The 137185-nt window shown below is 42.5% G+C and overlaps 10 protein-coding genes and 1 non-coding gene across 23 annotated transcripts; 8 read left to right on the forward strand and 3 right to left on the reverse strand.

Annotated features, from left to right (window-relative positions):
• The first annotated feature begins 2268 nt into the window (after positions 1-2268).
• LOC106603067 (MAP7 domain-containing protein 2) lies at positions 2269-21575 on the forward strand. 5 transcript variants are annotated; one of them, XM_014196217.2, is made up of 19 exons: positions 2269-2724; positions 5075-5176; positions 5837-5947; positions 6857-6934; positions 7159-7322; positions 9223-9322; positions 10182-10262; positions 12279-12404; positions 13472-13593; positions 13728-13843; positions 13928-14394; positions 14515-14665; positions 14801-14960; positions 15106-15210; positions 15319-15378; positions 15731-15773; positions 16528-17131; positions 18250-18502; positions 20151-21575. In XM_014196217.2, the coding sequence occupies exons 1-19, from the start codon at positions 2679-2681 to the stop codon at positions 20193-20195; spliced, it is 2934 nt and encodes a 977-aa protein (XP_014051692.2). In that variant the 5' UTR covers positions 2269-2678; the 3' UTR covers positions 20196-21575. The 5 variants fall into 5 exon arrangements, with proteins under 5 accessions (XP_014051692.2, XP_014051693.2, XP_014051694.2 ...); XM_014196218.2 differs by having other exon boundaries at positions 15734-15773; XM_014196219.2 differs by having other exon boundaries at positions 5837-5938.
• An 8756-nt stretch (positions 21576-30331) lies between these two features.
• On the forward strand, positions 30332-38677 carry LOC106603068 (serine/arginine repetitive matrix protein 1). Of its 3 annotated transcripts, none has more exons than XM_014196223.2 (9): positions 30332-30562; positions 31538-31599; positions 32942-33664; positions 33965-34576; positions 36689-36819; positions 36977-37082; positions 37320-37386; positions 37614-37715; positions 37917-38677. In XM_014196223.2, the coding sequence occupies exons 2-9, from the start codon at positions 31550-31552 to the stop codon at positions 38052-38054; spliced, it is 1929 nt and encodes a 642-aa protein (XP_014051698.2). In that variant the 5' UTR covers positions 30332-30562; positions 31538-31549; the 3' UTR covers positions 38055-38677. The 3 variants fall into 3 exon arrangements, with proteins under 3 accessions (XP_014051698.2, XP_014051699.2, XP_014051700.2); XM_014196224.2 differs by having other exon boundaries at positions 32942-33634; XM_014196225.2 differs by lacking the exon at positions 31538-31599 and having other exon boundaries at positions 30392-30562.
• Positions 38678-39211: 534 nt separating this feature from the next.
• si:dkey-71d15.2 (SH3 domain-containing kinase-binding protein 1) lies at positions 39212-42894 on the forward strand. 4 transcript variants are annotated; one of them, XM_014196231.2, is made up of 7 exons: positions 39212-40098; positions 40483-40595; positions 40806-40906; positions 41294-41443; positions 41576-41844; positions 41939-42002; positions 42506-42894. In XM_014196231.2, the coding sequence occupies exons 2-7, from the start codon at positions 40565-40567 to the stop codon at positions 42542-42544; spliced, it is 654 nt and encodes a 217-aa protein (XP_014051706.1). In that variant the 5' UTR covers positions 39212-40098; positions 40483-40564; the 3' UTR covers positions 42545-42894. The 4 variants fall into 4 exon arrangements, with proteins under 4 accessions (XP_014051706.1, XP_045572875.1, XP_014051703.1 ...); XM_045716919.1 differs by having other exon boundaries at positions 41321-41443; XM_014196228.2 differs by having other exon boundaries at positions 40579-40595.
• lipia (lipase, member Ia) lies at positions 42776-56150 on the reverse strand. 2 transcript variants are annotated; one of them, XM_014196226.2, is made up of 11 exons: positions 55948-56150; positions 47587-47650; positions 46769-47139; positions 46536-46644; positions 46322-46423; positions 46123-46212; positions 45776-45943; positions 45435-45524; positions 45121-45229; positions 44852-45025; positions 42776-43328 (listed from the first exon to the last, which is right to left on the reverse strand). In XM_014196226.2, the coding sequence occupies exons 2-11, from the start codon at positions 47639-47641 to the stop codon at positions 43244-43246; spliced, it is 1353 nt and encodes a 450-aa protein (XP_014051701.1). In that variant the 5' UTR covers positions 47642-47650; positions 55948-56150; the 3' UTR covers positions 42776-43243. The 2 variants fall into 2 exon arrangements, with proteins under 2 accessions (XP_014051701.1, XP_014051702.1); XM_014196227.2 differs by having other exon boundaries at positions 55956-56068.
• A 364-nt stretch (positions 56151-56514) lies between these two features.
• rbm11 (RNA binding motif protein 11) lies at positions 56515-58858 on the forward strand. The gene is made up of 5 exons (XM_014196498.2): positions 56515-56735; positions 57349-57511; positions 57755-57833; positions 57934-58030; positions 58172-58858. The coding sequence occupies exons 1-5, from the start codon at positions 56643-56645 to the stop codon at positions 58520-58522; spliced, it is 783 nt and encodes a 260-aa protein (XP_014051973.1). The 5' UTR covers positions 56515-56642; the 3' UTR covers positions 58523-58858.
• Positions 58859-60699: 1841 nt separating this feature from the next.
• tmprss15 (transmembrane serine protease 15) lies at positions 60700-74326 on the forward strand. Of its 2 annotated transcripts, none has more exons than XM_014196499.2 (25): positions 60700-61057; positions 61270-61409; positions 61502-61569; positions 61687-61823; positions 63630-63713; positions 63844-63963; positions 64303-64411; positions 66092-66201; positions 67878-68015; positions 68335-68484; positions 68597-68702; positions 68806-68974; positions 69086-69227; positions 69453-69542; positions 69622-69747; positions 69883-70026; positions 70162-70272; positions 70391-70523; positions 70725-70820; positions 71099-71148; positions 71281-71521; positions 71785-71966; positions 72436-72531; positions 73375-73514; positions 73717-74326. In XM_014196499.2, exons 1-25 carry the CDS (start codon positions 60937-60939, stop codon positions 73876-73878), a joined length of 3165 nt encoding a protein of 1054 aa, XP_014051974.1. In that variant the 5' UTR covers positions 60700-60936; the 3' UTR covers positions 73879-74326. The 2 variants fall into 2 exon arrangements, with proteins under 2 accessions (XP_014051974.1, XP_045572876.1); XM_045716920.1 differs by having other exon boundaries at positions 60840-61115.
• Positions 74327-74601: 275 nt separating this feature from the next.
• LOC106603071 (uncharacterized) lies at positions 74602-83224 on the forward strand. Its single transcript, XM_014196232.2, has 6 exons — positions 74602-75453; positions 75634-75755; positions 78375-78537; positions 78675-79086; positions 79655-79745; positions 80562-83224. The coding sequence occupies exons 1-6, from the start codon at positions 75335-75337 to the stop codon at positions 83099-83101; spliced, it is 3447 nt and encodes a 1148-aa protein (XP_014051707.2). The 5' UTR covers positions 74602-75334; the 3' UTR covers positions 83102-83224.
• A 3804-nt stretch (positions 83225-87028) lies between these two features.
• poglut3 (protein O-glucosyltransferase 3) lies at positions 87029-90468 on the forward strand. Its single transcript, XM_045716243.1, has 5 exons — positions 87029-87125; positions 88488-88691; positions 88789-88985; positions 89473-89577; positions 89739-90468. Exons 1-5 carry the CDS (start codon positions 87029-87031, stop codon positions 89880-89882), a joined length of 747 nt encoding a protein of 248 aa, XP_045572199.1. The 3' UTR covers positions 89883-90468.
• A 61-nt stretch (positions 90469-90529) lies between these two features.
• On the reverse strand, positions 90530-90601 carry trnac-gca (transfer RNA cysteine (anticodon GCA)). The gene has a single exon. It is a non-coding gene; the product is annotated as a tRNA-Cys (tRNA).
• Positions 90602-98438: 7837 nt separating this feature from the next.
• Positions 98439-101728, reverse strand: ccd82 (Coiled-coil domain-containing protein 82). Of its 2 annotated transcripts, none has more exons than XM_014196127.2 (7): positions 100914-101728; positions 100528-100738; positions 100342-100434; positions 100121-100245; positions 99765-99935; positions 99342-99530; positions 98439-99156 (listed from the first exon to the last, which is right to left on the reverse strand). In XM_014196127.2, exons 1-7 carry the CDS (start codon positions 101436-101438, stop codon positions 99091-99093), a joined length of 1380 nt encoding a protein of 459 aa, XP_014051602.1. In that variant the 5' UTR covers positions 101439-101728; the 3' UTR covers positions 98439-99090.
• Positions 101729-108774: 7046 nt separating this feature from the next.
• Positions 108775-113433, forward strand: LOC106603073 (aristaless-related homeobox protein). The gene is made up of 5 exons (XM_014196233.1): positions 108775-109207; positions 109511-110048; positions 111012-111057; positions 111954-112258; positions 112430-113433. Exons 1-5 carry the CDS (start codon positions 109021-109023, stop codon positions 112653-112655), a joined length of 1302 nt encoding a protein of 433 aa, XP_014051708.1. The 5' UTR covers positions 108775-109020; the 3' UTR covers positions 112656-113433.
• The last annotated feature ends 23752 nt before the right edge of the window (positions 113434-137185 follow it).

A 137185-nucleotide genomic window follows, 5' to 3' on the forward strand; every position in this document is an offset into this window, starting at 1 on the left:
TGTAGGAAAATAACACATTAGATCTGGTAAAAGATAATAAAGATGTATTTTTTCATTTTTGAAATGCAAGAGAAAGGTCAATGTATTATTCCAGGTCAGGTGCAATTTAGATTTTGGGTGCTAGATGGCAGCAGTGTTTGTGCAAAGTTTTAGACTGATCGAATGAGCTGTTGCGTTTCTGTTCAAGATGTTGTATCAAGTCTGCCCAAATTTGCCTAATTGGTTTATTTTACCTTTATTTAACTAGGTAAGTCAGTTGAGAACAAATTCTTATTTTCAATGACATCCTAGGAACCTTTCGGTTACTAGTCCAACGCTCTAACCACTAGGCTACCTGCTGCCCCATTGATACATTTAAGTTCATAACAGTATGGAGAGGAAAAAATAATAAATGTATGAAATGTATGCATTCACTACTGTAAGTCGCTCTGGATAAGAGCATCTGCTAAATGACTAAAATGTAAAAATGTAATAACTGTGCACTCTCAAACAATAGCATGGGATTATTTCACTGTAATAGCTACTGTAAATTGGACAGTGCAGTTAGATTGTCCCAACGGAACACACTATGGTACACGGCGATCCAGAGCATCCCAAACATGCTCAATGGGTGACATGTCTGGTGAGTATGCAGGCCATGGAAAAACTGGGACATTTTCAGCTTCCAGGAATTGTTTACAGATCCTTGCAACACTGGGCCGTGGATTATCATGCTGAAACATGAGGTGATGGTGGCGGATGAATGGCACAACAATGGGCTTCAGGTCTCGTCATGGTATCTCTGTGCATTCAAATTGCCATAGATAAAATGCAATAGTGTTCAGTGTCTGAAACGTATGCCTGCCCATACCATAACCCCACCGCTACCATGGGGCACTCTGTTCAAAACAACGTTGGAGGCAGTTTATGGTAGACAAATGAACATTCAATTCTCTGGCAACAGGTCTTGTGGACATTCCTGCAGTCAGCAAGCCAATTGTACGCTCCCTCAAAACTTGAGACATCTATAGCATTGTGTTGTGTGACACAACTGCACATTTTAGAGTGGCCTTTTATTGTCCCCAGCACAAGGTGCACCTGTAGTATGATCATACTGTTTAATCAGTTTCTTGATATGCCACACCTGTCAGGTGGATGGATTATGTTGGCAAAGGAGAAATGTTCACTAACAGGGTTGTAAACAAATTTGCACACAAAATTCTAGAGAAATAATCTGTTTGTGCATATGGAACATTTCTGGGATATTTTATTTCAGCTCATGAAACATGGGACCAACACTTTACATGTTTATTTTTGTTCAGTATAGTTATTTAATGGCAACGTTTAAAGCTATTGAACACAATTCAATAATTCGTTTTGACTTCATGCATTTAATTAGGCTACACTGATGTAATGCGGATCCGGTGTTATGACGAAAATCTCCCCCCCTTCGCGTTCTTCATTGCTGCGACTTGCTTGCTAGTTTAGATTTCTGCTCTGCACTCCGTTGTCAGTTTAGCCAACATTTCACTGATCTTAGTAGCAGAAAATATTTTTGTCTGCAGTTTTCGGTTTGGCTATTTGTTTCAAGTGTATGTGGCGGTTGTAGCTTGTATGGCGCCATGGGCGAACACCCCCAGCGCCCGTCGCCCGTACCTAAATCACTAGCGGTTCTGGGGGGGGGGCAGTGGCCCTGTGACAACAATTTTGGACCCCCTTGTGGCCCCCCTAAATGTGGAGTATGAAATCATTTTTACATAACTAATTTTTGCTATCATTCTTTTTTTTTACATCCGTTATTAGACAATGGCAACGATGATGATTATGAACATAGTCTTTTGCCTGCTAATGCCTGCAATGCAGTGAAGAAAACGATATGACAACAATAACGTCTAATGTAACTGGCCCCTCTAACAGTACAACTGGCCCCAGCTTGGCCCCCCCAGTTGAAATCCGCTACTGATTTGTAGTCTATAAATAAATCTCTTTGCCAAAATTCGTCATATCTCCCATGTCTTATTCGACTAGTATTTTTGAAAGTGTAAGGATAATAATTCAGCCATAGTTGTTCTGAAATGTTTATTGCTTGCCAACATTTTATTCCCTCTGTTTAATATAACACATTCATTATTAATTTCGGTTGCCTATCCTGACGTGAAGTTTGTTCTATAGAAAGTACTTGAATCTGATGTTTGCCACAAAATTAAGGAAATTAGAAGGGGGGGGGGGATTCTGTCAGGGAAGAGACTTTCGGCACAACACCGGCGGGCGAAGCACTGCTGCGCTGTCGAATATTCATAATTCCAATCCAGTACGCCCTGAACTGGAACTCATCATTTTCTCTCCGTCTTCCAACAGTTAACCAAGGATACCAGATACGATCACATGTTACCTTCAAAATAGCCCACTTAATAGTAGCCTATGGTCTCATTCAGTAACCGCATTCATCCGAATACCCTCTTGCTCTCCTGGCCGCCTGTGCACCGTTAGCATTCCGGGCGAGCATACATATTGATTGCTGAGGCAGTGCAAAACGGATAGGCCTACATCCCCTGATAGAGTAGCCTATGTTTTCCTCCTGCGCCTGAAGGTAGAAGCTGGCGATGCTGTTTCCCTAGACTTGATTTGGAGCCTTTCGCTGCGGGGTGTTTACGACATTTCATACATACGTTTGGTGGCATCCGCCGGTGACTACGAAGATGGCGGAGACGGCAGTCAATGCAGCATCCAGTGGTGCCCTGACAGGTAAGCTGGGTAAAAGACGAACGGTCTATTGTTAACAATATCCAATGTTTCTCTTCTTATTTTTTTGCTATGACATTTCTGCATCCTCAAATTGTGAATTTCACTTCATCCTCTAGCATAGGCTATAACCAAGCCTAGCCGAGGCAATTTTTTATCGTGTGCTTTTATAACCAGCTGTCTAAATAAAAGCTGAATAGCCTAGTTGTTAAATCATCAAGATGCAGAAGGACAACACGCACCTTTTTAATGGCCAAATGGATTGGCTCTGGCACAGGCTACATTACGCGTATTTATATGGTTTGATCTATATTAACCCGCATAGCCTAGATGTTGATGTCCAAGGATGTTTTTCTGTCGCTGGTACCAATGTTATTATACTAAACTAAAATGGAAACTAAAACCTATCATGAAAAAACGATTTAGTAAACTGAAATAAAATAATTAATAAACCCGGTTGAAAAACTAAAACTATACTAAAACGTATATTTAACTCCAAAACTAACTAAAATAAAAACCATAATGAAAATGTTTTGGTTTTAGTTTTTTAGTTGTTTTTTTACTTTGGGGGAGGGGGGGTTCAAGCTACTGAATCTGGTGGGTAAATGCGGCCAGGAGGTGGCGATGTTTCAAATAGACCTGGCTTGTCCGTTACTATCACTACACTGTAACAACTGTAATTCATATTGTAATTTGGAGTATTATCAACAGTAAAATACTGTGAAAAGTTTTATTGCAGCATACTGTAAATGATGGTCATTTTGGGAAGTAATGGTGAACGGGGAAGTAATTGCTGTATTTTGAATGGTACCGTTATTCCATCCCACAGAATACAGTAGAATACCTGATTCTTGGAGTGCCGAAAACCTTAAACTTTTTTAACCATACCAATTTAACTGGTATGTGGTAGGGCGGCGCACAATTGGCCCAGGGTCATCGGGGTTTGGCCGGAGTAGGCCGTCATTGTAAATAAGAATTTGTTCTTAACTGACTTGCCTAGTTAAATAAAGATCAAATAAAATGGTGCCCCATCATTTTGCCCTTCTGGTGCTGCCAGTTTGGAAGCCTTTGTTAAGACCTCTGGAAGTGTACATGATATAAAACACAATATTCATTGATATTCTGTAACATGTAAACACATTACCATATATTAGCCAACCTGCTTGCACCAATCCCATGTCATTGCAGTAATATACTGTGAAATACAAATCCCATCTCCACTCAATTAATTTTATTCATCCATTCATTTATGCATTCATTACTATTACAGTAAAACATTTTTTTTACAGTAAATCATCTAGGTAAATCGTTTAGTAGTACATGTAAGAATAATCTTATTTGATTCTTCTTACATGTACTACTGAAGTTAAAAAGCAGTAGATCGGTGTTAACATGGGTGAGAGAGTTTCCACCCTATTTTTTGGCATCAGTCTCGACGCTATTCCCTTTAAATCCAAGTCACATTGAGATTTACTTTATTATTTAAACCTGACCAATGACCTGACCCATCATCTTATTCATCGCTTAAGTATTACTGCTCCACAGTTGCAAGAAGTGACATCCCAAAAAATGATACAACACATGCTTTCTGTCCCTCAAAACTCTAAAACTGAAGCTAAATCATATAAAAACTACAAAGAAATATTTTGATAAAACTAAAACTAAATAAAAACTAGCAAATCAGGTCTGAAACTAAACTGAATTTAAAATAAAAATGGAAAAAACAAATAGAAATAAGAACACAACTGTAATAAACTTGGTTGGTACCAATGTGAGCAAAAAAGTGTGATTTGTACTCAAAAAGCCCAGAATGTAGCCTTGAATTTAGGGATGATCAAACGCATATAGCTGCATCTGGGTTTTGAGGCCTTATTGTTATGGAGTGGACACATTTAAAGAGGGGCATTAAACATGGATTCTCACCAGCACACAACGTCACAGACCTTTCATCAATGGTTAAAGACATGTGACAGGTGTTAGTAGCCTACCTGTACGGCCGGTCCTACTTTAAAAGCAGGATATTGAGAGTCCCAATCAAAAATGCTTTTTAATTAATAGGCTTACTCTGGGTCTGGGAAAGGACCCCTCACTTCCTAGGTTAGTTCTAGTTTCCTAAGAATAAATTATATTAACATATGCCGTGTACAACCCAATGTTGTGATTTGATGGGTCGCTCCTTGTCTGGGAGCTGTATTAGATTTTTGTGAGTGATGCAGCAGTAACAGGGCCAGATTATGGCTGCTGTGTTAAATCTAGTCCAGAATAAAACAATGGCCTGCCATCTATCCTAGACTTATTTACCTGTCTTCTATTATTTTATTCTTCATGTGTTTGCTTCTTTCTCCCGCCAAAGGATTGACTCAACCATCAGTTGCAGAGAAGAGATCCCAAAGCAACGGCCATGGCTCCCCAGCCCGTGTGGCACTTTATCCAGGGAGCCTAGCTGCGAAACACAGTAAGATGCCGATTTCTCATCCACACTCTTAACATTTTAAAAGGATTTTCTTTGGCGCTTATCTGAATTGGAAAGGTACTTCACAGAATTACTTTCCATAATTACAACAATCACAATTTACCATGTCAGAAATGGGTGGAGTTGAATTCTTTGATACTTGCATGTCAAGGGGAGTCATTGTTGAGTCATTTTATCATTTTAAGGGTTACTATAAGACACTTTTTTTTACCAAGATGTTTTTCAAGATTCCTACAGTGACCACAACGAAAGCACAGTTAGATGTTTATAAAATAAACTGGCCTAAAATCATATTTTAGAGTGCCATTTCTGGCAAAGGCAAGATCTTTTTGGTTTAGGAATTATCATACTGATAAACTGATTAACAACTGATTAAATGTTAAATAGATTTTTTGCTGGGACCCCTTTTAAACATTGCACATACACAATCCATCCTTGGATTGCTTGGCAATCCAACCTTTTACGTTATCTAGTGCCCTGGCTGCAATCATTTTTTTACCCTCTGAACATTACTTTCACTGAACAAAGAGCATGGCACTGTCTCCCTCTGCAGTCTCAAAGTAGTACTGCAGTTCAGTGCTATGTACAGCACTGCCTTCCTCTGCTGATAAACTGTGGGGACTGTTGTCTCTCCTATATCAGATGAGGTGCTAAGCCCACCCTCGGTCACAGAGAAGAGGCCCCAGTTCAATGGGCTCCCCTCCACTTTACTTCTGCCAGGCAACAACACTAACAATCATGCAGGTAAACAGTGTAAGTCCCACCCCCACTGTGGTTGTTAGCTCCCCTACACATCTCTCCCTCACTGGGTCCTCTCTATAAACACCTCTCCCGCTCACTTGGTTCTCTCTATAAACACATCCCTCCCTCACTGGGTCCTCTCTATAAACACCTCTCCCGCTCACTTGGTTCTCTCTATAAACACATCCTCCCTCACTGGGTCCTCTCTATAAACACCTCTCCCGCTCACTTGGTTCTCTCTATAAACACATCCCTCCCTCACTGGGTCCTCTCTATAAACACCTCTCCCGCTCACTTGGTTCTCTCTATAAACACATCCCTCCCTCACTGGGTCCTCTCTATAAACACCTCTCCTGCTCACTTGGTTCTCTCTATAAACACATCCCTCCCTCACTGGGTCCTCTCTATAAACACCTCTCCCGCTCACTTGGTTCTCTCTATAAACACATCCCTCCCTCACTGGGTCCTCTCTATAAACACCTCTCCCGCTCACTTGGTTCTCTCTATAAACACATCCCTCCCTCACTGGGTCCTCTCTATAAACACCTCTCCCGCTCACTTGGTTCTCTCTATAAACACATCCCTCCCTCACTGGGTCCTCTCTATAAACACCTCTCCCACTCACTTGGTTCTCTCTATAAACACATCTCTCCCTCACTGGGTCCTGGGCTCACTGGGTCCTGGGCTCACTGGGTCCTGGGCTCTCTATAAACACATCTCTCCCTCACTGGGTCCTGGGCTCTCTATAAACACATCTCTCCCTCACTGGGTCCTCTCTATAAACACATCTCTCCCTCACTGGGTCCTCTCTATAAACACATCTCTCCCTCACTATCTCTTTGGAATGTCTCTCCTTGCTCTGTTTCTGTCTAGCTTGTCTGTTTCTCTATCTGTGTTGATCTTTGTCTCCCATTCTCTCAGACGTGGAAGGGTATCTGAGGACAGATGACAGGATGCGTTTAGCCAAAGAGAGACGTGAGGAGAGAGATAAAGGTCTAGGTAAGTGATGTTCCTGACAGTGATGGAATGTGATGGAAATCACTTCTTATTGAAACCAATATTTGAATTGTAGCAGGTTAGCAAAAATGCTCTATAATTTTGCCCTATAGAACCGGCAGCCAGTAAATGTGCAGTTTAAGGAAGCAAAGCTCTGGAATTGTTGTGGGTTGTTATAATGGTGTTTTAGAGGGTCGTAATCTGAATGTGTTGGTTGGTGTTTCCAGCGGTGCGAGAGCAGGCGATCAGGGAGAAAGAGCGGCGGGCTCAGCTGCAGTATGAGCGTACCGTGGAGGAGCGCTGGAGGAAGCTGGAGGAGCAGAGACAGAGAGAGGAGCTCCGCAGAGCTGCTGTGGAGGAAAAGAGGAGGCAGAGGCTGGAGGAGGAGAAGGTCAGACTCATCACCTAGCCACTAGATTAGGGATCATCAACTAGAGTCAGACGCAAACAAAAAAAATTCTTAAGTGGACGGTCAGGGGGCTGGAACATAATTGCAAATAATTTGTAGACTGCAAATTGACCGCAAGATGCCCAAACCGATATAATATTTGACCAAAAATTTAATCATTTCAAAAATTGCATGCATTTGTATACGATCAGGTCTCTGGGAACAGATTTACAATATATAATGATATATAGTAATATATATAGGATATATATTACTATATATTTATTATTATATATATTCTTTCCCTCAGTAAACTTGGGGGGCCAAATAAGATCACCCGTGGGCCAAATTCGGCCCGCGGGCCGCCAGTTGGGGAACCCTGCACTACATCTATATTCAGATTGCTTTGTCTCCAGTGCATGATGTAGTCACCCTCTGTCCTCACACTCAGACAGCTTTTTCACCTCCAGTTTAGTTTCAGTAAAAAGTTTTTATGTTTATTGTACTGGTTGGATGTACTGTTTTTGATTGTATGTGAATGTATGTGTGGGCAAGTACAGCAACAGCCCCTTCTAAAAGATAAACAGGGACATATGCTCTTTAATTTACTCAAATCCTGGGGTTCATTAATTACAGTATCCTCTGTACTTAACGTTGCCTCCCAATCAGATATTAGATAGGATTTGCAACCCCCACCCTCCCCTTCCAGATTACTCCTTCCCACCCTGCACACCAGTCAACACTAGCTTCTGGGAATGCTGGTGTTGAGTTTTATGTAAATCCCAGGGACCTCATCAGACTCTTCAATGAATATCTATGTCATTCCATTTGCTTAATCTGATCCTAATCCTGCTTTGTCATTGCCCTCAATTCCTCGATGGGTCCCAAGCTATCTGCTGAGCACAAAGTTATCCACAGATCTGTCTTTTTAAACCATGTCACACGCTGCCACTTTCTAAGGCCATTTATTGTTAGGATTTGTAACCTACATTGATCTCACCATTTAAACTGTAAAGAAAGACTTAATTTGGTCTAAAAAGGTCACGTGAAATAACATGATTTATCATTTTTGTCTGCTCTCGTAAATGTATGCACGATGAGGATTTTTGTGACATGTTTTGGATGACACAGCATTTGCCTTGGCAATGTTCCCCTTAAATGAACTATATCCTCTGGATGATGTCATTTTAGACCAATAGAAATGCAGGAGGAGCCTATAGGGGTGTGGCTAATGTCACATTTTCTTTTCTGTGGTACTCATTTAAGATTTATTTTTTTAAAACTTTTTCACCCGTGCTTGGTCATTCTGATTAATACATTTTGTTATTGTGCTGGCTCCATCTGTGTGTATCTCCATTTGCCGATACATGTCCACATCTTTTATGTGTTTGAGAGGAAGAAATGAAAAGGAAGAGCAGGGATATAGATAGGAGGAAAAGATGGAGCACATTTAAATGGAGAGATGTTGGCAATGGCTTTGTCTCCTGCTCTGTTGGGCTGTGTACTATGGCAACACTGTGGGTGGGGAAGGGTTAACTAGCTTGGAAGGAAAATATTTTACTCGGGGAAGTCTGAGTAGAACAGGCAACCAGAAAAATAAAAGGGGGAGGGGGGGGATATCAGATAAAGGAAAGGGGAGCTATTCTCCAACCTGTCGATACTGTTGCTTGCTGTGAGAATGAATGTGTCAGAGTGCCTCTTTGTGTCTGCTTGGGTGTATGATCGGAGGGGTGGAGTCCCAAGCAGCTGTGGTCTTTATCTGCCTGCTCTGTTAAAGACTGTACTGTGCTGTGTCAGAGGAGAGCTTGTGGTTATGGAGCGACTAGACTGGTCCTTGTGTGGCCAGGGGAGCAGCTCAGTGACAGAGTCCCTTGTCTTCCCGGTCCTGGAACGGCACAACCAGGAGCGGCTGGAGGCTCTGATGAAACGCTCCCTGGAACGCAGCCTGCAGCTGGAGCAGAGGCCCAAACGCTGGACGTGGGGCGGACCTGGAGGCGCACAGGGTGAGTCCACAACGGGGAGCTGGAGATGAGGGTGCAATGAGGTGTGAATGATGAAGCTGTGACTGGAAGGAGGAATGGTGCGAGGCATGGAGGGAGGGAGGGACTTTTGGAAGGGACAGCACTGCATGTTCTACGCTAATTCAATTTGGCATGTCCCTTCTGGCTTCTAAAGTGATAGGATACAAATTTGGTGTTGCTCTCTGTCAGATACAAATCACGCAAGTAGTCCATCAGATATACTAACACATGATAGGTATTTTTGGGGGAAGCTGCTGCTAGCTGATAGCTCCTCTACCCTTCTAATCGAGACTCAAGGTCAGACAGTGATGTCTCTGTGTCAGCCTGTCCCAGACCTGTCGTAAACCATGGAAATAGTCATCAGTCCAGTCAACCCTGAGGGGAGCAAACCAGACAGTTTTAAAATTGACAACGTACTGGTTACTGCTTCAGGGTATTATTGATGGCTTCTATCCTGGGGCACTGGGAGTTTGTTGCATTTTCAGGATTATGATGGAGGCGGGGGATGGAGGACTGGGATACAAAAACATGTTCAAAACCTAGATGCTGATTTTCATACAGTTTTCTGAATATGTTTATGACTTACGTACTGTACGTGTGATTTGGATTGGGTCATAGAGGGATATATGGAGGACAAAGGTGTGTATGTGAGAGAGAGAGCCTTTCTCCCTGGCCTGCTCATTGCCTCCAGCCTTGCTGCATGGGTTTACCTCCCCAGTTGTCTTCAGGAGCGCCCTGCTGGGTGCAGAGGTGTATCAGGGGGTCATCAGGTAAAGACACAAGTGGCTGCTCTGGTCATAACGCTATGCTCTCTCTGCTCTGCTCCGCCCGCTGCCTATAGGTGACTGTGAGAATGCCCCTCTCCTTGCCTCCACCTTTCCCCATGAACTCGCCGCCCCCCTTCCTGCTGCCAGCGAATCCGGTAATGTTATGAACCCCTCCCATTCGGTCCACCAATCCCCTGCCCCCTCCTTCTCTGCACCCCACAATGACCACTGCTCTCATGGCAGTTTGGCTTGAGGGGAAATGTCATGCCAACTCAAAGGTTTTATGTATATTTCCCAGAATGCATGTGCAACAGCTGAATCAGAAAGCATGAGGATATGTGTGAAAAGTCAATGTGTACCTTGTACAATTACACATTGACATTGTGTAATTGCTGCTTTTTATACATTTTTGACATCTGTATGTCTACTGCATGTGTGAGGGTGTGTGTGTGTGTGTGTGTGTGTGTGTGTGTGTGTGTGTGTGTGTGTGTGTGTGTGTGTGCTCAGCTTGGGTATCTTGATGTCTTAATGGTATTTTGGTACTTCCAAGTCGATCCTGGTTCGAGAAAAAGAGCAAGCATTGTGATGACAATAGAGATGTAGGGTTTTGGGATACAGAGTGAAGAAGATATCCATTAGGAAATGACAGGCACTAGGGAATTTACAGTACACAAAGCACCAAGGAACAGGGGACATGTACACCACTTCACTTCCTCCTTTTCATTGTTTGAAACCTCCTCTCCCTCCTTGTTGAAGGCATATGTCACTCAGTCAAAACACTCTGGTTGAGGTTGGACTTTCTCAGTGCTTTTATACATCTTACCAATCTCTATATCACCCATCCAAATAGTTAGTGTTATTTTTTCATTTCAGAGAGCCCATCCCATCCCCATGAGTGAAAACAACCCAATAATAATGAAGTGATGAGCAGTATTTGCATTCAACATGCACAGGAACAGGTAGCCCTCCAATTTGATAAAGTACTACTACTCCTTCTACTAGTATCACCACTAGTACTACTACTCCTTCTACTAGTATCACCACTAGTACTACTACTACTGCTACTCCTCCTCGGTAGTATCACCACTAGTACTACTACTACTACGACTCCTTGTTAGTATCACCACTAGTACTACTACTACTACTACTCCTCGTTAGTATCACCACTAGTACTACTACTACCACTACTCCTCGTTAGTATCACCACTAGTACTACTACTACTACTACTACTCCTCGTTAGTATCACCACTAGTACTACTACTACTACTACTACTACTACTACTCCTCGTTAGTATCACCACTAGTAACTACTACTACTACTACTCCTCGTTAGTATCACCACTAGTACTACTACTACTCCTCGCTAGTATCACCACTAGTACTACTACTACTACTACTACTACTCCTCGCTAGTATCACCACTAGTACTACTACTACTCTTCGCTAGTATCACCACTAGTACTACTACTACTCCTCCTCGGTAGTATCACCACTACTACTACTACTACTACTACTACTACTACTACTACTACTACTCCTCAGTAGTATCACCACTAGTACTACTACTACTACTCCTCGTTAGTATCACCACTACTACTACTACTACTACTACTACTACTCCTAGGTAGTATCACCACTAGTACTACTACTACTACTCCTCCTCGGTTGTATCACCACTACTACTACTACTCCACTACTACTACTCCTCCTCGTTATATCACGACTACTACTACTACTCCTCCTCGGTAGTATCACCACTACTACTACTACTACTCCTCCTCATTATATCACCACTACTACTACTAGTCCTCCTCGTTATATCACCACTACTACTACTACTAGTCCTCCTTGTTATATCACCACTAGTACTACTACTTCTACCCTACACACTATGACTTCTGCATCTGTTACTCACCACCAGCACTGCTAATAGCTATCATTGTCAGTGTCAAAATATTTTTGAGGCAGACCCATCCTACATCCTTTCCATTCTCCGCTTGTACTCACTAGTCTAGAACTAGTATTCTCAGCCTGCTCCTCCTCCCCGTGTGATTCTCGCACCTTCATTTATCTGTCTCATGTCCCTCATGGTCATACGTTGTTTTGTTTGTCATCCTCATCTCTGTCCCCTCCTCCCAACACCTCCATTGACCCCTGACCCCTCCATCAGCCCAGCGCTGTCACCTGAACTCTGTGGAGAACCTGATGGTCCACCGCCTCCTTACCCACACTCACTCCTCTATGGCCAGGTGCCAGAGTGCAGCAGATCTCCATCTGCCCTGCCACCGATGCACAGGTAACACCTAGACAATACATCTGGTCTGACTATTTTTTTGCACATTGGCAGTAAATATTCCCAGACAGGTAATACCCCCTAGAAACTTTGCATCATTGGTGATGCAGAGACTAGGGAATGCATGACAGCATTTGTAGTTCTGCAGATAGACACTTGTTTATCCACTTTATTTATGTCAAGGTCTGGCTTTTGTGAACGTGTGTCTGAGGGTGAAGATATGCGTGTTTCCTGGTGGGACTGCGGTCTACAATGTTTTGGTGTGACAAGGAGAAGGAATACCTACATGCTAAGATACTTGCAAAAGTGTTGCTTAGTTGGGCATGCCTTATATGTAGTGGTAAAAAAAATAGGTGGATAAACACAGATCGCCGTCCGCAAGGAGTAAAGTAATGCTCCCTGTACTTTCAATCCATTTTTCCCGTGGGTAAATGCCTGAGTAAAATAAAAAAGGTAAATAAACAACGTTTACGTGCGAGTACCCGCTACTACACCTCTGATAATATGGCAGAGGAAAAGTTGCGTTAGCATAAACGTTTTGGGCATCAACAGCGTGTGGATGTTTTTCTTTTCCACATGCAATTTTATTTAGTATTTGTGATTTATTTTAGGCTCCCGAGTGGCGCAGCGGTCTAAGGCACTGCGTCTCAGTGCTAGAGGCGTCACTACAGACCCTGGTTCGATCCCGGGCTGTATCACAACCGGCTGTGATCGGGAGTCCCATAGGGCGGTGCACAATGCCCAGCATGGTCCGGGTTAGGGGAGGGTTTGGCCGGGGTAGGCCGTCATTGTAAAATAAGAATTTGTTCTTCAGACTTGCCTAGTTAAATAAAATGTGTGTTCATGCCGCACATCACTCCAACTTGCCACAGATAAACATGTGAAAGACAAAATAGTTTGTATGATTTGATTTAAACAATTTATAGTATTGTTAATGTCCTCCATACCTATACTGTGGGTATTGATCTAAAAACATAAAATTACTACTTTGTATCTCCTTTGACTACAATACTTCTTCACTTGATAATTATTATTTTGACCTCTGACCTCTGATGCCTGTCGTTGTGCAGCTCCCTGCAGCCCCCACAGGTCACCCTATCGGGGCTCGCCAAGCCGGGTTGATCGACGGAGGCTCCAGGGCTCTCCAGAGGAGTCACCAGGAGGATCTCGCTCAACCCCTCAAACCCCCAAGGTCAGACTTGTCTTACCTACCCACTTGGTTATAGAATAGAGAGAAACCAGTGCAGAACCCTGCTAGCAGTTGGTAGGGCCATGTTGGCATGATTACATCCGGAAACACACACATTATCTTGTGTGTGCTTTCAGAAAGAAAGGTTACGCAGAGAGAGAAGGACTGGCTCCCCAGCGACAGGCTCCTCCGTGAGAAGAGCAGAATCCCCAGCCATGTTCACCAGACGCTCAGCCTCCCCCGCCACCCCCAAGTAAGACTCACTGTCCTGCTGCTGTATCCGTGTGGTATGTTCTAGTTACTATGACAGAGGATAATAATGTCCTTCTGGTTGTAGGTTGGTGCCTAAGAGCCGTACTCAGTCTCCCTGCACTGTGCGCCAATACCACCCCTCTCCCATCAGGCACAGACCCACCACCCCGGTTACCGACGGCAACAAGGAGGATAGATATGTTGAAGAAGCCAAAAGTCACAACAACATCAATGACAGAAATGTCTCCAAGCCAGAAACCCCTGTGAAAAGTATGTCTGATATCCAGAGCCCTGAGAAGTCTTCTCAAGCAGACACCCCTGAAAAAAAAATGGCCAAAACTGAGACCCCAGAAAAGAGATTTCCCAAAAGTGAGACCCCGGAAAAGAGATTCCCCAAAACTGAGACCCCCGGTAAGAACTTAAAAGGTGAGATTTCTGAAAGAAAGGACTCTATGACTGACACTTCTGATAAGAAAGCCTCCAAAATAGACACCCCAGATAAGAAGATGCCAAAGTCCACCAGCAGTGAACTGAATGCAGATAAGAGCACAGGTGAAACTCTACTGTTTACCAATCTTTTTGTGTGTCAATATTTAAGTACACCTATCAGTGCATTGTCAAAAGGGCACCTGTTTCAATGCACACTGATGTCTGCCGTTGTCTTTGTGACAGAGCCATCGCCAGTGATAACAACGGGGAAAGGAGTTGCCGGGACGACAAACGCAGAGGAAGCATCCAGACTGCTAGCGGAGCGTAGGCGTCTGGCCAGGGTGCAGAAGGAGTTGGAGGAGAAACAACGTTGTGAGCAGGAGGAGAAGGAACGGTAAGGAGACTGTGTGCCACCATGTCACCGTGTCTCTCTGTGTGCCTGTACATGATGCATAGATGGTGTCTGCTTGTCCGTGTCTGTGACTGAGAGGGTTTACTGTAAGTCATCGTGTCTGTCTGTGTCACTCAGTCTGAAGGCGGAGCAGCTGAGGAGGAGAAAGGCAGAGGAGCGGGCACGGCAGGAGGAGGAGAAGAGCAGACAGGAGGACCTCCGCAGGAGGAGAGCGGAAGAGGAGAAACGGCAGAGGGAGGTCCGGGAGAAGGAGCTACAGGTCCAGATGGACAGAGAGGTCAGGGGTCACAGTGGGGGGGTCACTTTATGTATGGTGATATGTTTCTCTGGTGTATGTGCATGTTTGTGTGTAACGTTGTGTATATGCACAGTACATGTCTTACATTATTCCAAGCATAAATCCTACGTCTTTATCAATACAGAAGGAAGAGGGCGAGTTTCAGGCTCAGAAGGATACGGAGCGTCAGCGTCAGGAGAGAGAGATACTGAAGCTACAAGAGGAGGAGGAGAGACAGCTGAGGAAGAAGGTTTTTATGACTCCAAATTCAATTATGATTGAATTAATCAGTATATCTGATACCCAGTCTGCAGCACTCAGTACATATCAAAGTCTGTATGTTGCTACATCTCCACAGAGAATTGAGGAGATAATGAAGAGAACCAGGAAGAGTGATGAGAACCAGGAAGAGATGAAGGTACTGTAGAGATGCCTGCCGTTCTCATAGCTCTGCACGCCTCAAGCAAAGAGACCTGCTGACTCCTATATTACCCACGTGATGTTTTGTGATCTTGTCAGGTATTGCATACCAATACAGGATACGCTTTGCGGCTTGTACCCCCCCCCCACCCCCCACCCCACCCCACCCAAGAGCTTTTGTTTTTATATCTATGTTGTGATCATTATCATGATTAAATTGTATCATTGTTGATACATTGGTTTATGCGTCCTGATTACCACAGGTCTTAATCACACAATACTATACATAATTGTCCTCTTATTTGCTGTGGAATAATAGATGTTGCCTCCATCTGTGTTCCATATTGAAGCAGGAGGAGGGGCAGGTGGAGACTCAGCCTGTCTCACCACCAGGTAGGTGACCCACTCCATTCACCCACTGATACTCTGCCTGCCTGCTCACCCCAGCAGGAAAGACACTATGAATGTATAAATTTTATTTTTGATTTTATTTCACCTTTATTTAACCAGGTAGGCAAGTAGGAGTCCCACCCAGTGGCAGCAGTGGGTAGTCTGGTGGGTGAGAGATCCCAGTACTTTTCCATCAATATAGGAGACTCCTGCATGGCTGTGATGTAGCAGTGTTCTTCCAATACCTGTCCTCAGGAGAGGATCAGATTCCCTCTGCATCCTAGATTGTATTCAAGGCCATCCATTCAAGGTCTTTGGCTATTTATAACTCCTCTGTCCCTGCCACAATGCAGCCCTCAGCATGTAACTTTATATATTTAGAAAATGTAATGCAATTAAAGAGAAGGACCAATATGCATTTCTTTATTTTGTTAGCTGATGTAGAACAGAGGACATTAGCAAATCTGCCTGTCTACAAGATATTGGAAGCCCCTCTGGCTCGCAAAGGTAGCTCATGAAATGTTCCCAAAGTGGTGCATATAGGTTAGGGTTAGGGCCATGGACTTAACTAATGTGACAATGCTTTTGTCGCAGTAAGATTCAGTAGGTCGCTTAAATAGCCTGACATGATTTTAGAGGAGGCATGGGATTTGTGTATAATTAGCATCTCTTTAATTTAAGCCATCCTTGGCCAGGTCATGTGGTGCTCTTTCTCAGGGAATAGTCCTGTGCAATGTGATATTTCTGTTCTCTACAGGGGAAATGCAGATGAACTCAAAGATGAACATTGGAGCTAATGCTCAGGTGAATGTGCACGAAAACCCAAATGTTGAGTCTCAGGTTAATGGGCAGGTCGCTGCCTGTGTCAACAAGCAGGACACTGCCCTGGTGAGGGGGCAAGCCACTGATCAGGTGACCCCACTGAAGAATGTTTTGGAAAAGGGACAGGACGCTCAACAAGTAAATGGACAGGGTGCAGCCCAGGCTCTCAAGCAAGAGAGTGTCTTAGTGAAGGGAAAGGTCACTTCCCACATGACCAAGCAGGAGAATGCAAAGACCACTGACCAAATGAATCAGCTGGATAATACAAAGAGACCGGATGTTCCCCAAGTGAATGTACAGGTGAAGAAACAGGAGGGTACCCAGGTGAGCAGCCAAGCCACTGCTCAGCTCAAAACCGAGGAGAGTACTCAAGTAAATGTGACGTTGAACACACAGACTATCGGACAAGGGGTGCAGCCCAACAAACTGTCCCTGGCACTCCTACCAGTGGGCCAACCCTCTCCTCCACTCATTAACCTGGAGCTTCTGGATGTGAAGAGCAGTGGGGCGTATGATGAGGTGCAGTCCATGGAGGTCAGGTAAGCCATCAGAGCAAGGCCATTTCTATCTACAGGAATGCATGATGGGGAACCAATAAATTCTAGAGATACTGGTTAGTATGAACATTTGCATACACTTGCCCACCATGCCAGAAACCTAGCTATAAATGCGAGAAAGACGTCAATGGAAAGCAGACCGTGGGTGATAGAAGAAGGATGCTGGATTGGCACACAGTCAACAAAACTGATCTAACAAAGTGGATATTTGTAAAATCCGTCATGATTGATGTATTGTAACAGGCCCACAATGGGGTTACTAAAGTCAGATTGGGATACACGTTTGTTTTTGCTGCATAACATTTGTAAGTTGTCCCTTTTCAGGTTTAGAAGAAGTGATTGATAAATGCAAACACCTGTTCATATAACATTTTTTACATTTTAGTCATTCAGCAGACGCTCTTATCCAGAGCGACTTACAGTAGTGAATGCATACATCATTCATTTCATCCATTTTTTTTTTTTCTTTTTTTTCTCCATACTGGCCCACCGTGGGAATCAAACCCACAACCCTGGCATTGCAAACACCATGCTCTACCAACTGAGCCACAGGGAGCCACATATAAGCTGCCAGGAGTGCTAGCATACAGAAATCAGTGGTGGTAGTAGGTTGTTTTTTAAGCATAATGGAGTTGATTGGTGATGATGACATGAACATGTATTGGGGTTGACATCCATACAAGAATTATACTCAGATTTTTACCTCAACTTAGTGTGAAATACACATAAACAATAGCTGGGGGGCAATGAGGATGTTCGGGATCTTTCCCCCACGCGTTTCCATTGCTTTGGTCGAGTTCCAATGACCTCTTTACCGCATCTATGTTTGTTATTCTTAGAGTATTAGTGATATTGTCTCATCAGAATCCTATTTGGACCCTTAGCTTTACCACAGCGTTTTCCTCATACCCTGAGGAATATTGATAGTAAAAATGGCTTTGTGTTTAACTATTTGCATAATAAATTATTCCCCTCATATCCGCCCTTGATTACCCAAGGACAGCATGCCCCATAGATGTTCAGACATGGTCATAGTAGTATTCGATCGATGGAATAACCATTATGATATTCACAAATGTTGCTCCCTCTTCCCCTCTCAGCCCAGTTTCCAAGGAGGAACTTATCTCCATCCCAGAGTTCTCCCCAGTCAATGAGGTCCAGGAAAACACCACGAGTAATGCCCGAGCCCTGGAAGATCTGCTGGACCTGACGGGCCATGTGGCCTACCCCAAACTCCCCCCCATGGACAGCCTCGGAGACTGCAACAAGAACCTGATCGACGGGCTCTGCAGTCCCGGCGCCGATTCCAAGCTCATCCTCCACCCTCACACAAGCACAACATCCAGTCGCCAGGTATAAATGCATGTGAGAATGAGAATAATATCTTATGCTCACATGTTCAAATACACACCGCTCAAGTTGCCACAATACCTCTCTCATTCTAGCATCTCAAGTGCTCACACTACACGCTGGGAACATCACGTCATTGCAAAGTGGATAATTGGGTAATATTTGGTTGAGACGTTGATCAATGAGATTACAACCTATATTCACCCACTGAAAAAGACTGCCAAAAGTTAGTTGAATTTCCAATGTGTCACCACTAAGCTTTCAACCATCTAAAAGCACAGCAAAGTTCTAGTGGGAATACAATGTCAGATATTTTGTTTATTTATGCAACAGATTGGGTTATCACTGTGCTTCATCTAATAGCAGAACCACATGACCTGGATTGCAGTTGAGATTACAATAAAAGTACATCGTGCAAGTGATCAATGGCGTTTGAGATACTGCGCAGATTGTTACAGCAGTTATGAAGATATCCACAGACCTGCTATGACCTTTGCATGCTATATTGAACATACACACTTTATAGGATTACGTACGAATACATCTATATTTACAGTAAACTCAATGTGGCCATGGATCTGTTACTCGTTTAAAGGTTGAATTTTACATTAGTTTGTAAAAGAGCCTTTACTCTAGACTATTTACTGTATTATAAAAGTAATAGTGAATTGTGTTTGCTTGGCAATGCAACCAAATATCAACATTTTAAAGGAGATAGAACTATCCATAGGTACATCTGAGCCGCTGGCTTAATCCCATTCTAGAACTTTTTTATTTTTGGTTGTGTTAGAGGTGTGAATCCAACATATTATTTGCTAACTTGTAGACAAGTTAATAGGCTGTTTATTGTATTTCAAAAGTTAAATTGAATTGTGTTTGGTTGTCAATGCAACCAAATATCAACATTTGAAGGAGATTTATCTTCTGCTTGGATACTTCCATCTGCCACTCACTTAGTCTTGCTTTAATTCCAATTTGTCTACAAATTATAGAAAAAAACGTATTCTTTAACTTTTATTTTTGGTTGTGATGGAGACAAAATTTAATTGAAGCCAGACTACGTCAGTGGCAGATGGAACTATCCAAGCAGAAGATACTGTACCTCTCCTTAAAAGTTGATATTTGGTTGTGTTGTCAACAAAACACAATTCAATATCATTACATTTGAAATCAACCAGAGCTTGAAACTGGGCCTATTATGTTGTCTATTTTTAGTTGAATTCTGGGTTGAATTGAAACCATAGCTTTTGATGACTTTGAAAATGCTATATAGGCCCTGGGTGGGAGACCAAAGGGTAGCTGTAGGTAGATCAACTCTCCAGTAGGAGGTGCTGCCCAGCCTATAGTTTTTTTCTGATAGTGAATATAACGTTGGAGATCTGACATTGTTTTAACGGTACAAATTCATCATATTTTATACATTGTTTGTCTACATTGAAATTTGGTTACCATGGTGATATCCTGTGGTTGAAATTTCACCCTCAAAACAACAGTTGAGGACTTTTTTCAAATCCAATGTATTTTCCACGTGGAGTCCGAGTCACAATACGTTGACAAATTACTTTCAAACAACATTTATTCAACCAGTTTGTGCCTTGTGGGTAGCTTCTCTCAAACACACAGAATCTTATGATGACTTTTTTAATTTCAGAACCCTGGACTGGCAAGCCATGATGGAAGGAGCAGAGGGAAATGATCTGCGTTGTCTAATGTTATTGAGGATGGAAGTCTCTGCACCTCTTGAGATGAGACAGAGAAAGCACTCTGAATGTAGTTTTGACCCTCCTTTGTTGGTCTCCAACCTTGAATGTCCATTAACCTTCAACCTTCTCCTACAATACATCTGTCCTCATAGCCTTGGACAATGGAACCTAAGTGACAGTAATATTAATAGATTTACTATACTTGTCAAATAATATCGTAATGATAGTCATAGATATCGGTGTCATGCCATGTATCGCTTAGAGCAGTTGTTAGTGTGGTGTCTGAAACGTGGGTGTATGTGTGTACGTCTCAATGAAAGGAAGTGCCCATGAAGTAATTGACTCTTGACTGCCTGTTATGATCTAAAGCAGTTAGGTAAGCTAGTTAAATCTCATTTGAAAACCAAAGCTTTTATTCTGTAGTTGGGTAGAAGCACAAACTGGTGATATCGTCTCCTTAAATATTTGTTTTATAGTGAAAGACCCCACATATACAGATGTAGAATATCATATTAGTAAGTTGCCTTTGCTATTGCAGTATTGTTCCTCTAATGGTTGAAAGTTTAATATTGCTCTGAATCCACCTAATGTAGTTTAGTATGCACTGATCATTCAATTCGATTGTTCCACTGAAAAGTCTACGGTTTCCAATTCTGGCTGTGGATGCCTCAGGCTAGCTCGTATCTCCCTGGACATGATTAACTCCCAGGAGACTCAAGCTTGTTGTCACAGTGTATGTTTCCAACATGCTGTGTGATTGGGTTTGTAGCATGTGTGCCATAATACTTGAACCCAGGTCAAATAGTACTGCAACTCAAAAGTCAACATAAAGTATCTGTACAATAACGTTCCTCATTATAATCCAGATTGCCATCAACCCATGCATTGCAAGTTTTGTGGTATCTTTTCTTCCTTGATCTACAAAGTGATGAGCTATGCATGATCCCTCAAAAGTCTGAAACCTCTGAGCTGGTATCTATGTTAGATTGGTGACTTGGATTGCTACAAGTCAAGGACAAAACCTATCATGGCTTGCAGGATGCTGTGTTGTCCAACTTACGTTTATTTCGGTGTGTATATGCACAGATGTGAGTGGTCAGTCACTGGTTCCACTTGGACTGTATTGTGTTTTGATAAATAATGCACCAAAAGAAGGCAAGATTTGTACTTGGAAGACTAAGCAACCAGGGATTTAGAAATCAGGTTTATAGAGAACACATTTTAACAGTTCAAACCTATTGTAGTGTGTCTGTCTTATTTCTAACTAAAGCAACATAGCAGTTAATAAAAAAAATGGAACTATTGTAAACATTGTGCATGGGTCATTAGCATAAGATGATAGATGTACCATTTAATAAACCTTCAAACAATAATGTATGGTGTGATTTGTATATTGTTGCATCTGAAGGCCACTATGCCACTTAAATATTTAGCGTCTAAGACTGTGGGGAACTGGGGGGAGGGTGCTAAACTGACATATGGAATTGTTTTAAGATGGTCATACTATGGCTCATTTAGCTATTTGATTTTGAATTTTAGGACCCCTGTAGGTATAAAACAAATACACAGTACCAGTCAAAAGTTTGGACACACCAACTCATTCAAGGATTTTTCTTTATTTACACTATTTTCTACATTGTAGAACAATAGTGAAGACGTCAACACTGTAAATAACACATATAGAATCATGTAGCAACCAAACAAGTGTTAAACAAATCAAAATATATTTTATATTTGAGCTTCTTCAAAGTAGCCACCCTTTTCCTTGATGACAGCTTTGCACACTCTTGGCATTCTCTCAACCAGCTTCATGAGGTAGTCACCTGGAATGAATTTCAATTAACAGGTGTGCCTTGTTAATTTGTTGAATTTCTTAATGAGTTTGAGCCAATCAGTTGTGTTGTGACAAGGTGGTATACAGATACCCCTATTTGGTAAAAGACTAAGTCCATATTATGGCAAAAACAGGTCAAATAAGCAAAGAGAAATGACAGTCCATTGTTACTTTAAGACATGAAGGTCAGTGAATCCAGAAAATGACAAGAACTTTGAAAGTTTCTCCAAGTGCTGTAACAAAAACCATCAAGAGCTATGATGAAACTGGCTCTCATGAGGACCGCCACAGGAAAGGAAGACCCACAGTTACCTCTGCTGCAGAGGATAAGTTCATTAGAGTTACCAACCTCAGATTGCAGCCAAAAAAAATGTTTCACAGAGTTCAAGTAACAGACACATCTCAACATCAACTGTTCAGAGGAGACTGTGTGAATCAGGCCTTCATGGTCAAATTGCTGCAAAGAAAACACTACTAAAGGACACCAATAAGAAGAAGAGACTTGCTTGGGCCAAGAAATATGGACATTAGACAGGGGGAAATGTGTCCTTTGGTCTGATGAGTCCCAATGTTCGATTTTTGGTTCCAACTGCAGTGTCAGTGTATGTTTAACCTGGGTGCCTTTCAGGTTTAACTGATAAAATGTCCAATTGTAATCATATGGCAGGGAAGTCACCAAGTTCACTCAAATGATCGATGTTCAGCGGTCATTTAACACTTCAAACAAATGCCCAATACTATTGCCACACTGCGGAAAGCCCAAACTTCCGAACTTGACCTTTGTCGAGCCATGACTTGCAGTGTCTTCGTGAGACGCAAAGTAGGTGAACGGATGATCTCTGCATGTATGGTTCCCACTGTGAAGAATGGAGGAGGGGGTGTAATGGTGTGGTGTTGTTTTTCTGGTGACACTGTCTGTGATTAATTTAGAATTCAAGGCACACTTAATCAGCATGGCTACCACAACATTCAGCAAACCATCTGGTTTGCGCTTAGTGGGACTATCATTTGTTTTTCAACAGGACAATGACCCAACACACTTCCAGGCTGTGTAAGGGCTATTTGACCAAGATGGAGAGTGATGGAGTGCTACATCAGATGACCTGGCCTCCACAATCACCCGATCTCAACCCAATTGAGATGGTTTGGGATGAGTTGGACCGCAGAGTGAAGGAAAAGCAGGCAACAAGTGCTCAGCATATGTGGGAAGTCCTTCAAGCCTGTTAGAAAAGCATTCCAGGTTAAGCTGGTTGAGAGATTGCCAAGACTGTGCAAAGCTGTCATCACGGCAAAGGGTGGCTACTTTGAAGAATCTAAAAAATCTATTTTGATTTGTTTAACACTTTTTTGGGTTACTACATGATTCAATATGTGTTATTTTATAGTTTTGATATCTTGACTATTATTCTACAATGTAGAAAATAGTAAAAATACTGAAAAACCCTTGAAAGAGAAGGTGTATCCAATCTTTTGACTGGTACTGTACATATATTATCTGTGTGTGTGTGTGTGTGTGTGTGTGTGTGTGTGTGTGTGTGTGTGTGTGTGTGTGTGTGTGTGTGTGTGTGTGTGTGTTTTGTGTGTGTGTATCTATATATACAGTTGAAGTCGGAAGTTTACATACACTTAGGTTGGAGTCATTAAAACTCATTTTTCAACCACTCCACAAATGTCTTGTTAACAAACTATAGTTTTGGCAAGTAGGTTAGGACATCTACTTTGTGCATGACACAAGTCATTTTTCCAGCAATTGTTTACAGACAGATTATTTCACTTATAATTCACTGTATCACAATTCCAGTGGGTCAGAAGTTAACATACACTAAGTTGACTGTGCATTTCAACAGCTTGGAAAATTCCAGAAAATTATGTCATGGCTTTAGAAGCTTCTGATAGGCTAATTGACATCATTTGAGTCAATTGGATTTGTACCTGTGGATGTATTTCAAGGCCTACCTTCATACTCAGTGCCTCTTTGCTTGACATCATGGGAAAATCAAAAGAAATAAGCCAAGACTCAGGAAAAAAAATGGTAGACCTCCACAAGTCTGGTTCATCCTTGGGAGCAATTTCCAAACGCTTGAAGGTACCACGTTCATCTGTACAAAGAATAGTACGCAAGTATAAGCACCAAGGGAACACGCAGCCGTCATACCGCTCAGGAAGGAGACGCATTCTGTCTCCTAGAAATTAACGTACTTTGGTGCAAAAAGTGCAAATCAATCCCAGAACAACAGCAAATGCTGGAGGAAACCGGTACAAAAGTATCTATATCCACAGTAAAATGAGTCCTGTATCAACATAACCTGAAAGGCCGCTCAGCAAAGAAGAAGCCACTGCTCCAAAACCGCCATAAAAAAGCCAGACTACGGTTTGCAACTGCACATGGGGACAAAGATCGCACTTTTTTGAGAAATGTCCTCAGGTTTGATGACACAAAAATAGAACTGTTTGGCCATAATGACCATTGTTATGCTTGGAGGAAAAAGGGGGAAGCTTGCAACCCGAAGAACACCATCCCAACCGTGAAGCACGGGGGTGGCAGCATCATGTTGTGGGGGTGCTTTGCTGCAGGAGGGACTGGTGCACTTCACAAAATAGATGGCATCATGAGGGAAGAAAATGATGTGGATATATTGAAGCAACTTCTCAAGACATCTGTCAGGAAGTTAAAGCTTGGTCGCAAATGGGTCTTCCAATTGGACAATGACCCCAAGCATACTTCCAAAGTTGTGGCAAAATGGCTTAAGGACAACAAAGTCAAGGTATTGGAGTGGCCATCACAAAGACCTGACCTCAATCCTATAGAAAATTTGTGGGCAGAACTGAAAAAGCGTGTGTGAGCAAGGCCTACAAACCTGACTCAGTTACACCAGCTCTGTCAGGAGGAATGGGCCAAAATTCACCCAACTTATTGTGGGAAGCTTGTGGAAGGCTACCCGAAATGATTGACTAAGTTAAACAATTTAAAGGCAATGCTACCAAATACTAATTGAGTGTATGTAAACTTCTGACCCACTGGGAATGTGATGAAAGAAATAAAATCAGAAATAAATCCTTTCTCTCTACTATTATTCTGATACTTCACATTCTTAAAATAAAGTGGTGATCCTAACTGACCTAAAACAGGGTATTGTTACTAGGATTAAATATCAGGAATTGTGAAAAACTGAGTTTAAATGTATTTGGCTAAGGTGTATGTTAACTTCCGACTTCAATTGTGTGTGTATATGTATATATATATATATATATATATACTGCTCCAAAAAAAAGGGGAACACTTAAACAACACAATGTAACCAAGTCAATCACACTTATGTGAAATCAAACTGTCCACTTAGGAAGCAACACTGATTGACAATAAATTTCACATGCTGTTGTGCAAATGGAATAGACAACAGGTGGAAATTATAGGCAATAAGCAATACACCCCCAATAAAGGAGTGGTTCTGCAGGTGGAGACCACAGACCACTTCTCAGTTCCTATGCTTCCTGGCTGATGTTTTGGTCACTTTTGAATACTGTCGGTGCTTTCACTCTAGTGGTAGCATGAGACGGAGTCTACAACCCACACAAGTGGCTCAGGTAGTGCAGCTCAGACTCCACTGCTGCTAACCACTTCAAAGTGCACAGAAATGATTAATGGTGTTCTAGCACCATACCTTCTGAAAAAGTTGGTCTCAGATGTGGGTGACCAGCGTTTCAGCCTCCTCCTCGATGAGTCCACGAATGTAAGTGCTTCTAAGTACCTGGGGGTTGTGATAAGGTACTTTAGTGACACCAAGCAGGCAATTGTATCAACATTTCTGGGGCTTGTTGAGTTGGAGGGAGGAGATGCCAAATCTATAGCCCATGTTGTTGTGGCTTTTCTCGAGAAGTGTTGTCTTAAAAAAGAGAAACTCCTGGGGATGGGGACTGACAATGCCTCTGTTATGACGGAGATCAACAATGGGGTCCATAAAGTGCTGAAGGAGGAGTATGGCCTCACATATCTGGTTCTTATTCGCTGTGTGTGCCACTCTCTGCAGCTTGCTGTAAGTCATGCTTCCAATGAAACCATCCCCCGTAGTGTGGAGTACTTGGTACGAGAGACTTATAACTGGTTTTCAGTGTCTCCAAAGCGCAGGGAGGCCTACAAGGCCATATGTGAGACCATCAACTGTGGGGAGAAACCTTTACAGATAACCAAGGTGTGTGCCACACGTTGGCTCTCCATTGAACCTGCGGTTTCACGCATTTTGGACCAGTGGGAGGAGCTTAGGCTGCATTTCGCAGTCACCAAGTCCAGTGAACACTGCTACATGGCTGAGGTTTTATACTCCATGTACAGTGATCCTCAAAACATATTGAATCTGACTTTTTTGACGTCAGTGCTGGGTGAGGTACAGTTGGCCGTCAAGGCTTTTGAGGGAGAGCAAGTAGATCCTCTTAAGCTACTTGACAGTTTGGTTAGCCTGATCAAGTCTGTGAGCAGCAGGGAGCTGAATCCACTGGCAAATGTTGATGTACTCAAAGGGCCAATAGATGGATACATCAGTGCCAAACCGTACCTTCGTTACCCTTTTGAGTCAAAGGCAGCTGAGCTTCACCTTGCACCTGAGGATGAAAACAATGTCCGAAAGCGGTGTGTAGCCTTCACCATCTCCCTCACTAATGAGTTGAGGGTAAGACTGCCGGACAACATTGAAGCATTGCAGTACATGTCAGTTTTCAATGTGGAGGAAACTCTAAAGCACAATAAGAGCCCTGGAGAAATCGAAAAAATACTGCGGAGATAGACAAGATTGTCCAGCAACGGCGTGCCATCCATCTTAGTAAATGGTATGAGAAAAAAACACACTGGGCTTCTGGAGTGAGATTTGGAAGTTCAGGGATGCAGCTAATATCAACCCGTTTCAAGAACTTGCCATGGCTGCTGTGCCTGTGTTGTCCTTGCCACACTCGAATGCTGAAGTCGAGAGAGTATTCAGCCAGATGAGTGTGGTAAAAAGCAAACTTAGAAATGGGATGTCCTTGCAGACCCTTAACTCCATCCTGTACATTCGATATGGACTGAAGCTGTCTGGTGAGGCTTGCTATGAGCACCAGCTGGCTGATAATGTTTTGCAGCTTTTTGGCACATCAGCTGCTTACTCATTTAAGTCAGCTCCCTCAGTTGCTGAACCTGCCATAGAGAGCCTTGACCAAAATGACGATGACACACTCTTTCTGTGAGCCAGCACAGCCTGTGTGTGTGTGGAGGGGGTCTGGGGAAAAAAAAAACAATTAACCCGAATTAGGTCCAGACTAGTTACCATAATTTTCTCACATTGCCATTGAGTTTTTTTCTATTGTCTCTTTTTGGTCCATTTAGATTGTTAAGGTAGATTGTATCAAAAAAAAAATTTATGTTATGGTTAAAAATGTTAATGTTTTACTGTGACTTGTTGTTGGCTCCTAAGTGGACCATAAGGTTAAAAACCAAACCAAATTAAGAAAACTAAACTAAAAAACAAAAAAATATATATATTTTTAAAACTAAGTAACTCCGCCAGAGTGTCTCTTTTGGGTCACTTTTGCTGGTCCCAAGCCCAGATAAAGGAGGAGGGTTGGAATTGTGACATTAAAAAAAACAAGAATCGACAGAAGAAAGTTCATTTGTAGTTCTAAACATATTTAGGGTGTTTTTTACTCACTTTTTGTCTCTCCCACGACGTTATTCCTCTCTACTACAGCGTCCATCACAATTACATGCACATGGCCAATTATGCAAATTAGGTGATGACGTCATTTAGCGACTTCTAGCGACTTTTATGACAGCCAATAGCTACTTTCCTTACTGAGGAGTTGGCAACACTGACCCTTTCCATAGAGTGGTAATAGTTTCTAGGTCAAACTGTTCAGACGTTTTTGTGGGAGGACAGATTTTCGGGATGTCTGATGGCCTGACAAACACCACTCTACTGTAGCTCTGACACCTTTCAACGCAGATGCGGAAGTGTGGTGGATTGAGAAGCATCCAATGCAAGAAATTGGAAAATTGTAGTTTTTTTGATGCAGATGTTTTGTTATGTAACTTAGATTGATGCACTGGTGCGTCCAGCGAGGTTTAAAAACATCTGATAGAAACCTGAAGATGAAATGTCCAAAACAATACTAAATGCTAATGTCTTAAAGAAACATTCCTGGATCTTAAACGTCCCCACCATTAAAAATACACTTTTTCGAGCTGAAAGAAGATGGCCAGAGCTTACCCATAATGTTGCATAACGATTTAAGTCAATAAGTCATTGTTTTAGTCAAAGTATGATATATTTAGGCTTTAAGTGACAAATCTGAACTGGCCACTTCGTGCAAATCCATGTGAATGCGGTGTCTTTTCCTATGATATGACATACACATTTTTTTCAGCCTACGTTTCATTTAAGGGTTGGGATTTATTTGAAAGTTACCACTCTCCAGCATAGCATTGCAGCTATTTCTGACTAATATACAAAGTTATTCCTCTTCATGATGATGAGCCAAACCCAAATTAATTTTTGTATTTTTTTTTTACCCCTTTTTCTCCCCAATTGGTAGTTCCAGTCTTGTTCCATCGCTGCAACAGACTCGGGAGAGACGAAGGTCGTGAGCCATGCATCATCCAAAACACGACCCTACCAAGCTGCCCTGCTTCTTGACACACTGCTCGCTTAATCCAGAAGCCAGCCACACAAATGTCTCGGAGGAAATGCCGTCCAGCTGGCGACTGAAGTCAGCTTGCAAGCGCCCGGCCCACCACAAGGAGTCACTAGAGTGAGATGGGACAAGGAAATCTCGGCTGGTCAAACCCTCCCCTAACCCGGACGACGCTGAGCCAATTGTGCGCCACCTTATGGGTCAGCTGTGACACAGCCTGGGATCGAACCCAGGTCTGTAGTGATGCCTCAAGCACTGTAATGTGATGCCTTAGACTGCTGCGCCACTCGGGAAGCCACATCCACTTTCCTTACCAGAAAATTATCATAATCTATTGGATAATTTGTCAATTTTCACACATACTTTTAACTAGTCTGTAAAAAAATATATAATAATTACAATTTAAATAAATAATTGTATCAGTTTCAGAATAAGGCTGTAACGAAACAAGGTGGAAAAATACAAGGGGTCTGAATTCTTTCCGAATGCACTGTATATTGGATCCTTGGACCTTAATGAGTATTGGCAGGCCCCTTAAGAGTGCATCTTGGGCTACAGCCGAGGCATTGCAAGAAATCCTGTTAAAGTATGTTCTTCCCTCACAGGCCCCTGAGCCTGTGTAGGGATGTTACTTGAATTGGAATATGATTGAAGGAATGCGATGTTATTTCTGTTTGTGTGCGTGTATTTTTTTCTTTTGTATGTTGTCAGTTTTTCCCAGTTTCCTACAATGAGAGTGGTAGAGTAAGATGAGTACAAGGTGAGGGATCCTTGTACCCAGCAAGAGAGTGATGGGAAGAATATGTGCTTAAGTAAGGTAGGCTTTTTAGCATTTATAGCCATGGTTGTTAATTGTACTGCAGAAATTAATCGAAAGTCACAGAAAATAGAGCTTGTAGTGGCAGCGCTAGAGAAGTACTTGGGGTTGAGAGGATTTACTGCAGAGCAGCTGCAGGGGGTGTTGAATTGGTGGTGGGTTTTTAGAGAGGGCTAATAGGTGGTAGGGTAATTTTCCTTAACTCCAATTTTGGATTGTTGTATCTAATAATATAATGTGAATGGCTTCACACACCAGTACAGTAGGTGGTGGTGTATGCACCTAAAAGTTGGATGCGATCCCCCAACCAAATCCCGAAAAGAAGAAGGTGGCGGCACGGGACCGCCATAATACCATAGAAGAAGACGGTTCTGAGCGACAGCTCAAGTGTTTGCAGCAACACACCCTCCCCATATATAGAACAATGAGACAATGAGACAGATATTTCACTGGATGTTTAAATGTGAAGCATCCGCTTGGTGTTTCCACTCACTACTCTGTTCATAATATTCTAGTTTTGGGAACAGAAAACTGTATTGAGATCAAATGTTTCAGCAATGAGAACATTTGCAGAATCTCGTTCCATCTTCTTGTACTGCCCGCCTGTGGGCTTCCTCTCACTACCATATACCATAGATGGAACGAGATTCTGCAAATGTTCTCATTGCTGAAACATTTGATCTCAATACAGTTTTCTGTTCCCAAAACTAAAATATTATGAACCGAGTGGACTAAGGTTTGTAGATTTTACCCCTTGTAAAAGTTGTTTAAAATCGCGTTGTTTGGAGTTATTGCACACGCGCACTTCACAAAGTAGGCGTTCCTTAACGGAAATATGCCGATGACGCTAGAACGCGCCAATCGGATCTCACTAGTTGCTTGTTCTGCCCACTTTGGGTCATTTGTTCCCTTTGAAACGAAAGGCTGTGGTCTATATTTGGTCTATCTTTGGTTTAGAAAATCTTTGCCCTCCCTGTACCGGACAGATTCGACGGACCAGACTGCAGAACGAAGGCGATTGAAAGTAACGTTATTTGAACACAAACTGAAAGGTAAGTTATTGCTATTATTATTATTATTTTTTTTTATTGTAATGTCCCATTTAAAAACAACTCGTATGTGGATGTATCCAAGAATAGGTCAACTTTCTAAGCGGCATAGCTAACGTTAACACAAAATTTGGGAGCATAACGTGTTAGCTAGCCTACAATAGCTACACCATTACGTTAGACTAGCCAGTTTAGTGTACAAATAACCAAATAATTTCAACTGCACCGTGTTGGTTATTTAGCTAGATGTTAACTAACAAGCTTGATCGACTTGTTTGGCGGGACTTGTCTATCTATATCGTTTAAAAGATTGCTAGGTAACCCGTTAGTGTATCTGGCCAATGCTAACAAGCGAACAACTTGTTAGCTAGCTAGTCGAGGTTGTTTGGCACGCTGCGTTTAGTCAACGTTATCCCACATTTACCCACAGTTAGGCTGCACTGCTAACAACTAACTACTTTTTATAGTAACTATTAGTCGCATTGTTCTGACAAACCCATTAATCTACCAACTACTTCAAGCAACATGTTTGCCTTTTTAAAATGGCTGCATAGGTCGATATGCTTTAGCTTGTTAATTTAGCGAGCTACTTATTTCTTCGATGGTGTAGTTTGTAGCAAAGACAGTATGACGTTAGGCACAAACTGCTTCTCCAATAAAAGTCTCCGGTCACGCTTGTAGGTGTCATGGCGACGTTGGCTGGCTAAACGCAGAAATACGTAATTTGGTCTAACAGAGGTCTCACGCCGAACTGAGCATGTGCAGGCCGTCAAAATGAAACCCTGGTCTTCTTCGCAAGGGTTCCTGGAAGTCTTGCCATGTTACGTCTCTGGGGTTCAAAACTTTGTGTTGGTAGTAACTAAATCTGCAAATTGGTTAACGTTAGCTACCTGTGGTTTCGCCAAGTCCGCTAGCTAGGCTTTATTATTTAAAACTCGCTGTCATTTCTGTCAATTCAAGTACGTTTCTTTTCTACAGATTATTCGGTGTATGCCAAAGATGGTCAGACATCACTCCGGACCCCCTCGGTTGAAGCCCAGGTATTTGCAGAATATTAGTTATAATGCAACAAACAAGGTTTAGTCTAATAGTAAACTAACATATTTGGTTTTAACACGTACCAACAACAATCGGGTGTGATCATCCCTGCAGCTTATGCTGAAACCGGTATAATTAGAACACTTATTTAGATTTTTTTTATTTAACCTTTATTTATCTGAGCAAGTCAGTTAAGAACATATTCTTATTTTCAATGACGGCCTAGGAACAGTGGGTTAACTGCCTTGCTCAGGGGCAGAACAACATATTTTTACCTTGTCAGCTCAGGGATTCGATCTTGCAACCTTTCGGTTACAAGTCCAACGCTCTAACCACTAGGCTACCTGCCCCCCCAATACAATATAATTGAGTAAAACACTTTCTAAAAATTACTTTCTAAAAATCGAAAGTTATCCGAAGTAGTTTGTGCGAGCCACCATAGTTTTTCTTTTCACATCAACCAAAGATAATTGGAGGAGTTAGGTCTGTTTATAGTATGCATGTTGAAGTGGGTGTGTCATCTACAATCATTCACATCTGGAGGTTTACCCGAAAGATGGGTGAACCATTCCTTCACCGCATTATGTCTTTGGTCTGACACCCAGAATGCATTGTATTGTATAATGTCAACAAACATGGCGCCACACATAGCTGGCAAATAGCTTAGTATTAGCTCATTATAATCAGTACAACCTTTTAAAAGTATTTTGCACACCTCGTAGTTGTCCATTACAATCTATGCAATAATCGGAATGTACTTAAAAACGTGAGAAACTGTAAATGCATTATGCACCAAACATGCATACAGTAGAAACGACAAGATATACAGAAAATAAGGAACTTGCTAATGTCAAGTTTATTATTTGTATGGAAAACAAGGCAATGCGAGGGTCAGCCAGAAAATGTTAAAATTTGTACTTGATCTGCGCAAACATATTGAAGTGCGTGGGCTCTCCTCGGCGAGAAGTTTGTCTGGCTCGAAAAATCTTCAAATGTTAATTGTCTGCAGCGCTGAAATGGGCTACTTCTATGTGAATCAATGAGGTGGGATCACACCCCAATTCAAACAAAAAAAATACAACTTGTTCGAAAATATTTTGAAATTGGCGCGTTGAAACAGCCTGTAGATAATTTGCAGGCAGTGCGTGATAACTGTCCTGTTGCATAATAATCACATTTTGGAACACTGAGTGCATTCTGACATCGCGTGCATAAAACAACTCACGCTGGGGCGGCTGTTGTATGAGAAGGTTAAGTAACACCATTTTAAGTGTAGACATGGCTAATGATAAAAGAACATGACTTGTGTGAATGGCTTCTTAAGACTGTTTTGTTATTCAACAGGTCCTACTCGGATAGCTACAACAACATGCCACACGAAGAGCATTACAGCTCTCATCTCAGGAGTCAGAGAGGATTCCGGGGCCACCCAGGAAATGCCCCTCCAAGCTGGAGAGATTCCAGAGGCAGAGGACACGCTCACTTTGCCAAAAGTCCCACACTGATGGGAGAACGGCGGGAGCGACAATTCAATCAGGGGAGGTCCCAAAACCAGGATTCCTTCAACACATGCCCCTCTCAATCGGAGCCCCATTATGGCCACAGGAGGGCACCTCCTTCCAGGCCTAACCGTCCTCCCCAAGCCCAGCATAGGTCCTCCCCACACAGTCCTGCACAATGGCACCAGGGCCAGAGGGGAGCACCTATCCATGGACAACACCCAGGTCACAGATCACCCTCACCACACCATTACCATAGCCAACCCCCTGACAGGAGGCTGCCACCCTCACCATCCCCCCACAGTTCCTTCATGGGCCCCCACAAGCACCCAGGTCCTTCCCATGAAGAGGATAGGAGCTGGGGTGCCCGGCCGCACCATAGCCCCGGGAAGAGGTTGTTTGAGCACCCAGTTCGTGGGCGGAAGCGCTGGAATGGGCCAGGGCCCTTTCCCCACCCACACAATAGTGAACGTGGACCTTCTGGCACCACCCAGAAAAAGCCACGGGAGTTTCATGGCAGAGGCCCATATCCAGAGAGGTACAGGAGTGAAGAGGCAGTATGGGCTGGGTAAAATAAATGGAGAGAAAGTGTAAACTCACGTAGTCCTCTACACCACAGAGGTCAAAATGATCGTTCAGTGTTACAGTGATAATAAACTGTAAAATGTGGTGATCTGGTGTTAATGCGCTGGTCGCCTGCCACTGGAAAGAGTTTGTATATGCTCACTGAAGGTTTTACGCCTACCTGTATCATGGCATTAAAGTGAAGGGGTACCATAAAGAAACGCTAAACCTCCGTTTCCTGCTTCACCCGATAATGGAGCTTCCAATGTAATCATTTGTTGTATTGTTTGTGATGGCTGTGCAGGTGGTCTGCTGAGCGAGATCCCAGGCAACAGCATGGAGTGGTGGGAAGGGAGAGGGAGGGCAGCGGACGCCACAGCCCTGAGTGGGCACAGGAAGGCAGCTTTCACCACCCTCCCCACAGATCCCCCGCATGGAAAGGCATTTCATCTTCTTTCTACCAGAACAACCCGCAGGAAAGACCAAGTGGTCCACCACACAAGCGGAAGTTCCAGGAGTGCGGACCAGGCCTTGGTCTGGAGCATGGTCATCCAAAGTGCCCTCGAAGAGAGATCCCACAATACTTCTCTAGGGGATTTGGCGGCCGTCCCTTGTCTCTCATGGACAAGAGTCGCTTGATGAAGGGGCGTACAATTAGAGCGGAGTCGGTGATGCAGCTCAAAGCACCTCCAATTCGACCCAGAGGAGCAGATATCAAGAACCAGGAAGAGGAAGGTCCGCATGCGTCCAGAGCATATGCACGATCCAAGTTCGCTGTTCGGCAGGAGCGTTTCCAAGCAAAGGCTGTGCCACTGAGGAAGAGGCCCATACCTTATCAGTCACCTGCCAAGTCTTCCAGGAACTCTGAGTCACACAAGGAACATGTGGACTCTCAGCGCGCCTTGAGCACACACAGGTACGGTATCTTCCTTCTCACTCTGGGAGCTGGGGCGTGATAATATTTGGAGGAAATGGAGTTACGGCGATGTCCTGAATCCGTTACGTTTTGAAATCAAATGTCCAAAGTCCTCTGGGGTTGCACTTTCAAGTGTGCTGGCAGTGAACAGAATAATTCACAAGTGGTTTTTCAATTATTTTTTTCTTCTGGGTGCCAGTCATTCAAAGTTGAATTAATATCAGCCTGTTCATTAATATCAGATGTGATTGAAAGATGCTAGAAAAGCCATATCCATATGTGTTGATGGGTGGCCTGTTCCTCTGTGATGCTATTGGGGTCAGAAGCTAGAGTGGTGCTGTTCCCCTCTGATCAAGTGGAAGAGTTGAAGAAACTTACTCACGCAGCAAGCGCCCCCCAGACAGAACAGAAGTTCAGAAGAGTTCATCTGTGAAGAGGACTACGGAGGACAAGACCATACCCTTAAATCCGCTGAAATGCCACAGTCATTGCACACCAACATGACTCGTAGGAAATTAGAAGCTTTTCTTTTCCTGGATGAGCAGTGACCTATGTAGGAGGAGACTCTGAAACGGACAGCTGTCATACTAATTCGGGTAACACGATCTGCCAGTTGACAAAGGGATATTTGGCCCGCAGGAAGTCAGTTTGAGCAATAACATTCAAATGGCATTGGAATATGCAGCAGCTTCCTTGAAGATGCCATCCAGAGGACTTTTGGGGATAGTACACAGCCACTGACAACATGCGGCAGAAGCTCTGAGGCTGTACAGCGTCAAGAGGAGAGGACACTACCACTGAGGAATCTCCATATCAATATTTACTCAATGGTCTAAAGATGAGGTCAACGTGTGCTGCTGTTCCTGAACTTTTGGCTGCTATTATGCTCTGGTAATACATAGATGCATACAATACTACTTGTATTTCTTAGACAGAATGCAGCCATGCAGTTGACTCACTATTTGAAAAAGTGATTTAGAATCATTACTCATGAAATGTACAATAGACCTACGAGAAACAAATGAAGCGATAATGGACCACACCTCTGTACATTAACATCACACGGGACCATATCTGGCTAAGCCAGTGAACAGTGGACTTTTTCTGCATGCAAGAATACATCAAATCTGCATCTATGCGGAACATATGCAGTGGGGAACTGTTTTGTAAACTACACCCACTCATCACAGCAATTTTGCATTACAAGTACAATTGGACGTCTACACGTAAACAATGGAATCCATTCCTACAAAGTGCAAGCTCCTTCACACCGTGCTCTGCAGTTTGCTCGCTTATTGAAGTGTACTGCTGAATTCTGACCGAAGACGGACGATCTCGAGTTGACTTGATCACACTACTTGTACCAGACAGGAGACCAAGATCACAATAACATACCCTTTTGAAATTGAATGTCCAATGAATGCAGGAGAGTTGCGATTTGGAAAGTGAGACTGAACTTAACGAAGAGAAGTATGGATCAACTGAAGATCACCGATCTTAGACGACTGGCTCATTTCGCTGAACTAATTAGATACTTTAATCTCCCGTTCCCCGTCATTATTTTAATAGTAATCAACTGGAGAGGATTGACAGCCTTTGAGCTTAACTTCAAGTAAAAATGTGGACCGCAAGAGACCAGGTCATCAAAGCGATCAGCATCACTTGTCCATTTCATACACGTCAGTTTTCACACAGTGAAGGGTTCATTGAAAAACAGCGTTAGGAAACCATGGACATTACATGCTCTTTGTAAGTACCCGAGTGACGATCAGCTTTTATGACCATTATTCCACTCTCAGTGATTTATAAATGAATCTTTAGCCGCCTGCCCTTTAACTCCCTTCATCCGCCATGTAACTTCCTTTCATTCCATGTCTCCCAATATCTGTTCTATTCTAGCATATTACATTTTTTGTTCTACAGAATGACACCATTTCAACTTTTCAGGGCATTACTTAGACTGACGGAATTTTCCCTTACGGGGCAACATCTAACGATGAGGCTACTAGTAGTAATCTTCTGCTTGACTGCCTACCAAACCTGGCCTCTCAGGCTGTACTGAATAGGATGCTCATCTCTTGTCATCCTCTACCTCGGCTGGTCTCTCTCCAGCTCTTCCTCTATAGACCGACGGTTGGCTCGTGACCTAGTCGTCGTGTCCCAGTGGCAAGCACCTGGGACAAACTCCAGCTCAAAGGACAGCCCCCCAAGGGATAGAAGTAGACCACCACAGAACAAAACAGGTAAGTGAACTGTGACATTTTGTTTAGTCATGTCTGTCGGCTAACAGTTTGGTTGATGCCCCTCGACAGGAATGTGACGTCTCTTGGCGAATTAAGATAATTCATGAATCGTTGTGAGAATGCGACTTCTCTTACTCACTCTCGCCTGACTTTTCAGAGCCCTATTACAATTCTGATGAACAACTTACGCTGAATGAACGCTTCTCTAAAATTCAGGACTCCAGTCCTTCCCCTTCTCCAAGAGACTGGAGATATGCAGAAAGGTAACCCGCCAATTCAGATATAAGAAACTGGATGAGGATTATTGTAAGAGTTGATATAAAGTGAATATTGTTATGAATGGAACATAACTGGAACCATTTTGTTGTTGTAAAATCTGTGGTTATGGGTTACATGGTATGACACAAAACACAATGGTTGTGGCTTCACACAGCAATAACTGTGGTTTCAGTCAGGGTTATTTAGCCAGATAATTCACTTTGTCTTATTTCACACTTTAGGCAAACGGACATTCCACAGGAGAAACACACACCTGAAAGACCCTTCAGGAATCCAAGACCACCGCAGGTGAGGAGCACTGCCTGGTTTTCACTGGGCTCTTAAAAACTGAATGTTCATAGCTTTAGTGTTGGAGTGCTAACATGCTTATTACTGTAATGAGCGTAAACTGTCAAGGGACGCCAATACCTTGAATGTTGCCTCCCATAATTTTGGAAACCTCAGTGAGCAATTCCATTTCTTGATCAACTCCATTGCACCATATATGCACATGCTTTACTCTTTATGTCCCACAGAGACCCAGCTTCTGTCCCAGCAGCCCAAATCATAAACCAGGTCCTCCTCCCCAGAGAAAGCCAGGCCCTGAACTGCCCGGTCCCTTTAGGAAGCCACACATGGTATGAAGCTTTATTTTTTTTTATTTAACAGCTCTTATAACTTATGGCCAGTATGACTTCTCTTAGCCCACTGACTGTGTTGTGGGCCTACTTGGCCTTTTGAAAATATCGGTAGTGGTGTCAGGTGGATTAAGCTGTATGTCACTTGAAGACTGCATTTCCGACTAGTCTGGCTGAAATCATTTCTTCCTCCTTTTATAGGGAGGCTTTGTGCCACGTCCCTTCTCTCAGAGGCCAGTGTTCAGGAAGAGCCAGAGCATCCTGTCAAAATACCGCAACATGCCGACGATGCGTCAACGTGTACCTCCCAACAGAGGGTCGTATTACCGCCGCTGGTGATCAAACTAGAGGGACTGACTGCACAGATCGGGGTTACGTGCCCTGGCCTTGTGCTTTGGGCTGCCTCTTTGTCTTGGAGAGATTGTCCCCAGATGGAACTGTCCCTGTGCCCATCAGAAAAACCAGACATAAAATGTTTATTTTTATTACGCTGTGTTTTAAATATAGAGAATAGGCCGTCTGTTTCTATTCTTCCGGACTAGTTTTTATGGACATGGTTTTGTGATTTCACAACTGTGTTACAGCTCTCATAATATGTAAATGAGACTTTTCTTTTTATATTTTCCAGCACCACTTTTTCCCCGATGCTTAGATTCTTTTGTATGCTTTTATTGTAAAGTGGCCTTTTAAAGACTATTCCACAGGGGCTGTTGAATATGATGCTTTGTCAAAAGTGTGTGGTCAAGTTTTTATGATTCTCAACCTGTAAAAACTACTGATGCCCCCTGCATGTCCTGCTCATTTGTTTTAAGGTATTTCAAATAATTGGCTGGACGTGCCTTGTGTGGAGTTTTCTCTTCTGCCGAAGGAGGCCCCGTAGGACATTTTTGGGATGTACCTTCCATGGGACTGGGGTGATCTAGTTAGCATTTCACATTGATTAAAATTCCTTTTGAACTGAAGTGACCCAATTCATAGTATTGAGGTTCATGTGAAAGACAGAGGCTTGCTCAACAGTGTCTGTTTACTGCAAAAGGAGTTTAACATGAATAAGCGGTGAACAGACTATAGATGGGAAATTCTAGACTTATTCTCATTTATGGATGCAATAGTGTTGCTGGTTTGTATGTAAATTGAGTCTTGCTGAAAGTTATATGGGGCTTGTATGAGATACTTTGGCTTGTGTGTTATGGCTGAGTAGGTAATTTAATCTCTGCCAAATTAGCTTCCCCCTACTCCTGTAACACTGTAGAATAGAAAATATTTAGGGGAAGAATCTGAAGAAAATAAAGAACCATTTAAAACATTGTGAAAGACAAAAAAAATCCACACGGAAAGAAGGGGGGGGGGGGAGTCAGAAGGAAGATTTGCACTAGTTTGAGAGGTGGAGAGAACTGTTCTGTTGGGTGTGCCATTTGCATTCCTTGGAGATCACCAGTCAGATGAGCTGTTGCCACTTCAGTGTGGGCTAGCCATGTCCTTTCCTGTGATTGGTTACAGCTGTCACCTTAAAAGGAGGCGATTGCAGGGGTCCAGCTGCATTCCAGAACTGTCACAAAGGCTTGACAGCTAAAGGAAGCCCTGGGGGAATAACCGGTGTAGAAAAGTAAGAATAAGACAGTGAGACAGAACCATAAATAAAGGAGACAAAAGTACATAATTATTGGCATCCTTGATAAAGGAGCAAAAACCACTATAAAATAAATAGTACAGATACTGAGCTATATTGCATACTCCAAAAGAAATGTATTTTATACTAATACAACTAATTCTCATAGAAAGAGACTTTGTTCAAGGTTTTTTTTTTAAATGTAGTGATCTGGGTCAAAAGCACTACACAGCTGATTCGAGCTTTGATTATTTGAATCAACATTTCACACATTTTGGCAGACAGGAATTCCACTTATCTTCTAATCTCTGAATAATATAACTTTAAAAAAAATGTGATGATAAACTGGTAGCGCTTCATATTCCCAATTCAAAATACAATGAAGATTCCTCTTGACTTTTCCCATGCAAACTGACTTTGGGTTTTCATGGCATGCTGTATTGATCTTTCCACCCTGCTCTCCACTCTGAAGATACTGGATAATTGTGTGAGTGTCAAATGCCCTGTAGTCTGTCCCTTTAAGTGCTCCAAAATCTTTAGCCCTGCAATCAGTAGTTCTGTCATCCTCAGGGACGGCCCCTGTGGACAGTCCCAATGATACTGGTGGTGAGCATGTCTGAGTGCTCCACTATCCTGTGCTAAACTTAGCCCTGACAATACCTCCTCTCATCACACTAACACACTCCCATGCTTTTGGGTTACAATGGAACCTGTGAATGGTGTAGAGTTACCACCAATGGAGCTGTATTGCGATAGGAACACTGGCCAAACAAGGTGAGCATGTACAATATAAAATCCTAACTTGAACACCTACTAAGATGGCAATCGTGTCAATTGATTGGTGTCTCTTTTCTGTAGCAAGCGGTTACTGCTAATGTTTTGCACTGATTCTTCATTTAGATTTTTCAGTGTGCACAGCATCTACAATTACGTTATATTTGAAACAACAGTTGTCCCTTACTGTTAGCAGCCTTGTTTATTTTCTTGAGCAAGAATGATTCATGCATTTACTTATCCTCTTGGTATCTGATAAGTAAAATTGTGATGCTTTCCAAAATAGGCTTGAACACGTGCAAGTGTATGTTCTGATTGACAAATGTGCTTGGAGAAATACCAGACTCCACTGACTTTATTCACTCCACTCTGTCATCATTTTAGATAGTATTTCTTAGCTTCTGGAGCTGTTTTCTCTCTTTTCATTCTGTTACTCTACATATCACCTTGGGGTTCTTCTGTCACCATGGGTAACTACAGCTCTGCCCTCACCGCGGGTAAGCCAATCAACCGTTCTCCAATCTTCTCTTACCTTCCTTTTTAACTCCTTTTAATGATTTAGTGGCTCAAGAATTGAATGCCTGACGACGTGTTTTTATGATACTCTGTTATTTTACTTCAATGACCCCACCTTCAGTTGAGCCTTTAAATCCAATAAACTGTGTCTAATGCCATCTTGGTTTGTTTTATTTATTTTTCTCCCTAAGACATTGAAGATTTTGATGCTATCGTTTCGGTCACAGAGACGCTGAATGAATTGGCAGCACATGTGGAAGACGAAAGATTTCAGTCACAGATTCTGTCATTGGTGAGTATATTTCTGAACACCGATATCGGATATGGTTATTATTGTAGAGTAGTGCAGCATGTGATAGGGTTGTTGAGTCTCTGAGGAACTTGTCAACTACTCACAGATCTGTTTGTGTCCCATTTGTCCTTGAGTTAAATTTAACATTTAAGCTGGCAGACAACCCAAACACCCATGCGCGAGCAAGCATGCATGCACACATGTAAATTTGACATGTGCTCGTAAGTATTCATAAAGGGACTGAAGTATTCAATATTCTGTAGGGACACAATTACAATAACCACCTGTACGTATAACAGGATATCTGTCATTTAAAAAAATGATGAAGTCCTTCTCGTCTCCTTTCAATACTCATGTTTCTTTCTCTGTTTGCTGTTGTCCTCTCAGGCTGCTCAGTCTAACTCTGACTTACAGGAAGATGTACAGGTAGCCCCTACACAGGAGGGAGAGACACAAGAGAAAGAGGAGCTGGACCTCTCCTCTGTCATATCACTCATCAGCACCCAGACAGCACCTACAAACACCCCTGTTTTACCTGTAAGTCCATTTTCACCTTACTATGCCTGCTGCCCAATGTCGATGTGGTATATAGAATTGCTTATTCAGCCTCTGTTGCGTTGGTTTAAAGACTATCAATTGTTTGTGCTGTTATGATGCGTTGGTGGACAGGTGATTGAAAAGAAGCCTCACCGCCCTCCAAGGCCCACAAAGCTCTCCTCCTCTTCATCATCCACTGTTGCCAGTGTTCCCCACCCCTTCTCCACCCTCCTCCCTGGGGCTCTCTCTGCTATCCTGCGTGTGACCCTGCCCCCTCACCTCACCTCTAACCCCAAGCCCAGGAGGGAGCCAAGTGCCCAAGGCCCACTGACCCTAGAACAGCTGCAGACAGAGCTCCGGGACCTGAGGGACGAGGTAGAAATGATGAAGAGCCAGCACAAGTAAGTCTTTGTTTATCTTTGCGTGTAACTACAGTATGTCTTGTATTGTATTTTCCAAGTGTGCCTCTGATTTAGGATTTCTCTTCTCTGTTAGCAAAGAGATTCAACTGCTGATGAATGAGCTGGATGAGGAGAAAAGGATTCGTTTGTCAGTACAGGTACTGTGTGTCTGTCAGCAGACATCTACATATGATCCAAGTACTGAATATATCACTCTATTGGACATATACCTAACAGAGATTAGATGTTTACCTAAACAATTAGGGGGGGGGAAAGGGTTCTTCGTCTGTGCCCATGACTCTTTTTGGTTCCAGGTAGAACTATTTTTGGTTCCGTGTAGAACTCTGTGGAAAGAGTTCTATATGGAACCCAAAAAGGTTCTACCTGGAACCAAAAGTAGTTTTTCCAAAGGGTTCTCCTATGGGGACAGCCGAAGAACTGTTTTAGGTTCTAGATAGCACCTAAGACAATGTGTAGGCATTGTATTCTAGATACATTTGATGACCGCAACTTTTCCTGACTTAAGACGACCTCTGTTTATTACAGTCCAGATTGATGTAAATGGTCGTCATGATTTCTTATCATTGTGCAGTGCTTGCTTGCTGTTGTCCAATTGATGTTACCTCTGGGTCTCATGTCTGTGTGTTTTCTTGTGTCTCAGATGGAGGTGGCCCAGATGAAGAAGCACAAGTCCAAATGAGCTGTCAGGCTCAAACAGCATGACATCCCCAACAAAGTTTGAACAAGCGGTAATCTGTCTCAGTCTCTGTTGTGTTGGTTTAAAGACTATCAATTGTTTGACCAGTTTGTTGTGATGCGTTGGTGGACAGGTGATTGAAAAGAAGCCTCACAGCCCTCCAAGGTCCACAAAATGAATGATCAATAATTTATGAAACAGGAAAAACTATAGTGAATGTTTTTGAAATATGAATAATAATGAACAATCTTTGTTTATTTGAGAAGTTGATAACTCATGAGCATCTTGTACAGACATTTTATATTTGCTTATTTTACTTTTTTAAATAAAATTAAAACAATCATGTTCTTTAAGTCAAGTGGTTTATAGTACATTTTCATTTCTATTGATGTGGCTCTTTCCATTGTTTTACATTTTTTTTATTGACATTGCTAAAATATTGTGTTTTATAGTATGGTTCCTCTACAGATATCATTCCACACAGTGATACAGACACAAATCATAGTACTTTCAATATTCTTGTAATAAATACAAATCACACTTGCACTTATTTACAATGCTCTGGACTCTTACTAGACTTAAGCCACTGAATACAAGGAGTTGACAGTGAGTAGCTATCCCGGTCAACCGCATCACACTATTTACCCAGAGAGCCATCATATGGCCGCTGCTGATTCTGTACATCATAGATCTGCTATTGTCTCAGAAGTTGGACTCCTCACAGGGGATGGGTCTGAAGGTCAACTCTTTGTTCTCCTCCAGGATGACGTCATAACGGCAGAGAGGCCTGTGTGTGAGAAGGTGACAGTAAAGGTGTAAGAGAAGTTTGATAAGAGGTGAAACTTTCATGCAAAATTACACAAGGAAACAGTGACTTGACACACAGTCACAAAGGGCAAAGTCTAAGTGAAGATGGCATATGTATACACCCCTTGACTTTTCCCACGTGTTACAGCCTGAAATTAAAATGGATTACATTGAGATTTGTTGTCTACACATAGTACCCCCATAATGTCAAAGTAGAATTATGTTTTTTGAACCTTTTATATACAATTTAAAGCTGAAATGTCTTGAGTCAAGTATTCAACCCCTTTGTTATTGCAAGCCTAACGTTTAGGAAGAAGAGTTTGGACTCTGTGTGCAATAATGGTGTTTAACATTATTTTTGAAGGACTACTTCATCTCTATACCCCACACATACAGATAATTGTAAGGTACCTCAGTCGAGCAGTGAATTTCAAAACAGATTCAACCACAAAGACTAGGGAGGTTTTCCAATGCCTCCCAAAGAATGGGAACCTATTGCTAGATGGGTAAAAATAAAGCAGATATTGAATATCCATTTGAGCATGGTGAAGTTATTAATTACACCATCTAAAATGTATCAATACACCCAGTCACTACAAAGATACAGGCAGCCAGAGAGGAAAGTAATTGCTCAGGGCCAATGATGACTTCAAAGTTTAATGGTTGTGATAGGAGAAAATTGAGGATGGATCAACAACATTGTAGTTACTCCACAACACTAACCTAATTGACAGAGTGAAAAGAAGGAAGCCTGTACAGAATAAAAATACTCCAAAACATGCATCCTGTTGGCAACAAGGCACTAAAGTAATGCTGCAAAAAATGTGGCAAAGCAATTCACTTTTTGTCCTTAATAAAGTGTTATGTTTGGGGCAAATCCAACAGAACACATTACCGAGTACCACTCTCCATATTTTCAAGTATAGTGCTTGCTGCATTATATATATATATATATCCTTTATTTAACTAGGCAAGTCCGTTAAGAACAAATTCTTATTTACAATGACGACCTACCCTGGCCAAAACCGGATGACGCTGGGCCAATTGTGCGCCGCCCTATGGGACTCCCAATCATGGCCGGATGTGATACAGCCTGGATTCAAACCAGGGACTGTAGTGACGCCTCTTGCACTGAGATGCAGTGCCTTAGACCGCTGCGCAACTCGGGAGCCCAATGGGCATGCTTGTAATCATTAAGAACGTAGGAGTTTTTTAGGATAAAAAAGCAACAGAATGGATGCTTCTACAAAGTATTGACTCAGAGGTGTTAATCGTTATGTACATAAATTAGATTACTTCATTTTCAATAAATTTGCAAATGTTTCTAAAAACATGTTTTCACTGACAGAGAAAAAAAAAACAATTCAATCCAGTTTGAATTCAGGCTGTAACACAAAATGTGGAATAAGTCAAGGCATATAAATACTTTCTGAAGGTATAGTACTTACTGTGAATAAGTGACACGTGAGAGAAGCCCTAAAGAGAGTGCAAACGAACACTGACCTGTCTTTGCGCTCCAGGTGTGTGAGACGGAGGCGGAGCACTCGTAGTTTGAGTTTAGGCTGTAATGCATTCCCTGTAGAGAATTTGATTGAGATCTTGTAGACTTTCTGTATGTCCTTATCAAACTGGGCCAATAATCTGGTCTCTGAGTACTTCTCAAACTTGGATGCTTTACTGAAGATGGCAAGAGAATGAAATGTTAATTACTTCCCCCAGAGTGTGTAAATGTGCAGTTTTGAGAATGATACGGTGAGAAAATTGTAACTTACTGGTTTATTGTTGCCTCTGTCACCTCAGTACCATTGTGTAGTTTGATGGTGATGTAGCCCCAGCGAGTATTATGGTTCCATGTTACAACATCCACCCTGTAGTTCGTCCCTTAGAGAGAGAGAAGCGGAATTTCCTCCAACCAATGGCCTACTTAGAGATCTCATTATGTTTCCATTCTAGTTAATCTTGTACATTTCGCCTGATCATTGATCAGTGGTTAGAAGATTAAAAAAGACGGGCCAAAGCAATATTCCCAGCAAGTCTCTCTTTATAGAGGTCAAATGTGTATGTAAGCCAATGATTGTCCACTTACTGCAGAATGGAGTCTGTTTATTGGTGGTGAAGAAAGCCCTGGTTTGATTCAGAGGCACAAGAGTGTCCTTCCACTCAATGCTATCATACCCTGGAACAACAGATAAAACAGCTATGTTATGTCAATGTGAAGGGACACTGTCTTCCAAAGATGGATTGGCCTTCACCTGAAAGAACTATGTGTGATTCAGGAATGTACATTAGCTTAATCAGGGCACTGATTTTGGCGAGTTGACAAACTTTTTGTGATTACGTGTGATTAAAAAAGCTTGAATCTAATGGAGAAACTCATGAATCTAATGGAGAAAGTCATGAATCTAATGGGAGTCAGAGAGTAACAACCAAAGACTGGGCATCCGGCAGGTTTGAATTGATCACAGTCCATGCAGCGTCCATCCAGGAATTCAGTGTAGGAAGAGCATGGGAAGGCCGTGATGTTACAGGTCCGAATAATGGAGCCCAGATAGAGGAACACTGATCTCTGGTGATCACACTTAAAATAGCTGGACCCTTGGAGAGTAGGAAGGGGAGAGGACATAGTTAATTCCTGTGATGGTAAACATATTAATTATGTGATACACATGTCCTATGTCTCATTTGAAGGACGACATCTTGTGCAAATGGGATTTTTGAATGATCTCTCTGGCTAACCAGTTTGATTGTTATGTCTGTCTTACACAGAGACTTACCTGAGAAGATGGTCTTTGGACAGCCAGGCTGGTCGGCTCCACCATTAGGATAGAAATCAATGTGGCCCAAAGGGTTCCTGAACCCAAATGCTGGTAATCCAAAATGAACACATGAAGATACACAACAGAAAACACAATAATACACGATTCCCTTGGTATTCAGTGAAAGCCAAACATGTAAGCAGAGACCCATACAAACCATCCATGTCTGTGTGCACAACGTCCACAAACTGCGCATCTGTGGGGTCCAGACGGTCCTCTGGGGGGTTCCCAGTGAACATAGGCCCCGCTGGATCTAGAGCTGATCAGGTCAACATCAGATCAGTACATTTGTAGGATAAATGTGTTAGCTTGCAGTATTTATAATAAAAGCGGGGAAGAACGAGCAGAAAATCTATTCCACTGATTCTAACCTGTGATCCTCCCAATTTTTCCATTGAATTTGGCTCCAACAAAGCCCGAGATGTGGGCTCCAAGACTGATTCCAATCATATTGATGGAACTAAGAGAAGCACCATTCTCCTGAAAAATAAATAAATAAGTAAATAAATATTACGCTGTTATTACATAGTAATACATGTGGCCCCAAGTATGTCCCTAAATAAGTATGTGAGATACAGTACTCAGACTAAGCACCCACTCTTACCTGCATATTTTTGATGAAGGCAGTGAGGTTGTCTGCTGTATCGTGTGTGTAGGTCACAACTTTCAGGTAGTTGACATTGGTAGCTCCACGGTTCCAGTCTACCAGCAGGACGTTCATGTCTCCGCGGGCCAGCAGCTGCTGTGTGATGTCATGGATCCAGACGGGCGGAGAGCCCGTAGGACGGTAGCCATGAACGATAAAGGTGGTGGGTTTGGTGACGTTGAACAGGGGCTGGGCTGACAGGTTGTGGTGGGACAGCTCCTGACCACAGATAAGATTAGCTCTGGTGTACAGCAACAGCTTCACATACAGGCTGGTCCCGATGATAGAGTGATGGAGGTCCAGATCAGTGAACACATCACATTCTTGGGCTGGAGACGGAGTAAGTCAAAGGGAAAGAGAGAAAAAAAAGAGTCAGAAAGGAAAAATCATGGTCATTGTTGAATGAGAAGTTCCAGAAGTAGTATTTCCTGTCAGTGACTGCTTTCACTGTGTGTATGACCACCACCAAAAACCACTCCTGCTAAACAACCTATTTTTGTGATGTCTTAAAGTTTCCAAAAGATCTTCCAACAGCTGGGGGAGTATTATTTGATGTCCCCACCCTATGTTTGACGCAGTTAAAGTGTGTGTGTGTGTGTGTGTGTGTGTGTGTGTGTGTGTGTGTGTGTGTGTGTGTGTGTGTGTGTGTGTGTGTGTGTGTGTGTGTGTGTGTGTGTGTGTGTGTGTGTGTGTGTGTGTGTGTGTGTGTGTGTGTGTGTGTGTGTGTGTGTGTGTGTGTGTGTGTGTGTGTGTGTGTGTGTGTAAGGTCACCATACCACTGTATATTGCAACAGATCCCAGCAGCAGTGCCAGGCACCACCAAAAGGACATCCTTCAGACCTGCAACGAGCCAGTTATAAGACTATTGTTACAATGGTTAGTGGTTACAAAATGTTACAAAAACAGGGTGAATCTCTTTCTCCAACTATTTTAAAGCAACACTACTTGATTGTACATTGACATGAGGGTTATGCTCTGAGACCAGTTGGCTTAGCTGAATGTCTCTGTCCCTCTCTGTGTCCCCATTGGGTGACTATGGTGTGTTTGTGTACTACTGGACACAATATGGTGCATTTCTTTCACTGCGTCAATGCAGTACTTACTAGGTGCGTAAGGGCATGTCTGAACTCATAGAGTAAGCTCTTAGAAAATATGGTTCCAAAATGTTTTTTTTTTCAGCTGTCCCCATAAGTGAATCCTTTTTGGTTCCAGGGAGAAGGGTTCTTCAAAGGGTTCTCCTATGGGGACAGCGGAATAACCTTTTTAGGTTCTAGATAGCATTTTCTTCTTCTAATAGTCTATGCAAAGGAGATCAGATTTCAAGATGGGGGAGTTCTCTAATGCTAGTGAGCTGTTTTTCATTGGAACTGGAGAAATGAAAAGTATCCTCGATTTGGAAAGTCACCCTGTCATCCGAAAAGCTCATGGATATTAGCAAATCAGTACTCTGGTCATGTAAATTGACTACAGATTAGATTAGGTCATTTACTAGGTTGTCTTCTGTAGTGTGTGATCACCATCAGAGTGTGGCTTTCCTCGTTGTTACAATAAAATGACTTAACATTTTATTCATTTAGCAGACGCTCTTATCCAGAGCAACTTACAGTAGTGCATGCATACATTTCATGCATTTTTTATATTTTTTCTACTGGCCCCCCGTGGGAATCGAACTCACAACCCTGGCGTTGCACACACCATGCTGGCGTTGCAAACACCACACTCTACCAACTGAGCCACAGGGAAGACTTAAGAGAAGGAAGGCATTCTTTCAGACTCATCCCGCATTCAACCCTTTTTATAAATAGTGATGGGGAATGATAAGGAAAATCTATATATCAGTAGAATTTTCTTGATCGTATCGGTTTGAATGAATAACATTATACAACCCTTATAGACTTCACATCTACAGCTTGTGAAGTTCAGACAACTGTTTGCTAATTGCCCTTTGGGCCAGGTATCAAATGTTCTGGAGGCCTAACTTTCCTAATCATTTGGAATACAATGGGAAGCCTGTTGATGGCCCATCAGCAGGCAGTTAAAAATACTAAATTAAGAGCCTTTGAGAGGATTTGTGCCCGCAGGAACAGTCATGTATGCTCTTTTACATAAAAGCATAGGTTAACTGTGATGGAGGACTGAAAAATGTACTTACTATGACTGAGATTTGTGGTTGTTACCACCTAGCTATTTTAAGATGCTCTGGATAAGAGTTTCTGCTAAATTACTCAAATGTAAATTGACTTGGTTGACTGTATATTCTTAGGTTTGGGATTGCTTAATGTGTTCGCTCCCAGGTGCTGATCAGGGCACAGATGAAAGACAGGTGGATTACCGTTGAGTTGGGTTTAATTAAGACAAGGATTCACACAGCATAGGGCAGAGCACAGCACAGCGCAGTGTAGGATGTAACATGGGTCTAATAGGCACTTAAGGGTTAATGGCTTGATTGACAGCTTTGAGTGTCAATCAACTTCTATGTGGCTGTGGTTTGGGTGTGTTTGCCTCTGGAGTTGGTCAGAACGCAATGATGGCAAGGCACTTGAAGGATAACAGTAGCCTATCATGGGGGGGCTAAGCTGAAAAATCTGAAACAATCGTGCATTTTGTGATAAAAACACTACATTTGGCACAGAGGTAGATGTATGCTCCCTGAAAAGATTTAGATATGGAGCCACCTGAGATTTGGCCCCTGGGGGCGTGGCAGACATTTTTCAAAATGGCCGCAGGCAATAACATTATTTTACAATTAAGGCGTACTGTTTTGAGAAGAAGGCACCAAATTTGTCACAGAGCTTGACCTCTCTTAATTCCCGTAGAGCACCCAATTTCTTCCTTTTTGTTTACAAAGATCTTTTGCACAAGCTTCCAACATATCTCACTTCCCTGTTAGGGGTGGCAGGTAGCCTAGTGGTTAGAGTGTTGGGTCAGTAACCAAAAGATTTCTGGATCAAATCCCTGAGCTGACAAGGTTAAAATCTGTCATTCTGCCCCTGAACAAGACAATGTTCCCCAGCAGGCCATCATTGTAAATAATAATTTGTTCTTAAATGACTTGCCTAGGTAAATAAAGGTTAAATAAATAAAAAACTTTTGAGGTCTCTACCAACCCTTTAGTTTTAACGCCCCCATGTTTGGAATAATTTAGAAACCTCATTAAATCTTGAATCCCTGGTGTCAATAGAGCAGTTTAGAATGCTGATGAGGGATGAATTCACTGAGACCTGCAAGTGTTTTGGTTGATTGTGGTGATTTATTAGTGTTGTTGAGATGTGGTGTGTCTGTATCTGCTGTATCTTATAGTTACTTTTTTGCTGCTTTATTGATTCATCATCATGTGAGTTGTTTCTTCTCAGGGCACCATTGTGAATGAGACCCTGGTTTCAATTGGGCTCCACTGAATAAATAAAATATATTTAGATATGGAGCCACCACGGATTTGGCCCTTGGGGGCCGTTGGAGCCATCTTACCAAATGGCTACTGTCAGTAATATAATGGTACAGTTTTAAAGACCTTTTTTTTATATATAAACCAAATTTGTACCCTGAAAATATTTAGATATGTACAGTGAGGGAAAAAAGTATTTGATCCCCTGCTGATTTTATACATTTTCCCACTGACAAAGAAATGATCAGTCTATAATTTTAATGGTAGGTTTATTTGAACAGTGAGAGACAGAATAACAACAAAAAAATCCAGAAAAACGCATGTCAAAAATTTTATAAATTGATTTACATTTTAATGAGGGAAAGAAGTATTTGACCCCCTCTCAATCAGAACGATTTCTGGCTCCCAGGTGTCTTTTATACAGGTACCGAGCTGAGATTAGGAGCACACTCTTAAAGGGAGTGCTCCTAATCTCAGCTTGTTACCTGTATAAAAGACACCTGTCCACAGAAGCAATCAATCAGATTCCAAACTCTCCACCATGGCCAAGACCAAAGAGCTCTCCAAGGATGTCAGGGACAAGATTGTAGACCTACACAAGGCTGGAATGGGCTACAAGACCATCGCCAAGCAGCTTGGTGAGAAGGTGACAACAGTTGGTGCAATTATTCGCAAATGGAAGAAACACAAAAGAACTGTCAATCTCCCTTGGCCTGGGGCTCCATGCAAGATCTCACCTCGTGGAGTTGCAATGATCATGAGAACGGTGAGGAATCAGCCCAGAACTACACGGGAGGATCTTGTCAATGATGTCAAGGCAGCTGGGACCATAGTCACCAAGAAAACAATTGGTAACACACTACGCCGTGAAGGACTGAAATCCTGCAGCGGCCGCAAGGTCCCCCTGCTCAAGAAAGCACATATACATGCCCGTCTGAAGTTTGCCAATGAACATCTGAATGATTCAGAGGACAACTGGGTGAAAGTGTTGTGGTCAGATGAGACCAAAATGGAGCTCTTTGGCATCAACTCAACTCGCCGTGTTTGGAGGAGGAGGAATACTGCCTATGACCCCAAGAACACCATCCCCACCGTCAAACATGGAGGTGGAAACATTATGCTTTGGGGGTGTTTTTCTGCTAAGGGGACAGGACAACTTCACCGCATCAAAGGGACGATGGACGGGGCCATGTACCGTCAAATCTTGGGTGAGAACCTCCTTCCCTCAGCCAGGGCATTGAAAATGAGTCGTGGATGGGTATTCCAGCATGACAATGACCCAAAACACACGGCCAAGGCAACAAAGGAGTGGCTCAAGAAGAAGCAGATTAAGGTCCTGGAGTGGCCTAGCCAGTCTCCAGACCTTAATCCCATAGAAAATCTGTGGAGGGAGCTGAAGGTTCGAGTTGCCAAACGTCAGCCTCGAAACCTTAATGACTTGGAGAAGATCTGCAAAGAGGAGTGGGACAAAATCCCTCCTGAGATGTGTGCAAACCTGGTGGCCAACTACAAGAAACGTCTGACCTCTGTGATTGCCAACAAGGGTTTTGCCACCAAGGGTTTTGCCACCAAGTACTAAGTCATGTTTTGCAGAGGGGTCAAATACTTATTTCCCTCATTAAAATGCAAATCATTTTCGGACATTTTTGACATACGTTTTTCTGGATTGTTTTGTTGTTATTCTGTCTCTCGCTGTTCAAATAAACCTACCATTAAAATTATAGACTGATAATTTCTTTGTCAGTGGGCAAACGTACAAAATCAGCAGGGGATCAGATTTGGCCCATGGGGCCGTGGCAGCCATCTTACAAAATGGCCACAGTACGCCGGGCCAGGGGTGTGACGGTCATGAAATTTCGTCAGCCGGTGATTGTCAAGCAAATAACTGTCGGTCTCACGGTAATTGACCGTGAATTAACATAAACACATTTAGCATCTCCTGGCTTCCACACAGGGCCTACAAGCCATTGATGACGACCTTTGCAACATCTGCATGTTAAAAAGTCTAATAAATCTATGTAATATAGCCTACATTTTCACAATAAATCCATTATTTATTTTAGACAGGTCTAAAGAAGCATGATATGAAGAAAATGTAGTCTATTTCAGAAGAAAAGAATAGCATACTCTGAGTTGTCCTTATGTTTGGTCCTGATGTGGCTATGCCAAATGGCTGTGGGGTATACTTGTTAGTTTAGCAGACAGGATTTGCTTATAATTCCGTGGCATTATTTTATATTATTTTATAGTTTGAAGAATACAATTGAACGAAGCTGAATAAAATATAAATATTTTCAAAACGATTTGAGGGAGTGTGCACATGTGGCTATTCTGTGTTGAGCGGTTAACAAATAAATAGATACTCCTATATACTTAATTTTGAGTTATTAATGTAACTTTAGTTGTTCTACAAAGGTTGGGCTATATGTTTTGATTTTTAATACATTATAAGCCTGCATGATGAGACTCTAAAGTCGCTTGAAAGGCATGAACTCTGCTTTGTTTTTTGTGCAGGATGTAAACACTCCGATAGTCTCTCATTCACAATTTTACAAGCACTTGATAATGCCTTGAATTTCACGGCGGCATCCCCTTTGTGGCCATAATGCACCCTAAAAAATCCATGCCTTTTGCGGCCCAGAGTACTGCATTGTACCCTTCTCCCTCAGTGCTGCACAATTCGAAGCGCCTCTCACGCATGTGGTTCTGTCACATGATCGGGTCGTTCTCACAGGCTACAAGTGAAGACAGACACATCGGGGATGCAACTGCGCACGTCCTTATCCAATTCCGAGGTGCATATTGAAGATTTCAAGGCCTAACGAACAGCAAAAGCACTAGCCTATGTCGATATACTATCCCCCATAGTACAAAAGTTGACCTATTCTATTCTGTGCGAGAAAGAAATATTCCAAACATAGTCTGAGACAACCACTAGCATTAAAAAAAAAACATTTTTAAGCAAGGTGGCCGACGCAACAGATCCGAACATTTAGCTTCAAATGTTGATAAACCATTAGGCTATTTCTTGACATTACAAGCACAACAATGCGAACATAGCAGTAGGCTATAAGGGCCAATGTTCCATTGTCCCAAAACACCATCATCAAAAGTGACTGCAAATGCGATTATGCATGTAATGCGTTTATTATAAAGGTGAATTTTTAGGGTGAAAATTATATTTCCCAATTCTGAAACTCACGTGCTGCTTATGTATGCCAGTTAGGCTCTAAACCCCTTGTAAGCGGATTAATGTGCTTAATTGTAAGAAGTTATTTGGCCACTTTGGGCTAGGCTACATGAGGTGTGCGACTATGATTAGAAAAAGTTGCTTTTCCTGTGGTTAATTTTCATGCCAGCCAGGTAGGCTATACTCCTGTTGTAAAGATAAACAATGTGCTTAATATTAGGAAAGTTGAGAAATAAATATAGTTATCCTATTCTATAGAAAGCTGATGGGATCCTCCTATTTTTAGTAGAGGCCATCACTTTGTTTTCTCGCACAATTGCATAGCCTATAGAAATTCTGCGCAACATGAGCTCATCGATTACATTTGCATTGATGTCAGAGTGATTAGAGGGACAATAGAGTGCTGAGTACAATGCAGTTAGCAAGTTTGGTTGGCTACTAATGACCATCAGCAGCATCAGAGCTTGGAAAAGCGCAATTACAGTGACTAAATGGTCACATGGAATTTGACTGCCTTCATGACTCGTGACCGCCAGTGTGGCGGTAATTCGGTCACTGCAACATCCCTACGCTGGCACCTAGTACCATACCACAATAAAAGGCACTTAAATATATTGTCTTGCCCATTCACCCTCTGTTATGGCACACATACACAATCCATGTCTCAATTGTCACAAGGTTTAAAAATCCTTCTTTATTCTGTTTCCTCCCCTTCATCTACATTGATTGAAGTGGATTTAACAAGTGACATCAATAAGGGATCATAGCTTTCACCTGGATTCAGCTGGTCAGTCTGTCATGGAAAGAGCAGGTGTCCTTAATGTTTTGTACACTCAGTGTATGTACAGTATGTACCCTGACATTTTTTTAGACATGGAGCCACCATAGCTTTGGCCACTGGGGACCATGGCAGCCATCTTACAAAATGCCATTGACACCCAATTAGGCTAGATGTTATAATGTATGTTATAGATTAGAGACCCTTGTGTACATATCCTAACGTTTTTATAACATGCCTGCCATTGGTTGATGTACAGCATTGGTTTATGTACATGAATACAGGATGTCAGATCTGATCCAAGGCCATGAGTTACCTTTGCTTTGTAGCCACTAGTAAATTAGCTGGTTAATTCCAGGGCTTTTGATGTTGTACTCATCTCTTTTGAAAGGGTATATAGTACACCTTTACCTGATGCATCTTTGGTGTATTTATCTAAAAAACAAAAAGGCCTTAAAAAATGTAACATTGCATTACAGAGTTGTCATTTTGTAAAATGGCCACCACTGGCCCCCAGGGGCCAAATCTGGGTTTCTCGATACCTACATCTTCTAAGTTTTCATAAATCTACCTCTGTTCCAAATGTGGTGCCATCATCTCAAAACAGTCCTTCTGAATTGTAAAATAATGGTACTGCGGCAGCTATTTTGAAAGATAGTTGCCACGCCACTCCAGGGGCCAAATCTGGGGTGGCTCCATATCTAAATATTTTCAGGGTATATAAATCTACATTTGTGCCAAATTTGGTGCTTTTATCACAAAGTGCATGATTGATTTGCTAAGCTGCCCCACTGATAAAGGTACAGTATATACAGGGATATGGCTTGATCGCTAGGAAGGCTACAGATTGTACCACTGATCTATAACTATGGATGTCGGAAGTGTGTGTGCTGTGCATAAAGTGACGTCACATCTAGAGTGAGAACAGCTCGAGAGAGGCAGTCTTCTACAGCAAGAATAAACTGATATCACGATATGCCATGCTCAAACAATATCGATATCATCTCCAATTATTGATATTGGTGCCCACCACTAATTGGCATACACATCAGCACAGACACCTTCCCAATTAGCAGCATGGATGCATGCACATTATCATTGCATTCTTTGGAACTCAGTTTCTTCCAAGTTGCCTCACCCTCCCTATACAGTTTCACTTTGTGTGTGCATGAGAATGCCATAGAATCGTACAGAGAGAGAGAGAGCGAGAGAGGAAAAACAGGTTTCCGACAATGACACCGTTGACCCTGTGACAATGATTGCTTGGTTATCAGTGTGAATCCTTGTGGGTGTGTTCAAAACTCGCATGGAAATGCGCATGGAGGCTGCTGAGGGGAGGACGGCTCAGAGCAATGGCTAGAATGGATTCAATGGAATGGTATCAAATCAAATGTATTTGTCATACGCGGCAAACATGGAAACCACGTTCGATACCATTCCATTGACTCACATTCTAGCCATTATTATGAGCCCCCCCCCCAGCAGCCTCCACTGGCACTGAGCTATATTATCATCAAAACAAAAAGTTAATAATTCACACAAGCAGAAGACGAATCCCTGTCACATGTTGCTCACAGACACATCTTTATTTCTATTATTAGACTGCAAGTGTTTACAAAGGAATAAAAACACTGAGAAAATGCCATTCTCCATACTGTACAGGCTGTCGCCTGCCAACAATCTTCTCTATTACACAAGAATACTTCAGAAGAAGCTATAAAGGGAGAAATATGGAGAGTGGGAGAGAGACAAGCAGAGAAGAACTGACATTGTGGAAGTCTTACCTTGTTACCTTGAGAGCACTAGTTCCCCGGACTCAGTGTGTCAAGAGGTCCGGACTCTTCATGTTTGCATAGCTGTGTGCCGGTGCTCATTCCAGGAAGTGAACAAGGTGAGAGAGACATCAGAGTAAACTCCCACTGTTCCTCGCCTCTCTCTACTCCCACAGGCCTGACCACACCTCCCTGCCCCAGGACATCTTGCATTTAAATGACAAATTCCTACTCTGGCTGGGCTGATAACCAGTTATTCTCCAAGCAGGTAGTAGAACAATCAGAACTGTTCTTGACATTTTGACTTGCCTTTCTACTGCTGTTGTTGAGTTCTATTTTCCACATCCTAAAACTCTTGTCAAAAGTTGAACACAGAGTAATTCTGGAGTAATTCTGTGGTTTTCTGTTATAATTTTTGTTTGCAATCAACTTTCACTTTTGATCAATAAAGTATAATCTAATGTTTAGCACAGGACAGACCTTTTGCACTCTGAAGACTTTCGCTACTAATGGGCAGCATGTCACCTGGACCTTCGGATAAGCAACAGCGTCCCCTAGTGTTACAAAATGTGTACCTCAGATGTCGCAATGTACTGTTATTGGCATCCTTTTTACGGCAAACGCTGATCAATGTAATTTTGATCTAGCAGCAGGTTAGGGGTCTTCAGAGCTGGTGAAATATAACTCAACAGGTTCCGAGGACCATTATGCAGATCCAAAAAGAGGCAGACAAAACTGTCTTTGTGGCTAATTTAGGCAGTTCAGCTAATGAGGAAATTCTTTTCGAGCTATTTTTGCAGGTAGGCTCCTATTTTCCACAGGCTCTAAAACTTGACGAAATAAATGGCATTGTTGTGTGGGTGAAATAAAACCACTAGCGTTTGCTCCAGCTGAGCTGTCTGCCTGTCTGGGTGTAATCATTAGTCCAAGCAGTTGCAACTAAAACGAGAGTTTCAATTTGACAAATTGAGGTATGTCATTCAACGTTTCGTTCTGTTTTCTTCCGTTTAAGAAACGATTGCAACAGAATTGGCATAATGAATACACCCCTGGTGACAGTGGTTGCAGCCCAACTAAGCAGGTCTTGCAGTTGGCTCTCTCTTTGGGTGGAAATTAATTTGTGTTTTCAATTTAAAATACATGTTGGACAAATTCGTTTGTCGTGTTTCATGCGGTAGTGTCATTGGTTTGATTTCTATCAAGCCAAAGCACTTTTTACACTAAATGTGAAAAACATGCAGAGATGATAAGATTGAGAATCAGGATAAGGCCACATCCAGTGATGTTGGTGGCCACAGGTGAAATGCAACAAAAAGGTAGTTGCACAGCAATATAATGTCTTATCTGTAAAAAATAATTCATCATCTGTGTCTGCCGTTTCACGTTTACATGTGCCTTGTTTCATACCACCAGGCTGGGCCACTGAAGAAGGTCACCATCGCCCGAGACCGTGAGGGTCGCCAAAGGTCATATGGGTTTGTGTATTACAAGCATGCTGAAGCTGTACCCTATGCCATTGCCTTGCTGAATGGCACTTGGCTCTTTGGCCGTCAAATCAGGCTGCAGTACGGCACCGGTAGGCCAGTGTTTTGTATCATTAAGAATAGCAGCTTTCAACTCACCCATTTGGACTTATGAAGTTTGCAGAGCAGCAATTTAGCATCAGGACATTTCCAAAACCTATTAATTCATAATTTGCTCTGTACATGAAGCAGGTTGTGTTCTTAAAGTAACTGTTGTTTCAGCTACTTAGGGGTATTAGTGCATTGTAGATAGGTAGGGTGGAGGTTTTTAGGCCCTCCCCCTTGCCCCCCTGTAGGTAGCTCCCACCAGGATGGGGGATCTGGACCTCAAGGCACAGAGGATGACCGGGATGACCCTTCACATGACACACCCAGGTGAATCGGGCCAGACCATGTCATATCAGAGCATCTTCGTTTTGGCTAATGTTATGAACAGATTGTATCTAATGCTTAACCGTCTGTTTATTCTTCTTAGTATGAACGTAGGCCTCCCAGAGTCATCTGTGTTCCACTTCACAGGGCGTGCTGATGGCAGCGTCTCCTGCCAGGACAAGTTACACTGGAGCAACATGGTGAGGACTCACTGGGAATTAGAGGGAGATGTTTTCAACGTTCAGTACTTTGAATGCATTCAGTTGTGCAACTGACTAGGTATCCCCCTTTCCTTGTAAAACAAGGTGCTTGACTAGCAGTTTTTTTTGTGTGTGTTGTAGGTGCGTGGCTACCCTTCTGAGCAGTACCCTCTGAGTATCACCCCTCCCCAGCCTCACTACTATGTCCCCCCGTCACCCTTGTGTCCCCCTATTGCCCCCCTGCTGCCCTGGCCAATGCCAGGATATCCCCAATGGGCCCTTACACGACCCCCCTGTCCCAGCCAGGGTCAGGCCCTCATGCTCCCCCTGCCACCCAGCTCTACCCAGCCCAACAAGCAGACAGCTCACCAAAGTGAAGGGCCAAAGAGGCAGACAGCTCAGCAAGGAGAAGTGGAGCCTGCAAAGCTACGCAAACACAGAAGAAGCAGGGAGAGCAGACTGCAGAGGCACAGGAGCAGATGCAAAAAGTGAGCACATACGCTCAAATAAACAATTAGCATTGATCATCCACATACAAGTTTAAATGTGTAGCATACGCTCAAGAGACAAGACCCTAATATACTAAGATGCCCACACGCTGTGTGGTTATGAGGATGGTTATTTTCTCAGCTTTACAAATGCACAAACACTGTACAACTATTAAAGACCGGCTGCTCTTAAATATAGCCCACAGTATTCCTTTGAATATTCCTGTACAAATATATGTATATATCTGTTTACGCAGTTTTGTTTCATATGCTCTGACTGTTTTTCTGTTTGATCGTCTGGTGTGTTTACACCAAATAAATTGCACATTTCCTAAAGGAACTTAAATGTTTGGCAATTTGATTTGAGTTCAAGTGATTTTAACCACAGAATATTGGAAAGTGAGCAGCACTTCTAACTGTGTGACAGAATTAGGTATAACTGTCATCATTCTCATTGTCCCCACCATGAAATCGGGGAGGGGACTGTGGATCTGTCTCTATCCGTTAGAACGTTAGTTACACGCAATATCTCAGACAGCACTGGCCCGATTTTGACTAAACTTGGGTGAATGATGTGTCTTGCCATAGAGATCTGGCGTTTACAAAATTACACTGATTGGCCCAGTGTAGTAATTAACTGAAATGTGATAGTCACATGTGATCTCAACTGGACCAAGGGGGGGCTGCATTATTCGTGGGGGACGATGTTTACTGTTGCTTTGTTTTAAGTTGGATGTGTAGAAAGATTCAAGGATGATGGTCACTTCTAGTAGCAGAAACGATTCCTTTTTCTGACCTTGCATCATGTAGCTCATTTAGAATAGGGCTTAAACAAATCTGGTGTTGATACTTGCACATGATTACACTTAGATTCTATCTAAATATTCTCTTCAGCTGGAATGACCTTTGATCTATTTAGATAGGATTACCTTAGCTCTGATGTAATGTTTATGACGGAGGACTTCCGGTATGGTTCTCCTTCACTTTATTGCTTTGGTAATAAACAATGCTGTATGAACTCTGATTGACAGCTTTAGTGAAAGCTGAATTTAGCGCATAGATTAAATAAGTAGCGAACTCTGACTTAGGCAATATCTGAGCCTTAGTCATTTACTATGAGGATGCATGTTGTCTGATGTTCTAGAAGGAATTCCATGTCAGAGAGGGCGACAGTGAGGTCACCATCAGAGGGTACCTTCTGTGATAAGGTGGCATTAATAGCTCACTCACATATCAGTGTTCAAAGTCTACTTAAAGACGGGAGTAGATTTATGTTTCTGCGATGGATATTATGTAGAATATAGCTTTGTTGTAGTGTGTATGTGTTTGATAGTTTGTGCGTGGACGTTGAGTGTACAAAATATTAAGAAAACCTGCTCTGTCCACGACAGACTGACCAGGTGAATCCATGTGAAATCTGCAGTGTGATCCCTTATTGATGTCACTTGTTAAATCCACTTCAGTCAGTGTAGATGAGGAGGAGGAGACAGGTTAAAGAAGGACTTTTAAGCCTTGAGACAATTGAGACATGGATTGTGTATGTGTGCCATTTAGAGGGTGAACGGTCAAGACAAAATATTTAAGTGCCTTTGAACAGGGTTATGGTAGTAGGTGCCAGGCGCACCGGTTTGTGTCAAGAACTGCAATGCTGCTGGGTGTTTCACGCTCAACAGTTTCCTGTATATATCAAGAATGGTCCACCACCCAAAGGACATCCAGCCAACTTGACACAACTGTGGGAAGCATTGGATTCAACATGGGCCAGCATCCCTGTGGAACACTTTCGACACCATGTAGAATCTATGCCCCGACGAATTGAGGCTGTCCCCGAGGGCAAAAGGGGGTGGGTGCAACTCAATATTAGGAAAGTGTTCATAATGTTTGGTATACGCAGTGCACCCTACATGTGTGTGGAGTATCGTCCGTTTGGAAGTTGTATTCTTTTATTTCATCGTATCACATGCTGACAGAATGGTCAGATTGATATGGGTTCGGGGGTGAAGGGACTGTCCCAACCCCCGTCCTTTAGACCAACTTACTTCTTTTGTCGTTCTCAGGGCTCTTGTTATTAAGCCCACTCATGAATGATATCACCAGTGATGCAGCATATATTGGCTATCACTTTGTTGTTCCAGTTACTGCACAATAAAAGGTTTACTGCTGCCCCTCACAGAGATAAAGGGCCAAGCTCTCATGAATAAGTAGCCCTGCTCATGGAGAGCAGAGAAATTCTCCTCGGCGGAGAGTCAAAGAAACAGGCTGTAGATACAACAGAAAACGCAGGAGGTAGTTGGACACTCACTCCACAGTGCAGAATCCTGTAATAGTTCATGACAGAGAAAGTGATTGAATCACAGGGAATTCTGGGTGAGGTGTCAGCTGAAGGACAAGAAGAGCGTGTGAGGACGTCAGGGAGCCATGTGGCGTGGGAAGCGACGTTGGTCGTCCACGGAGGTGCTGCTGAGTGTCCTGTGTCTGACCCTACTGGCGGTGTGTGTCAGCCTCATCATCATCACCTGGCTCGCCATGCAGACTGACCGTGAGAAAAAACACTCCAGACTTTTGTTTTCTTTCCTCCCATTTCTGTCACTAAAACGGTCAGTATGTTTGTATAGAAATCAAACGTATTACTCTGTGCTGCGTATAAGTTATGGGTAAAACATATCCATTTGCCATAGTTTTGTTTTTGATCTGTTGGTCTTGTATGGTGTGACAGGTGTCAGTCACTGACAGTATGTTTGTTTGTCCCAGTGGACCAGTGTGGACTAAGTGGGACTGAGTCTGTGTTCAGTGGGAGGCTGGTCATTACGAGGGGGGCTGTGTTTACTGAGAAGCTGAGAAACAGGAGCAGTCTGCAGTTCAAGTCCCTGGCCTTCGACACAGAGCATCTGGTATGTCGGGGTACCATACACACATGTATCATTCTTCTGTCCACTCCCCTACACACTTTAGCCTTGTATTATAAATACTGTATTTCTCACAGATATCTGACGCTTTCGGCCGTGGCTCCCTCAATAATGACTTCAAGGCCTGTGAAGTTTTAGAATTCAGGTGAGACAGTATGTGTATAATGACGTTTACAAATGACAACCTCATAGCATAGTTACATATACTGAAAGTGACAATGTCGTTATACCATTTCTGACCATGAATCCCCCCATGTGACAGCAATGGCAGTGTGGTGGTGAACTTTGACCTGCAGTTTCGTGGGAGTGTGGAAGTGAAGGAGGCAGAGCAGCAGCTGGTGGCTGGGCTTCAGAGCACTGGGGGCCTGGTGGTTAACCAAAATAGCATCCAGTTCACAGGTACACAGTGAATCTGGAAAGTATTTAGACCCCTTGATTTTTTTCCACATTTTGTTATGTTACAGCCTTATTCTAAAATGGATGAAATTATTTTTTCCCCCTCATCAATCTACACACAATACCACATAATGACAAAGCAAAAATAGGTTTTTAGAATTTTTTGCAAATGTAATAAATTACTGGGAGTTTATATATGGAGTGTGCAACTCTATTTTTATAGTTTATTGCAAATGTATTAAAAACAACTAAAATTGTACATTTACATAAGTATTCACACACTTTACTCAGTACTTTGTTGAAGCACCTTGGGCAGCGATTACAGCCTCGAGTCATCTTGAGTACGACGCTACAAGCTTGGCACACTTGTATTTGGGGAGTTTCTTCCATTGTCTGCAGATCCTCTCAAGCTTTGTCAGGTTGGATGGGGATTTTCGCTGCACAGCTATTTTCAGGTCTCTCCAGAGATTTTCGATCGGTTTCAAGTCCGAGCTCTGGCTGGGCCACTCAAGCACATTCAGAGACTTGTCCCGAAGCCACTCCTGCATTGTCTTGGTTGTGTGCTTAGGGTCGTTGTCCTGTTGGAAGGTGAACTTTCACCCCAGTCTGAGGTCCTGAGTGCTCTGGAGCAGTTCTTCATAAAGGATCTCTCTGTACTTTGCACCGTTGATCTTTCCCTTGATCCTGACTAGTCTCCCAGTGCCTGCCGCTGAAAAACATCCCCACAGCATGATTCTGTCACCACCATGCTTCACCGTAGGGATGGTGCCAGATTTCCTCCAGACGTGACGCCTGGCATTCAGGCCAAAGAGTTCAATCTTGGTTTCATCAGACCAGAGAATATTTTTTCTAATGGTCTGAGAGTCTTTAGGTGCCTTTTGGCAAACACCAAGTGGGCTGTCATATGCCTTTTACTGAGGAGTGGCTTCCGTATGGCCACTCTACCATAAAGGCCTGATTGGTGGAGTGCTGCGGAGATGGTGGTCCTTCTGGAAGGTTCTCCCATCTCCACAGAGGAACTCTGGAGCTCTGTCAAAGTGACCATCGGGTTCTTGGTCACCTCCCTGACCAAGGCCCTTCTCCCTCGATTGCTCAGTTTGGCCGGGAGGCCAGCTCTTGGTGGTTCCAAACTTCTTCCATTTAAGAATGATGGAGGCCACTGTGTTCTTGGGGACCTTCAATGCTGCAGAATTTCTTTGGTCCCCTTCCCCAGATCTGTGCCTCGACACAATCCTGTCTCGGAGCTCTACGGACAAGTCCTTCGACCTCATGGCTTGGTTTTATCTCTGACATGCACTGTCAACTGTGGGACCTTATATAGACTTTCTAAGTCATGCCCAATCAATTTAATTAACCACAGGTGGACTCCAATCAAGTTGTAGAAATATCTCAAAGATGATCAATGGAAACAGGATGAATCTGAGCTCAATTTTTCAAGTCTCATAGCAAAGGGTCTGAATACTTATGTAAATAAGGTATTTCTGTCTTCTAGTTTTAATACATTTGTAAACATTTCTAAAAACCTGTTTTCACTTTGTCGTTATGGGGTATTGTGTGTAGAATGATGAGGAAAAGGTTTTATTCGATCCATTTTAGAATAAGGCTGTAACATAACAAAATGTGGAAAAAGTCAAGGTGTCAGAATACTTTCTGAATCCACTGTAGGTGTAAAACACACCTTACATACCAGTACATGATCATAGTATTGGGAAGAGGATGGGATCTAGATCTATTACCACGTTATTCATCCAGAAGACATGTCTGAAATGCAGCATTGAGAATTTGAACTTATATGATGTTTCTGTTTAGTGAAAGAGGACCTAACTAGATACCAGCCGACCTCTTCAACCAAACCGACCACTACACCTCATCTTTCCACTACATCTTCTTCAGGTGAGAATGGAATCGATAGGAAACACTTACAGTAGATTAGTCGTACTGTAGTACTGTCCCAGTACCATTTTTTTTTTAAATGTTTTTTTACATTTCATTGATGATGGCGAATGATGATTAATGTCCACAGGAAAATGCCCACCTTATCATATGGCCTGTGGGGATGGCACTACATGTATGGCCACCATGCAGTTTTGTGATGGAGTAGACAATTGTCCTGATGGCTCAGATGAAAACCATACTCTCTGTGGTGAGTGTTTGAGACTCAGTGTTTGTTGATTATGTATCCTCGTCCCTACACTCTTAGAAAAAAATAATTCCAAAAGGGTTCTTCGGCTGTCCCCATAAGATAACCCTTTTTGGTTCCAGGTTGAACCCTTTTTGGGGTTCCATTTAGAACCCTCTAGGTGAGATCCGGCTGGTGGACGATTAATAATTAAGTGGATAAACATTGTTCTTGAATGTATAGATGGTACAGAGTAACAAGAATGCCATGTCAACGCATGATGTGGGGTCTGGTAATGTGGTCATGAGTGCATTGGTAGTATAATAGACTTGAACTGTGTGGATATCTCTCAAATCTTCATAGCAACAAAGTGTGATGGCCAATTCCTTCTTCTTGGTCCTACGGGTTCCTTCCATTCTGAAAACTTCCCTCTCCCCTACAACAATGGCATAATTTGCCGCTGGGTCATAAGGTAGTCCTGCTTCTCACACTAACTACACACTGCTCACTTTCATATACTTTTACCTATTTTTTAATTATATATCTATATATATATATACACAGTACCAGTCAAAAGTTTAGACACACCTACTCATTCTATGGTTTTTCTTTTTTTTTTTTTACTATTTTCTACATTGTAGAAAAATAGTGAAGACATCAAAACTATGAAATAACACATATTCTTTTTTTTTTTTTACTATTTTCTACATTGTAGAAAAATAGTGAAGACATCAAAACTATGAAATAACACATATGGAATCATGTCATAACCCAAAAAGTGTTACAAATATATTTTATATTTGAGATTCTTCAAAGGAGACACCCTTGGCCTTGATGACAGCTTTGCACGCTCTTGGCATCCTCTCATGACGTTGTCACCTGGAATGCATTTCAATTAACAGATGTGCCTTGGAAAAAGTTAATTTGTGGAATTTCTTTCCTTAATGCGTTTGAGCCAATCAGTTGTGTTGTGACAAGGTAGAGGTGGTATACAGAAGATAGCCCTATTTGGTAAAAGACCAAGTCCATATTATGGCAAGAACAGCTCAAATAAGCAAAGAGAAACAACAGTCCATCAATACTTCAAGACATGAAGGTCAGTCAACCCGGAAAAGGTCAATTACTTTGAACGTTTCTTCAAGTGCAGTCGCAAAACCATCAAGCGCTATGATGAAACTGGCTCTCATGAGGACCGCCACAGGAAAGGAAGACCCAGAGTCTGCTATAGAGGATAAGTTCATTAGAGTTTCCAGCCTCAGAAATTGCAGCCCAAATAAATGCTTCACAGAGTTTAAGTAACAGACACATCTCAACATCAACTGTTCAGAGGAGACTGCGTGAATCAGGCCTTCATGGTCAAATTGATGCAACGAAACGACTACTAAAGGACACCAATGAGAAGAAGAGACTTGCTTGGGCCAAGAAACACGAGCAATGGACATTAGATGGGTAGAAATCTGTACTTTGGTCTGATGAGTCCAAATGGGAAATTTTTGGTTCCAACCGCCGTGTCTTTGTGAGACGCAGAGTAGGTGATCGGATGATCTCTGCATGTGTGGTTCCCACTGTGAAGCATGGAGGAGGTGTGATGGTGTGGGGTGCTTTGCTGGTGATACTGTCTGTGATTTATTTAGAATTCAAGGCACACTTAACCAACATGGGTACCACAGCATTCTGCAGTGATACACCATCCCATCTGGTTTGCGTTTAGTGGGACTATCATTTGTTTTTCAACAGGACAATGACCCAAAACACACCTCCAGGCTGTGCAAGGGCTATTTGGCCAAGAAGGATAGTGATGGAGTGTTGCATCAGATGACCTGGCCTCCACAATTACCCGACCTCAACCCAATTGAGATGGTTTGGGATGAGTTGGACCGCAGAGTAAAGGAAAAGCAGCCAACAAGTGCTCAGCATATGTGGGAACTCCTTCAAGACTGTTGGAAAAGCAACAGAATCTCAAATATAAAATATATTTTGATTTGTTTAATACTTTTTGGCTTACTACATGATTCCATATGTGTTATTTCATAGTTTTGATGTCTTCACTATTATTCTACAATGTAGAAAATAGTAAAAAATAAAGAAAAACCCCTTGAATGAGTAGGTGTGTCCAAACTTTTGACTGGTACTGTATATTTTTTACTTTTAGAGTTCAGGAAGGACTGGCCATAAAGATGAATTTCCACTCATTCGACACAGAAGAAGAGATTGATACTCTCAGTCTGTATGAGGGCACAGGACAGGGGAAAAATCTGACATGTAAGTGTATAACACTCCTGAGCAAATATATACAGTGAGGGAAAAAAGTATTTGATCCCCTGCTGATTTTGTACGTTTGCCCACTGACAAAGAAATGATCTGTCTATAATTTTAATGGTAGGTTTATTTGAACAGTGAGAGACAACAACAAAAAATCAAGAAAAACGCATGTCAAAAATGAGGGAAATAAGTATTTGAACCCTCTGCAAAACATGACTTAGTACTTGGTGGCAAAATCCTTGTTGGCAATCACAGAGGTCAGACATGTCTTGTAGTTGGCCACAAGGTTTGCACACATCTCAGGAGGGATTTTGTCCCACTCCTCTTTGCAGATCTTCTCCAAGTCATTAAGGTTTCGAGGCTGACGTTTGGCAACCCGAACTTTCAGCTTCCTCCACAGATTTTCTATGGGATTATGGTCTGGAGACTGGCTAGGCCACTCCAGGACCTTAATCTGCTTCTTCTTGAGCCACTCCTTTGTTGCCTTGGCCATGTGTTTGGGGTCATTGTATGCTGGAATACCCATCCACGACCCATTTTCAATGCCCTGGCTGACGGAAGGAGGTTCTCACCCAAGATTTGATGGTACATGGCCCCATCCATCGTCCCTTTGATGCGGTGAAGTTGTCCTGTCCCCTTAGCAGAAAAACACCCCCAAAGCATAATGTTTCCACCTCCATGTTTGGCGGTGGAGATGGTGTTCTTGGGGTCATGGGCAGCATTCCTCGTCCTCCAAACACGGCGAGTTGAGTTGATGCCAAAGAGCTCCATTTTGGTCTCATCTGACCACAACACTTTCACCCAGTTGTCCTCTGAATCATTCAGATGTTCATTGGAAAACTTCAGACAGGCATGTATATGTGCTTTCTTGAGCAGGGGGACCTTGCGGGCGCTGCAAGATTTCACTCCTTCATGGCGTAGTGTGTTACCAATTGTTTTCTATGGTCCCAGCTGCCTTGAGATCATTGACAAGATCCTCCCGTGTAGTTCTGGGCTGATTCCTTACTGTTCTCATGATCATTGCAACTCCACGAGGTGAGATCTTGCATGGAGCCCCAGGCCGAGGGAGATTGACAGTTCTTTTGTGTTTCTTCCATTTGCAAATAATTGCACCAACTGTTGTCACCTTCTCAACAAGCTGCTTGGCGATGGTCTTGTAGCCCGTTCCAGCCTTGTGTACGTCTACAATCTTGTCCCTGACGTCCTTGGAGAGCTCTTTGGTCTTGGCCATGGTGGAGAGTTTGGAATTTGATTGATTGATTGCTTCTGTGGACAGGTGTCTTTTATATACGTAACAAGCTGAGATTAGGAGCACTCCCTTTAAGAGTGTGCTCCTAATCTCAGCTCGTTACCTCTATAAAAGACACCTGGGAGCCAGAAATCATTCTGATTGAGCGGGGGTCAAATACTTATTTCCCTCATTAAAATGCAAATCAATTTATAACAATTTAGACATGCGTTTTTCTGGATTTTTTTGTTGTTATTCTGTTTCTCACTGTTCAAATAAACCTACCATTAAAATTACAGACTGATCATTTCTTTGTCAGTGGGCAAACGTACAAAATCAGCAAGGGATCAAATACTTTTTCCCCTCACTGTACGAATTGCTATTCAGCAAAATATCTATATAAACTACAGTAATAACACACCTACCACCCGCTATGGCTGTGTTTCAGACCTGCTGTCAGGTCCTTCCCCAGGCACTGTGTGGCTGCTGTCTGACAAGGCCACTGTTGAGTTCTCTTCTGACGATTACAACAATTTCCAAGGATTCAACGCCACCTACTCAGCAGAAGACATCAGCAACCTCTCTAGTAAACTTAAAGCAGCGTATCCCAAACTCGATCCTCGGGACCCTAAGTGGTGCACGTTTTGGTTCTTGCACTAACACTACACGGCTGATTCAAATGATCAAAGCTTGATGATTAGTTTATTATTTGGATCAGCTGTGTAGTCCTAGGGCAATAACCAAAACATGCACCCCTTGGGGTCCCGAGGACTGAGTTTAGGAAACCCTGACTAAAAGATTTCCTTTGAAGTTATCAAAACAAACTAGAAGGAAGATTGCAATATGATTTGGTTTTGGGTCTCTCTGTGAAATGACCGTGACAGTGTTCCTCTCTGCCCTCTCAGATGAGGAGAGGCTGAGCTGCTCCTTTGAGGAGGGCCTGTGTTTCTGGAGGCAGGAGCCTGAGGATGAAGGGGACTGGATACGCACCAATATCCCCACATTCCCCCCTTTCACAGGCCCAAACTTTGACCATACATTTGGTAACCAATCAGGTGTGCCATTATGTGACAAGATATTACTTTACTTAGCTGAGACTTTATGATTTTATTTCGAAGCTGCAGTCTGTTTCTGTTCTGTGACTGTTATTGTGTTCTGACGAAACAGGCTACTACATTGTCACACCGGGAAGCCCTGGCCAGTGGGAGAAGAACTTCAAGATCCGCAGCCTCCGATTAGCTCATTCAACGGAACCGATGTGTCTGAAGTTCTGGTAAGTGACCCCCTCTCCCTCTATTCATGTACTGTCTGTGGATATCCATCTCTAAACACATAGCCTCTCACCAGATGTGTATTTATGCTACTTGTTGCTCCAGGTACCACATGTATGGAGAGAATGTGCATCGGCTGAGGGTGTTGGTAGTGAGACAGACAACTTCTGTGGTCAGAGAAGCTTCAGTCATTGTGGTCTTCCAGAAGGAGGGGAACTATGGAGATAGCTGGAACTTTGGCCAGGTCACCCTGAACAGCACAGCTGATGCAACGGTCAGAGCGCTCTGAATCCCACACTATGTAATTGCCACGCTGTTATACTTGGCTGTGCATGTCACGTCGGTCTATAAGGATCTGTCTCTTCGCTGTGATGTTTTTCTCCAGGTGGTTTTTGAGGCTCAGAAGAAGGGGGGTATGAAGAATGACATCGCCCTGGATGACATCAGTCTGACAAATGGTCCCTGTGGGGCAGACCCACCAGACCCAACAGTGGTTCCCACCCCTACAACACCACCTCCAATACCTCGTATGTTACTCTTAACCACATAGTCTTCACATGGAACACTTTGACACAGGCCGTCCATTCCGAACAGAACCACCCCTTCATCGTTAACCAGCACACTCATCCACTACCACTGAGTCACCGACTCGCCCTCTCTCACCTGACAATCACTGTTCTTTGTCCGTTAATGTCATGTGTCCTTGTTTTCCATGGTAGCATCTAAAGCGTGTATTCCTTCCTCTTCCTCAGCTGACTGTGGAGGACCTTTTGACCTCTGGGAACCCAACTCTACATTCAGCTCCCCCAACTACCCACACTCATATGGAAACAAGGCTTCTTGTATGAACTTAGTTTTTTGTTCATTTTTCCCCTAATTGGTTGAAATGTGGTATTCATACATTTGTCTATCCTGGGCAAGGTTTGTGGACTCTTCATGCCAGGGAGGGATGGAACATCCTGCTTCACTTCCTGGATTTTGACGTTGAGTCGACCTATGACATGGTGGAGGTGCGGGATGGGGCGGGGCCACAGTCTGAACTGCTTGGTGAGTCTCTGACCCTCTGCCTACTGTGACGTCCTTCCTACACGAGCCTCGGTCATGTTACCATGACACTGTTAGTTGTTATTGAAAATGCAGGTGAGGTTTACTGTGGTGAATTGATGCGTGTTTCTTTGTCAGGTGTCTTCACTGGTACTGATGCTACCTTTCCAGATGTGATCTCCACAGCCAATCAGATCACAGTGATGTTCTTTACGGACAGTACAGGGTATGGCAGAGGGTTCCGTGCCAACTTCACATCTGGATTAGCACTGGGCATGCCAAGTAAGATTTTATATTAAGTAACCAATTCAACATTCTAAAGTCCAAAATTAGTAGTTCTGAATGAACCTTACCTGATGTACTCTTTGTTCTTCAATAGCCAAGTAACCAAACTGCCTTTGTCGTTTCAAATTCCAGAGCCTTGTGTCACTGGGCAATATCGGTGTCAGTCTGGAGAATGTATCTCCAATGTCAGTGTGTGTAACGGCCAACCAGACTGCGCTGACTCCTCAGACGAAGCTGACTGTGGTGAGTAAAACCAATGAAGCTGTGATCCTGTTCACACCCATACAGCAATTCATGCCAGTAAAAGGCACGTGGGCCAAACGACTGGTAAAGTGGTTCTCCATGATTCTGTGCGTTCTAGTGCATCAGGTATCAGTGGACAGTACGAGCATCAGACGTCTGCAGCTCCAGGTCCAGACCACCCGGTACACAACCTGTGGTCAGCACTGGAACTCTCAGCTCTCCCACTTCATGTGTCGTTACCTGGGCTACAGGTGAGACCTCTGCTGTGTGTGTGTGTGTGTGTGTGTGTGTGTGTGTGTGTGTGTGTGTGTGTGTGTGTGTGTGTGTGTGTGTGTGTGTGTGTGTGTGTGTGTGTGTGTGTGTGTGTGTGAGAGAGAGAGAAACAGTCATTCTTTGTATGTTTGACAGAGTGAAGGACAGGGAGTCAGTCACTGTGTTAACATGTACTCTAGATCAGGAAGTGCCCTGCTCATACCCTCCACAGAGAAAGACTCTCCCTTCACCACCGTGAGTGTGGCAGCCAACGGTACCCTGGACCTGACCCCCAGGTACACTACATTCAACAAACAGCTTTCATTTACGTTTAAAAAAAAAGAAAAGTCATTTAGCAGACGCTCTTTTCCAGAGCTACTTACAGGAGAAATTAAGTGCCTTGCTCAAGGGCACATCGACAGATTTTTCACCTAGTCGGATCGGGGATTGAGGAAATCCAACCTTTCGGTTACTGGCCCAACCCTCATAACCGCTAGGCTACCTGTTTCTAATAATTCAACTTTGATTCCACAGTCATACCAACATCTAACCTGTTTGTTTCTATTTCCCATAGTGAAAAATGTACGGGTGAAAAGGTTATATCTTTGGAATGTGACAACCAACGTGAGTATGAAAAGCATAAAGCATCAACATAGTAACATGATACATACTGTAAGTACTCATTCACAGATAGACATTGACACGTTTTGACAAATGAACAAAATACACTGAAAAACACTATACTGTGCATTTTAGCGTGTGGCGTTCGTATGGTCTCCCAGAAGATGGATCAAAGTGGGTCCACTGAACGAAGGATGGAGGAGAAAGGAGAGGAGGAGTCAGAGGAGAGGGGAACTGTCAGAGTGGTGGGAGGGACAGACTCTCCTAAGGGGGCGTGGCCATGGATGGTGTCACTGTACTTTAGGGGCCGCCATGTGTGTGGAGCTACTCTGATTGACAACGAGTGGTTGATCACTGCTGCACACTGCGTTTATGGGTGAAGAATCCTGCTCTGCATTTATACTGTTTGTTTATGCTCCTGTATTCACCTTTACTTTGTGTACGATGTAAATATACACTGTGTATACACCTGAGCCTCACCTTTCTCTGCACACAACATGTCACATGTTTCTGTGCATTTACCCTCAACTGAGTTTGACCTATTTGAATACAGAGTAGCTCTACCATTGTTTATTTGGTCCATACATTTGGAGTTTTACAGCCCATGTCTACATTGACGGTTGTCTTTTTATCCTGCAGGAAAAATATTCACCTTTCCAACTGGGAGGCAGTTTTGGGCCTTCACTCCCGGGACAGTGTAGATGTCCTCCCATCACAGACCCGAAAGGTTGACCACATCATCATGAACAAACACTACAACAGAAGGACCAAGGATGCTGACATCGCAATGATGCACCTTCAAACAAACATCAACTTCACAGGTGTGCAGTCAAACACCCCTCTGCTCTACATAGCCTGAGAGTTTGACCTTATGTCAGATTGGCACTGAGCACAATCGTGCGGCCATGTCATGTTGTGTTCATATTTACATTTACATTTAAGTCATTTAGCAGACGCTCTTATCCAGAGCGACTTATAAAGTGGATTATTAAGTAGATGTACCTCACATGTTCACACAGATCCACACACACAGGATATAATATTCACACAGGTCCACACACACAGGATATAATATTCACACAGGTCCACACACACAGGGTTTAATATTCACACAGGTCCACACACACAGGATATAATATTCACACAGGTCCACACACACAGGATATAATATTCACACAGGTCCACACACACAGGGTTTAATATTCACACAGGTCCACACACACAGGATATAATATTCACACAGGTCCACACACACAGGATTTAATCTTCACACAGATCCTTCTTTTACAGATTACATTCAACCCATCTGTCTGCCAGGAAGTGACCAGCAGTTTGAGGCTGGGAGGAAGTGTTTCATTGCAGGCTGGGGAGCAGAAGAAGAGCAAGGTTAGGACTCTGGTGTCACTCAATCACATCAAATCAAATGTTATTTGTCACATACACGTGTTTAGCAGATGTTATTGCAGGTGTAGCGAAATGCTTGTGTTTCTAGCTCCAACAGTGCAGTAATATCTAACAAGTAATGTCGAACAATACACCCAATCTAAAGTAAAGGAATGGAATTAAGAATATATAAATATTTGGACGAGCAATGTCAGAGCGGCATAGACTAAGATACAGTAGAATATAATAGAATACAGTATCTACATATGAGATGTAATGGAAAATATGTAAACATTATCATTAAAGTGACTAGCATTCCAATTATTAAAGTTGCCAGTGAGTTCAAGTCAATGTATAGGACAGCAGCCTCTAATGTGCTAGTGATGGCTATTTAACAGTCTGATGACCTTGAGATAGAAGCTGTTTTTCAGTTTCCTGGTCCCAGCTTTGATGCACCTGTACTAGCGGGGTGAACAGGCAGTGGCTTGGGTGGTTGTTGTCCTTGATGATCTTTTTGGCCTTCCTGTGAAATCGGGTGATGTAGGTGTCCTGGAGGGCAGGTAGTTTGCCCTCAATGATGCGTTGGGCAGACCGCACCACCCTCTGGAGAGCCCTGCGGTTGCGGGCGGTGCAGTTGCCGTACCAGGCGGTGATACAGCCCGACAGGATGCTCTCAATTGTAAAAGCTTGTGAGGGTTTTAGGTGCCAAGCCAAATTTCTTCAGCCTCCTGAGTTAGTTGTCATGAACAGGTTAATCTGAGGATGTGGTTGATGAAAAGCGCCATACAATTGAAATTGATCATTATAATTGATGTATGTGCCTGTAAATGTTGTTATTCCCTCCAGGCACAGCAGTTAATGTGCTGCAGCAGGCAGTGCTGCCCCTGGTGAGCCGCTCTGAGTGTCAGAAGCTGCTGCCTGAATACAACATTACAGCCAGGATGGTGTGTGCCGGCTACTCTGAGGGGGGAGTGGACTCCTGCCAGGTACCTGGATTTCAATGGTCGTAACCCTCTGTGGGCAGAACACGCTACATGTCTGTGAAAGAACTGGGTATTTGTGTATTTGTGGGTATTTGTGTATTGTACAGTACAATGCTAGCTGTACGCAATGCCATCCACAGTTAGTAGTATGCATGTACAGTGTGTGAGAATTATGTCCACTGACTGTGTCTTCCTGTTGTTTTAGGGGGACTCTGGAGGTCCTCTCATGTGTGAGGAGGATGGCCACTGGGTGCAGGTGGGCGTGATTTCTTTTGGTGTGGGGTGTGGCCGCCCCCAGCGCCCTGGTGTGTACGCCCTGGTCTCCCAGTTCGCTGACTGGGTCGTCCAGACCAGACGGCTCTACTGATACTGGGGGACACTGGGATTACAGACTCCAGGGAAACAGAATATTCAGTCCTGAATTAGGATCATATGCAGTCTTGGTTACTAAATCAATCAATGCGTTTGAATAAGTACAGTGGTGTAACACAGCTTTACAGGGATATTCAAAATCTGTAAAAAAAAAAATTGTTTTCAAATCTATGCTATCTTATACTTCCCATGGCTGGGCCTGAAGAAAAAATAAGTGGCTGTGCCTACAACACAAATGAGACTTCCCTTGGCTGGCCCTGAAGCATAAATTAAATGTTGTGAAATTATGACACAAGATGGCAGTATCTTGCATATTATGTTTTGGAGATGATATGTTTTTTTCACACCACAATGCCGTGTGAATTACAGTGATATTGTATGCATTTGATCTTAACACTAGAGACAAACCTTCTTACTGTCAATAAATGTTTACATATTTCCTATTCCTTTTCAAGTCACTGAATGGTTAAAGTTGGGGCTGAATAATTAGAATGCTCATGTACTGTATACACTGAGTGTATCAAACATTATGAACACCTAATATTGAGTTGCAACCCCACTTTTGTCCTCAGAACAGCCTCAATTCGTCAGGGCTTGGACTCTACAAGGTGTCGAAAGGGATGCTGCCCCATGTTGACTCCAATGCTTCCCACAGTTGTGTCAAGTTGGCTGGATGTCCTTTGGGTGGTGGACCATTCTTGATTCACACGGGAATCTGTTGAACGTGAAACACTCAGCAGCATTGCAGTTCTTGACACAAATCTGCCTGGCACTTACTACCATACCCCGTTCAAAGCCACTTAAATCTTTTGTCTTTACCATTCACCCTCTGAATGGCACACATACCCAATCCATGTCTCAAGGCTTAAAAATTCTTCTTTATTAACCTGTCTCATCCCCTTCATCTACACTGACTGAAGTGGATTTAACAAGAGACATCAATAAAAGATCATAGCTTTCAGCTGAATTCACCTGGTCAGTCTATGTCATGGAAAGAGCAGTTGTGAATGTTTTGTATTCTCAGTGTATGTTGTCACTGTTCTGAGAGAGGAGTGCCTTGCACGTCAGGTGCAAAATACAGGGATTATGTGTCCTATGCTTCTCGCCACGGCTAGACGACACGCCCAAGGATCTGGCAGATTGTAGATAACATCAGCAAACTGCCCGGGAGACAAATAGAGTGCTGGCAGTGAGAGGGTGTAACCTGCTCTGTTCTCAGCTGACCAGCGACGTGGATCCACCTGCATAGAGTTATGTTTGTTCTTCTAGCATGAAGGGAGGGACAGACTAAAACACTGAGTACTCTGCAATGGGAAGACGCAGACTGGAGAACATCAGTGGTTTGGTTATCTAAATGTCTGATTTTCAGTTTCCTTTCAACTTACGTTCTATTTCCTTTATCACCTCACCTGTAGTGGAATCAGTTAGTGATTGCTGCCAAGTTAGGAACTATGACAGTGTATAATTTGAACTTGGATCTAGGTTTCCTAAGCAATGAAGAGGCACATGCTGTTGTTGAAGTTCTAGAGAGAGACAAGCGTCTAAAGGAGATTGAAAAGGAGAGGATTGGGTAAGTGAGAGATCGTATACTTTAGCGTAAAAAATAACTGCATTTGATTTTTAAAAGTTGGATTTGAGATGAAAAGGCAAGCTGGTTGAATCGTGGGTTTCTGTCTGTTTTTCTCTGTGTGTGTGTGTGTAGCTACATACTTTATGTCCAACTAATCATTTATACTTGTGTGCTCACCAGACGTCTGCTTGAGCAGCGGGGGGACAGAAAGTCTGTGTTAGGATGGCCGGAGAACCTGAGAAACCAGCAGACTAACAACATCAGTGTCCACCCATCCCAGGCACCACACAGCACTAACATAGGTGAGGGCAGACCACCAGATACACTGTCTACACCAGTGGAGGCTGCTGAGGGGAGAACGGTTCATAATAATACCGGAACGGTGCAAATTCAATGTAAACTATGCGTATGATTATTTGATATATGGATATATTGCCCCCACATTCTGAAATTGCATTTCTGCCCCCCCCCCCAATTTTATAATTGGAATGTGATACAAAACGGGCGACGGTGTGCTTTAGGACCATGCGGACGCCTCCAAGTGGTCGGGTAGGCTGTTTGTGGTGTTTATCCGACTGGATAACATTTTTCTTGTGTAATAATTATGTCCCCCCCACTTCTAAAACCAAAGTTGCGCCCCTGTGTATGCACATGTGTGGCAGAACACAGTGCTATAGAGTTTCAGCTTTGCCTGTGGGAAGGGACACAGAGCTTTTCCCACAGTAAATGAGAAGGCTTGTATTCCTACCTGAGATGGAGAAAACTTCCATTCCCAGAGGCACAGAAACCTGTATAGTATCACGATTATTGGGAATAGTCAGATTAGTATAATAGTTTGATTTCAATGTTTACATGCTTTGCAAGAAGAACAAATCCTTAATAATATTGTTAACATGGACACGTCTGAAATCAGAATACCTGATGAAACTTTGATAAATGCAGAAAATCACAAATCAAAATAAACGTTGTTTACATGACTAATGCTATAACTGGCCTACTGCCATAATCAGCTTCATATCAAATGATTTGCGTGTATGTAAATGTGCTCACTGTGTTTCATATGTTGCATTATAAATTATGAAGCTCCTGGCCCTTACGCCAGGAATTGCTCTGGTTCTACAGGGTTAAAAGTGTCCTCATAACTTAACAGATGTCTCATAACATGACTTTCCTTATACTGTAATTATCTGTAAATATGTACTTGTGGTTAATTGTTAACTTGCTCTGTCTATGACTGGCTAGACGTATGTTAGGGAGAATAATCACTATTATGTACACTACCGGTCAAACGTTTTAGAACACCTACTCATTCAAGGGTTTTTCTTTATTTTGTACTATTTTCTACATTGTAGAATAATAGTGAAGACGTCAAAACTATGAAATAACACATATGGAATCATGTAGTAACCCAAAAAGTATTAAACAAATCAAAATATATTTTATATTGAGATTCTTCAAATAGCCACCCTTTGCCTTGATGACAGCTTTGCACACTCTTGGCATTCTCTCAACCAGCTTCATGAGGTAGTCACCTGGAATGCATTTCAATTAACAGGTGTGCCTTCTTAAAACTTAATTCGGGGAATTTCTTTCCTTCTTGATGGGTTTGAGCCAAACATTTTTGTTGTGACAAGATAGCCCTGTTTGGAAAAGACCAAGTCCATACATCAACTGTTCAGAGGAGACTGTGTCAATCAGGCCTTCTTGGTCAAATTGCTGCAAAGAAACCACTACTAAAGGACACCAATATTAAGAAGAGACTTGCTTGGGCCAAGAAACACGAGCAATGGACATTAGACCGGTGGAAATTTGTCATTTGGTCTGGAGTCCAAATTTGCGTTTTTGTTTTTTTGGGTCCAACCGCCATCTGGTTTTGGGCTTAGTGGGACTATCATTTGTTTTTCAACAGGACAATGACCCAGCACACCTCCAGACTGTGTAAGGGCTATTTTACCAAGAAGGAAAGTAAGGGAGTGCTGCATCAGATGACCTGGCCTCCACAATCCCCCGACCTGAACCAAATTGAGATGGTTTGGGATGAGTCGGACCACAGAGTAAAGGAAAAGCAGCAAACAAGTGCTCAGCATATGTGGGAACTCCTTCAAGACTGTTGGAAAAGCATTCAAGGTGAAGCTGGTTGAGAGAATGACAAGAGTGTGTAAAGCTATCATCAAGGCAAAGGGTGGCCATTTGAAGAATCGCAAATATAAAATGTATTTTGATTTGTTTAACACTTTTTTGGCTACTACATGATTCCATGTGTGTTATTTCATATTTTTCATGTCTTCAATATTATTCTACAATGTAGAAAATTGTACAAATAAAGAAAAACCCTTGAATGAGTAGGTGTTCTAAAACTTTTGACCGGTAATGTATTACATGTAACTGTTAACATGAACTGTAACCCTGAAACCCTACCTCTTCAAATAAATATATCTTAAATAAATCTCACAAAAAAATAAAAAAAATAATCTGCACTTGTACTTTCCTACTAGCGCTGACTTTGCTAATAACTACATTTTTGAGTTAAATTGGACTTACTACGACTGTGACATGTGGTTGTCTCACCTCGCTATCTTTAGATGAATGCACTAACTGCTCTGGATAAGAGCGTCTGCTAAATGACTGAAATGCCAAATGTAAGGTGAGCCATTGACCCAGAAATGGCCTGAAATTGCCCTTAGGACAAGTGATGACTAATAAGATGTAAGAGATGGAATCTGATCGCTACTCCTCCAATGAGAGCATGACTAGGTCACTACTGGTGACCTAACTGTAGATATTGCTGCTACTCATGAGGTTTGCAGGGTCAGGTTAGTCAGTCAAGCCCAAACAGTCCTACTCTTTATCTTTGGCTATAATAGTTAGTAACTCACTGCTGCTTGTCCTGAGTGATATTTCAACACGTTGTCATTCTACAGAGCAGCAAACTGTGAGAAGTAAACCAATAAAAGGGAGGGATGACGGTAGCGGAAGACATACAACTCTACGAGCCCGTCTCAGCTCCATGTTCAGCCTCAGGGTCCCTCTGAGGGGCAGCAGAGACCCGGGAGGGAAAAACAACAGCCACAGCCATAACAATGGGTGAGCCTTTGTAACAAATAAGTAGCTAGTACACTTACAAACATGGTGGAAACATGCAGATTACTGTTACAACAGCCTTCAGAGGATGAAATTAGGGTACAGTGATATTTTAATGCAGGCTTATCCCCACCCCCTAGGGTTAGCAACGTCCACTCTTCTGGAGGACAAAGCTGCGAAGACAAGAGTACTGAGGCAAAGCATGTGGAGGAGCAAATAGGTGAGCTTGCAGAGGAGCCTAACAAAGAGGCGCACACAGAGGAGGAGCTCACCAAGGAGGTGCACACAGAGGAGGAGCTCACCAAGGAGGTGCACACAGAGGAGGAGCTCACCAAGGAGGTGCACACAGAGGAGGAGCTCACCAAGGAGGTGCACACAGAGGAGGAGCTCACCAAGGAGGTGCACACAGAGGAGGAGCTCACCAAGGAGGTGCACACAGAGGAGGAACTCACCAAGGAGGTGCACACAGAGGAGGAGCTCACCAAGGAGGTGCACACAGAGGGACCTGCAAAGGAGGAGCCCATTGAGGATCACTCAGTGGAGTCTAATAAGGTACAGACTAGTGCATAATGGCCCTAAGTAGGTGTGTAGTAACCAGTAGCCTGGGTGTTCCCCTCACCTTTGGGCCTATAATCTCCTTGTAAAGTATTGCTTTCCGCACTGCATCAAAGTTGTCGTATTTCCCCCCTTCAGGGAGTCTTTTCAACAGCTTGGGTGTACCCTCAGCAGGTTTGCATGCCTATGACACACGCTTGGGTAAACTCAGCGGCTTGTGACAGTTCTTGAGAACATATTCTAACCTATTCTCCTATATCTCTCTGTCATGTAATTTAGCTTGATAGCATGTTTGCATTCACAACCACGTTTATTTGATTAACCAAAATATTGATTAATTGGGAGTTGCACTTATTGTTGAGTTATTATGAGATTGGTCCATAGCTTCTGATGAACTCATGGATCAAAGGTTAAATGCAAATATTGATTCAAATCCCTCTATTGTATGTTTGCGCCAAGCATAGCAGGTGATGTCTAAAAATAGACATGATTTGCAATCTTAAACTCTTTCTTTCTCTCTCTCTCTCTCTCTCTTTCTCTCTCTCTCTCTCTCTCTCATTTACAGGTGATTGGACCTGCTGCCTTCCCTGAGGGTGAAACAGAGAAGAGGAGAACAGATCTACTGGAAACAGGTGGAAAGCAGGAGAGCTCCACAGGTGTGTAATGGCTCCAGTCCTCCTCTGGTTCTTTACTAAAGGACAGATAGTAAACTGTGTGTTATGATTGCAGCTATGGTGGCTCCTAGTTTGGACGGGGAGTGAAACAGACACTTAAACAGTTCACTTGAGCATTCTGTAACCCATGTACACACAAATGGAGCCGTATATGTTTAGATGTGGTTACTTCTGTTATCCTTGATTTGATATACACTGAGTGTACAAAACATTAAGAACACCAGCTCTTTCCATGACATTGACTGACCAGGTGAAACCAGGTGAAAGCTATGATCCCTTATTGATGTCATTTGTTAAATCCACTTCAATCAGTGTAGATGAAGGGAAGGCGACATGTTAAAGGATTTGTAAGCCTTGAGACAATTGAGACATGGATAGTGTATGTATGCCATTCAGAGGGTAAAAAAACATTTAAGTGCCTTTGAACGGGGTATGGTAGTGAGTGCCAGGTGCACCGGTTTGTGTCAAGAACTGCAACGCTGCTGGGTTTTTCATGCTCAACATTTTCCAGTGTTTATCAAGAATGGTCCACCACCCAAAGGACATCCAGCCAACTTGACACAACTGTGGGAAGCATTGGAGTCAACATGGGGCAGCATCCCTGTGGAACGCTTTCGACACCTTGTAGAGTCCATGCCTGACAAATTGAGGGGTATAAAGTAGAAACATACTTAATAAAGAAATAAGATTGTCTCTCAAAGAGGCTGGTTTCCAAGCAAATAAATGGTTAATAAAAATGTAAACAACTGTGTCAAAGGTCAATGTACCAATCTTGTTCTCTTCAATGGCCGGCCATAGGTCAGAATCAGAGAGAGGACCAAGAAAGTTCTGGAGTGACTGGACCAGCGTCAGCACCACAGTCAGCCAGCCACCCACCAGTGAAGCATGAGAATCCTACATCTAACCCTCGGAAAGGAGAACACATCCAACCATCAGCTGAATTGAAAACGTCTATTCCCTTTAGCCCAAATCGGAACATACGTTGCTGCCCCATCCGCCCCCACCACTCTGACATCTCCTCCCCCTTCCTTGTACCTCAAGAGCAGTCCCTGCCCAGGGCTGACACTGTGGAGAGTCTTTCCCCTGAGGTTACGAACATTCCCCTTCACAGCCCACATCGACCACCAAAACTTCAGTCTTCTATCTTGAAGAGGAGCCAGCTTCAGAAGGCCTCTGGTCGGGCCGTAACACCAGCTCGCCATTTGTCCTTGATCAGGCCATGGAGTGTGAAGTCACCAGGAATGTTCTCCTTGCTAAGACCAAGCAGCTCCACCACACTGCCCACCTCCCACTATGCAGAGACCCAGGCTGAAGCCTCCGGCCTCTCCTCCAAACTCACCTCCGTCCTCCCTTCCAACCTCTCCTCCGACCTCCCCTCCAACCTCCCCTCCAACCTCCCCTCCTCCTCTGGCCACCGAGAGAGTCCAGTCACCTTGAGACAGCACATTTCAAGTAGTCATCTCACCTTGTTCCCTGCCTCTGACCTACAATGTTTCCCACCCCAGAGCCTCAACAGAATCCTGCCTCATACTACACTGTCTCATTACCCTCTTGGATATAAGACCAGATTAAGCTCATCTTTGATATTTAACTATCTCCCCATGTCTAAGAACACTTTAGATACAGCAACTGAGAGTCCAAAATACCTTAACAGGTCCAAGTCACTTGATACACATTTAACCAAGGCTGTATCTATGGATACCGCTGGTGACAATCACTCCCCCTACTCGCCACCCAGTAACACAAGATGGATGTCATCTTCTGAGAGAATCCACATGTTGGCGAAGCAGCATAACTTAGCAGCCCAGGTTGGTTTATCAAAAGCCATCAGCCAACAGAGGATTCTGCAGACGAATGCTTCCGTTCAATCTAATAACCAAAGAATGTTCAAGCACCATGCATATGATTCAGGTTTATATGACACAGGTCCCAGTCTGGCAGTTAAGACTCATTCTCTCTCCAGCCTCAGCTCCAGGGCCTCTCACGGGCTTCAGTCACATCTTCACAGCCCCCCAGTTTCACCAGATCATATGACTGATCTCACCAGATCCTATGGTGGTACACACAGTGCCCCAGCAGACACAAAACAGTTGATGATAGGGGACAAAATAAAAGTGACTGGTTCAGAGATTATTGATAGTGAAATACATAATATCAGTGAATTTAAATGTCAGACTTCAAATAAGGATTTGTTTGAATCTCAGATTAGAAAGAATTGCTTGGGTCTGCCTGCTCAGGACGCAACTCTTATCTCTGATAGGACTGAAAAAGAGCCCACTGGTTACAGAAGCAACCGGAAAGTAGATCAGATACTGAATCGCCTCAGAATGATATTCAGTAGCAAACGCATTGAGGAAAAGAGTGTGTTGTTTGGTAGAAAGGGGAAAACGGTGCCATCAACACTTGAGGGAGCTAGTGTCATCAGTGAGAATAGACGGACAGGGAAGAGGTCTCCAGAGGTCAAAGAAGTGCTGAAACCCATTGACCTTCAACGTAATGTGGCATGTCATCTAAGACAACAAAACAGAGGCTGCAATGGGCTGACAATTTCCACAGTTAAATTAGCATCCAAGAATGCACAGTTAGATATTCATGACAAAGAGAGGAACACAATATCAACTGAGAAAAATGGAAACCCATCGCTGTCAAAAGAAGAATTAAGTAGAACAAATCATCCACATTCACCCTATTTTAGTAGTCAATCCCATAAGGATTCTGGAAGTTCTAGAACCAGTCATTTTAGCCTCAACACAAAGAATGAAGATGTCTTCTCTAGCTCAATGGGTAAGGACAGTAGATCAGATAGGAGTAGAACTGCCTGTTTTAAACCCACACAGCTCTCATACTCCAACAACTCTCCAACCACTACTGATTTTGGCCTGAAACATGGCCGCTCCATCTCTGTCACCAACATTTACTCAAACCGAACGTCAAGAAACAGGCGCATCTCCACAGGAACTGATATGGCCCCCACAAGGTACCTAAGGAGTCTGGAGGATATCAGAGTGCCAGGGGACCTTGATCGCACACCCAGGACCCTTTCCAGAGCTTTCTCTAGCACTCAGAAAACCTATTTTAGTCTAATAAAAACAGACAGCATCTTAAGCCCTAAGAGCCTGACATTGCCTCTACGGTTCAATGAGTCATCGACTTTGCCCACAGAGATTTTAAACTCACTTATCATTGATCAGAAGTTGCAAGTCATTCAAGGCCCCATGGAACTATTGCCCATCTCTAGCTCCAGTTTGTCAGACTTTGAGGAGTATGACTCAGATACAACTACAGATGGCGAGTACTACTTGAGCAGTGATGATTGGGAGAAAGAGTCAATACTCTAGCAAAGGGCGACGACCGTTTTGAGTAACATTGTGCAGATATTTAACATTTTTGTAAAAATCATTTCTTATTGGCCTATGTATTTATAGTTGAAAAACATTAATAAAACAAATAATGAATCTGTACATTTATTGATTCCATGTTGATGATATGGTAATATACTGTAGGTGAGAGGAAGCTCAGTGGTTGGCAGTGGGAGAAGATGGAAGGAGATGGATTTTGGCCGACATTCTGCAACTTTTATTATCGATAAAACATTTATTTTATGAACAGAGTGGATTAAGTTTTGTAGACTTTACCCTTTGCCAAAGTTGTTTAATTTTGTTATTGCACACTCGCATTTCACAGAGTAGGCGTTCCCTAACGAAAATATGCAGACGAATATGGAACGCCGTTTGGGTCTTTGCGTGTCAAAAAAAATATACATGTCAAATAACACTATTTGACGCGTCAAATAAGCTTGTTGCCCAATCAGGACCTGAATATGACTGCACCTCACATAATAATTTAACGCGTTCATTAATTTTTTACATAGTTATTACACATTGATTACACCATCACTCGTATTTCATATGTCACAATGATTCATCGCTACGTATGCTATGATGCTGGTGAAGTTGTCTCGCGCACCTACAGTGCTGTTCATAAGAAAAAGCTTGCTAACTCATGGATGCAAACAATGTTCTTCCCCCAAAACATAGCAAAACGACATAATCTGTTTAGGTGTCATCTAAAATAACCTTAATTTATAAAACAGTTCTTATTTGATTAATGGTGGTCTGACCCATCTATGTGAAGCTAGCCACAATAATGATTAGTCACAATAGTGGCCTTTGCAGTTAGACTTCAAAATAAAAGTATGTCATTGACAGTGATGCAAATGACCACAAATAATAGAATTATGCCATAATTGAATAGATCATAATAAACGAGGTTGGAATATTGTTATATAAAATCAACAAAATACAATAATTTGTTAATTTGACAAAAATATGTTGAAATCACACTGGATGTATTAGAGTTTAGAATTGCATTGGGGGCATACTTATTTCACTGTACAGCCTTACCTATGGATTGTGGATCAATGACATAGGGTATCAGTCTACTCACTGACACCCAGAGAACATTAGCATCGTAGCGCTAATCGCAAGACTCTGAAACAACTGAATTGAGCCACATTTATTGTCAACCTACTGTGTGTATTGAACATTATTCCTGAGGGAAAACAATACTGAGTGGATGTTTTGGAGTCTGATAACACTGAGGAGGGCATTGGGAAAAAATATATTGGGTATTGAGTAGACTGATACCCCATTTCATTGATCCCCAATCCTTAGGTAATGCTGTACAGTGCAATATGAATGTCAATACACACAATAGGCTGACTGGGGAGGTGATTTCACACTGTCACAGTCCCGCGATAAGAGCTACAACACTAATGTTTGCGTAAACTCTTTACAGTTGTGTTCTGTGGGTGTCACCGAGTAGACTGATACCCCATTTCACATTCCAACCTTGTTTAACATTATCTATTCTAAATATGGCATGATTCCACCAACTGTAACCTTCTGCATCACTTTCAAATAGGTACTTTTATTTTGAAGGCAAGCCGCAAATTCCACTATTGTGCCTAATCCTTATTGTGGCTAGCGTCACAACACATAACCTGGTCCGGTCGAGCCTCAGTAGCCAGATGAAGCTAGCTGACTGCTTATAACGTTAGCTTTGGGCGACAGGGTTAAGTAGTTGGCTAGCTAACTGAAGTTCAATTTAAATAAGCGAACAACATGTGGCTACCTAGCTAATACTTACTCACAAGGATTCCTAAATAATTGCTAAGAATAATGAAAATGACTGCAGTTTGTACTGGTCTTTGTTTTCAGGCTGGTTGTATTGGTGCTAGCTAGGTAACGTTACCAAGCTAATGCTAGAACGTTTCCAATAGGATCTCGCTAGCTCTTGCTTGTTCTCCCTACTATGACTCATTTGTTCCCATTGGAAACGACATGTAGTGGTCTAACTTGGTTTATCTTTGCGTAACCCTTATAAAAATGGTAACTTTCAACTTCAATGGGGGTGGGGACATCCCTAGGATTCTGATTAACACGGACCCTGAAAGAAGAAAAGGGATTTATGGTAAAATTAAAAGGGACTAATATACGGCATTCTTCTGTATTATACCATCGATATTTGGTCTCTGTAAACAAATCGTTTTTCCTGTGTGTATTTCATCAAACTTCCTCAATACACACAAGTCCATACATTGTGCAATCGCATTAGGCCAAATCACAAATTCATTCCCTTCTGAAGATGAGATGCTGCATGTAAAATTGGTACCCTAAAAATAAGTATTAGTTAGGTAGCTACTTTTAGAAAGGAGCTAACTATGACTCTTAAATATAATCTACTCAACCCTATACAGAGTGTATTTCCGTTAGTTTGTATAGTTTTAATATTATTTACTTGTAGTAACTTTCCGTTTTGTCAAGCTAGTGAAGTCAGGCCTGAAAATGTCTTGTTTGGGGTCCAGGGCTAGACCCTAAAGTCGTTTTGCCCGTTCGATCCAGGCTGTCAACTCAGCTCGGGAAAACTTCTCTCCAGGTAAGTGTTTGTGATAATATTAATATTTGTCTAAAGCAGAGAGGATGAGGCTCTTTGTCTATGTCAATTATTTCATGAATTTAATTTCTTCATCCGCTGGTCAGTCCCTTACTGAAGTTATCTTTGGGGAAACTGTTTAGTAACCCATCCCTTTGAAGGCATTTCACCCCAAGATCAATTGAGATCTCATCCAATGGGGAGTTTGTCATCAAATAAACTACTTGTTTTTGTTGCTGTAGCCTATGTTTTATTGATGCACAAAATCAAACTCTTAACGTCTTAAATTGATGCACAAAATCAAACTCTTAACGTCTTAAACAATGTCCACGATTGGGCACCCCTTTATTCCCCTATAGAGCCTAATATTTGCGGGCTGAACATTACTCCAATTGTCCCTACGGTTATGTTCTTGTTCCTATAATTGATGTGATTTAACTACTTTTGATCTCCTCTTTACATGCAGGTAAAGACTCGTTCAGAAGCAGCATGTCCGCGTCCACAACCATCTTCCCCAGGACAGAGGCGATGGTTCCATTCTGATGAGGTACCGTCTGCATTGGCAGATTAGTGTGATCGCTTGAGAGAAAATATCAGTTAACTCATCATCTAAGTCTGCCTGTTTGAATAATATAGATGTCAGTATGTTGATCTGTTATCTATTCACTGATTCCACGTGATGCTGCATCCTGTTGGTTTTATGTCCTCAGGCCCGGCCTATCATGAGTACTGTGACTGCTCAGGGCGCAGTGGCGATTTTAGAATGTAAATCTCGGTGCCCCCACATTTTTTTGTATATGCATGCCAGCAAAGCCACTACACAACACAACACTAAACAATACATTAATTGCACTATAACAGTGATATACAGGGCCTACATAAAGCTGTCCCAACAGCAGTCCTAACGTCTTACCACTGCTACACCTGGCTATCAGCGGAGCCTTGTCTGGCAGCGAAACAGTTCATTCAGCCTAGGGTTGCCAACTGTCCCGTATTAGCTGGGATGTCCCTTATATTGGGCTGAATTGGTTTGTCCCATACGGGATCTCCCTTGTCTCGTATATTCATCCAATCACAGTATAGCGTAAACGCGCCAATTCCTGCAAAGTAATTTCTGTTGTTGTTCGGTCGGTTTGGCATATCATGGAAATATGGATAAACCTGCAAAAAAGAAAAGACTGTGCAGCTACAACAAACAATGGGAAGCAAACAAGACGTGGGTTAAGGCTGTCAGTGGTGACTCGACGAAAGCTTTCTGTACTTTATGCTGTCCGGAATTCACAATTGGTCATGGAGGGGAGAGTGACCAAACTCAGCATGCATCCAGAGAAATGCACAAGAAGGCCACGCTAGCTAAAGGTGCTAGCAATATCGGTGCATTCTTCGTGACGTCTACTGCGGAAAATGATGATCTGCCTCCTATGGAAGGTGAGCCTGTGTATTTCTCAGTTGCCTCAAACAAGGGCAATAGAAAAATGTTTCCAGTGTGCGTTTCTCTGTGTCTGATGGAGTGCAGTGCAAGTTACTTGACTTTTATGACGACAGTGATGAAACTGCAAATGGCATACATCAAGCTCTGATGAACTGTCTGGAAAATCATGAACTTGATATTAGACACATCACAGCCCTATGCAGCAGATAATGCCAATGTTAACTTTGGAATACACCACTCCGTTTACCAGTTATTGAGCAGTGACAACAATCGCATTCTGAAAGCTAATTGCCCAGCTCACATAACTCATAATGACTTTTGCCTTTCCAATTGAATAAGACTATGAATATACACTGTTTATTCATTCCCATAACACCATACCCACACCGCCGTGTGACCGTGCACTGGCACGCCACCATTTGTCCCTTATTTGTTAGTGAGAAAGTTGGCAACCCTAATTCAGCCTCATTTACTGCCTTTAAAAAAAACCATGGCTGATTTGCTTAAACAAATGTGGTTTTTACTGACAATTGAGATGTACAAACTATGGCATAAGGGGGGGGGGGGGACGAGTAAATAGATAAGAGGCAATCAATAATTTCGATTGACATTAATGAGCGAGCTAGGACGGACATAGTCAATATAAATATTTGTTCAGACTTCAGTGCCTTCCCCTCCATTGACCTGCAGCGCCTCCTACAGGAGGTTCCCGCTGTAATCGACAACCAGGTGTACCGCTGCTCCCTGGGAAAATACATTGACTTCAAGATAATTTTTTCGAATAAAAAATTTAACCTTTATTTAACTAGTTCTCTGTTGAAATGTTCCTCTCACTATGCAGGAAGGTAAAGCGTTGCTTTGTCTTTTTTGTTACATTTACATTTACATTTTAGTCATTTAGCAGATGCTCTTATCCAGAGCGACTTACAGTAGTGAATGCATACATTTCATACTTTTTTTTTTGTACTGGCCCCCCGTGGGAATCGAACCCACAACCCTGGCGTTGCACACACCATGCTGGCGTTGCAAACACCATGCTCTACCAACTGAGCCTCAGGGAAGACTGTCACCACTACCAGGTGGTGATACAGCCTGACAGGATGCTCTCAATGGTTCATCTGTAGAAGTTCATGAGGGTCTTAGGGGCCAAGACACATTTATTCATCCTCAAGAGATTGAAGAATTTTGTGTCATTGTATATGTGCACTATTAGTTGTAGGTGAGTTTGTGTGTGCTGGTCTCTGTCCTTTCATCAATAAGTATGATCATGGTCCTTTCTTAACTGTCCGATGGTACTTATTTGCCCCTCGCCAGAAATTCACATAATAACATATTTTCAATATGAGGTGAGGCTTCCTGATGTGGAATTTTACATCAATGTGGGAGACTGGCCAATGGAAACAAGGAAGCAGATGACATTCCTGGGGCTGTTCCAATCATCTCCTGGTGCGGTTCCACAGACACCCGAGACATCATCCTCCCCACCTATGACAACACTCACTCCACCCTGGAGACCCTGAGTGGCATTTCCAATGACCTGCTGTCAGTCCAGGGCAACACAGGTAAGACACATTACTTCTTACATTCTCCCTTGAGCTAATTCTGCTTTCTTACACCTCATTACTCACATGCACATTACTCTGTTTCCTTGGCCTCTAGGTCCCCCTTGGTCCAACAAAACAGAACAGGCCTTATTCTGTGGCCGGGACAGTCGTGAAGAGCGCCTACACCTGGTCACTCTGTCCAAGAAAAACCCAGAGTTGCGAGACGCCAGAATCACTGGCTGGTTCTTTTTCAGGGAAAGGGAGAAGGATCTGGGCAAAGCAAATCTTGTTGGATTCTTTGACTTCTTCAAGGTGGGGGAACATTCTGAACATTCCACCCAAAGCCAGCAGGTTCCCAAAATAAAAAATTGGTAACCACAATAAAATAAAAGTGAATTCTAAACGTTCACACCTTGGGGTAATATACGGCCCTTTCCCATTTACAGTATAAGTATCAGGTGAACGTGGATGGCACAGTGGCTCCTTACAGGTTCCCTTAGCTGGTACTGGGGAACAGCCTGGTGCTGAAGTAGAATTCACCAAATTACAAACATTTCTACACCCACCTGAAGCCAGGCACCCACTACATCCCTGTGAAGAGGAGTCTCTGACCTAATCCAAAAGATTGAGTGGGCAACAGTATGAAAGAGAAAGAGTGCCAATGTTTGTGTCAATATGTATTTGCTACCATGTCCATTTTTGGATACTTGAAATGCAAATGCATGTTGTAATGAATAGGATCTAGCCAGGTTTTTGTGGATATTTGATTAAGATATGGATTTCTTTATTTTCCCTACAGGGGAATGATGATGAAGCACAAAGGATAGCTAAAGCAGGCCAGATGATTGTACGACAGCTGGTACAACCTAACAGATTGTGCTGTTACTATTACAGTGCGCTACAGGTAATTGTCTTTATTTGCTATGCATGCCAATGCTAAATCAGCTCAGATAAATGAAGGTACTCTCATTATCATTGATACTTTTACTGCAGTGTCAACTCAGATACTGTACTGTGTATGAGAAAAAGAAACCCAGCTAGGAAAGTTGTCTCTTTCCATAACAGATGTACTCTGAGCGTCAGACCAACCAGCCCACACTGCATCCAGACATGAAGCTGGTGCCCCAGCCATCCGACCAGAGTGCCCTTTGCAGCTGTCAGCAAGAGCCACAAAGAGATGATCCCAGCCTGGAGAAGGACGAACTCTGATCAACACTGTGAAAAGAAAGGGAAGAGACACTAGCTATTTCAATACAGAAAGTGCCTTGGACTTCTGCTTGCTTGTTGATGGAGATTCTATGCAATGAAGAAGTACTGTGTGACCAGGACTTCTAAGTGGATGTACCAACACTCATATAGACGATCAAATATAAAATGTGGTTTGAGCCAGACAGACCTTGTCACAGCTCACTTTACTGGGCCTGGAATATGACTGTTTTATCGACAAGACCATTATGCAGAATCATCTGTTTTCACTGACCTGAGTGATATTTCATACTGAATTTGGTGTAATTGTATGATCATTGATGGTCACCATTATTACGTTTGTATAAAAGATTGCTGTTGATGTTGCGTTAACCTTTTATTGACCAAGATGATCATGTCCTTTCTTTGTTATTCACTACCATAACTTTTAAAATATATATTGGATGGGTACAATATTATAAATGTGTTGTTGCCGTATAGATTGGTTTCTTTTTGGATTCTTCTAAAGCCACTATGATTGTGCAATTTAACGACCTATTTTCACGGACGGTACTGTTGTGAAAAAAATAAAATGTTATTGAAACATTGATGGACGACCAGAAATGTCTATAACTAGGGCTCAAATTCACGTGTGGCATAAAACAAAAAAGAGGGGGCACCCGGATTTGAACCGGGGACCTCTTGATCTGCAGTCAAATGCTCTACCACTGAGCTATACCCCCTTCTGTTCGTTACCGGGAATGTTTTAGAATATATAGCTATGTGCGTCACAGTCACATATATAGTTACGTGCGTCACTTTCGACTGCTTGTGATTAGCTTTCCTAGACAACGTACTTTGGTTTTGGCTGTAGTCAATAGCTACAGTTAAGAGACAAACCATAAACCAAGTAGCTATCTAGCAGGAAGCTAGTAGTAGCACAGATAGATCGATGAGACATTTTGGTTGTAGCTTACGACTCAGAGCCTCGGCACCATGACCGGAAGTACTGTAACGTTAGCCATCATGAATGAATAGACAGCCTTTTTACAATATGGCCAATTTTGCGGCTGTGGTAACTAGTGGAAATCATGGTGCGTATTTCGAGTAGTTTGCTAGCTTTGTTATTTACAATTATTCGAACCCAGTGCCATATAGCATATTACTATAGAAAACACGTTCTATATTGACCCCATTTTGAGAGGTCAACGACAATGTTGCAGTTAGCTATCTAGTTAAGTTAACTGTTAATAACATCCGGCCGTGATTGGGAGTCCTAAGAATTTGTTGTTAACTGACTTGCCTAGTTAAATAAAGGTTAATTAAATGTTACACAACTAACGTTAGCAGCTAACACAAGCGAGTTTTGTTTGGTCCATACTAGCTCTCGAGAACACAAGGGGGCTTACAGCCAGCTGGCTATATGTTACCATCTAGTTAAATGGCATAGGTCCATACATACATACATACATACACACACACACACACACACACACACACACACACACACACACACACACACACACACACACACACACACACACACACACACACACACACACACACACACATATAAACTCAGCAAAAAAAGAAACGTCCCTTTTCAGGGCCCTGTCTTTCAAAGATAATTTGTAAAAATCCAAATAACTTCACAGATCTTCATTGTAAAGGGTTTAAACACTGTTTCCCATGCTTGTTCAATGAACCATAAACAATTAATGAACATGCACCTGTGGAACGGTCGTTAAGACACTAACAGCTTACAGACGGTAGGCAATTAAGGTCACAGTTATGAAAACTTAGGACACTAAGGAGGCCTTTCTACTGATCTTGAAAAACACCAAAAGAAGGATGCCCATAGTCCCTGCTCATCTGCGTGAACGTGCCTTAGGCATGCTGCAAGAAGGCATGAGGACTGCAGATGTGGCCAGGGCAATAAATTGCAATGTCTGTACTGTGAGACGCCTAAGACAGCGCTACAGGACGGACAGCTGATCGTCCTCACAGTGGCAGACCACGTGTAACAACACCTGCACAGGATCGGTACATCCGAACATCACAGCTGCGGGACAGGTACAGGATGGCAACAACAACTGCCCGAGTTACACCAGGAACGCACAATCCCTCCATCAGTTCTCAGACTGTTCGTAATAGGCTGAGAGAGGCTGGACTGAGGGCGTGTAGGCCTGTTGTAAGGCAGGTCCTCACCAGACATCACCGGCAACAATGTCGCCTATGGGCACAAACCCACCGTCGCTGGTCCAGACAGGACTGGCAAAAAGTGCTCTTCACTGACGAGTTGCGGTTTTGTCTCAACAGGGGTGATGGTTGGATTCGGGTTAATTGTCGAAGGAATGAGCGTTCCACCGAGGCCGGTACTCTGGACCGGGATCGATTTGGAGGTGGAGGGTCCTTCAGGGAAGACATCCTCCTCCCTCATGTGGTACTCTTTCCTACAAGACAGGAATGTCAGTGTTCTGCCATGGCCAGCGAAGAGCCGGATCTCAATCCCATTGAGCACCTCTGGGACCTGTTGGATTGGAGGGTGAGGGCTAGGGCCATTCCCCTCAGAAATGTCCGGGAACTTGCAGGTGCCTTGGTGGAAGAGTCGGCTAACATCTCACAGCAAGAACTGGCAAATCTGGTGCAGTCCATGAGGAGGAGATGCACTGCAGTACATAATGCAGCTGGTGGCCACACCAGATACTGACTGTTACTTTTGATTTTGACCCCCCCTTTGTTAATGGACACATTATTCAATTTCTGTTAGTCACATGTCTGTGGAACTTGTTCAGTTTATGTCTCAGTTGTTGAATCTTGTTATGTTCATACAAATATTTACACATGTTAAGTTTGCTGAAAATATATGCAGTTGACAGTGAGAGAACGTTTCTTTTTTTGCTGAGTTAAGTTATCAATGTATTTGATTGTAACGGGACTGTCCTTATCTGTTCCCCAAAGATGGAGAAATTGAGAAAGTCATTGTGCTCCTTTTCTACATAGGAAAGGAATGGAGTCTGTACAGTAGAGAGGTGCAGGCTGCCTCTAAACACAACACAGATCTTGGGTTATTTTTCAATACAATAGCTAATTAACTAGCAACGTAACCTAATCAGCACTCAGAGGCAACTACATTGAAGTACATTTTCTACAGCCTGGTGTCTGTATGACAATGAAAAGACTTCTCTGTATTGCAGAATTGTCGTGGACTATATGCACAACTAAAGGACATTGTTCCAGTCACAGGTCTATGTCCCCATGCAGGACCTTATGGTGTCCAGGACACACACATATTCAGGGACACCTTTTTACTGATGCCAATTTAAAAAGTATCGGCCAAAGCCCATTTACTGACACCCAGTGATAAGCACGATATGTCTTGTGTTGCTGTACCCACAGGTTTTCCAGCGTAAGGAATGAGCAGCTCCCCAGAAAAACATGAGACTTGCTGGTTTAAAGTGGGCTGGTGCCCTACCCACACTGGCCCTACCTGCTCACAAACACGCATACAGTGCCTTCAGAAAGTATTCACACCCTTTGCATTTTTTCACATTTAGTTGTTACAAAGTGGGATTTAATTGTCATTTTTTGTCAAGGACCCACACAACATACTCTGTAATGTAAAAGTGGAAGAAACTAAAAAAATATATATATTCTTAAATGTTAATATATCTAGATTAGATGTGGGTCATTGGCATGGGTCCCCAGATCCTCAAAAGGTTCTACAGCTGCACCATCGAGAGCATCCTGACCGGTTGCATCACTGCTAGGTATGGCAACTGCTTGGCGTCTGACCGTAAGGCCCTACAGAGGGTAGTGCGAACGGCCCAGTACATCACTGGGGCCAAGCTTCCTGCCATCAAGGACCTATATAATAGGCGGTGTCAGAGGAAAGCCCATAAAATTGTCAGAGACTCCAGTCACCCAAGTTATAGACTGTTTTCTCTGCTAACGCACGGCAAGAGGTACCAGAGCGCCAAGTCTAGGACCAAAAGGCTCCTCAACAGCTTCGACCCCCAAGCCATAAGACTGCTGAACAATTCATAAAATCGCGACAGGACAATTTACATTGACCCCCCCCCTTTGTACACTGATGCTTCTCGCTGTTTGTTTGTTTGTTACCTATGCATAGTCACTTCGCCCCTACCTACATGTACAGATGACCTCAAATAGCCTGTACCCCCGCACACAGACTCGGTACCGGTGCCCCCTGTATATAGCCTCGTTATTGTTATTCTTATTGTGTTACTTTTTATTATTACTTTTTATTTTAGTCTACTTGGTAAATATTTTCTTCTTCTTGAACTGCACTGTTGGTTAAGGACTTGTAAGTAAGCATTTCACGGTAAAGTCTACACTTGTTGTACTCGGCGCATGTGACAAATAAAGTTTGATTTGATTTTGATTTGATTAGATATGTATTTAACCCCCTGACTCAATACATGTTAGAATCACCTTTGGCAGGGATTATAGGCTTTCTGGGTAAGTCTCCAAGAGCTTTCCACACCTGGATTGTGCAACATTTGCCATTATTCTTTTCAAAATTCTTCAAGCTCTGTCAAATTGCTAGACAACCATTTTCAGGTCTTGCCATAGATTTTTAAGCAGATTTAAGTCAAAACTGTAACTCTGCCACTCAGGAACATTCACTGTCTTCTTGGTAACCAAATCCAGTGTAGACTTGGCCTTGTATTTTAGATTGTTGTCCTGCTGAAAGGTTAATTCATCTCCCAGTGTCTGGTGGAAAGCAGAGTGAACCAGGTTTTTGTCTAGGGGTTTGCCTGTGCTTAGCTCAATTTCGTTTCATTTTTATCCGAAAAACTCCCCAGTCCTTAATGATTACAAGTATACCCATAACATGATGCAGCAACCACTATGTATGAAAATATGCAGTGGTACTACGTAATGTGTTGTATCTGTCAATTAGGTTAGTGTTGTGGAGTAACTACAATGTTGTTGATCCATTCTCAGTTTTCTCCTGTCACAGCCATTAAACACTGTAGCCCTTTTAAAGTCACCACTGGCCTCATGGTGAAATCCTTGAGCGGTTTCCTTCCTCTCTGGCAACTGAGTTAGGAAGGACGCTTGTATCTTTGTAGTGACTGGATGTATTGATACCCATCCAAGTGTAATTTGCTCAAAGGGATATTCAATCAGTGGAGGCTCCTCAGAGGAGGAAGGGGAGGACCATCCTCCTCAGGGAATTTCATCAAAATAAAAATAGTAAAACATTAAAGTTATCCTTTTAGATTAAACTATACTAAATATAATCACGTCACCAAATAATTGATTAAACACTCTATTTTGCAAAGAAGGTCTACAGTAGCCTCAACAGCACTCTGTAGGGTAGCACCATGGTGTAGCTGGAGGAATGCTAGCTTACGTCCTCCTCTGGGTACATTGACTTCAAAACAAAACCTAAGAGGCTCATGGTTCTCACCCCCTTCCATAGACTTACACAGTAATTATGACAACTTCCGGAGGATGTCCTTCAACCTACCAGAGCTCTTGCAGAATGTACTGACATGTTGTCCACCCAATCAAACAATCAGAAAATGTATTTAGTACTGAGAGCATAGGCTACAGCTAGCTGGCACTGCAGTGCATGAAATGTGGTGAGTAGTTGACTCAAAGAGAGAGAAACACAGTAGTTGAACAGTTTAACAAATACATTTCTTCCAAAATGAAGGAGAAGCAAGAGAGAAATAGAGAGAGATTTCATCATTTTTTAAACTTTCAGTTTCACTTAGCTAGTTTAGCCTACTGAAACACCCTGCTCAAACAGAGGGATGTTACATCAGCTCGCTGGCTATGACTTTCCAACACAACACTGGAACTCTTCCAAGTCAAGGTAAGCTTTTGGTTTTACAAATGTTTTGCCACCGGTGTAACTGCTTACTGACTGTACACTCTACTGCATGATTGTAGCGGGTTTACTAACACGTTAGTTCTATTAGCTATGCTGACTATGACATTACTTATATAGGGTGACAATGATGTAGGCTGTGTGTAGCAGTTTAGCTTGGAAAGGTTTTTTCGCCTGGTCACATACAGCTGATGTGTTGTGCATTGAAGTCCACATGCGAAGGGACAACGTGAGAGGAGGAGAGCACATAGAGGAGAGAAGGAATACAATAGGCTGCTATGAAAGTGAACTGTGTTTGCTCGTGATTAGGGGTGTATTCATTCTGCCGATTATGTTATAAAAACGTTTCTTAAACGCAAGCAAACAAAACAAAATAAGGATAAACATACCTGAATTTGTCCAGTAGAAACTCTTGTTTGCAACTGTTGGACTAATGATTACACCCTATATCAGCTAGATGCAGGCAAGAGTGTGCAAGGCAGTATTGTCTGTCCATGTGTCACTGCAATTATATGCTGATGGACAACATATTGTTTAATGGGGTTTTTATTATTCGTTTTATGAAGCATCACAGAAGCTTTTTGATAGAAATTAAGCAACTCAGAAGAGTCGTACGATGCGAAGGGACAAGGTGAGAGGAGGAGAGCACATAGATGAGAGAAGGAATACAATGTGGCTGCTATGAAAGTGAACTGCGTTTGCGCGTGATCGGGTGTATTCATTCCGCGATTATGTTGAAAAACGTTTCTTAAACGCAAGCAAACGGAACAAAACGAGGATAAACATACCTGAATGTGTCCAATAGAAACTCTCGTTTGCAACTGTTGGACTAATGATTACACACTAACTCAGCTAGATGCAGGCAAGAGTGTCACCTCAAATTTGTCTCTCGACCTGCGTGCACCTACGTTGTAAACTGTCATTCCTAGGCTAGGTTTTAGCAACCTCATGATGGGTATAGGGAAAATTAGAGTATCATGTAGTAGCCTAAACCTATCGCTGTTACATTAAACTGAGTGAATGAAATATGAATGACAGTCATCCAATATGCTGTAATAGAAACAAGGCCATGCTCATGAAAAAATAAATTGTTCTCCCTCATCTTAAATGGCACTGACCACCGCTGTATTCAATGTCTGCTTTTGAAAAATTGTACCCATCTACCAATAGGTGCCCTTCTTTGCGATACATTGGAAAACCCAGGTCTTTGTGGTTGAATCTGTGTTTGAAATTCACTGCTCGACTGAGGGACCTTACAGATAATTGTGTGTGTGGGGTACAGAGATGAGGTAGTCATTCAAAAATCATGTTAAACACTATTACTGCACAAAGAGTGAGTCCATGCAACTTATTATGTGACTTGTTAAGCCCATTTTTACTCCTGACCTTATTAGGCTTGCCATAACAAAGGGTTTGAATACTTATTGACTCAAGACATTTCAGCTTTTCACTTTTAATTAATTTGTACAAATTGTACATAATTGCACTTTGACATTATAGGGTATTGTGTGTCGGCCAGTGACCAAAAAAATCTAAATTTAATCAATTTTAAATTCAGGCTGTAACACAACAAAATGTGGAAAAAGTCAAGGGGTGTGAATAATTTCTGAAGACACTGTAGCTCCAAGAGATATGCATGAATAACTGAACATCCATAAAATTGCATCTAATGTCTTCTGTGGACACTATACCTCCTGATAAAATGAAGTGTGCATAAACCTGATTATACGTTAATTTAAAAAAAATACAGTTCCAGCTAAACCAGGACAAGAAGAATTTGTCCAACTCTCAGGTACACTCAGGGCCTCCATGCCCCTCTTAAACTAAAAATGAAGTACATGGCAATAAGACATGTAAAACCATCCACTCACTGAAATGGACTACACAGGCATGTGGTAATATCAGTCTTTCCCATTTACTGTGTAGTTATTCTGCTTTTATCTTATTCTCTGATTCAGCACTTGCTCTTGACACATTCAGAGGGAGGGATGAGAGCTTTGGGTTCGAGGACATTCTTAATGGTGAGTATTTGAATATTGCTGTCATTCAGCTGTTTTACAAAAGGTTGGGTGTGTAACTAACGTTGTGGTCATATGTGTTTTCTTGCAGATCAAGCCCAATGTGAATTGATGGGAGAGCCACATTTCATGATGCAGTGCAAGTTGGGATGTGAGGGTCAATAACATTTATTTTCAATCAAATTTAGTTACGAAGCCCTTTTTACATCAGCAGATGTCACAAAGTGCTATACAGAAACCCAGCCTAAAACCCCAAACAGCAAGCAATGCAGAAGCACAGTGGCTAGGAAAAACTCATTAGAAAGGCAGGAACCTAGGAAGAAACCTAGAGAGGAACCAGGATCTGAGGGGTGACCAGTCCTCTTCTGGCTGTGCCGGGTGGAGATTATGAGTACATGGCCATTAAGGCCAGATTGTTCTTCATAAATGACCAGCTGGGTCAAATAATAATCACAGTGGTTGCAGAGGGGGCAAAAGGTCAGTACCTCAGGAGTCAATGTCAGTTGGCTTTTCATAGCCGAACATTCAGAGGTCGAGACAGCAGGTGCAGTAGAATCGAAAAAGGAAGTCTCCTATGTTACATTTGTCATGTATGTGGTTTAATTTTAATTTTTTTTAAATACTTTTGGTTGGCTTCTTGCATGTCTTTAAAGACAATCATATTTTATACTGAATTATGCGCTGTTGGACAAGATATTGTTTAATGGAGTTTTTATTATTTGTTTTATGAAGCATCACACAAGCTTTTTAATAGAAATGAAGCAAAACTCAGAAGAGTCATACCATCTTTCTACACTAGATAGTGTAATCCGCAATATAGAACATTACTCATGTCATTTGAGGTCATCTGTCGTTGCAAACTCCATTTGGCATTATCTTAACTATTGGACGGACAACACTGCTTCAACTAAGTAGGGAAGGTAACCAGGATAGTTTAAAGAACTCAGGAGTAACATTTCTTTGATTTACAGCAGTACCAGAGTATTCTGCTTCATCTCTCAAACTTTGCAGATACATTTAGTGCAGACGTATAGTATATACTGTAAGAGTTATGAGCATGATATAAAATGGTTGATATAATACAGATGTAATAGATGTCTTCTTAAATGGTAACAACAAAAAGAGGCAATGGTTTTTAAAAGCTTCTCACTAATCTTAAACGTTAACATTGAATTGAAGAAGTCAAATAAACAGTATATATATATATATATATATATATATATATATATATATATATATAATCAAATACTTCTTCCCTAACAATGTGCAGAATAAACCATAAAACTGTTAAATGGATGCCTATAATAGGATGTAGATATGGATCTTTTATCCTGTTTGTCGTAATCCTTCAGTCTAGCTTCTCCTCCTGGAAGTAGTCTGCATCATTGAGATGGTCCTGGAACTTCTCATATTGCTGAAAGAGAAATGTGGGAGTGAAGTGGTGAGGGAGTGTCAGTGAGAAAAATCAGAGTATTGATTTCTATTCCACAAAATGACAGTGTGGGGGAACAAATCAGAGGGTTTTCTGAAACAGACAGATGTGGATGGTAATTCAATGAGGGGTACTGTTATTTTATGGAGGGCAAGTGGGGTACATACCTCTGAGATCCAGCCCCTCTCCTCCAGTTTGGTGAACACCCTTTTCACTGTTTCCTTCACTGGCTCCTCTCCATTCTTCTCCTCCTCCTCCATCACTGTCCGGCAGTGTTGAAACAAGTGGTACTTGAAGTGTTTCAGAGCATGATACACCTCTGTTCGGCTGGCACAAACGGAGCCCACACTGAAAGCCTGCCATTTAGGAAAGACACATGCAAGGTGACCTGTCATTGAAAACACTCAAACAACAAACCTGACATTTCACAAAATTGGTGCAAGGTCCCATACAAAATTATTTCATCTGATGATGTACTTTTTGTTAGTGGGATTTTATGGGAAGCCAATGTTACACGTACTGTATGCTTTCTTCTAGGGACCGAGATGGATAAAACAAAGACAGTGTTGATTTCTTCTCAGATGTAGTACCTGTGTGTCATCGGGCATGAATTGGTCCTCTTCGAGGCTGTTGAGGTCGTACAGTTGCCCTGAGAGACGCACACTGAAACTGCATTGTCTCTGGAGCTTGCATGCCTCACAAACACTCCGATGCAATCCTAACTTCAAAAGCCGGACCTTGGGGTAACACTCCACACGCTCCTGCACGTGGACACACAAAAACACATACCAGTTTGCATATACTGTTTTTGAACATATTATAAGAATGGACGACTTAGCCAAAGTACAAGCATAGCTGTATACAGATGAGATCAGTGAATATGAAGCCAACGTCGAATGACTACACACAAACTCCTGTCTAAGTTCTCTGTGAAATGGTTCTTCACCTTGTACCGGTCGGTCCAGCGGCTCCGCTGTTTCAGGTTCTCCAAGCGAGGGAGGATTGTCCGCTCATCAAAGTGGAACAGCGACGCCTTCATCTCCTGAGCATATCGCTTTGTCCGATCACCGCCTGCTCACAGTTATCAACCAAATAGATTCCCTACACTTGGATCATGCAGTTGATTGGGGATGGTTTTTGAGACCGCTATTGTTTAAAAACACTTACCATAAAGAGACTTGAGAAAGGTTTCATCCAGGACGTTGATCATAAGGGCTTTGAGGACCACTTGAAAGTGATTGAGCTGAGACCCAGTGATGACTAGCAAAAGGAGGAAAGAAGCAAAAGAATCATACAACACAGCGTGCTTTTACCTGTGAATATTGACCCATGATAAAGTGTCAGCTGACTCACACTGGCGTGGAAGAGAAACAGCTATTTCATCTGACACCTCCTCATTCTTGTCCCCTGTCTTATCCTCAACTATGAAGTCCTTCAGACTGTCGCTGTGATCTGCTGCCTCTTCTTCACTGCTGCCCAGCAATAGTTCGGGGGTATCCTCTTCTTCATCATTATCGCCACTAACACCTTCAGCTACTTTACCCTTGTCTTCATCACTTGAATCCTGGATATTTACAAGAGAACCACAGCAATACATGGGTTGTAAAACAATGTTCAACAACAAAGAATGTTTCCTCAGTCCATATATGGACAGATTATTGTGGGTATATGCAACATGATTCTGCCCAAAGGATCAACACTTATGCCATGCTCGTTTACATGATATGGTGGTAAGATACCTCCAACGTGCCCCTACGTTTCGGAACGCGGGACTTCATCTTCTTGGATAATGCCAGGAGTTTAGACTGGCGTTGCTTTCGTTTAGCTGCGGTCTGTTTAGCTTCGGCAACTTTTTTGTCCTTTTCTGCAGCACTCTCGTCCTCCGAATCGGAATCGTGGCTTTGTTGTTTTACGCGTTTTTTGGGAACGACTTTCCTTTTAGGCTTGGTTCCTACGTCGCTGTCAGAGTCGCTGGAGCTGTCTGCGAGGACGCGCTTCCGACGAGGACGGGACCTACCTTCGCTGGAGCTACTACCATCGCTGGCAGGGCTCTGTTCCCCACTGGCAGGTGTACTTTCGCTCCCACTGTCCGAATTCTGATAGTCACTCTCTGAAGCGCTGATGCTGGTCGTGCTCGCGCAGGACTCCTCGTCACTGTCATCAAGGATAGACGACGGCAAACCGATTTGAGCCCTTTTCTTCGACGCTTCAGCTTTATTTTTTCGCAACGTTGCGAACACTTTACGCTTGTACAGGCTTTCCATTGTTGTTTACGCAGTGTTGTCAAGTTAACAGTCCAAATAAACGTTAAATAACGTTGGCAATACTGGCTGGCTAGCTAGCAATTAGCTAATGTGAGATGCAGAACATGCTAATTTAAAAAAAAAAATGCGCACAATCATATGTAAACAACGTTGATCTGGGTTGATACCAAGCTTTAACCACGGTGAACCTTTAAAAAAAAATCGAATTGTATCTCGTGTGCACCTTTTGTTTTGTTTTGTTGATGTTGTCGTGTGCTTCTTCCCACTTCCGCTCTAGACTCCCGCCCTCCACTCAAAATGGCCTCTAAAATCATAGCGCCTCTCCCGGCCATTCTAGATAAATTAATCGGGTTTTTTTTGGCCCACTGCTAGGCTACTTGTATGTGCAAAAGTGCATCATGTAGACAAATAAGGTTTATTTATATAAAATATGTTGTTAAAAGCTTATTTATTTATGCCTCAATTCAGAAATAAATGAGTAATCTATTTTAAAAATCGTATTTTATTCTGGAAAAGTGGTAAATGTTCTTCACAAATAAGATAATCAAACAATGTAACACATGTCAAAAACACATGTCCGCAATAAGAAGGCGTTTTGACATTTATAATCAGCAAGAAAGCATTTTTAGCATTTATTAATTTCATGACCAGGTGAGAATCTGACCCTGCTGATAATAAGTACTCCCCCTTGTGATCATAGATTACGCTATGGACAATAAACCGGACACCTGAGTTGATGCCAGCTCCACCAGTTTAACTGAGCCATCATTACTAGCGATAGCCAGTGTCCGGCCTGATGGGTGGAAGGCCACTTGGTTGCTAGGATGTGGCCCAGTTTCCATGGTTATCATAACTGCTACTTTTCTCATATCCCATCGTTTGACCACACCGTATAATTCATAGGAGGCAACAGTGTCGCCCAGTGCATTAAAGGTGGCATGGTTGCAGGAATGCTGGTGGCCATAAAAGGGCTTCCCACAAAGACAGGGTTTTATCAGCAGCTTTGCAGGTCCCACACCTTTGTAGTATTGTCCTTTGAGCAGTAGGCAACAAAGTCACCACATGAGTGGAAGGAGCAGCACCATGTGGCATGGGTGTGGCCATCCAGAGTCAGGATGCAGTGGCCTTGGGAGAAATCCCAGATCCTTACTGTTGTGTCTCCACTGGAGGTGGCCCAGGCTTCCACCATTTGGGTGAAAGCTGCAGTCAAAGAGCCAATCACTTTGACCCTCCCCAGTCATGATCATCTCCCCGACAGACATACCCCACAACCTCCAGAGCTGGTCATCACTGGAGGAGGCTTCAATAAATTTGCGGGGTGCAGGGCGAGGCAGGGTATGGGCCTTCAGTGAGTTGGTGAGGTGGAATTCATATGCTTTGGTGCCCTGTGATGCCAGAGCTTTAATTTGGCCCAAGTAGGGGTTCACACAGTTGCTGACAGGAAACTCAAGAGTCTTTGGGGTGTTTCTGAGCTGTGTTTTTGGTTGGGTCTTTGTCTTGGTCATTGAGGGCAATTCCATCATTCTGTAGTCGGACTCTTTCCCCAGACTCTGGTATTTCTCCTATTCTGGGGGAAGACCAGTGTGTATTACGCAGGGTGGCTTCCAGGCTGTTGGCCACATGTTCTGTCCCTCTAAACTGATGAGCATTTTCTGTTTCAGCGCCACTTGGTACCTATCACTCAGCTGCTTCAGTGCAGGCTCATATGAACCATAGTGCTTCTTCAGTTGTTTGATGTATTAAACAAGCCTGCTCTTCTCTTGGACAAGACACTTATGCTGCAGGCGATGGAAATCCCTCTCTTTCTGAAGCTTGACCAGTCTTTCACTAGCTTTGAAAGCTGCCTGACTTAAGCTGTCCCACTCTCTCTGCACATTCTTCAGCTCATTGTCTATAAATTTGTTGTGCGTATATGCGTCAGGCACAAACTCCACCAGCTCGGTATTCAACAACCCCCTCAGCTCCATTTCGTACCACTCTGCTTGGAAGCAATCCAAAGTTCTGCTCATGCCCATTTTGACAAGGAAGTTGCGGATAAAATTATCCACCACTTCTGGAATGTGGGAGATGGGTTGCTTAGCTGAGCCTCTGCTCTGTAACACGGACCCCGTTTCATCTGAGGCATCGCGCAATGCTCTTATCGCAGCCTCCAAATCCTCATCCCCCTCTGCCATGCTCCTTTCTTCATAGGCCAGAACTTCCTCATATTGATAATCGTCTTTTGTCATCTGGTATCAACACATTTTCTAGGTAATATGGCCCATCGACAGATTCTTGCGTTGTTTCATTTGTCGCAGCCATTCTTCCAACAACCCCTTTCTGCATTTGTTTACCCTTCTCCATGGTCACGAATTTACGCAGCATTAAGGGTGTGTTCGTAAATTCCCTTTGGTTATCTACTACGGTTTCAGAGGACTCTAGTCTGAGTGTGCCAGACACGAAGAATAACTGATGAATTTACGAACGGACAATCTGACAACACTCGGAATATATGAACGCCCAGAGCGCACTCTGGCACTCCAGATTGAATTTACGAACACACCCTAAGTCTGCACAGTGTACATGTAACGGTCGTCGTAGTAAGTGGACCAAAGCGCAGCGGGTTGAGTGCTCATTATATATTTATTTAGAACACTTAAGAAAACGTATGAACGAACAGGATTACAGGCTAAACACAGCTATGCAATCACAACTTCCCACAAAACCCAAACAAAACCCACCCCTCTATATAGGACCTTCAATCAGAGGCAACGAGGAACAGCTGCCTCCAATTGAAGGCCAAATCAATAAACTAAACATAGAACTAAAAAGACTAGAACATAGAAATATACTAACATAGAACATAGCCCAAAAACCCCGGAAAACACTAACCAAACACCCCTCTACATAAACACACACCCCGAACCACCTAAAACAAATACCCCCCCTGCCACGTCCTGACCAAACTACAATAACAAATAACCCCTTTACTGGTCAGAACGTGACAGTAACCCCCCCCCCAAAGGTGCAGACCCCGGGTGCACCTCACACAAAAAAATAAACACAAAATAAACCCCCCAAACTAAAGGGAGGGAAGGGAGGGTGGCTGCCGTCACCGACGGTTTCCGTGCTACACCCCCCCCTCCAATCCTCCTACTGTGGAGGTGGCCCAGGCTCTGGCCTTAGTCCCCCACCTAACTTGTCCACCCCCGCTGAATGCCTCTGGCTGAAGCGCATCGCTGTAGACCTCGGGCTGAAGCACTTCGCTGTAGACCTCGGGCAGACGGGCGACTCTGGGAGCTCCGGACTGTAGGGCGACTCTGGCTGCGCCGATTCCGGACTGTAGGCCGTCTCACTCGGTTCCGGACTGTGGGCCGTCTCACTCGGTTCCGGACTGTGGGCCGTCTCACTCGGTTCCGGACTGTGGGCCGTCTCACTCGGTTCCGGACTGTGGGCCGTCTCACTCGGTTCCGGACTGTGGGCCGTCTCACTCGGTTCCGGACTGTGGGCCGTCTCTAGACGGGGCACTGTTTCCGGACACTCTGGACGGGGTACTGTTGCCGGAGGATCTGGACGGGGTACTGTTGCCGGAGGCTCTGGACGGGGTACTGTTGCCGGAGGCTCTGGACGGGGTACTGTTGCCGGAGGCTCTGGACGGGGTACTGTTGCCGGAGGCTCTGGACGGGGTACTGTCGTCGGAAGCTCTGGACGGGGTACTGTCGGCGGAAGCTCTGGACGGGGTACTGTCGTCGGAAGCTCTGGACGGGGTACTGTCGGCGGAAGCTCTGGACGGGGTACTGTCGTCGGAAGCTCTGGACGGGGTACTGTCGTCGGAAGCTCTGGACGGGGACTGCGCACTGAAAGCCTGATGCGTGGGGCTGGTAGTGGAGGTACCAGACTGGAGGCACGCACCTCAGGGCTAGTGCGAGGAGCAGGACGAGTTGGACTGGGCTGACGCACTGGAGGCCTGGTGCGTGGTGCTGGCTTTGGATGTGCCAGACTGGAAACACGCACCTCAGGGCTAGTGCGTGGAGCGGGAATAGGATACACTGGACCATGGGTAAGCACTGGAGGTCTGGAGCGCACCTCCTGCACAACCCGTCCGGGCTGGATGGTCATAGTAGCCCTGTACGAGCAGAGTGTTGGCACAGGGCGAACTGGGCTGTGCAGAGGCCTGATGGTTGCCGTGCGTAGAGCAGGCGTAGGATAGCCTGGGCCTAGGAGGCGCACTGGTGGCCAGATGCGCTGCGCAGGCATCCTCCTTCCAGGCTGGATGCCCACTCTAGCATGGCACTTGCAAGGGGCTGGGATCACTCGCACCGGACTGTGCGTGCGCATGGGCGAGATCGTGTGCACTTCCGCATACACCGGCGCCCTCTTCAACACATGCTCCCCATAATAAGCACGGGGAGTTGGCTTAGGGCTCACCCTTGGCCCAGCCAAACTACCCGTGTGCCCCCCAATTTTTTTTTATTGGGGCTGCCTCTCCGGCTTCCTTGCCAGCCGTGTTCCCCTGTAGCGTTCCCGGTCCTCTTCAGCCTCTCTCCATGGTCCCTCTCCGGCTATTATCTCCTCCCAAGTCCAAAACTCCCGATAGTCCACCTGCTGCTCCTTTCCCCGCTGCTTGGTCCGTTTGTGGTGGGAAGTTCTGTAACGGTCGTCGTAGTAAGTGGACCAAAGCGCAGCGGGTTGAGTGCTCATTATATATTTATTTAGAACACTTAAGAAAACAAAACAAGAAAAGAAAAGAAAACGTACGAACGACCAGGATTCCAGGCTAAACACAGCTATACAATCACAACTTCCCACAAAACCTAAACAAAACACACCCCTCTATATAGGACCTTCAATCAGAGGCAACGAGGAACAGCTGCCTCCAATTGAAGGCCAAATCAATAAACTAAACATAGAACTAAAAAGACTAGACTAGAACATAGAAATATACTAACATAGAACATAGCCCAAAAACCCCGGAAAACACTAGCCAAACACCCCTCTACTTAAACACACACCCCGAACCACATAAAACAAATACCCCCCTGCCACGTCCTGACCAAACTACAATAACAAATAACCCCTTTACTGGTCAGAACGTGACAGTACATGGAATGTGATAGCCCTACAGCATGGGTGTCAAACTCATTCCACCGTGGGCGGAGTGTCTGGAGGTTTTTGTTTTCCCCTTTCAATTAAGACCTAGACAACCAGTTACATTGTAAAAATATGAATCTTATATGTGGTAAATAGTACGTGTGTACAGTTGAAGTCGGAAGTTTACATACACTTAGGTTGGAGTCATTAAAACTCGTTTTTCAACCACTCCACAAATGTCTTGTTAACAAACTATAGTTTTGGCAAGTCGGTTAAAACATCTACTTTGTGCATGACACAAGTAATTTTTCCAACAATTGTTTACAGACAGATTATTTCACTCACTTATAATTCACTGTATCACAATTCCAGTGGGTCAGAAGTTTACATACACTAAGTTGGCTGTGCCTTTAAACAGCTTGGAAAATTCCAGAAAATTATGTCATGGCTTTAGAAGCTTCTGATAGGCTAATTGACATCATTTGAGTCAATTGGAGGTGTACCTGTGGATGATGTTTTTGCGACTGCACTTGAAGAAACTTTCAAAGTTCTTGAAATGTTCGATATTGACTGACCTTCATGTCTTAACGTAATGATGGACTGTCATTTCTCTTTGCTTATTTGAGCTGTTCTTGCCATAATATGGACTTGGTCTTGTACCAAATAGGGCTATCTTCTGTATACCACCCCTACCTTGTCACAACACAACTGATTGGCTCAAACGCATTAAGAAGGAAAGAAATTTCACAAATTAACTTTTAACAAGACTGTTGGAAAAGCATTTCAGGTGAAGCTGGTTTAGAGAATGCCAAGAGTGCAAAGCTGTCATCAAGGCAAATGGTGGCTACTTTGAATAATCTAAAATATAACAGTTATCTTGATTTGTGTAAAAACAAAATGTTTACTACATGATTCCATATGTGTTATTTCATAGTTTTGATGTCTATTATTATACAATGTAGAAAATAAAAACAAAGAAATACCCTTGAATGAGTAGGTGTGTCCAAACTTTGGACTGGTACTGTATGTATGTATGTATGTATGTATGTATGTATGTATGTATGTATGTATGTATGTATGTATGTATGTTATTTTACTGCTGTAGGGATATATTGTTTGGATAACCTTATTTACTATTATGTATTGATTTTTACCTTCAGTCTTTATGCGATGCGCAATGCAGAGAACACCGGAAGAAGAATTATCATTGAATTATTGTAATGTTTGTTTATGTGTCAATTAATCTCATAAGGGATGAGTTGCAAATTGGCGATTTGACGAGAAAATAAAATATCATTAATTCATTAATTCACCAGGTGATGAGAGTTCTTTACTAATGAGTGACCTTAATTAATCCATCAAGTACAAGCGTGGAGCGAAAACCCGCAGACACAGGGCCGCTGAGGAATGAGTTTCACACGTGGCCTACAGGCCGCTAGAGCAATGGGGATGATTTTGAATCAAATGTTTTTTTTAAATACTTACATTTCCCTCTCCTTTATTCCTCAACTACAACAATTACGCACATGAGGCCCGCGAATAAAAAAATATATATAAATAAACCATATCTAATGTCATTGACACGTATGTGAATGTATTTCATGTGATTTTTTAATGTCATTATTTGTCTGTGTATTTCACAGCAAATATAGCACATTGAATGGAGAGAGAGAAATTAAAGAGAGAGAAAACGAGAACTGTTCATTTCCGAACCTGCAATGGCAAAACAAATACAGCAGGTGGCATATTCAATTCGCAGTTGATGCTACATGTATAGGACCGCTCAACGACACACAGCCTAACAGCTCTCTCTCTCTCTCTCTCTCTCTCTCTCTCTCTCTCTCTCTCTCTCTCTCTCTCTCTCTCTCTCTCTCACACACACACACTTTTGCACTGATCTCTGCATATTCAAATGTCAGTCCCCCATTTTACCTGTCCTATAACCTATAGCCTATACACTCTTATAAAATAGCTTTATTTGGCTGTCCTCATAGGAGAACCATTTTTGGTTCCAGGCAGAACCCATTTGGGTTCCATGTAGAATCCTCTGTAGGCTCTACATGGAACCCAAAAAGGTTCTGCCTGGAACCAAAACTGGTTTTTCATGTTTCTCCTATGGGGACAGCCTTAGAACCCTTGTAGGTTCTAGATAGCACCTCCTCACCTTGCTCTATAACACAATTGTATCCATATCTCAAAGTGCCATCTGATCTAAACATGGAAATGTATGGAAACAGCTCTTGAAAAAAGATAGGCTATGATCTGCCTGATTCTTGAAATTGAACTTGACTGACAATTAATCCGGGGCTATGATGTTTCTCTTCTCATCTGGCAACCAATAGGAAGCCAAGGATACGTGGATGCGACAGATTTGGAAACTGTGGTAAGTAAAGTAGCATTCAGATGTCAGTGTAGACAGAGGAAGAGAGAGGGGAGGCAGGGCGGTCGAAGAGTAGGCGTTTACGAATTCAAGCTCTGTCCAGACTAGAGGCTCACCTGTTAGGCGCAAGACATGAGCCATCCAAATGAGAAAGATGCCTCGGGCACAATCGAAAGTAAACCTAAATCGCCCATGCTTTCATCATACTGCATCGAAAGCATTCTCGGCCGACGAAGTCCCCTCAAAGTCAGACTCACAGGAATGCAAAGTTTACCAATGCTACTGACTGGGAGTGCGGAGCATAATGCGCCTTTGGAAGGTAAGACAATATATTGTAGGTTGACAGCTAACTTTCTCTGTAACCCATATGCAATTATAGAAAACAGCTCCACATGTATACTGCATTTGCAGCTAAACACACTTGCATTTTATTTAATGTGGCGAATGTCCTTTGCATTTAAAGTACATTTCATTAGGCCTAAGGGGTTTTAAAGAAGCCTATGTCCTATAAACAACATTGCCTTGTAAAAAGGGCTATTATAATGTGATGAAACGTATCATATTGCGTGTTGCGCTGTTGATTATTTATAAATTCCTTAAAATAAACTATCTCTCTTTGCAGCCTCTCAGAAAGATGCGGACATGCACCTGCCCCCCAAATTGCAACGTCTGTATGGCCCAGGGGGAAAGCTCATGGATTCCAGACGGGGAATTCACTTGAATGAGGAGCAAGAAGAGAGGGAGCGTCCTCTAGACAAAGTCTACGAAAATCTGAAAATCACTCAGGCGCCACAAGTTAGCATCAGCCGCAGTAAATCATATAGGGAAAACGCGTCCCACAGTCAGAGCGAGGAAGATAGGAACCTCGGGCGACGGACAGAGGAGCACGCGGAACTTGGCGCACTGAAGTTCGAGGAGGACACCGGCAATGAGCTTATCTGCGAAGACACAGAAATGTCCCCAAAGAACGGAGAGAGTTTGCACATCAATGGAGATGTAAAAGACGGAGAGGACAGCGTGTGCCTCTCAGCTGGCAGTGACTCAGAGGAGGGGATGCTAAAGCGAAAACAGAGGAGATACAGGACTACGTTTACCAGTTATCAGCTTGAGGAGTTGGAGAGAGCTTTCCAGAAGACGCACTACCCCGATGTGTTCACGAGGTAGCATTCTCATTTGCCTGCACTTATCAGTTATTTGAACACTCTGAAAATCTGTTGCATATATGCCTATAGGTTTATGGTCATAAAAATAAACACTGTGCTCTTAAATAAAATTAAACAAATTATAATACTATAATACTATATTATAATAGGAAGTCTAGAGATATGATTCGAAAGTGAGCCTTTCTTAATAGTCAATTCTTGCATTGAGGTGATTAAAAAAATATTATAATATGGACATTGTTTGGCTTAGAAATGTAAGAATATGAAACATATTTTATTATTATATTTGAGCATTGTCAGAAGAGTGATATTATTCATTACATTATTATTATTCATTATGATAATTACTCAATAATAATAATAATACATGTAATACACTAACAATATAAATCACACACAACAAAACGAAATATTAAAAGAAGTGTGCGCGCAACAATACCTATCAAGGAATAGAATAACAGTTGAGACCAATTGTAATGTTGATCTGCACATAGTCGTTCTCATTTGAATTATTATGAATTGTTATTGTGGATTTTTATTATTGATCGCCTAATTGTGGCTGCCAAAAAGATTTCCCAAAAAGATTTTTACAAAACGTTTCAATTCTTGATGTCAATTGAAGTTGGCTGCTACAGATAACAAATGTTGTTGGCATAATTGCATCTTTACAAAAACATATTTGTGAGATAGGATATTTATTGCTTGATTCTCAAAAGCACGTTTGGAAGAAGATTTATGGCTATTGGTAGAGATAATGTAGGCACAATTTATATTATTTATTTTCAAAGAAGCCTACGCACATAGCCTAATCCAACGACGATATTGATTTAATATAATGTCATTTGTATTGTTATCATTTAGGCTTGTGTTATTGTCATCATTGGATTTGGAATTGTACGACGAAATCTGTGATGATAACTGTATTATATCATGTGCAATTGTTTTCTTCTTTCGATTTAGGGAGGAGTTAGCGATGCGGTTGGATCTCACTGAGGCTCGTGTGCAAGTGAGTGTCAATTATTATTAGTTTATATTTTACATTATTGTGACCAGGCTACAATAGCCTATTAGTGCTAGTCATTCTACTATCATATTTAATTTCGATTACATGCAACAAAATTAAAGGGTAGCCTTTAATAACGTTAATTATAATAACATTGTATATTATAGACATAATTATACATTAGGAGTATTATTACTACAAGTGTAATACATATGTAATACATGTGTAATACAGTTCACTTTAGACATGCAGCGAGAGGTGAAATTATTCAAACACACCAGAAAAATGAATTTGCTTCAGGGCGTTCATGACCGTATCATGATCTTAACAGCGCAAACAGAGCCAGTATTGACGGAAGTGAACTCCTTGCATAGCCGTGGCGGGGTAATGCTATTTGATTTCCCATCTTCTTATTATAATAGCCGCGCATTGATCGGATTTCTCACACCTTAAGTGAGATAAACGCCATTGTAGGTTAGCTGCCCTACCATCCTCATTTAGAACATTGCTTACATTTTGAAACTTGAGTCTCAACCTTAGACACCAGACTACGCATTTACCTCTCCCACATGTCACTCACTTCAGATGTAGATGAGCAAATCACTCGTTGGAGAGGTGATAAAACCTTGTAAATTCCATATGTTTCATTTTATAGCCAGTGTCAAGTCTGAATGGGAGGGGGAACCTGGTTGCACATTCTCTCCCTCTCTGTTCTCTTCACTGTCTCCACACAAGTTGATTTACTTTCAATTTGCACAAAATGTGCTTTATTGTCATGCCCAATTTGTAATAAGTAAAACAATTAATAAATAGACAACTGTTCCCAAACATTTTTAAATAAATGAAACCTAACCCCAATCCTAGGCTTAATGGTCTTTCTCTTCCTCCCTCTCTCTAAGGTGTGGTTCCAAAACCGGCGAGCTAAGTGGCGGAAGCGGGAGAAAGCCGGGGTTCAGACTCACCCCCCAGGACACCCCTTCTCTGGACCCCTGGGTGCAGCACACCACTTGAGCCACTACCTGGAGGGAAGTCCTTTCTCGCCCCACTCTCACCCCTCCCTGGAGTCTGCCTGGACTGCTGCAGCCACCTCGTTCCAGGGTCTGACCCAGCCCCTTGCTAGCTCTGCCTCCCCCCTGGGATTTGGCCCCTTTCTGGGAGCAGCCATGTTTAGACACCCCACCTTTATTAGCCCCTCCTTTGGAAGGTGAGCACTGCCCACAGCTCTACATTAGTAAGGCTGCATCTGATTGGATCGGTGCCATCTGGATTGTATGTCTAATGAACTATTTCTCACTTTTCTCTCGTTCCCTTCTGTCATCTTCTGTATCTCCCCTCTCTCGTCCAACCTTCTCACTCTCTCTTCCTCCATCGGCAGACTCTTCTCTAGCATGGGTCCTCTGACACTCTTACGCCAGCCCATACCCGCTGTAGAGACTCCAGTCCAGCCCCCGATGGCATTGTCAGAGCCCTCCCCCTCCTCGCCTGTGGACCGCCGGGCCTCCAGCATCGCAGCACTGCGGCTCAAAGCTAAAGAGCACTCAGCTCAGCTGACACAACTCAACATCCTACCTTCCAGCATGACTGGGAAGGAGGTGTGTTGAGAGACATCAAACTCCCTCCAATTCCCCCTACATGGAGCATGAGTCATGACCAAAGGAATAGCAGCTTAGAAGTGGTATAGCACAACTTAACCTTGTCTAAACTCCTCCCCAGTTAGTTGTCCCAAAGTTCTGTTACTCCACACTCTCCACAACAGTGAAACATGCTTTTCTCATCAACTGAAGAAGAGAGAAGAAATTAAATAAAAAGTGGACTCCCTGCCCTTTGACCCTCAGGAATGACCCGTTAGCAGCTTCTCACAGGGTGCTACGCAGTGTTTACCAACTCCAGTATCAACAACAGCACACATTTTTGTTGTAGCCCCGGACAAAAACACCCGATTCAATTTGTCAAGGGCTTCACGATTAGTTGACAACTAGAATCAGGTGTGATTGTCCGGGGCCACAACAAAAAAACATGTACTGTTGGGGATAATCGAGGACCGGAGTTGGAAAAACACTGTGCTACAAGCCACCAAAGGGATAGATCTAGACTCTGGAGAGGTTCAAATGGAGAGAAATGCAGTAGACTACAGACTGTGTAAGTTTAAATATCATATAATGTACATTTCATGTATTCATAACATGGTGTCTGTTGATAGATTTTCGCAGTCTTCTTAAATTAGTTGGTTATTCAAGTTTGTATTTATGATCAGTCCTGTATGAGCCAGAAGGAAGTCTTCAGGAGGAAAATTGAATTTTATTTTAAAGATTATTTCCTGGTTTCAGATGAATCAGTTGAAAAGAGCTAAGACAATAAACTGTCAAATGGAAAACGTTTCACCTTTCGTTGCTTTTAACTGTGTTGCAGTGAAATAAAAAATTAAAAGTGAAATAATTCTGTGGACAGAATTGAGAGGTGTATTCAACAGCATGAAGCAATATAATAACAAGCTTGCAACAGACGACATAAACAGTGGTCTCTCCAAATACTGGTGTAGCCTACAGTCTCACTGATGGATCTCAAGAGCTGGATTCAGGGACAAAGGTGTGGATTAAGGATTTATATGGTCATACAGTGGAGTTCGAAATGATTTAAACTTTGATAAAGATGAGGAAAAATTACTGTATAAAATAAATAGTTCAAATACTGAGCTATATTCTATGCTAAAAACATTTGGGAAATGATATTCTTTTATACTAATACAGTTGCTCAGAAAAATGTATTTTGTTTAAGAAGTAATACTTTTTTTCTCAAAAAGGTAGGGGTAAAAATGATTGACACCCCTATTTTCAAGACCTTTTTCCTAAATGTTTTATGACTTTGAGAAAAACATTGGGAGGGATCTTAGACTATTCCTCCATACAGAATCCTTCCAGATCCTTGATATCCTTCGTCTGTCCTTATGGACTGCCCTCTTTAATCCAAACCCAATGGGTTTCAAGTCCAGAGACAGATGGCCATTGCAAAATGTAGATTTTTGTTGCCAATTAACCATTTCTTTGCTGATTTTGATTTGTGCTTGGGGTTATTATCTTGCTGAAAGATCCACAAGTTCCAGCCTCCTAACAGAGGCAACCAGGTTTTTGGCTAAAATGTCCTGGTACTGGGTAAAGTTAATGACGCCGTTGACCTCAACAAGGGCCCCAGGACCAGTGGAAGCAAAATAGCCCCATAACATCAACCACCATATTTCACAGTAGAAAGTGGGTTATTTTCTGCTCATGCATTCTCATTGACACCAAACCCACCACTGGTGTGGCCAAAGAGCTCTATTTTCAAGTCATCTAACCAAAGCACCGGTTTCAATCCAAAAGCCAATGCCATTTAGCAAACCCCTGGCATTTACATTTGTTGGATGCCAAATAATAGAGCCAGTCCACCCTCAAAACACTGTCTTACAAGGGACTGTTTTATTGTGCAGTGTAGCCAATGCTATCTATAGCCATATATAGATAGTACTAAGCTGCTATGTAGCTGCTATTTATACACTTTTCTTCTATAGACATTACACATTAAATAGCCTAACAATTCTCCTGAAGTATTTCTTGCTCTCTCCATGTCTGTCTCTTTCTCTCTTTCTTTCTCTTAAAAAAAGTGTATCTGTGTCTGTTGTCTCTCTCCTTTTTATATGTAGGGGGCTGTACATTTTTGTGTGAAGGCCTAGTCCTAAGGTTGCGGGGCCGACTGTTTTCTATATACTAAGTTTTGATAACCCATACAGTCTTTCCTGAGACATTTTGCATGATATGTCCATTGCGCTTCACACCATTTCAAGTTAATATTGAATGATGCATGTTTTCAGGAGAAAAGGGGCTGTTGATACTGCAACCACACAACTCAAACGCTGGTTGGTTCACGTGTTGAGGCCGGCAATTAAGGAGAACGAGAGGTTGAATTAAATATGTTGCAGAACGGCTTATTTGAAGCACCACTCCTTCTGACCATTTTCCCTGATGTTGCTACGGCAATCAAGCCGTTTTTAACCATCCTGGTAACTGTCGCTTCTGCGAAGATATCGTTAACTGAACTAAAACTAATAAAGAACTACCTAAGAAGCATTAGGCTCTAGTTCTGATATGCGTTTTTTAACACAGGACTCATGCCACTCATTGCACTGGGGCCTTCGTAACCTTGACTACGCATTTGTTCACCGCTATCCCCTTACTTTCAGTTCAATTATTTATTTTACAAGGCTTGAGGCACTTTCATTCGTCACATTCTTGAAGCCCAAGAAACAAACACTTAACTTCCTAGTACATGTGGACATTAAACAGGTTTATCAAATACTTTTTGGAAGGGTTACTGTACAAATTATATATATATATATATATATATAGACATCGATGACAGGCGCAATGGCCCCCAGAGCTCGTGGGCCTTGCGGGGCCTGTGGGTGGGTCCGGTAAAACAGTGCGTAGCTCACGTCTTAATCCGCGAGTCCTCCCATTAAAGTTAACTCGATAGCAGTTAGCCTACTACTCCTTGCAAAAAAAAGTAATCTTCTCCCCCATTTGACCCCTTCCATGGTGCTGAACCAAATCGTGTGAAATGACCTCTTGGATTAATTAATTAATGTATTGTTCTTCATTGAAAACCCCTAATTTCTTTTACTTGCTAAGCTCGTCTCATTTTAATGACACAATCAAGTGGATTTTTGAGGAAATAATTTTGATAAAAGGAGCACTTTCTTATAGGGCCTATAGGCCTAACCCACTAAGCATTTGCCATTTCTTTGTATTTTTTTTATTTAACCTTTATTTAATAAGGCAAATCATCTTTTGGAAGTATTTTTTTGGTCTGGTCTTGATTTGGCCCAAAAATAGACGCCTATAATTGGTCCAGACCAAATCAGAACCAATCATAGACATCTATGTTTCACAAGTTTGGACAGCACAGTACAGTACAGTTCAGCCGAACACAGCAGAGTACAGTACATTACAGTACACAGTACAGTAAAGAAACCTAGTACAGTAATAGGTCGCAGTTGTAAATGAGAACTTGTTCTCAACTGGCCTACCTGGTTAAATAAAGGTGAAATAAAATATAAATAAAAAATTATAATACATATACCATTTAGCAGACACCTTTATCCAAAGCAACTTACAGTCATGCGTGTATACATTTAACATATCGGTGGTCCCGGGAATCAAACCCACTATCCTGGCATTGCAAGCACCAAAGCCATGCTCTACCAACTGAGCAACAGAGGACCACATTATATTGTCCTCTACAGTAGAGTACAGTACAGTAGAGCACAGTAGAGTACAATAAAGTAAAGTATAGTGTACTGTATTGTACCCTACTACTATAATGTACTCTACTCTACTGAACTAAACTGTACTCTACTGAATTAAACCGTACTGTACTCTACTGCACTTTACCCTACTGAATTAACCTCTACTGTACTGTACCATACTCTACTGTACTCTACTCTACTGAATAAAGCGTGACTGTCCTGTACCATACCATACCGTACCATACTGTAATATACTCTACGGTGCTCAACTGTGATCTACTGTACTAAACTGCCATACTGTAATGTGATGTTCAAACGTGTGAAACATAGCCTAGAAGTCTATGACTCGTTCAGATTTGGATCTGGTCAGCACCAACCGAATTTGTACTTGTACTTGGGCTTGCATGGTTCATTAGAACAATACCCAACATGCTTTGCAAGTGTTGGTTTTACATTTACATTTTGGTCATTCAGCAGATGGTCTTATCCAGAGTGACTGACAGTCAGTGCAATCAACTAAGGTAGATAAACAACAACATATCACAGTCATAGCAATATCAAAAACATATATGTAACCATTACTGAGAATGTTATTGTTGTGGGCTGTTGGTTTATTCTGTAGGTTGGTCTACTTTGAACATCATTATTGCCATTTTTAAAGTTTTTGAAAAAGCTAACATAAGTGCATGTGACAGATTAGAGCAATAATTTATATTCTGTTGCAATCTTTAGTTGGATCTTCTTTCCTATATCATTGTGATATAATGCTTACTTCAGAGAGTATTCATAAACTTGATTTATTCCACATTTTGTTGTGTTACAAACTGAATTCAAAATGGGTGAAATCTTTTTTTCTCTCTTCCATACACACAAAATCCCTTGGTGAAACCCACATTTTTTGAAAATGAAATACAGAAATATGTCATTTATGTAACTATTCACACCCCTGAGTCAATACATGTTAGAATCACCTTTGCTAGTGATTTACAACTGTGAGTCTTTCTGGGTAAGTCTCTAAGAGCTTTGAACACCTGTATTGCACAATATTTTCACATTATTCTTAAATTTTTTTTGAAGTTCTGTCAAGTTGGTTGCTGATCATCGCTATACAGCCATTTTCAAGTATTGCCATACATTTTCAAGACGATTTAAGTCAAAACAGTGACTATGCCACTCACATTGTCATCCTGTCATGATAAATGATTGTCCTGCTGAAAGGTGAATTTGTCTCCCAGTGTATTTTGGAAAGCAGACTGAACCAGGTTTTCCTCTAGGATTTTGCCTGTGCTTAGTTCTATTCCATTTATTATGATTTAAAAAAAACTCCCTAGTCTTTGCCGATGACAAGCATACCCATAACATGATGCAGCCATCACCATGCTTGAAAATATGAAGAGTGATACTCAGTGATGTGTTGTGTTGGATTTTCCCTAAACATAATGCTTTCTATTCAGGACATAAAGTACATTTCTTTATCAATTGTTTTGCAGTTTTACTTTAGTGCCTTATTGCAAACAGGATGCATGTTTTTAAATATTTTTATTCTGTACAGGCTTCCTTCTTTTCACTTTGTCAGTCAGGTTACTATTGTGTTAGTAACTACAATGTTGTTGATCCATCCTCACTTTTCTCCTATCACAGCCGTTAAACTCCGTAACTGTTTTAAAGTCATCATTGGCCTCATGGTAAAATTCCGTAACGGTTTCCATCCTATCTGGTAACTGAGTATTGATACAGCATCCAACGTGTTATTAATAACTTCACCATGCTCAACGGGATATTCAATGTCTTACCAATAGGTGCCCTTTTTTGCAAGGCATTGGAAAACCTCCCTCTTTGTGGTTGAATCTGTTTTAAATTCGCTGCTTGACTGTGGGACCTTACAGATAATTGTATGTGTGTGGTACAGAGATGAGGTAGTCTTTCAAAAAATCATGTTAAACACTATTATTGCACACAAACGTATTTAGGCTTGCCATAACAAAGGGTTTGTATTCCTATTGATTCAATACATTTCATCTTTTCATTTTGAATTAATTTGTACAAATTTTAAAAACATAATTCCACTTTGACATTATGGGGTATTGTGTGTAGGTCAGTGACACAAAACCTCAATTTAATCTATTTTAAATTCAGGCTGTAACATAACAAAATGTGAAATAAGCCAAGCGGTGTGAATACTTTCTGAATGCACTCCATGAGAATTGCACTCGTACATGAATAACTGGATTTCCATAAAATTGCGTCTGGTGTCTTCAGTGGACGTTATACCACATGATATAAATGAAGTGTGCATAAACTTGAGTGTACGTTTTTTTCTTGTTGACGGTAGTTGTGCGCAAGCTATTGATAATAAGAGGGCGCGAGCATATTGAACGTTTCCTGAGGAACCTTTTCGCCCTGAGGTTCCTCCAAGAACCATTTAATATAAGAAAGAGGAATTCTCCAGATGAAAATAACCTTTTTTACATTTCAAGGTTCATTATTGAACATCTAATTCTTAGAGTGTAGGCTACAATGTAATGTTTGTAGTATTAAAAAAGATTCCGCTATTGTCTCCAGTCATATAAAGTCTAGTAGAATTGCATGAAATGTGTTTATAAAAGGCCAAGAAAGGTATATCAGATTACATTATTCATAAAAAGTTGTTACTCACTGGCTAATGTAATAATCACTGGTTGATGTAATATCTTATTACAGTTAGCGGAAAAGTTAATTTTACCGTTCAACATTGTATTACGTTTCCAGGTAAGTTATTTAATTTACTGGGTTTATTACATAATCGAAAAGTTATTACAAATCGAAAAGTTATTACATTTATAGTTGTTATTACATTTACCGTTTTTACAAGGATGTTTGATATGCTTTTTACATTTGTAACACAAAAAATCACGATGAAAGTGGCCATTTTAGGCCCTTTTAAGTTTTAAGACCTATATATGCCCCCTATAAGACCCAATGATTCATGAACCATACATGATACAGACAACTGCTTGGTGTCACTATGCTCCTAATAGTGTGCTCTGAAATATCAAGTAGACCTACATTCTGAAATACAATTTTACACATTCATTTATTTAACATTAAAACGATTCATATTAATATCTCAAAAGCACCCTTTCTGATTTTGTTCATTTTTAAACATATTGTTTTAAACAATATAGTCTACAAGTACGAGCCCAGAGTAGGCTCTCTGCTACTTTTAAAGTTATTATATATTTTATGAGCACCACCAACAGAGTTAATGGGAAATTGGATTCAAAGAGAACTTCCTCTGCTCGTGATTTGCTGAATGTGCAATCATGCAGGACGGTTGTGATTGGTTAATTACCTAGAACGTCAATTTCTATGTATAAAATTGATAATTTTTCCAAAAGTAACATAGAAGCCACTCATCTGCATCTCGAGAAAGAATCTTTAAAAATAGATTATAAACCGATTAACGAAGCCTGTCCCCGGATAAGGACTGATAAGAGTTTGAAACGCATTAAATGACTTAAATCTGGCACTAATATTGTGTGACTTGCGTTAATTCCTTTGCAGCTCCTTCTCCTGCATCAAATTAGACGACTTTATTAAGCGGTTTGTCATCTCATAGCTTTCCATTCAGAGCAACAAGGAAATCACTTTGTCTGTCAAAAGGCTGGGGATTCCATTATTTCCCTGAAGTAGGCTACTTACATATTCGACAATGTAATGAATAACGGTGAGAGAATCATAGAGCAGGACTAGGCCTACACCAATCCCCCTTCAAAGGCCTATCAGCAACATAATACATCGAATTTCACTGAGTAGGCCTAGCCTAATCCAGGCATTAAAAAAAGACGGGGAGGCAAGAAGAAAATTAAGAAGAGCCAAACACCTGTCACATTGTGACGGTTGTTCGACAGTCTTTGGCGTAGCCTCAAAGAGGAAAACAGGCCTTGCTAAAACACTCATCTGAATGCCAAGACGCATTTGAACACATTTGGGTAACCACACACAAGTTGTGTTATTTCCGACAATAGGACAACAGGCCACACAGGCCATGAAATAATGGAACGTTATAATTTGGATCAACAGGGGCTAATAAATGCAGCATGAGCATTAGCCAGCGTCAGCCACCAAGTGGAAGTTGTCACTGGGCAACTTCTGCCTCAGATGCCAGGCATTTTGTTGGCTCTACAAATTAGTCCATCAATAACATAAAAAAGTAACTCGCTATCAAATGGACAATAGTGCACTATAATAGGACTGCAGTGGAAAGCCCATCCTTGGAATTCAGAGAAAATAGAGTGAGAGAGAGTGAGAGTAAGAGAGACAGAGAGAGGGTTTACCCACTCTGTAGATGGGCTATTGACTTTTCCCACCGTGCTGGAGAAAAGGGGACCATTTACTCCACCGCACAGCTGTAGGGGAGTGATAACCAAACTTTGATTTACTGCCATGTGGGCAACTAGAAGAGAAAAAGGAGAGAGGGAGCGAAAATAGGAGAAAGGGTGGGCATTGGGTAGGTAGCTCAGAGACAGAGGGAGATTTACAAAACATCATTATAATTCTGCTATAGAAAAACATTTTCTTGAGTATTCCCGACATAATTCAAACCTTCCCATGGAAGACCATTTCATGCCTATTCTTCCATTTATGTATTCTGAAGGTACAAATTAGATGAGATGAATAGAAGGGGGAAATGAGGTAAAGGACAGAGGGAGAGAGAATCTAAGGAAAGAGAAAAATACGGAAAGAGGTAAATATATTTGCAAAGAATAAGTAGAGTGTAAGTATAGGAGTGTAAATTGAAAACGTAATAACACGTTTAACAATCAGTTTTTATTCAAAGATGATCATTGTTTATCATTTCAAACACACTATTAATGACCCTCGCTGAGTAACAGGGATTGTGACAATGGCCATCACACAGTCAGGCCTTTTACCAAGAGTTGGACAAATACTGCTCAACTGGATTGAGGGTCAGGGGTGAAACCTGAGAGATGAGCACATGATGAGTGCACCAACCAATCCCAATACAAGAGAATGCAGGAAAGAATAAAGAGGACGATTAAAGGTAATCAACCTAAAAGAAAACATGGCATCAATTCTTCAAGATGAGATATTTTTCCTTTCTCGCTCTCTCCGATTTGTATTTTCACGATGTGAGGAGTGGAGAGGTAGATAGATCACTTTAAAGCAGTAGGGGCTGTATGCGGCATCTTTTTCCCTTGAACACTTTCACCTGCGAGAACCGCTCGAGCACAGCAGGGGTCGTATCACAAGTCAAATGGCATGCCTTACAGCACAGGACGATGAAGAGAAAGATGAAGAGAAAAGATAATGATTTTTTTTTTTTTTTTTAAATGGGACCTAAAATGACTGGGCCAAAAAATGAGAGGAGAAAATAGCAAAACAAAAAGATAACGGAAGATTGCATAAGAACTCAAGAAAACTACCACCAAAGGAGACAGGAAAATAGGAGGGAGAGATGAGGAGAGAGAGAGAGAGAGAGTGAGAGAGAGATGCTGTGATAATCTCTTCTACAGGCGTACAGCCAGTCAGTGAGTGTATCAGCTTCAGTGAGTGCTAACAAGGTGTAAATACAATAACAAGCATGTAATTAAGTGAGCATGATGAAGTTAATGGAGATAACACATTCCATTTGAGCTGCTTATGAATATTCTATTAGATGTTATTAGGCAGCTGGAATAGCTGTTAATTTAATCATCACTCCGAGCAGAGGAAAGTTCTTTGTGCAAGGGTAATTGCAGAGAATGAATAATTAATTTGACAATTGTACCAGTGGATTCACAATGCTGCAGGGCTCAGGGGGTGGTAGGTGGGCTGAGTGAGTACCGGGTAGACATGAAGGCTGAGAGAAAATGAGCAAAGCGGATCAAGGACCATTTTAAGTTATCAATGTGGTAAATTACACGTAAATATGCATGTAATCGCACAGACCACGTTATATGACATGAGGAGTTACAGATACAGGGCATGAGAGAAAATAGAGAGCAGTAGCGAGACGGGAAATGAAAAGTTCTTCTAATAAGAATAGAATCAAAGTCTAACGAGAATCTGTTGATATCGGATATTCAGTTGTCTATGTTTTTATGTTTCACTGAATAGCTCACACTGTGTTTCAAATTGTCTCCACATTTAACTTGGTAGCCAGCAATCAGGCAGAGAGGATTGTGGTCTACATGTAGATCAGCTGTGAACGCCGTCCCCTGAATCTCAATCATATGTACTCCTCTACTCCTTCCTCCACTTCTCTCTCTATCCCTCTCTCTTCGCTTTTGCCCGTCCTATTCATAAATCAGAGCTTATTCCTGAGCAATTGTGTTTTAAGAGGAAAAGGGAAAAAATTTGCCTGTGAATGATTAAGGGGAAATTGGTTTAGAAGGTTTCTATGTGATGCAGGTGAGAGAACACGTTCTTCAGGGAACTATGCTTTTGTAGGTCTGTTTGCAGATGACCAGGGGCCAAATCTGGTAGGTACTAAATTACAGGGGCCTGATCAGTGAACCACAGAACTGAGTCCAATCATTGTTCTATGGTCTCATCCGTACAGCATTGGCAGAAATATTCATAGGGAAGAATGAATCAAATTTCCAACTGGCTTGCCTTTCATGTTGGACCAAGTTGTGTATTCCATTTTGAGTGTAGTGGTTGAAAAAAGATGCAAATGTATTTATCATTAATTCTAGCCAAGCAGCTTATAGTGTTTGGTACTGCATGATTACACATATTTCTGTAGTAGGTATTGCAATAGGGTATTGCATGCTTTCAGTTATGTAGAAATGTATGAGGGAATCACTACAATGTCTTATTGAAGGGAGTTTAACATGCAAATGGATTTTATTGTCAGTAGAGGTGTGTGTTTGTTTGTCTTGATGTGTGTGTGTTTTCACAAAATTATACGGGTGAACTATCGCGCGCTGAACAGTGGCCCCTGAATCTGAGGGAATACAAATAAAGTGATGAATAAATATATACAGCAATAGTTCATGAATGCCTAAGTGGTGTCTGAAGAACGGAGGACGAAGACATAATCACGTTAGCCTCTCCCCTCGACTCCGGCTTAGACAGATGAGCGTTCATCTATTGATTACACAACCAACCAGCCTCCCTGCCTTTCACTCCAAACTCCCAAAGTGTTCACTCACATTTAAACGAATCCATTGTAAGAGGGTCCCCTTTTTCAATCAAGTGACATCAATCACGGCAACGTGTGATGATAACGATCCCTTAGGTCCCTCAGTGCTCCAGATGAAAATACCAGGCCTGGAGCTGGACGTGAGCGTTCCAAACGAGGCCTAGCCTGCCAGCTCAAACACATGCTCCATGTCCCATTATTTATGAAGGGCTATCCTTTTGCCCTCTCGTCAATTACTCTCCCTATCAATTCCCTGAGTCTGAGGACTGTTTTCAATCAACATGGGCCGTCCAAGCACCGCGATGGTGCAGAGTATTCCTCCTTCCCTCGGTCGCCCTCATCCCGGCTCCTAGGACAGTGATTGGTCCACTTTGCATTGTGGATGCGTCTTGATTGCATCCACTGCTAAAACGAGCGCTGTCAAAATGTCTTGACCTGAGAGGAATATATAGGAACATCATTTGTTCTACCCCCTCCCTATTGAAAACATTTCAACTGGCTTTACTGGAGAATTTTTTTTTGACAGTCTGAGGGGGTCAGGAATTGTAGAAATTGATTCTACAGGAGTGACTGGACAAATAGCTGGGCTTCTATCAGAGCTAGCCTCCAAAGTATTTCATCATCAAAACTGCCACCCACAAAGAGATCACGAGAAATGTATCATGAGAAATATTGTTATGGAGGAGCAAAGATGTATCCTGCGCCGTTCCCTGTGTTATCTGTGAGAGATTGGAACAGAGCTGTGGAAACCTTTTGTTTTGTTTGTAAATGTGTCAGTAATTGCCCTAACCCAACACAACACCTGCCACTGTTGTTCCGGTCATACACACGAGCCACGGAGAAAAGCGGAGAAAGTACCTCCTTCATAATAGTCTGTTTTGATAAGGCATTGTGTGCGGAGCTGATGAGCAGTGACTGTCAATTTGATTAGGCGCTATTCTTTCTGTTAATTGTCATTATTGGGCCTGCGCCACTGTGTGTCACCATAGAAGTCATGCAATCCTCGCATGAATAACACTTAGGGGGGGAATTAAGAAGATATGGGAATGGTTTTAATTGCTCTCAATTCTTTCGTTTGGCTTGGCAACTGTTGACCCATGCACTGTAGCCTGTCAATTCAGTAATGCACAATGCACTATAATGAACCCTTCACCTCCAACCAAGTACACACACACGCGCACACACACACACACACGCGCACACACACACACACACACACACACACACACACACACACACACACACACACACACACACACACACACACACACACACACACACACACACACACACACACACACACACACACACACACACACACACACACAATATGACACCCCATGACTCCTCTTTGTTGATTTATTTTGTTGTAAGGCTAAAAGCCATTTCACCACAAAGTTGCAGATTTTTCAGCCTGAGCAACGCTGGACTAAACCATCTGTGAAATTACTTCTTTATCAGAGCAATTCAATGTTCCCCCTCCTTTGACTGCAACCCCCTCTACAAGCCCCCCCCCCCACCCACCCACCCACCCACACACACATGCACAATGGCCAACAGGGAAAAGACACACCTTAAAACTACTGTCCAATACCTGAAATTATTCAGTCCACATTGGTGTCCAGTCTAGTAGTTCAAACAGAATGCTTTGCTACACCTAAAATCAACAGTTAAGCAAATGATTAGAGCTCCATCCAGCCAGGTTGTTCGGGATTGAAACTGAAATAATACATCTATCCATGTCCTGAGGAAAATGCCTTCAAAACCGGCCACTAGGGGCAAGAGTGAGAGCTATTGCCATCAAGTAGGCTTGGGTATTGCTAGGGTGTTGTGGACTCTCGATCGGAAGGTTGCATGTTTGATCCCAGTCAAGGACACTAGTTTTTTATTTGAACCCTATCCCAAACCTTACCCCTTACCTTAACCATTCAGAATGAGTGCCTAAACATAATGTTTGAACCCTATCCCAAACCTTAACGCTTACCTTAACCATTCAGAATGAGTACCTAAACTTAACCCTTAACTTCAACATTTGATGTTTGGAGAATTGGAATGATGCAGAGCAGCAGGAGCAACAAAAACACTTCGAAATTTGACGTTTGGAGCAACTTCGAAATTTGACGTTTGGAGAACGTGGATGAACGTCTAATTCTGCAGTGAGACTGTGAGAGCTTGTTGCTCAAGCAGCATGATTCTGGTCCTCCAACTTCCATTGTACAGACTTCAACAGTTATGTCTGCAGCTGCCGTTGAAAAAATAAAATCCCAAACAGGTTTGATGAAGCTTAACAAGAAGAGCCAATTTGAGTTAATTTGATGGGCAAAAATGAGAATGAAAAGCAATCCACAGAGCAGGGTCGCCTCCTGAGTCAATATGTAAATCTTTACAAGGCAAACACTGTGGGAAACAAAGACATTTAACTGAAGCACCAGTTGATGTCTCCACTTTTTGCTGCGCATAATTTGTTCCCATTGAAAGCTATAATTGTCTGCAATTTGAAGTTATTCATTCTAAATTTTAGAAATTAATTTCAATTGGGAAATGTAGAAATGTCAGCTCTCATGAAAGGGATTTGATTTCAATTATCCTTGCTCAAAAGACTGTGATTCCTAAATACACTTATGCAAAATTATGACATGAATTTGTGTTCCAGAAATTCAGTGCTTAAAGAGCGATTAGGCAATAAATGGATGGTCTTTGAAATGGAGTGAATGTGCTGGGCTCCATTTGAAAGGCACTCAATTATCTCTGATTGCTCCCCTTTATAATGTATCACAGAGAGATACCTGCTATTGCAGTAATTTGTGGGAGAAATAACATGCTGCAATTTGAACGGGAGAAAAAAGGAAACTATAATGGACGCCTGAATGTACATCAATACAACTGAGGAAGAAAAGGGAAAAGTGAGGGGGAGATAAAAAAAAGGGGGAGATATAGGAGGGAGAGCAAAAAAAAATTCGGTGGAAAGTCACTGTACACGAAATCCCAGCCCTCTTGGACAAACATGCAGCTCAACGACCCCATAACCCGACCTCAAATCAGTCTCTCGCTCTCTCTCCCTTGCTCTCTCTCTCGCTCTCTCTCCCTCTCTCTCCCCCCTCTCTCTCTCTCCCTCTCTCTCTCGCTCTCTCTCTCTCTCCCTCTCTCTCTCCCTCTCTCTCTCTCCCTCTCTCTCTCAACTATCGAGCGCAAATCAGCATCCATTGTAACAGCTTGAATAGAATCATTATAAAACCAGAGGTTTCTTTCAAAATCAGTTGGAACCAGTGAATCAATCCCGTCTACTTTGAGCAATTTTGGTCCATCATGATAGTGGGCAGGGCAGACGGGGGGTGGGGTTGTTTGTACTGTGATGGGGTTTAATTTACTTTCCTTCATAACAGAAGTGCATGTATAGCGGTACCTTTACTCAGTTCCTACTCAGACTTAATTGGCAGCTGCCTTTCCCCTGGCGAAATAAGCTAAAGTCACACTGGTATGACATTATCACACACCACCGCACTAATAAATCACTATGCCTAGACAGGTATGTGTGCAGCAGCATGCACCTTTCATGGTTAACCAGCGGAAGAAACGCAAATTGATCTGAGCAATATTTGTCCTTTTTTTGAATATCTGATGAGGCAAATTACTCGGCGGAGGAGAAGTCAGTGCCACTCCATGTGAATGAAGCGAAATGAGGAATGAATCTCTCGCTCGTATCTAATGATGATCTCTTCAACTCCCAGACAATCTGACAGGTTCCTCTGCCATTCATTTGACCTGGGTCATCACCTACAGTGTACTGGATATCTGACCACCAGCTACAATCCCACTGCCTATAATGGACTCACGCGTCCCTTCTTCTAGAAAACGGTTACTCAACTCTACCTTTGTAAGTCCAGGCTGTGAGTATATTATACATTTGACATGTTTTTTGTTGTTGTTGTTGTGGAAATTCTTCATGGCTACTATAAAGGGAACACTTAAATGCAGAGATGCCGTATGACGGCACTGCAGCCTACATTATTTAGTCAGTTATTATGGGGAGAAATTAGGATGTCAGAGAGGTGGGGAAAGGAAATACATCTATTCTAGCAGCTGACAGCTCATTCCAAGGATATAAAGCTCTCCCAATTGCATAATTATACCAGTCAATTTCTAATGTGATGAACACAGACACCTCCGCAATGAATTCTAGGTCATTTAACAAAACAGAGCAAAGCTCCATGGGCACAGCATTTAAAGCAACCAACCTACAATGTCTCTCGTTGCTCTTTTCTCTATATGTCTCTCTCTCCCTTGGTAGTCTTTTGTGCAGCTGTAAACGTCCGTCTCCCACCTTGGCTCTAAGCGATGAGGGGTTAGTCCAAAGAAAAGGCACCAAATAAGCCTTCTTTTACATGCTCTGGTTAATCAAGGGCTTTCTATTCAGCAATTTGACCTATTGTTTATCACAGATTATCACTCCCCCCTCCATCCTAGCCTTCCACCAGCCGGTTACCATGGGCGACCTGCGTGGTGAGCGTAATTGCAATAATTTGTGAAGCGCCATGGCAACCTCCATTAAAGCGGGGTAAATAGCCTACTAGGTCTTTGTGCCACACTGTTATTTCTGCTAGCGACGCTGGGCCAGACTGGGGAGTGAATGTGTAAATGTATATTTGCTTTTGCCCCCTGAGAATGTAAGCCTGCTAATGAGAACAGTAGCGAGGTGTCCGAGACTCTTCATCTCTCGTCTTGATTAATGCCTCTGTTTGGACAGGACTCTCAACAAACAACACCAATTTCTTATCTGTAGCCATGTTAGCTTCAACCCCCCTTCCCACCCCCCCATCTTTACTTTCCTCCATCTACTAAAAGACAAACTGCCCCACTGTATTTGTCCAGTCTTCTATTGCTAAGAGGAATTCTTTATTACAGGGGTGGGGATTGGGGGCTTCACTCATTCCAAACAATAATGGCTTGGGAGGAGTTTGGACAGGTGAGGCCTGGGTTACAACCAGCTTTCTAAGGTGTTTTTTTCTGTTTTCCACAATGTATTTGTTCAAACTAGACTCTTATTAAGGGTGCTTTACCAAAAAGTGGGCTAAACATGAATAATTTCAACGCTCAAGGCATTGTCCTGAGCGTCCTTTGGCATCCCTATAATGTGTGCTCTTGTTATTGTGAACAAAGTAATAATGGATGTAATAGTAGACATTGGATTATGCAGCAAGTGTATATTTTATTCAAAAAAATACTGTACTTAAAGTGCAGGAGTAGATGGACTTACAGGGTGCTATGTGATACACTGTAACAGAAAACTGTAATTTATATGGTAATTTTAGGTATTATCCACAGTAAAAAACTTGAAAACGTTTTACTGCAGCATTCTGTAAATTATGGTACACTGTGGGGAAAGTGCTGTATTTTGAATGACACTGTAATTCTACCCCACAGAATACAGTACCATACTGTATCTTCAGCGCGCCAAAAACCTTTTGAAGACTATTGGGTGCCTGGTATTGTTGTTTCTGGGTAATTAACATATTTTGAGGCGTGCCTTGTAAGATTTGTTGAATCCGTGAGTGAGAACATGTACAGGGGACAGATTGGAGAGGTAGAAAGTCTTAAACCTTAAATGGTTAAAGCATTGTGCCTTGTAGTCGCTGCCATTTTGAAAGTCTTTGTTAAGGCCTCTGGAAGATGAATATACTCTAATGTGTAGACACTTAGTAGCCAACCTGCTTGCACCAATCCCATGTAATTACAGTAAATTACTGTGAAATACAAACCCCTCCCTTCAATAACTGTAATTCATTTGTCCGTGTATTCATTTATTCATTCTTTCCGATTACGGTAGCGTTTCGTTTTTTTACAGTATAACTCAGTCAATTTTACAGTACTGTACTGGGTGTCATTACACAGTGCTTGTTTTGATACCATATTCATATTACAGCAGGTGTACTGCAATATGAAATACATTATTTTACTTACCACCGAGCTGCCTGTAAGCTACTGTCAAATTCACAGTAACCCCTTTACAGCGCAAGACGCCACCAAGTAAACTAGCGCTTATTAATAGCACCATCTACAGACAACAATGCAAACAGGGCTCATACATGGGGGTATGTGTCTCTGTAAAGTTACATACATATATCACTGTCGTCCATGTAATGGGAGATGCAGAAAAACACAGATATTTGACGAGAGCTTCATTAGTCTTCTTTGTAGATTCCTGGATATTCTTTAAGTAGGGTCAGAAGTTTTTAGATCCCATGGGTCCGGTCACGTGGTCATGAAAAACTCCGGGCCCACTACATGATTTGACAGCCTTTTATGAGTGTCGTGTAATCCTCTAGATCAGTGACGTGTTCCGCTGTGTGCCAGACCAAGTTCAGTGGGCTACTGCGTTTATCTCCCAGATGCCTCTATTTCTCTGGCTAATTAGTGGACATTTAGAGCTGTCTTCATTATCATTGCTGTTAGTGCAGAGGAAACCTAAATCCACTGTTTTGCAAAGGGCTCTCTTAATTGGATGGAGGAATTCCAAAATGTTTACACATCATTCTCTATGAACGGGTAATGGGCCTGTGCTAAAGTGGTGGTGAGACAGATGGTGCAGTTTGGGTTTTGTGTCGCAGTGGGGTTAAAACAACAGCATTTTTGTTAAGATATCCATGAGGGGCCTGAACAGCGCATACACGCACGTACACACACACACACACACACACACACACACACACGCACACACACACACAACTTTCCAACTTCTCTGTATCTGCGTGAAACTGGGAAATGGTGTGCACTGTGGCGAACTCTAACAGCTGCTGAGAGAGACTTGCTGCCAGGATTCATGACAACCTCAGGAAAAACACATTTAATTAGCAAATTTATTCAGTAATTCAACACTCTGCATCAGAGTAAGCCACTATGATTTCCTTTAAATGGAGGATAATTGAGTGAGAGGGTTATAAACAGCATTTAAATGGGACTTCAGATCCACACACAGGAGGAGTCATAATAACCACTAATGACTGCTAATCAGGAGACGCTTGTGTGGCAGACAGGGCCCCCTCTCTACCCCAACAGCTGCAATAAGTGAGAGAGACTGAGATAGACACACAGGGAGATATGAGGAAGAGAGGGAGGAGAGGGTCAGAGAGAGAGAGAGAGAGAGAGACACAGAGAGAGAGACAGAGAGACTTTTGATGATGGGAACTCTGACTGTAAGATAAATTCACGTAACTTAATTTTGGACTGCACCATTTGACCATTATAATGTGTGGGCAGCAATACGACTATGCAGTTAAATATGGGTTATAATCATAGAATGGACCACTACCTAAGACATGTAAGAAAGCTGACTAAAAAGCTCATATTCAGCTGTATGATACATGTGATGACACGTACGTAAGTGGCAGGAGAGGTGGAAAAGTGTATGTATGTGTGTGTACATAATGTGCTTACAAAGTGTGCGGTGTGTAACTCTTGGTGCACATGATAAGCACGTGTGTCAAAATTTGGCGTAATATTTTCTGTGTAACGTGAGTGTATTTACGTACAGTACGTGTACTGTGTGTGTGTGTGTATGTGTGAGAGCATGTGTCATGGTGTGTGTACGTGTGTGTGGGGGTGACCTCTGCAGCAGAGGGATGTGGACAGGTGGGTGACATGGTTTCTGTGGTTCAGAAATAAGGGCGCTAATCTTGGGCCTGCAAACGGAGACGCGGACGCTCTGCGTCCTGTCAACAGCAATCTGCCAAGCCCCACCCCTAGCTCACCCCTCAGCCCCTCCACCTGAGACAAGGACACAGAGCAGCTATTTCTGTGTGAATCTCATCTTGGAGAGACTCCACAGAACGGCTTATGGGTCCCTTTTATGAGGTGACAAATTTTTTGGAAGTGGAGGGAGGGGGCAGGGAGGGAGGAGGGGTCTTATCTAATGACAGAAAAGCCCTCTCGCACTGCTTGTCGCTCTTCCTCGCAAGGTTAGCATGGATTCTGAGGTTAGGCGAGAGGATATGGATGGTCATAGTGGCGGGGGGGTGGGGGGGGGTCATGAGTCTCAGTTCAAAGAGATTACAGGGAAAACTGCAAAAATACAATCTCCATAAATAACGAGGCAGATTCCAATCTAAATGAATCATTATCAACTTTGTGCAAACATGCCCAGAGTTCATTAGACTGCTGCCTGCACAGTGATCTGGCGGGGCCCTACTCAGCTTGTGATAAGTGACTGTGGTCTGGGGTCATGAACAGAACTGAATGATCTGTGTGACTGTTGCTGTTCCAACAGGTGGGCTGACTTAGCACCGTTATTATCACCTCAGAGCACAGTCTCTGAACACTGTTCTAGGAGACCTCCCCGGGGGGCGGGAGACCGCCACAGCAGAGCTGTGAGTTATTATTCCTGATTACTCCTGATTTTACTACCTGTCTACAGAAACCGTTTGGCTACATACTCCACACAGCTCTCTCATTCATGGTTTACTGCCTCTCCACACCATCTTAGCATGATCACGTGGTGCAGTCTAAGAGGTGATATTCAGACAGACAGATATATAGATAGAGAGTGAATGAGGGGATGAATGAGAGAAAGAGAGCGGTAGACACATACAGAGAAAGAGAGAGATATGACTGAAACACATCTCTACCCCCTCTAATGAATAGGAAGTGATGAGAGAGAAGTGAAGACTACAAGGCTACAGTTCCATTTGTCTAATTAGATTTCTCAGTGCTGCTCTCTGTGTTGAGTTTGTCACAGAGCTCATTAACCTTTGACCCCGAGGCCAGAGGGTGAGACAGTGTTTTGACAGGACTGACAGCTGATGGGCTGGGAGTGTGGGGGGGGGGGATCGGTGAAAGACAAGCACTTTGACCATGACCTAGGAATGCTCCCCAGGGTAGAGGTTGGTGGGGCTCGACTTTAAACGCATACCAACTGACACATTCCAAGCCAATCAAAACATAGAACGGCATGATGTCAGTATCTACACGTGTCCCATAACCCTTGCGACGTTGACCCCCCCCCCCACACCTTTTCATGTAGGAACACAAGCTCATACACAGATACCCCTCTTTGTGTTACTTCATTAAGAAGACAGACTGACCTCTTCATACTGGCCCTGGATACTCACATGAGCTCTACCACAGGTTTCTACCACAAAGAAGATTTGCACTCTATTCTTGCACTCACTTAATCTGTCACCCTGTTCAGACCACTCAAGGAGCACACAAGGAAATACCCTTCAAAACACAAAATCCAATTGGAGAACTAAATGCCCTTGTCTCCAAAACAAGGGATATTCAGACGCTAACATACTGTATGGCCTTCCAACTATATACATTATGTGTGTTTTTCCTACATATGTATGAAATATACTGCATTTATACTCTGACATAACTGCCACAATCTCTGCTTTTCTCTAGTATGTCAGTTGTAATACCTGGTTTATCCCAATCAGTGATATCCGAAAGGGCTGAGGTACAGTTTCCCCCTGCACATTATCTCTAATTCTCTCTCTCTCTCTCCCTCTCGCTCTCTTTATTGGCATGGGAAGCATATATTTGTATTGTCAAAGCACGTGAAATAGATAATCAACAAAAGTGAAATAAAAAATAAATAAAAAATAAAAAAATAAAAAATGAACAGTAAACAAATTGTTAAAGTACAAAAAGGAAAATAAATGGTTGCCCTTTTCTTGTAGCAACAGGTCACACATTTTGCTGCTGATGGCACACTGGGGTATTTCACCCAATTGATATTAGAGTTTATCAAAATTGGATTTGTTTTCAAATTCTTTGTGGTTCTGTAATCTGAGGGAAATATGTGTATCTAATATGGTCATACATTTGGCAGGAGGTTTGTAAGTGCAGCTCAGTTTCCACCTTATTTTGTTGGCAGTGTGCACATAGCCTGTCTTCTCTTGAGAGCCAGGTCTGCCTACGGCGGCCTTTCTCAATAGCAAGGCTACGCTCACCGAGTCTGTACATAGTGAAATATTTCCTTAATTTTGGGTCAGTCACAGCGGTCAGGTATTCTGCCACTCTCTGTTTAGGGCCAAATAGCATTCCAGTTTGCTCAGTTCAAATTCTTTCTAATGTGTCAAGTAATTATCTTCTAGTCATGATTTGGTTGGGTCTAATTGTGTTTCTGTTGCTATCCTGGGGCTCTGTTGGGTCTGTTTGTGTTCATGAACAGAACCCCAGGACCAGCTTGCTTAGGGGACTCTTCTCTAGGTTAATTTCTCTGTAGGTGATGGCTTTGTTATGGAAGATTTGGGAATTGCTTCCTTTTAGGTGGTTTAAGAATGTAACAGCTCTTTTCTGGATTTTGATAATCAGCCTAATTCTGCTATGCATGCTTTATTTGGTGTTTTACGTTGAACACAGAGGACGTTTTTGCAGAATTCAGCATTTTTTATTTATTTAATTTTTAAATTTATTTCACCTTTATTTAACCAGGTAGGACAGTTGAGAACAAGTTCTAATTTACAACTGTGACCTGGCCAAGATAAAGCAAAGCAGTGCAACACTAAGAACAACACAGAGTTACACACGGAACAAACAAACGTACAGTTAATAACACAATAGAAAAAATCTATATACAGTGTGTGCAAATGAGGTAAGATTAGGGAGGTAATGCAATAAATAGGCCGTAGTGGCAAAGTAATTACAATTTAGCAATTAACACTGGATTGATAGGTGTGCAGAAGATAAATGTGCAAGTCGAGATACTGTGGTGCAAAGGAGAAAAAAAAAAAATAACAATATGGGGATGAGGTAGTTGGATGGTCTATTTACAGATGGGCTATGTACAGGTGCAATGATCTGTGAGCTGCTCTGACAGCTGATACTTAAAGTTAGTGAGGGAGATATGAGTCTCCAGCTTCAGTGATTTTTGCAATTCGTTCCAGTCATTGGCAGCAGAGAACTGGAAGGAAAGGCGGCCAAAGGAAGAATTGGCTTTGGGGTGACCAGTGAAATATACCTGCTGGAGCGCGTGCTATGGGTGGGTGCTGCTATGGTGACCAGTGAGCTGAGATAAGGCAGGGCTTTACCTAGCAAAGATTTATAGATGACCTGGAGCCAGTGTGTTTGGCGACGAATATGAAGCGAGGGCCAGCCAACGAGAGCATAAAGGTCGCAGTGAAGAGTAGTATATGGGGCTTTGGTGACAAAACAGATGCACTGTGATAGACTGCATCCAATTTGCTGAGTAGAGTTTTGGTGGCTATTTTGTAAATGACATTGCCAAAGTCAAGGATCGGTAAGATAATCAGTTTTACGAGGGTATGTTTGGCAGCATTTACATTTTAGTAAATTAGCAGACGCTCTTATCCAGAGCGATTTACAGTAGTGAATACATTTCATACATTTTTTCCCCCCGTACTGGTCCCCTGTGGGAATCGAACCCACAACCCTGGCGTTGCAAACACCATGCTCTACCAACTGAGCCACACGGGACCATGAGTGAAGGATGCTTTGTTGCGAAATAGGAAGCCGATTCTAGATTTAATTTTGGATTGGAGATGCTTAATGTGAGTCTGGAAGGAGAGTTTACAGTCTAACCAGACACCTAGATATTTGTAGTTGTCCACATATTCTAAGTCAGAACCGTCCAGAGTAGTGATGCTAGACGGGCGGGCAGGTGCGGGCAGTGATCGGTTGATGAGCATGCATTTGGTTTTACTTGCATGTAAGAGCAGTTGGAGGCCACGGAAGGAGAGTTGTATGGCATTGACGCTCGTCTGGATGTTAGTTAACACAGTGTCCAAACAAGGGCCAGAAGTATACAGAATGGTGTCGTCTGCATAGAGATGGATCAGAGAATCACCTGCAGCAAGAGCGACATCATTGATGGATACAGAGAAAAGAGTCGGCCCGAGAATTTAACCCTGTGGCACCCCCATAGAGACTGCCTGAGGTCCGGACAACAGCCCTCCGATTTGACACACTGAACTCAATCTGAGAAGTAGTCGGTGAACCAGGCAAGGCAGTCATTTGAGAAGCCAAGGCTGTCGAGTCTGCCAATAAGAATATGGTGATTGACAGAGTCGAAAGCCTTGGCCAGGTCGATGAATACGGCTGAACAGTATTGTCTTTTATCGATGGAGGTTATGATATCGTTTAGGACCTTGAGCGTGGCTGAGGTGCACCCATGACCAGCTCTGAAACCAGATTGCATAGCGGAGAAGGTATGGTGGGATTAGAAATGGTCGGAGATCTGTTTGTTAACTTGGCTTTCGAAGACCTTAGAATGGCAGGGTAGGATAGATATGGGTCTGTAACAGTTTGGGTCTAGAGTGTCTCCCCCTTTGAAGAGGGGGATGACCGCGGCAGCTTTCCAATCTTTGGGGATTTCAGACGATACAAAAGAGAGGTTGAACAGGCTAGTAATAGGGGTTGCAACAATTGCGGCAGATAATTTTAGATAGAAAGTGAATGAGAGGATGAATGAGAGAAAGAGAGCGGTAGACACACACAGAGAAAGAGAGGGAAAGAGAGAGCGAGAGACAGAGAGAGAGAGAGAGAGAGAGAGAAAGAGAAAGAGGTCCAGATTGTCTAGCGAAGCTGATTAGAAAGGGGTCCTACCTCAGGCAACTCTTTCAGAACATCAGCTATCTGGATTTGGGTGAAGGAGAAATGGGGGAGGCTTGGGAAAGTTGCTGTAGGGGTAGCCAGGTGGAAGCATGGGAAGCTGTAGAAAAATGCTTATTGAAATCCTCAATTATTGTGGATTTATCGGTGGTGACAGTGTTTCCTAGCCTCAGTGCAGTTGGGAGGAGGTGCTCTTATTCTCCATGGACTTGACAGTGTCCCCAAACTTTTTGGAGTTTGTGCTACAGGATGCAAATTTCTGTTTGAAAAAGCTAGCCTTTGCTTTCCTAACTGCCTGTGTATATTGGTTCCTAACTTCCCTGAAAGGTTGCATATCGCTGGGGCTATTCGATGCTAATGCGGTACGCCACAGGATGTTTTTGTGCCGGTCAAGGGCAGACAGGTCTGGTGTGAACCAAGGTCTATATCTGTTCCTGGTTCTACATTTTATGAATGGGGCATGCTTATTTAAGATGGTGAGAAAAGCACTTTTAAAGAATAACCAGGCATCCTCTACTGACGGAATGAGGTCAATATCCTTCCAGGATAACCGGCCAAGTTCGATTAGAAAGGCCTGCTCGCTGAAGTGTTTTAGGGAGCTTTTGACAGTGATGAGGGTTGGTCGTTTGACCGCAGACCCATTACGGACGCAGGCAATGAGGCAGTGATCACTGAGATCCTGATTGAAGACAGCAGAGGTGCATTTAGAGGGCAGGTTGGTCAGGAGGATATCTATGAGGGTGCCCGTGTTTACGGACTTGGGGTTGTACCTGGTAGGTTCATTGATAATTTGTGTGAGATTGAGGGCATCTAGCTTAGATTGTAGGATGGCCGGTGTGTTAAGCATGTCCCAGTTTAGGTCACCTAACAGTACGAGCTCTGAAGATAGATGGGGGACAATCAATTTACATACGGTGTCCAGGGCACAGCTGGGGGCTGAAGGTGGTCTATAACAAGCGGCAAAGGGTGAGAGACTTGTTTCTGGAAAGGTGGATTTTTAGAAGTAGAAGCTTGAATTGTTTGGGCACAGACCTGGATAGTATGCAGGCTATCTCTGCAGGATTCAGACACGGCTAGGACTGCTAAAGCAGTGAATAAAACAAACTTAGGGAGGAGGCTTCTAATGTTAACATGCATGAAACCAAGGCTTTTACAGTTAC

Source organism: Salmo salar, chromosome ssa04 (assembly GCF_905237065.1).
Source record: "Salmo salar chromosome ssa04, Ssal_v3.1, whole genome shotgun sequence".
Taxonomy (NCBI): domain Eukaryota; kingdom Metazoa; phylum Chordata; class Actinopteri; order Salmoniformes; family Salmonidae; genus Salmo; species Salmo salar.

Coding starts and splice junctions, on each gene's coding strand:
- LOC106603067 (XM_014196217.2), top strand. CDS start 2,679: ATGGCGGAGACGGCAGTCAATGCAGCATCCAGTGGTGCCCTGACAG. Junction 6,935..7,158: donor GGAGAGAGATAAAGGTCTAG/GTAAGTGATGTT, acceptor TGGTGTTTCCAG/CGGTGCGAGAGCAGGCGATC. Junction 14,666..14,800: donor GAGCAGGAGGAGAAGGAACG/GTAAGGAGACTG, acceptor TGTGTCACTCAG/TCTGAAGGCGGAGCAGCTGA.
- LOC106603068 (XM_014196223.2), top strand. CDS start 31,550: ATGCCAAAGATGGTCAGACATCACTCCGGACCCCCTCGGTTGAAGCCC. Junction 37,083..37,319: donor GACTGGAGATATGCAGAAAG/GTAACCCGCCAA, acceptor TTCACACTTTAG/GCAAACGGACATTCCACAGG. Junction 37,716..37,916: donor CCTTTAGGAAGCCACACATG/GTATGAAGCTTT, acceptor CTCCTTTTATAG/GGAGGCTTTGTGCCACGTCC.
- si:dkey-71d15.2 (XM_014196228.2), top strand. CDS start 40,028: ATGGAACCTGTGAATGGTGTAGAGTTACCACCAATGGAGCTGTATTGC. Junction 40,907..41,293: donor AGTCACAGATTCTGTCATTG/GTGAGTATATTT, acceptor TTGTCCTCTCAG/GCTGCTCAGTCTAACTCTGA. Junction 41,845..41,938: donor ATGATGAAGAGCCAGCACAA/GTAAGTCTTTGT, acceptor CTTCTCTGTTAG/CAAAGAGATTCAACTGCTGA.
- lipia (XM_014196226.2), bottom strand. CDS start 47,641: ATGTCCTTTTGGTGGTGCCTGGCACTGCTGCTGGGATCTGTTGCAATA. Junction 46,645..46,768: donor CCTTCATCAAAAATATGCAG/GTAAGAGTGGGT, acceptor TTTATTTTTCAG/GAGAATGGTGCTTCTCTTAG. Junction 45,026..45,120: donor ACAGAGGCAACAATAAACCA/GTAAGTTACAAT, acceptor TGCCATCTTCAG/TAAAGCATCCAAGTTTGAGA.
- rbm11 (XM_014196498.2), top strand. CDS start 56,643: ATGCAGATCCAAAAAGAGGCAGACAAAACTGTCTTTGTGGCTAATTTA. Junction 57,512..57,754: donor CAGGCTGCAGTACGGCACCG/GTAGGCCAGTGT, acceptor GCCCCCCTGTAG/GTAGCTCCCACCAGGATGGG. Junction 57,834..57,933: donor CCTTCACATGACACACCCAG/GTGAATCGGGCC, acceptor TATTCTTCTTAG/TATGAACGTAGGCCTCCCAG.
- tmprss15 (XM_014196499.2), top strand. CDS start 60,937: ATGTGGCGTGGGAAGCGACGTTGGTCGTCCACGGAGGTGCTGCTGAGT. Junction 66,202..67,877: donor ACAGGGGAAAAATCTGACAT/GTAAGTGTATAA, acceptor GCTGTGTTTCAG/ACCTGCTGTCAGGTCCTTCC. Junction 68,485..68,596: donor TACATTTGGTAACCAATCAG/GTGTGCCATTAT, acceptor CTGACGAAACAG/GCTACTACATTGTCACACCG.
- LOC106603071 (XM_014196232.2), top strand. CDS start 75,335: ATGACAGTGTATAATTTGAACTTGGATCTAGGTTTCCTAAGCAATGAA. Junction 75,454..75,633: donor ATTGAAAAGGAGAGGATTGG/GTAAGTGAGAGA, acceptor TGTGCTCACCAG/ACGTCTGCTTGAGCAGCGGG. Junction 79,087..79,654: donor ACTCAGTGGAGTCTAATAAG/GTACAGACTAGT, acceptor TCTCATTTACAG/GTGATTGGACCTGCTGCCTT.
- poglut3 (XM_045716243.1), top strand. CDS start 87,029: ATGCACAAGAAGGCCACGCTAGCTAAAGGTGCTAGCAATATCGGTGCA. Junction 87,126..88,487: donor TGATCTGCCTCCTATGGAAG/GTGAGCCTGTGT, acceptor GTGAGGCTTCCT/GATGTGGAATTTTACATCAA. Junction 88,986..89,472: donor GATTCTTTGACTTCTTCAAG/GTGGGGGAACAT, acceptor TTTTCCCTACAG/GGGAATGATGATGAAGCACA.
- ccd82 (XM_014196127.2), bottom strand. CDS start 101,438: ATGGAAAGCCTGTACAAGCGTAAAGTGTTCGCAACGTTGCGAAAAAAT. Junction 100,739..100,913: donor AACGTAGGGGCACGTTGGAG/GTATCTTACCAC, acceptor GTAAATATCCAG/GATTCAAGTGATGAAGACAA. Junction 99,157..99,341: donor AGAGGGGCTGGATCTCAGAG/GTATGTACCCCA, acceptor TTTCTCTTTCAG/CAATATGAGAAGTTCCAGGA.
- LOC106603073 (XM_014196233.1), top strand. CDS start 109,021: ATGAGCCATCCAAATGAGAAAGATGCCTCGGGCACAATCGAAAGTAAA. Junction 111,058..111,953: donor TCACTGAGGCTCGTGTGCAA/GTGAGTGTCAAT, acceptor CCTCTCTCTAAG/GTGTGGTTCCAAAACCGGCG. Junction 112,259..112,429: donor ATTAGCCCCTCCTTTGGAAG/GTGAGCACTGCC, acceptor CTCCATCGGCAG/ACTCTTCTCTAGCATGGGTC.